Here is a 113747-nt window from a genome sequence, read left to right on the forward strand (position 1 = left end):
ATTTTATGACAGATTATCCCGATGGACTAGCCTAGTGATGAGTTCTTGACACCTCATGCTGACATGAAGGTCCCATGCTGTCTGAGCGTGTGCAACCAAGCCGGTGACACATGCTCTGGGAGGGTGGGGCCCCTGCAGCCAGGAGTCCCCAAGGCCTGGCAGGGAGGTTGAGGTCTTTCCCACTGGGCTGAACCTCATCAGGTCTCCAGTCCCGGCCATCTCAAGAGAGCTCCCCTTCCTGTGCCCTCCGTCCTCTTCAGTGTGGCCAACTGCCACGGCAGGCAGTGGCTTTCCGTGTTAGGTCCTGAAGGCTGCACTTACTCAGGGATCTCTCTGAAGTTTAGCAAAGTGGAATTTATGTGCATTGTGCTATGGACCTAAGAAACTTAAAGATTTGTCCTTGAAGATCCACTGACTTGAAACTTTAAGATCCTGAGAGAGAGTAAGTATTGTTAGAAGTCTCCTTATTACAGCATTAAACATGCCAGTTAGGGTTTTAGAAGATGCAGAATCCTACAACTCCTTCACGGGAAGATTGACAGATGATACGTGCATGAAATTGGCAACTTGTCTTCCCAGAAGCCCTGGGGCATACAAGGTGATGTTCTACGTGGTATTAGTCACAGAAGGCATTTGTGGACGGCCCCAAGAGACTGTCCCAATATAAACAGGAGAGAGTATGGAGAATGGATGAGAAAGGAGGAAGACCACTGGTCAGGTGGCCCATCTGACAGGAGGGCTGACTCTTGAAGGTCAAGTCCTCATGTCCCAGTGGATAAGAGACGGGGACCACCCGCCCCGCCGCACCCATATACAATTCTAGTGCCTCAAACCTCAAGCAGAGCTGGAAGGTCTAGCCTCACCTCTCTGGACGCGGAGGGCTGTGGATAACCCTGGGCTGGGTGTCTTGTGTCCCAAGAACTGGAGTGAAGAAGTCACTCAACAGGTTCTGAGACTCCTTTACATGTCCCAAGGGTTTAGGCTAACACATTCGCCTCCCCTAGACTCAAGCTCTAAGGTCTGGGTGACCCATGTAAAATGCGTTCTCGGAGTGCGTCCCCCCCCTCCACGGAGGGGAAGGCTGGGGTTTGGCTGAGATGGCAGGTTTTATCCATGGGGCGCACCAATGACTTTGACAGTTGATTCTGGTGCATTTGCATTACTTCCTTACTATTTTTGGTAGGATTTTAAAATGATTGGTTCATTAACTGTTTAACAGAGGAATAATCCGGTAGAGGCAACCAGGAGTTTGAACAGGATCTTTCTTCAATAGTATCCAGCCTAGAGAGAGGAGAGAGGGATCCTGGTTACTCTGCTGGTCTAAGACCCCACCTGACCAGCCCTGGAACAGGAGATCCGTATCGGGACTCTACCAAGTGCCTCTTATTTTCAGAGATGCGAAATGCGCTCTATTAAAAAAAAAAAAAAGGTCCCTGTCTCCCTAAGATGTTAAGCACGGTCTGGGCTGAGGATAAAAGACTATACCCTCCCATGCAAAGTAACAATAAGAAGTCAAGCAGTGGTGAGGAGGTGGTGTTCTGTCTCCTGGTGGTGAGACAACCCCAGGGTTGGGCCAGGAATGGAAAATGTTCACTTACTATCCTCCAGTTGTGAGTGGGAGGCTGAAGCCTCCACGCAAAATCTGGAAGCTTGGATGGCATACTTGATTCTCAAAGGCCTCATGACATCTCTCAATAGTAGCCCTTTCTATTTCTCAACTTTTTAAAACTGGCACCCCCTACCACACTTTCTGTGGTTTCTGTGACACTTTACTGGAACTTGACTTGGTGTAGATGTATGTACACACACACACACACAATTTTTTTAAATGCATAGAGAAAACTCCTCTCCATTCAGCGAGTCTGACATGCTCCCTTTAAACAGATCAGAGCTGCTTTCAATCTCCCATTTAACAATGTCCCAAGCCTGTTCTCGTTCTAGTGAAATGAATTAATGAAATCGCAACCAAGCATGTGACAAAATAATTACGTGCAGAAAAGCCATTTCAGGAAAATGAGTGCAGGCCCAATAAAGACTCCTCAAATAAAGGCACAACGTGGGCTCAGGATTGCTTATTTAAAATAAAAGGTGATTTACTAGAAAGAGGACAGAAGCTCAGAGTCAGAAGAGAAGTCAGCAGAGAAGCGAAGAGGGAAAGAAAACCAAATCCTCACTGGTCCCACATGGAACCCAGAAAGGTCCAAACCACTAAACACATCCACTCACAGTAGTGAGAAGCGGGTCTCCCTGGTGAGAGAGACCGTGGCTGGCGGCCCTCGTTCCACAGATGAGAAGGCCGAGGCTGAAGGGTGGGCTCAGAACAGGCCTTGCTCAGAGGTAGAATGTGGCTGATCTCAGAGCCAGGGATCGAAGCCATATTTTCCTGTTTCCAAGCGAAGTGTCTTTATACGCCGGTGCTTCTGTAGGCGTTCACAGAGAAGGCCAAGTCTGGCAAACCCTCTGGGGAGCTCTGAGCGGGCTACCTGGCCTACCCCAGCCTGTCGGACCCGGCACGCTGCCCCTGTGGGGAACACCGGCAGCCTGGAGCCCTGAATGTCCCATGATGCGAAGAGGTCCCCCCAGCAAGATGGTGCCTCTCGGCTGGGGATGGACAGGTGTCTGGGGACAAGAGAGGAGGGCAGAGGATGACTCGAGACCCATGCACGCCTCAGAGCTTGGAGAGATGCGGAGGGAGAAGCCTCTCAAAGGCACACAGGGTTTTGATTCACGCCATCTGCCAGCACGAGTTCTGAAGTCACACTTCTTTTGAAACACCCAAACAACTCCAAAGGAAACAGTGACTTAAGAGTATTTTTTAGAAGATTGGTCTCCACTTAGAAAGCAAAGGGTTCACCGTGTAACGTGTGGTCTATAGATCGGAGGGGGTCAGCTCCAGGGGAGCCGAGTGGATGGGGAGGAGGGAGGGACACCTACGACGCTCCTTTTTCTAGAAGTGATGTGGGCTTCATCTAGACCCAGCTGAGCCATTACCTCCACATTTTTTTTTAAAGACCCCAGCGAGCCACCCTGGCCCCTTTAAAAACTATGGCTAAGTCAAGTTTGAACACTGATACCCGGGGCCAAGCAAAAGACTGCCGACTCGACCCACTTTACACAGAAATAGAAAAAGAGCAGTTCCTACCTCACTCTTAAAGACAGAGCTGGGCCGTGGGATCTGCGGTCCGTCACTGCTTACGGGACAATGCAGTCTGAGCTGCGAGAAAAATCAACAGGGCCTTTCTCCTCAGCACAGCCTTGTGTTTCTGAGAAAACCCAAATGATTTCCAATGCAACTGGTCTCTCCAGTTCCACCAGAGCGGTGACCCTGGAAGATGAGCCACTCCCAGCTTGCAAACTGGAACCAAAATGCAGATTAGAACACAGATATTTCCAGTGACTGCTAGAATCTGGCCTCCCTTCAAAGGCTATGGTGTCACGGGTGTTGTCACTATCTTTGGTGTGTCGCCCTGACTGGCTAGCTGAGTGCTCGGAGAACACGGTGGCTGTGCCCCCATGTCCGTCTTCACTTCCGTCCCCTTGGACCTTCTCGGTCACCCCTAGGGACTCATGGATGCCTTGGGGAGGCAGGTATCATGGGCCACTCAGGGAGCCCACGTCTACAGTAACACCCCCAGAGACAGAATTTACAGGGCAGTCAACGGGGGCTGCAAAGCATTCACCTTCCCCTGCCACAGTCACGCCAGCACACAAGTCATCCCCTCGTGACCTGTGGGCACCCCATGCGGATGCCCGGCACACTTGAGAACCGCACTGCCACCGAGACACCCAGGACCACAAGGATCAGAGCGCTGGACGGCTCAGAATCCCTCCAGCAAGTTCTACAGGGTTTTGCCCTTTGGGTTTTTGTTTTTGGGGTTTTGTTTTTTTTTTTAAGATTTATTGGTTTATTTGAGAAAGAGAAAGATAGTGCAAGCAGCGGGGTGGGGGAAGGAAGAGAGAAAGAATCCTCACGTGGACCTCCCACTGAGCACAAAGCCCACAAGGGACTCGAACACACGGATCCCAGGACCCTGAGATCATGACCCAAGCTGAAATCAAGAGCAGGACCCTGAACCAACTGAGCCATCCAGGAGCCCGGGGTCTTAAACTCTTACACCAGAGGCCGGCACAATTCCTCCGTGATCACTTAGGCCCTGCCGGCTGCATGGCCACTGTGGCACACACTGAGCTCTTGGGACACGAAATCAGCACCGGGTTGTGGCTGTTCCCCAGGAAGACGGCCGGGGGCTACAGTTCACCGACCCTGTCCCAGACTCGGAAAGTGAATAGGAGAGACAGAGTTTATCTCTAAAAGCCGATGAGCTCCCATGACGGAAGAGGAGTGTGTCTGGCAGCCGTCCGGGTGGGCCCGGAAAGGCAGTGACTCACCTTGAGCAGCACGGCTGCCACAACGCCCAAGAGAGCCAGCAACAGCAGACCGAGTTTTCCCCTGTTGAAGCGCTTCAGGATGAAGAATTTTGCCCAATCCACCTTCGACTGGCTGTTGGGAGGATACCTGAGCTTGTTAGCACCTTCCCTCTTTAAACTCTTCAGCAGACAGGGCCGCTGATGAGAGAAGGTATCGAAACTGTACTTCCCGTGGTAAGCTCCCATTCCGCTAGAACCTGAAACAGAGGGACCAGACAAGACAGGCTCCATTGTAGGGGACACAAGCTACCGGTCTGCATGAACCCCAACGGAGGAAACCCATGGCACTCCTTGCCGGCCTGGACACCCCCACCTAACTTCTCAGCACAAGTGATTCTTTGAGGAGGTTCTCCCCCCGCCCCGCCCCTCTCCCGTTCACCAGCAAGTTGATCTCCCTGCCAAAAAGGGGCACTCTCCAAGGGTCCAGTGAGGCTTGTGGCTCTCGGAGCCAGTGGCTCTCACTGAGACCAAGGACCCTGCTCTGTGTTCTCTAAATCTATTCTCGCCACAACCCCTTGGTATGAAGGCATCAGTGCCGCTCATTCCAGAGACTACGAGGGAGCCTGCCAGGATCAGGCAACTTGCCCAAGGTGGAGAATGCAAAGCCAGAATGTGAATCCAGGTCGGCTGGACTCTTAACTACCATGTGCTCTTTTCCTGCTGTTCCATGCGGCTTTGTTTATCCACAGCCCTCTTCCCCCACTTGCTTCCTCTAAGCTCCTAGAGAGCAACAAAGACAGGATGACAGGGTTACCCCACTGGGTGATAATAAGCAAGTATAAATCCTTGCCCTCTTTTAAGCCATGCTCTGGGACAGTCTTCTTTATTATGGGTGCTGGGCAGATACACTGTATGGCACGGTGGCATGAGGCACAGGAGAATGGGGCCAGGAAGGCACTTACTTGGTGCTCTGGGGGCTGCTGACACATCATTTTGGGGACAACTGAAGCTATAGGGAAATTCGGTAATATGCATCAAAAGACACACATTGTTATGGAGAAATCGAAATTATATGTTAACACATTGACAGCATTTATGCCTGGGAGACTACTACGTTTCAGCCTTACAGCTGTCCGTAGTGTTTTGTGGTTGCCCTTTTCCCTAAAAAAACCTCTTATCACTTTTAGAAACAGGAGGAAAAAAGCATTTCACTTTGAAAAAAAAAAAAAAAAACAGCTCTAAGCCTTTTCAACACAGTATAATACTTTGAGACATTTTCCCCAAGAATCAGAAATTGCACAAAACTGTATTAGAATCCTATCCTGGAAAAATGTGGACTCACAAAAACCTAATGCCAGGAATTAAACTCAAATACGGCCCATCTGTAGGACGGAGCACTGGTGGGTTACTGAAATCATGACACACGACCGTGCCGACGTGGGAAGATACCCCACTCTACTCTCACACACGGGTGAAAAACAGAGTACAAGTTTAAATAAAATATTCTTGCTTTTACGTTTACGTATGTGTGCAAACATGCGCAAGAAAAGGAATTTTAAGGACGTACCCCAGAGCTTAAAGAGTGGGGTAAGGGTAACCTAAGCTTTAATTCTTCTCTTTTCCTAGGAAGCCTGATTCCTTCTGCGTGTAGCAGGCAAAAAGGTTTTGTTATAAAGAGGAGGGTACGGTCAATGATGCTAAACGCAAAACAGGGACTGAACACAAGTCACTCGATGTGCACTCAGGAGGCACCAGGGATGCCCGAGTCTTTGCTGGGAGCCAGGATCCTGGGGGGCGGGGAACCACTGAGGCACAGGAGACTGGAGTCTCACAGAATCCTTTAAGAATCTGGGCAGTGAGGAACAGCAGCTTCCATCCTGTAAGCTATCTTCCCTTTTGTTCACCGCCCCTCCCTCCACGACACGCTCAATCCATCAGCAAATCCTGTTGCTTGACACCCCCCCCACCGCCCAAAATATCCAGCCCCTTTCCACTTTGTCCCCTGCAACCAAGCCAGTCCAAGCCACCACTAGCTCCAGTCTGGGCCCCAGCCCAGGCCTCTCCCCACCCATCCCTCATGTGCACCAGGCATGGTGCTGGGCGCTGGCGATCCCCCCACACCCTAGATAGAACCAGACATGGGGCATGCATGGGTGGCAGGCTGTGGTGTCTTGGGCTTCTAAGACGGTGGCTTTACTGTTTGCTTCTTACTGTGAGAATTCCTACACACTCGTTATTGGTGACACTTCAACAAGATATTAGAGAGGCCGACCACCTAGCTCCTGAAGGAAAAGTACAAGCAGGGCCGGTCGTCTGGCGTGTGGAAGAGGCAGGCAGGTCACGGCCCAAAGGAACAGCAGGGCCCAGGCTGTGTCCATGGAACCTCACCGAGAACGAGCACGTCCTCAGAACACCAGGAGTCTCTTGCTCTGCGCCCCACACAGAGGCCTGGGGGGCCATGGGGGTGGACCCCAAGGACGACTTCGCCCCACCCTGAGCAGACAGCAAGGGGGTACCCAGAAACTCCGACTGCCCCCTGCTCTGGGTGTTCCACACCCGGCATCTGCTACCTCAACGTCAAAAAGACAGAGGAGCCTTATCCGTGAATCTGAGACCTGGCTTTGGCCAAAAAATAAAAATTTAAAAAATCCCCTCAATCTAAGAAAAGGACCGTAACCAAGTAATAACCAATACATAGGCAAACCAGTGAAAGGAACAAAACCAGTTACAGACCACGCTGGGGGCTACTAAGGACGGAAGGGGCGACAGGACAGAGTCACCTGACGGCCAGACGACCCACACCGCCATGGGACTCTGGCAGCCGGCGCCACGCATGGCCGAGGGGGCTACTCACCTACCCCGCCGAAGGGCAGCGAGCTGAGGGTGAAGTGCATGATGACATCGTTGGCCGTGACACCGCCGCTGGACGTGCCATCGATCATCCGTCTGATGAGCTGAGGGAGGGAACACGGGCTCCAGGTCAGCAGCGCCCATGGAGCCGGCCGCGGCCAGGAGGGGAACTCGCAGGCTCCACACCCAGGCCCGCCCGCCTGCCTCTGGCACACGGTGCCGCCTACATCAGCCTCCAAAGGCGCGGCTTGATTTGGCAAATGTGTGATCGCATGTATGTGCTCAGATGCGCGTCTGGCCCTTGGAGGCCGCCGTAGCCTCCCGTGTGCTCCACCGCTGCCTCGGGCCAGGGCGCCCCTGATGGCCACAGAAGCCTCTGTCCACGAGAAACAGTCCAGACTGCATTCGGAGTCTCAGCCATCGCCCGTTTCTCCCCCTCTGCTCTGAATGACGGCACGGGACTGACAGTACCCTGGAGTGTTTGGGAACTGCCAAGAACGTTTACGTTCAGATTTGGAATTCGATCTGTTTTGAGAAAATGGCTGGCCCAAGACCAAAACAGGCATGAGGACACCTGATGAAATGTCGCTTCTCCTTGCTGCCCACAAGGCCTCGGGAGTTCGAGTCACAAGGGTCACAGTGCGCTGTGGTAGGGCGACCCTGTCACTGGGCAGCGCGCCCCACGGACATGTGCCCTGCCCGGTAGACTTTGGGCTTCAGGGCTCTTGTGTGCATCACCTGTAGTCATACAACACGTCAGACCACGATTAATAACCCATTATTCATGGAGGCCCATGCGTCCAGGGTCCCTTCACAAGGCCATGTCCCCACAGCACAGCAGGCTCTGGAAGCCTTGTGTCACCACGCACAGAACCTCCGTGCGCAAACTCCTCGCACCTTGACCGGCCCCTCAGGTTCTCCCACTTCTCCAGACGGCTCCTGAGCCCACCTGCACACCTCGAGGCCCATGTCCCTCAGCAACAGCCGGTCCCCTCGGGAGCCACGCGACATGGTCGGGGGGCTGCTCACCCTGGTGTAATAGGGTGTCACAGACTCATCTGACTGGTATGGCCCCTCGCTCTAACAGAGAAACTGAGGAAAGTGAAGTTGGCGATTTCACAACCGTGCACGTGACTGTGCCAGACACCGCAGCCCCACACAGCCCACTGAGGGCCACAAATGCCACTGGGGTAAGAGCGAAGGCTCTTACACAGGAACACCCTGGGAGTGCAGGCCAAAGAAGCTTCCAGTGCTGGTGAGGAAGCCTTACAATTACAGGGGAGGTGTTTGTCAGCGCAAGAGATTATGACACAGCCCTGAAGACTCAGGTCTGACCCCAGGGAGCGTGGGAAAGGTGACAGCCATAACCCCAGGGCCTCATTACTCCAGACAGCTGTCTGTGAGCAGCGCCTTGCTCGGTGAACTCTGTTACTGGAGGAAAACAGACCATGTGGCAGGGAAGGAACCGGGTCTGTGACAGCGGCTCGTGCCAGGGAGCCGCTCTCTGCAGCGCCTACCTTATCGTTGTGAGAAAAGATATAGAAGGCCAGCGGCTTTTCACGGCTGTTGATGAACTTTATGGCTTCATCGGCATCCTTCACGGGCACGATGGGAAGAATGGGCCCGAAAATCTCTTCTTGCATCACCCTGGCTTCAGGATCGACGTCAGTAAGGATCGTTGGGGCTGGAAGAGGAAAGCAGCAAGAGGAAATGGTGAAGTCGAAGACAGGAACGCCAAGCTCTCCACTTTTTTTTTGTTAAAGATTTTATTTATTTATTTGACAGAGAGAGATCACAAGTAGGCAGAGAGGCAGGCAGAGAGAGAGAGGGGGAAGCAGGTTCCCCACAGAGCAGAGAGCCTGATGCGGGGCTGGATCCCAGGACCCTGGGATCATGACCTGAGCTGAAGGCAGAGGCTTTAACCCACTGAGCCACCCAGGCGCCCCGCCAAGCTCTCATCTTAACGTTTGTTTCTGGCTCACTGATCCATCCCTTCGTGCTCCCGCCCAAGTATTAGCTACTGAAGAATATAAAAAAAAGTCCTGAAAAAATCAGTCCTGATGTGGAGGAACCATGCGTGTCTGTCTCCAAGCTGGTGCATCCGGGGATCCCCCAGGCAAGCAAGGAGAAGATACAGACACCTGAGTCTAGTCACGTCTGACCCTGTCGGCAGCCACATCCGCATGGACCAGGGGGTTGGGGGTTGTTTCCATCTCGCTCTGCGCAGGTCCCTCTGGCAGTGCACACAGCCCCTCCGTGGATCAAATGGACACCATTTCTTGGTTCACGTGCTTCCACACATAGGATACCACCGACCTTTAACTCTGTCAGGTTAAGAATGGACTTCAGGGGTCAAGAGACCCTGAGGTCAGTGTTCCAGCCACTATGGGGAAGGCGCGCAAGACAGGCAGGCAACATGGGTGCCGACAAGGCTTTGCAGAGTCCCGGCATCCATGCCATGCCAGACCAAACTGCAGGGGTCTGAAAGACCCCACAAACAAGCCGGGTCTTCAATGAAAAGAGAAGGCACCTGCCAGTGACAAGTTAGCTCTCTTCCTTTCCCCCTCATTTCCCACTAGGTCATCCCGGCAACGTGACAGAAGATGGCTCTCGCCAGCACCCTGCATGGGGTGTCTGCTGTCTCCCCCAAACCACCGCCCGCTGCTTCCCAGGCTCAGAGAACCGTTCTGGGGTGGGGGCAGGGGGAGTCTACTCCCTACGCAGCTGTGCGTGCAGGTAAGCTGACCTTGACTGCAGGTCAGGGGGACGTTCGTAACTGGTTGATCTAATTGCAACAGACCCTTTTCTCTTGCTGTTGATGCGCCAAGGAGCGGCCAAGGTCAACAGCTGATGGGGAAACAGAAAGATGAAAAACTGGGGGTTTGGAGGCTGTTACTGATGCGAGAATACTTTCTTCCTCATTTTAATCCTCTAGGGTTTTAGGTTCTTTCAAGTTGGGTTTTTTGGGGATGTGCAGCATCCTGTCTGATAAGAGGGGATAAGTAAAGCCATATAGGGCAGCTCTTCAGCCGAGTAAATGTGTCTCTCATTCTTCAGTCACCTTATGTTATTTTACAACAATGTGTTTGGGGGCGCCTGGGTCGCTCAGTTGGTTAAGTGTCTGCCTCCGGCTCCCGTCATTGCCCAGGGTCCTGGGATGGAGCCATGTTGGGCTCCTGGCTCAGTGGGGAGTCTGCTTCTCCCTAGCCCTTCCCCCTGCTCCTGCTTTTCTCTCTCTCTCAAATACAAAAATAGAATCTTTAAAAAAAAAAAAAAACAACAACAACAGTGTGTTCAAAATGCAACAAGCATACATACTCCTGGCAAAGAATAAAAGAACACAAAACAAAGTAAACAATGTCAAGCCTGAGAGATGAAAAACATTTCTGGGGTGCCTGGGTGGTGCAGTCAGTTAAACATCTGACACTTGGCGTCGGCTCAGGTCATGACCTCAGGGTCATTAGATGGAGCTCCAGTAGAATCTACGCCCAGTACAGAGTCTGCTAAAGATTCTCTCTCCCTGGGGTGCCTGGGTGGCTCAGTCGGTTGGGCACCTGCCTTTGGCCCGGGTCATGATCCCAGGCTCCTGGGATCGAGCCTCACGTCAGGCTCCCTGCTCGGCGGGAAGCCTGCTTCCCCCTCTCCCACTCCCCCTGCTTGTGTTCCCTCTCTCAGTGCGTCTCTCTTTGTATCAAGTGGATAAATGGATAAAATCTTGAAAAAAAAAAATTATCTTTCCCTCTCCCCGTTTTGCCCCCCTCCCGCTCTATAAATAAATAAATCCTAAAAAAAAAAAAAAAAAAAAAAAAAAAGGAAACATTATTTCTGGACCAGTACTGCCACTAACTAGTTGTGGTGGAATGATTTCCTCCTTGGGCTGTCCCTCCTGCCAGAAACCAGAAGGAATTACACAAGAGTTCTGTTTTGCTTCTCAGGGTTAAGTTACAGGGTGTAGGGAGGGAAAAAAAAGAAAAGAAAGGCTGTATGTAAGGCAAAAAGCCAGTGCAACACAGGTGGTATTATTTGTAAAGACCCAGAACCAGCTCTAAGTGGTTATATAAGAATGAGCACCAGAAAGCAGCCTGTCACTGCTCCTTAAACATCACGTCTCCAAGAACTTATTCAGCGTCAGTAAATAGCGTCAACGGAAACTGTCACACTGCCCGTGTCCCCAGAGCAAAAGGTCAATTTCCATTACCTATGTAGCGTGTGGCCTCATCAGTCTCCCCACCGAAAGCGATCTTCTGTCCTTCCAGCAAATTTAGTATCCTCTTAAAATGACGAAGGTTGATGATCCTCTCATAATCGGGAGATTCTTTTATATTTTCACCATAAAATTCCTATTTAAAATCATTGTATTTAACCGCCACAGAAGACTGCTATTTCAGTTTAATAAGCACAAAATCCACCCGTGCCCGAAAAGCCATCTGGTTGTAGATCACCGCCCTCCTCCCTCAAGTGGTCTAACAGCGTTTACACTTCCTGGCAGGCTGGACATGAGAACTAAGGCAGACGCACACACCGAGGACCCTCCGTGATGTCCGGGGCTCATAGGGTCATCCTGCAGACCAGCCGGGGGTCGTACCAGGAGTGAATGCTCTCAATTTACTCTCAAGTCAGGGGGCACCTGGGTGGCTCAGTGGGTTAAGCGTCTGCCTTAGATCATGATCTCAGGGTCCTGGGATCGAGCTCTCTGCTCAGCGGGGAGCCTGCTTCCTCCTCTCTCTCTGCCTGCCTCTCTGCTTACTTGTGATCTCCGTCAAATAAATAAATAAAATCTTCCCCCAAAAAATTTACTCTCATGTCAGGAGGAGTGTTGTTCACCCTGCTCCAAGCAACCCCCCAGGTCTAGGTGCTAAGAATCTCCCCAGCAGCGTGCTGACGGGCCCCAGCTCCGGAGCCACACGCAGTAGTTTTCAAGGCTGCCTGCCCCTTAGAATCACTGGAGACCCCAGACCAGCTGAACTGCAGTCTTCAGAAGGTGAGGACTGGAAACTTCTCATACATGGGAGAACCTCAGGTGAGAACTGCTGTCTTAAGGATGTGAATGCCTCAGAGGAAGGCAGAGGGGATCCTACTCCTTTGAAACCAAGTTCATCCCCATACTCCGCTAAGCACGTCTTCTCCCATCTCCAAGGGCTTTCAGTCTCACAGGACGTCATGAAACCCTGACGTCCCATATTCCCCGAGTCTGGCCAAGACCCCTTTCATGTTCTCCTTTTCTGGCCCCATCTTCAGTCCCATCCCACAGAGCCAAGTCCCCCACCCAGACCTTCAGCCCTTTGTGCCCAGAGTGAACCCACTTGGATCCATGGTCTTCTCTCAACTTCCTGGGGCATGCTTTTCATTCTCTGATCATAATGTTACTCTTCGGTGTCCCCAATCCTTCGTTTCAGTGCTCAGTTAGCATCTGTTGAGTGAACTATGACATTGCAGAAATTTCTTCCACCCAGGGGGCTTTAAATGGCCCCCTCCCACCAGTGAGCTCAGTCACATTGGTTCACCCCCTTCCTTTCTTCCAACCCAAATCCTACATTTCTGCGAAGCTGAGCTCAGACCACTTCCACAGCATTTCTCGATTCCTTCTAGGGAGATCTTTACTTTGGACACCCTGAAAGACTGAGAGAACCAGGCCGAGTACAGTATCAATACGTATTTGATTAATTCACTCCTCCAAACTACCGGCCTTCCTAAGCCCTCTGTACATTCAAGAACTGAGAACCTTAATCAGCAATGGCCAACAGGCCAAGGGCCTCTCCCTGCATTTCAGAGGACTGCCAATATCCTCTAAAAAAACCACAAAACATAACTATTGATTTTTTTTTTTCAAAGCCTGTGCCACAACTAACCAGTTGTTCCAACACATCAACTAGACAGCTGAAGAGGATTAAACACCAACCTAACCTTGCTCCTAGCAGACACCTTTCTCAGAAAGGTGCCCAGAGCATTTTGAATAAAACCATAAATAAATCCGCCACCTATGCTACTGGAATTCTCCAGGGGGTGGCGGGGGTGGGGGGGGACCAGGGATGCTGCCTGCACAGAGCTGATTAGACACGCTTATTAACGAAATCAATGCACTCAGATGTGTTAAGCACAAACCTTCACGGTTTCCTTAATCTTCTGCACAATTTGATGCTGGAGGGATGGTTCACAGAGGACATAGTCAGGAGCAATGCAGGTTTGGCCACAATTCATGTATTTCCCCCAAGTTATGCGCCTGAGGTTGGGGGAGAAAACGGAAAAACCACAGAATTCAATCTACTATTCATCTGCTACATGCTTTTCTGTAATTTGAGTATTCTGCAACTAGCATGTACTCAAAAATCTACTTAGTAGGCTTTGTAGAAAAAGAACAAAAATGCTTTCTTTATAAACTTATCTCTACATCAGTTGGTTGGAACTTAGAATGCATTTTCCCATCGACAGAGTACACTCTGAGGAGCCGGGACGTTCTCATGCCAGCTTGCGGGAAATGGTACTTTAAGCAGGGAAGCCTTTGCCTGTTTTGAGATAAGCAGCAGCCTCCCCACACCCTCTTCTCCTCTGACTCTAGCCAAGGGGGCATCGGGATGCCGGGAGCTCCTTACAGACATCAGTTCTCCTGGCTGTGGCTGTAGGTCCTGCTGGCAGGAGGTAAGGGTATAAAGACAGCAGCCAGCCCCCAAGACCACCCTCTTCTCTGCGGAGCCCCGCCCCGCTCTGGAAAGCCATGGCTGCGTGCGGATCAAAGCCTGCCACTGGCATCTTTCCCCAAGGCTTCAGGTTCTGGCAGCTAGACAACCTGGACACGGCCAGCCTGCCCTCCAAGCCCTCTTTGCCAGTCTCAGAAGGGGAGAGAAAAGCCAGACTGATTTAGCGGAGCACCTGCAACCTGGAGTTTTCTGGTGCCCAGGTGCACGATGTTACTGAGCAGAAACATGAGTAGTCGCTGATTCTGTCAACAAAGGAACTCATTAACAGGCGAGCGTAACACCTTCCTGCTGGGAATCTAAAGATTTTACTATGTACATGCGATCCTTTACTCCCTCCCTGGATCACCTGGCAGGTCTGTAACCTCAAGAAAAGAAAGCACTTCTCTCTAACTCCTAAGGATAGCCACGCAGTGCTGAGACCCGCCGCTCATTTCCTCAGGCAGCGGAGGCAGGAGGTGGCTTGGGAAAGAGTTCCGCCGCCCCTGGGGACATCAGCCACCCGAATGCCACGATGTCTCTCGGAGCCAGGAGGCCCAGGACCCCGGGGCACAGAGGACTATCAGTGTCGGGAAGCCCTCGGGTACAAGGAGGCTCACCGGCAGGCGACGTCCAGGTCACAATCTGTGTCGACGTAACACGGGCTCTTGCCTCCCAGCTCGAGTGTCACGGGGGTCAAGTGCTTGGCAGCGGCTTCCATGACAATCTTCCCAACGGCCGTGTTCCCCGTATAGAGGATGTGGTCGAACCGCTGTTTCAGGAGCTCCGTGGTTTCTGGGATGCCACCATTAATCACGGCATACAAGTCCTTTGGGAAGGAGAAACAGAAGCACTGACGTCACCAGTAAATCCCCCCGTCTAACGAGCAACTTCTTCGACATAAACCTGCGGCGTTCTGGTACACCGGGAAAAGAGGGGGACCAGCGCCGGGGAGGAGGCAGGAGGGAGCTGACAGAGGACACATGGAGCACAAAGTTTGATGGCGTCTGAGACCCACCACCTGTGGTGGAAGGGACCGGCACTGGTCCGCAGGTTTCCACAATGAGCTCAGCTGTGAAGGCAACCAAGAGGGGAGAGCAAGTGGCTGGATTCCACCGGGGAGGTGCATGAGACAGGGCCATGCGAGCTGGAGATTTTGGTGAAGAGTCTGTGGTCGGGGACCGCGGGACAGGTCCCAGTTGAGTGTCTCGAGCTCAACATTCCAGCGCTACACAACCCTGCAGAGCTCAACCCAGGCCAGGAGGCAGGGGAATGGAGTGAGCGCAACTGGATGCAATGCAGGGGAGAGGCAACGCGGGGGAGAAGCTCCGCTCTAGAAGTCAGATCCGGACCAAGTCTGCGGTCTGTCACTCACTAGCTAGGGGCCCTCAGCAACCCTACTGCACACACCTGTGAGCCTGTTTCCTTAACTGGGACTGGCGAGAGGTCCCACAGCTTTGGGCTGAGCCCTCGGTGCCCTACGCTCTTCTCACTAATGGAATGGAAGAAGGTCTCATGCAGCAGCATGACTCGAAGAAGCAGTGACAGGGAACAGATGGCAAGGAAGGGACACAGAGCCAGGTGTTCAAAAGACTCGGAGCGCATGAGATAGAAGCGGGCTTGGGGGCCTCATGCTTCCACCTGATCTCCTACTAATTAGGAGGGCTCGTTAGTTCTCACTCACTCCACAGTTCAAGTGCTCAGCAAATGCTTCAAGTTGTAACTTGCATGGGTTCATCTACAGAACGTCTGTGATTAGTCCCCCAACAAACTCAGAGAGAGTGAGGCGGGGGTGGGCCTCGCTATCCCCACTGAGTGGGAAAGTCAAGAATTAACCCCCGGTGAGTGGCGAAGTAGGACCTTCAACCTCGATCTTCTGGTTCCAAATCCTACTCAACCCCTGATATCATCCTGTCTTCATCGCCCTCTTGAGCCGGATAACCACAGCTACTGGGACATCGTAGTTCCGCCGGCCGCTGCGGCAGTGACAAGACAGCAAGGAGAACCCACGGTGAGCCTCCAGATTGCTAGAGGAACATGTCCAACTCCAACTACGACACTGTACAGAGGCCTTGCAATGAAGGCTAAATTAGGACTCCTCCCTACAGCAACTCCATGCAGACAGCCGTCCACGGCACACACTAGGAGGAAGAGCAGATGTTTGCCCCACCCCAAGACCCCACCCCACTGCCACCAAGAAACAGACACACTGAGGATGGCGCAAGACATTATTACCTGGTCCAAATACTGCGGGAGGAGTTTGGCCAAGAGCTGAGCTGTTTTTTCACTTAGTTCAGAAGGCTTGATAATGACAGCATTTCCTAATCAAAGCAAAAAAAGCAGGAGAGCATCCTTTAACACTTGAGTAACCTTAAAACCTACCACAACAGCGCTCATGGTGGGAATACAGGCTAGGTACTCCCATTACTTTGGCAGCTTTGAATTCTGCACTTTCTCAACGAGCATAAGAGATTCTTTGTTTTTTGGTTTTTTAAATTTTATTTGAGAGCGAGAGAGCGTGCGCATGTGCACACGCATGAGTGGGGGAAGGGCAAAGGGAGAGGGAGAAGCAGGCTCCCTGCTGAGCAGGAAGCCCAACTTGGGGCTCAATCCCAGGACCTTGAGATCATGACCTCAGCCAAAGGCAAATGCTTAACCAACTAAGCCACCAGGCGCCCCAAGATCTTGTCTTACTTCCTCAAACTCCTTGGTTCTCATTAACTTCACATCACGGACAGTAGGCTCCTTTATCCTCTCCTCCTCCTCTAGCTTTACTCCCACTCTCCCAGCTAGACTTTCCCGTTTGCCTTGGAATTACTGGGCAAACAAGCCTTGTTGTCAACAAACATTGTTGACTGGGATCTAGCAGAAGAAAGAAATTAATCTCCTGGCATTTGCCACATACCCAAGCTAGCATGACTCCCACAGCCCCCAGCCAGATGAAGAAACGGGTCAAACACAATCAAATGGTTCGCCCAAACACCAGAGCCGGCAACCACAACCACCCGAGAGCACGGATGGCTGACTCCGAACTCTGGAACCTGTCACTGCACGACTTCAAACCCTCATGGGTTCACGGTCCGCGTATTTCAAAAAACAGGCCCCATGCAAATCACTTGAGCCCGCTTTAAAAAAAAGATAATAAAGGAGCGCTTGGCTGGCTCAGTCCAGAGCGCGTGACTCTTGATCTCAGGATTGTGAATTGGAACCCCACGCTGGGTATAGAGATTACTTTAAAAGAAAAAAAAAAAAGGTAAAAAAAAAATTCCTTTGTGTGTCACGGCTCCTCCCAGCCCAGACGAATTAATATCCCATCCCAAAACCACCTTTGGCCGGTTCCACCCCGCAGGACCTGCCCGCCCACCCACCTTGAGAGTGTACTTCCACTTTAATAAACTGCTTTGCATTTGCTAAATATACATTTATGACAATAATATTTTTGCATCCCTGGTAGTTGCTGGTGTAAAGCAAGGCAAACCACCATAGCAAATGTGTTCCATCAGCCACTCTCCTTAATTTACGACCCGTGGAAGAGAAGCAGCCCCTCCAAAGAGTCAGGGAGACAGCCGCGATCCCGGACCTGCGGCGATGGCTCCGATCAGTGGCTGAATGATGAGAACAAAGGGGTAGTTCCAAGCTCCGATGAGGAGTACGACTCCCAGCGGCTCTGGCTGGACATAGGCCTCGTCCAGTATGGTCAGCAGGTTCTTCTTGGCTGGCGTGGCAGTGACCCATTCAGGAAGATTCTCCAGCACGAGATCCAGTTCGCCAAGAATGGTAATGACTTCCTGACTGTATGCGTTGAATTCACTCTGTTACACAGAGAGTCCCAGTTAACCTTGCGCAAGTCTGACACACTCAGCCCTGAGTGCCAAAAACCAGATTACATATACCTGCAGTGACATTTATGAGACCAAGCTGGTTTACTGCACACACTCACATCCTTCACGCCCTCAGCGAGGGCCTGCTGACACAGTCAGCCCCTCTAAATCCTTCTTTACTGATTCAAGCCTTTTAATTTTTTTTTTTTGTAAAGATTTTTATTGGTGAGAGCGCGAGCGACTGTGTACACAAGCCGGAGGAGAGGCAGGCAGAGAGGGAAGCAGGCTCCCCACCCAGCAAGGAGCCTGACACAGGACTCCATCCCAGGACCCTGGGCTTGAGCTGAAGGCGGATGCTTAACCGACTGAGCCTCCCAGGCGTCCCTGATGCAGGCCTTTTCAAGTCAGGATTCAATATTACCTCTTTCAGGAAGATTTCCCTGATGAATATTAGCCTGTCTTGATCACACTTTATAATATAATCACAGGAATTCTGCCTCTGGCGTGTATCCTAACATTTCATCATCTCACACTGATTTATAACTATGTTTGTTTCCCAAATGTAAATCCCTCAAGGGCAAGGACTTTACTGTTCTTTAGTAATCATATATACCTACATACTCACTCAAATATCTGATGTTTACAGAATGACTAATTCATCCTTTCTGAAATCTTAATTATGCCACCTTATTTGATATCACATTGTTACTACTACTACTGGTGTTACTACCGGCTCAAGATAATCTTTGCAGGAAATGAGGGGGTCTCACAGAGCCAGAGCAGGGCCTTGTTACCCCTGGAATAAAGATAAAACATAAAAACAAAGTGATCACAATATTACTAGAAAACAGTAATATACTAACACCCTAAAACCACCCAACACCTTGCTACTCAAAAAGTGGTTCCAGGTTTTTTGGGGAGGACGGTAGAGTAGGAAAATTCTGAGCTCACCTCCTCTCACGGCCTCTCCAAGGCTCCAAATGCCTAGAGAATAACTCCCTGAGGATGACCTAGAGACCCACAGAACACCTCTTCCACAGCTAAAGACATAAAGAAAAAGCTACATGGAACGGGGTGGGAGGAGTAGAGACACAATCTAGTTCAAACGCACACCATGGGCACGGGGACCCACAACCAGCAGTGGCATCACAGGTGTGGCGATCCCCCCTGAAGATGGAGGGGTTCAAGCCCCACATCAGGTGTCCCCGCCCTGGGGACCCGCACCGAGGAGCCTCTATAACTCTGCCTTTGAAAATCAGCAGGGCTTAACTGGGATGGGGATGGGTTAGTAAAGAACTAGAGGGCTACAAGAAACCAAGACTCTGGTCTCCAGGTGTTGCCACACAAACTTACTCACTCTGAGACGGCTTGAAAAGCGCCCGGACCATACGTGAAGGAGATTTATTGACTAATTTTAGGGGGCATGCAACATTAAAAACAGAAATACACCATTCCACAATTCCACTTCCCAGTATTTACCCAAATAAAATGAAAATACTAATTAAGGGGTTCCTGGCAGGCTCAGTCGGTGGAGCAGGCGATTCTTGATCTTGGGGGTGTGAGCTCAAGCCCCACAATGGGTGTAGAGAGGATTCTAAAAACTAAAATCAAAAGAAAAAGGCAAAAACCAAAAACCCCTACTAATTCAAAAAGATTGATGCATCCGTACGTTCACGGAAGCATTACTGAGTATAACCAGGATATGGAAGCAATCTGAGTGTCTGATAGATGAACAGATGAAGAAAACGTGGTACACACGCACGCGCATCGGTATGTCTTGAATGGAATACTACTCAGCCCTAAAAAAGCAAGTAATCTTGCCATTTATGACAATATGGATGGACCCAGAGAAGGTGAAATAGTGAAAAAACCCATATTGCACAGCTAAGTTGTACACCTGAAACTAATATCATAGTGTATGTCAACTACACCTCAATTTAAGAAAATGAAATAATTTTGAAAAAGTATGATTTCAAAGTAGGCAACATGGTATCCACCTGGGACCTTGTTACACACTTCGAATCTCAGATGCCCTCCAAGACCTACTTAACTGTAACTTGCATTTTAATAAGATCCCCAGGTGACTCACCAAGGGACTCGAGTTTGAGGAGCCGTGGCCTAAAACAGAGTCAGGGAGGAAAACTTACGCGCAACAACTGACAACCCAAAAACCTCTGTCTATAAAAGAAACCATAAACCAAAAGGCAAGAAATAGACCCGGAGAAAAACATTTTGCGAGATATTAAGCTGACAAATGACCAAAATCCACAATATACGAAGAATTCTTACAGATCATAAGGAAAAGGACCTCAAATGCAACAGACAACAGGCAAGGATCTAAAAGGCAATCACAGCAGAGGAAGAGGCCAGAAGACACTAGTCTATTTGTTCTCGCCAATCAGAAGCGCTGACTAAGCAAGGTAAGAGTTTCGGGAAACTCGCTTTATCAGTACAGCTGGAGATAATACTCCCACGGTGCTTGCGTAATCAAAAATAAATTAAAAAAAAATGCAAAAGCTCGGGCGGAATGCCGTCCCCAAGTGGAACGGCGGGAGGCGGGTGTCCGGCGCCGCCCGCCGCGCGCGTACCTTGCACAGATCGGCGCCGATGGCCTGCAGGATGTCCTTCTCGCGCTCCTGCACCATCCTGCGCAGGGCCTCGAGCTGCTGCAGCCGGAACCTCAGCGGGCGCGACCGGCCGGACGCGAACGCGTCGCGAACTCGCTGGATTCGGCTCTCCATGGCCTGGTCCTACGGAGAGACAGGAGGTCGCGGCGCGCCTCGGCGGCGGGGGCGTGGCGGGCCGGAGGGATGGCCCCGCGGGCGGGCGCCGCCTCCCTCCCCGCCACTCCCCTCCCGCCCAGCGCCCCCCACCCCATCCCCCGGCGCGGACCCGGAGCCTCAGGAAGCTCACCCAAACGCTCGCTGGCTCGGCGGCGTTCTGCGCACCCGCCCGAGTCCGACAGTCGGACCGCGGCCGAGCGGGGCTGGGCTCGACCCGCAGCCGCGCGCCGATTGGCCGGCGCGGGCCACGTGACCTCCGCGGCCGGACGCCGCCCGGGGATCTGGTCCGGGGGTGGGAGCTGCGGCCGCGCCTGCGGTGGGGGAGGGGTGCGGCGGGTGGTCTTCGGAGCCGACGCTGAGGCTTTATGGGGGGACGCGGGGCGCCCGGGAAGCGGCCGGAGCTCCGGGGAGCCCCGGCCAGGGGCAGGAAGCGCGGCCAACGCCCAGAGACGCCCTCGAGAGAGGGGGTTCCCGTCCCTCCTCCATTTTGTGGCTCCGATTGGGCCCAGAGGCCCGGCGCCGCCCAGGGTCGTGGGCCCGGCCTCGCCGCGTCCGTGGGCAGTGAGTGCCCCGTCGCCCGCCCTCGTCGCTGCCTGACTGCTTGCAGCGTGCAGGGTTTTCCCAGAAAGTTCTCTGAGTTTCGCCTCCTTTGGGCAGGGAGCCAGGAGCTCATGGACAGCTGTGCTGGCCGAGTGCGAAGGGCGTTAAAAACGCCCTTCCTGGGGGCACCTGCGTGGCTCAGCTGGTTAAGTGACTGCTCGGCAGGGAGTCTGCTGCTCCCTCCGACCTCTCTCCTGTCATTCTCTTTCTCTCCCCTAAATAAATAAAAAAAATATTAAAACAAACAAACAAAAAAACCCACTCTCCCTGGGCTGCCTATCACCTGCTAGCTGCCTTCCCGTTTTTTCTGTTCCCCTTTGCAGCACGACTCCTCCAGAGAGGGAACCCACCCTGCTCAGATTTGCCTCCCCGCTTGCTGCCTGACACATCAGACCAGGTCCTCGTCAGATCGCCCGGAGGCTGACCCCACCGACCAGAGGCCGACCTCTAGAAACCCTGTCTTGGCTTGTTATCCATCCACCCCCATGCCCGCTTCTAGTTTTCTTTTTACCTCCCTGGGTGAGCCCTCGGGTTTTTCCTTTGCTGAGCCAGCCCTAGGACCTCTTCTCTTTTCACAGCTCACAAGCTCCTCACCTAACCCTGTGGTTGGTGGTCTGATGTGGCTTTACACTCCATCTCTAGTCCCGTTTTCTCCTGACTCCCATGGCCATGTTTAACTGCATCCCGTTCATCTCTGTTTGAATGTATTATTGTGCATCTTAAGTTCACTTGAGGTCATCCACCAAATACAAGGCACACCTCCTCCAGCGTTCCCCAATTCAATACATGCTACATCCTTTATCCCGTTTACTCAGGCCAAAGTTCTTGAAATCATCCTTGACTCTTCTCTTTGACCTTATCTTCAAAAATATGTTGAATTCCAACCACTTGTACCCTAGTCCCAGCCAGATCATTTCACTTGCACAGTCTGTTGTGCTAGGATCCTACTGGTTTACTGGCTTCTACTCTTGATTCGGGAGTTATATATATATGTGTGTGTGTGTGTGTTTATTATATATATGCCATTTCTGATTTCTACACTTGCCCTGTATACTACTGAGTGGCAGGGGCTCAGAGTGTATAAACTGCTTTCCCCAGGTTCTCATGCTGGAGCTTCCAAGAAACTTCTACCATGGGGAGGCATAAGCAGGAAATAAGGTAGGAGGAGGAGAGTAACCTGCTTGCTTCTGGATTCAATAGTGTAATCGTTGCTTGTACAGTAAAAGGGGACCATTCCTGACTCTTAGCAGTTACTTCCTCAGTCCAAGCGACACTTTCGTAGTAAACAGAGGATGACAGTGACAGGCACCAGAGCTGGTGTAGCTCCCATGGGTTTCACCAAGAGTATTTTTAGCAGCCTCTAATCTTTGCTATGGCTCCATTCTTCCATTTGATATGTGTGACTCCTAAAATTCCCTCTGCCTGACATGACTAGAATGGTTTCTCTTTCCATGGCTGGACCCTGATTAACACACCTTTCTACATCCTTTTCTCCAGCTGGCTGTCAGGGGTCTTTGTTTATGTCTGTCTTCTCCACTGGAATGTCTCATAAAGTCAGGGACTTTATCTTTCATGTTCTCTGTAATATTAGCATCTAGTGTAGAATGTGGCCATTGGTTGGTATTCCGTAAAGATTTATTGAATGAATGAGTGAATGAATGAATGATAGATACACTGATGATTAGTCTCAACGTCTTGGCACTGTCCACATTTGTGGCTTTCTCAATAGGATGTAAAAATTGAGGGTTATTCCAACGGACACATGAAAAAGTGCTCCACATCACTCGGCATCAGGGAAATACAAATCAAAACCACAATGAGATACCACCTCACACCAGTCAGAATGGCTAAAATTAACAAGTCAGGAAATGACAGATGCTGGTGAGGATGCAGAGAAAGGGGAACCCTCCTACACTGTTGGTGGGAATGCAAGCTGGTGCAGCCACTCTGGAAAACAGCATGGAGGTTCCTCAAAAAGTTGAAAATAGAGCTACCCTACGACCCAGCAATTGTACTTCTGGGTATTTACCCTAAAGATACAAATGTAGGGGCTCCTGGGTGGCTCAGTGGGTTAAGCCGCTGCCTTCGGCTCAGGTCATGATCTCAGGGTCCTGGGATCGAGTCCCGCATTGGGCTCTCTGCTCAGCGGGGAGCCTGCTTCCCTATCTCTCTCTCTCTCTCTCTGCCTGCCTCTCCATCTACTTGTGATCTCTCTCTGTCAAATAAATAAATAAAATCTTTAAAAAAAAAAAAAAAGATACAAATGTAGTGATCTGAAGGGCCATGTGCACCCGAATGTTTATAGCAGCAATGTCCACAATAGCCAAACTATGGAAAGAAACTAGATGTCCATCAACAGATGAATGGATAAAGAAGATGTGAGATTATACACACACACACACACACACACACACACACACTGGAATACTATGCAGCCATCAAAGGAAATGAAATCTTGCCATTTGCAATGATGTGGATGGAACTGGAGGGTATTATGCTTAGCAAAATAAGTCAATCAGAGAAAGACAACTATCATATGATCTCCCTGATATGAGGAAGTGGAGATGCAATGTGGGGGGCTTGGGGGATAGGAAAAGAATAAATGAAACAAGATGGGATTGGGAGGGAGACAAACCATAAGAGACTATTAATCTCACAAAACAAACTGAGGGGGTAGGGGGGTAGGGAGAGGGTGGTGGGGTTATGGACATTGGGCAGGGTATGTGCTATGGTGAGTGCTGTGAAGTGTGTAAACCTGGCGATTCACAGACCTGTACCCCTGGGGCTAATAATACATTATATGTCAATTTAAAAAATTGAGGGTTAAAGAGAATCTTAGGAAAGGAAGAAGTTGTCATGACCATCAAACTCTTCTCCTCTACTTCTCCCTTGCCTTCTTTTGGCCAAAAGAAATGGGTGGGGGAGGAGCCAGTCCACATGGACATACCATAGTTAAAGGGAGAGTGTGGGCTTCTTAGATTCAGGAAGAGCTCTAGTCTCTAACACATACCAAGTCTTTAAACCAACTCTGACTAGCATAGCGGCCTGTGACTAGCAGCCCAGCCACCGAATGTCAATATTGAGGATTGTAGGACAATGTTTGAATTAGCTCAGAGTTCACCACAGAGTATACCCAATTATCTTTTTAACCTGATCTGAGTGGCCACTTTTTTAAACTGTTAGCTAACAGTCATTGTGTAATGGACCAGGTAAATCAAAATGCAAATTCTGCCACAATTTTTAAAAAAATGTAAATGGTGAACATAATTCCAAAGTGAAAACAGAAGGGGAATCAGTATCCTCTAACTAAGGCAATCTCTAAGGGGCAAAGAGCGGTTTTTGCTAAGGATGACTTGTGAGAATTTCTTTAAAAAAGTAATCTATTATGACTCTAATGGCACAGTCACCTAGAGTTTGAATTCTTAGAGATTCTTAAACATTTTTTTAAGATTTTATTTATTTATTTGATAGAGATTACAAATAGTCAGAGAGGCAGGCAGAGAGAGAGAAAGAGAAGAGGAAGCAGCCTCCCCACTGAGCAGAGAGCCTGATGCGGGGCTCGATCCCAGGATCCTGAGATCATGACCTGAGCTGAAGGCAGAGGCCCCAACCCGCTGAGCCACCCAGGCGCCCCAACATTTTCTTTATTATTAGAGAAGTCGATGGCATTTTGTTGGACGCCATTTTAAAAAAGCGCATCGAAATACGTTCAACAGAACAAGGTATGTGTATGGACCCAATGAGAGATTCATTCTTTGACCACACTCCCGAGTTGAAATATTCTCCCTTTCAGCCTTTGAATATGATAAACTCATTGATTCAAGTAGCTATGAGCCAATGAAATCACCCCTCCAAGATCCAGGACTAGGGAGTGAGGGCATATAAGCTATTTCTTCTAGGAAATGTGGTAGACTGGTGATTTGAGTCTGCCTTCCCACCATACTTTTCCTCCCTCCCTCCCTTTTTGTTGTAAAAGACAATTTCTTTATCGTGGGTAACCCACTCTGTGTCCCCTCTTCATCACCTCAGTGTTTCCATGTGACCCATGCCTATCTGGTCAGAGTATCAAATCTTCCTAGCCCACAGTGATTGATTTAGAAATTTCCAGGTGACCCAGGGACTTTTGTTAGAACTATCACGAAAGATGCTTTTCTTTTTAAATTTTATTTATATAAGTACTTTCTGCACCCAATGTGAGGTTTGAACTCACAACCTTGAGATCAAGAGTCACATGCATTACTGACTGAGCCAGCCAGGCACACACCCCCAGTCCCATCACCACCAACCAACCCGGGGACATGTTTTCCCTATGGGATCACCAGCTAATTTGTTGACACTCTAAGAGAAATGACTTGCTGAGAAGAAAGCTAATACAGAGAAAGGCAGAGCTCAGAGACAGTGTCTTCATAAGACTAGTTGTATCTAGTAAGGCCTGAAGCTAAAGGCACATCTGTGAAGTACATCTCCAGTTTCTTAAGCCAATAAATTTTCAAATATTAGGGACCTGAAATTTGAACTGAATCTTTGCCACTTGCTACCAAAGGAAACTTTATTATAGAGAGACTTGCTACACTTCAATTAATTCTGTTGTCCATATCCTTTGATTAATTCCACTATGGGGTAAAAGGAGTTAAAAGATCTTAAATGTGTGAAAATATACATAAGCAGTCAATATATTCTTTGCAGGGAGCATAAGGTATGAGCAAATCACCCAGCTTCGTAGGAATCCAAATTAGGGCCAGAAGGAACAGAGGAGTCCTGGACATGCACTCACAACCTTAGTCTCTCTGAGGCCTAGAGAATGGAGGGTGACTATTTCAGCTTTGCCTATGAGAAAACTCTCCCTGCTGACAAATGAGGAGATCAAATATCTAAACTTTGCATATAAACTACAATTGTTTCAAATAATAAACATTGCATTTTTATTTGCTATGACATAAAATAGCGTGTGAATTAGAAATGTATACAACGGAGGGGCACCTGGGTGGCTCAGTCAGTTAAGCATCTATCTGCCTTCTGCTCAGGTCATGATCCCAGGGTCCTGGGATTGAGCCCCACATCAGGCTCCCTGCTCATCGGGGAGTCTCCTTCTCTCTCTGCCCGCTCTCGTGCTCTCTCACTCTCAAACAAATAATTTTTTTTTTTTAAGAAATGTATACAATGAATTATTACAGAGTCAACCCATCTATGTGTCTGCCACTAGAACATTACCAACATCCCTGTTATGCCCCTACCCAATCTGCTACAGAATTTCTGGGTGATAGCAAATGGTGTCAACATGTTTAACTTTCAAATAATTCTCCAACATGCTTAGACCCATTTGTTTTCCCCACTGATAACATATGAGAGTCTGGTAGCTCTACAGCCTCTCCAGTGACTCGTCAGTTTTGAGAAACGAATTCTTCTGGTGGGTCTGTAGTGCTACCTCATGGTGATATTACCTTGTATTTTCCTGCCGGCTAATGATGGTGGACACCTTCTCCTATGTTTATTGGATATTTGCCTGTCTTTCCATGGCAGGGATAACAGATTTTATGAGAGGTGTTTAAGACAACAAATTTGAACTGAAGCCTCACTGTCCTACCTGTCCTAACACTACATGCTTCTTTAGTGAATGTTTGCCTGATAATGATCTAAAAAAATCTGAAAATTTTTTTCAATGATATTTTTAAGTAAGTTAGTCTATAGTTCTCTGTGTGTGTGTAATCTTTCTTAGGTTTTGTTATTGATGTACTAATATTATCAGTCACAGGAAAGAATGAACATAGAACCCATGCACAGACATTACACACATGCACGCACAACACACATACCTCTAAGGAAGGGGAGACAAAAACCTTATACAAAAGTTTATCCAAATGTATAGTTCTCATGTTCTCTTGAGAAATAGAAACAATATTTGAAAAAAAAAGCTGGAAGAAATAGTTTAAGAAATAGATTAGAAATAGATTAAATAGAATAAAGAAATAGACAAGAAAATAGAAGAGGACAGACAAGTAATTAAAACTCAGGAATGACATGGAAGAGAAAAAGAATCCCTTAACAGAGGTGGAAGCCAGCTCCAAACATCAGAAGGTAGAATAAGCAAGAGATAAAAAGGAAAGTTTGGCCAAATGCCAGAAAATGAAACAGAGATAAATAGTGCATGGTTCCACATACACCAGTTGTGGAGGGTAATCAGAATCACAGAGGCAGAAACAGCATGGCGGCACGGAGGGCTGGAGGCTGCTGGTGGTGATGGGGAGTTACTGTTTGATACACAGTTTCCACTTGGAATGATGAAAAAAGTTCTAGAGATGGATGCCGGTGAACACACTTGATGCCACTGAATTACACACTTCAAAATGGTTAAAATGGCAAATCTATGTTATATACAATTTATTTATTATAAAGGTTTTATTTATTTATGGAAGACAGAGCGTGTGCACGTGCACACACAAGACAGGGGAAGGGGCAGAAGCATGGGGAGAAGCAGGCTTCCTGCTGAGCAGGGAGCCTGATTTGGGACTGGATCTCAGGACCTCTGGGATCATGACCTGAGCCGAAGGCAGACACTTAACTGACTGAGCCACCCAGACACCCTATGTTATATACAATTTAAAAAATGAAATGAGAAAAAGTTGTAAAGCTTATTAAAACAAGATGAAAGGTTCTTCAACATGACGGAGGTCATTTATGAAAAGCCGATCGGGGTGCCTGGGGGGCTCACTTGGCTGAGCGTCTGACTCTTGCTTTTGGCTCAGGTTGTGATCTCGGGGTTCTGGGATCCAGCCCTGCGTAGGGCTCCACGCTTGGCAGGGAGTCTGCCTGGGATTCTCTCCCCATCTCCCGACCCCTCTCCCCCTCCTTGCTCTCCCCATCTCTTCAAAATAAAGAAATAAGAAAGGAAGGAAGGAAGGAAGGAAGGAAGGAAGGAAGGAAGGAAGGAAGGAAGGAAGGAAGGAAGGGAGGGAGAAAAGGAAGGAAGGAAGGAAGGAAGGAAGGAAGGAAGGGAGGGAGGGAGGGAGGGAGGAAAGGAAGGAAGGAAGGAAGGAAGGAAAAGGTGACAGCTAACATCATACTCAATGGTAAAAGACAAAGCTTTTCCCCCCAAGATCAGGAACAAGACAGAATATCTAGTTTTGCAGGGCGCCTGGGTGGCTCAGTGGGTTAAGCCTCTGCCTTGGGCTTGGGTCATGATCCCGGGGTCCTGGGTTCGAGCCCCACATCGGGCTCTCTGTTCGGCAGGGAGCCTGCCTCCCCCTCTCTCTCTGCCTGCCTCTCTGCCTACTTGTGACCTCTGTCTGTCAAATAAATAAAATCTTAAAAAAAAAAAAAAAGAATAGCTAGATTTGCTACTTCTGTTCAACATGGTATTGAGGTTAGAGGCAGAACAATTAGCAATTCTTTGTTATCTCAATCCCAGACTTGGGGCCCTCCGTGTTTTCATAAAATGCATACTTCTCTGACACTCTCAGCTTTTAGGTTCACTTAGCTGAGGAACATTTTGGAAATGCTAGCTTCTTTTTTTTTTTTTTAAGATTTTATTTATTTATTTGACAGAGAGATCACAGTAGACAGAGGCAGGCAGAGAGAGAGAGAGAGGGAAGCAGGCTCCCTGCTGAGCAGAGAGCCCGATGAAATGCTAGCTTCTGCTCAGGCATGCTTTTATCATTTTCCTTAAGAAGATTTTATCCTTTTCTTGTTAAATGTGTTGCTGGATACTTAATCTTTTTCTTGTCATTGTAGGTAAGGCCTTTCTTCTCATTATATAATCCAGGTGGCAGTTGCTGGGTATGTGGGAGGACTGTTAATTCCTGTATGTAAATTTTGTGTCTTGTTAAAATTTTCAAATTCTCTTATCGTTTGTAGTAGTTTTCAGCTGATTCTCCTGGGTTTTCCAAGGATACAATTGTATCATCTACTAAACAAGGTGAATTTTATATTCTCCATTCCAGATTTAGACCACTGGTTTCTTTCCCTGCTCAATGGCTTTCCTAGTGTAATAACCCGATGGGATAGTGGAAATGCTGGTTGTCTTTAGGACTTCAGAATAATGTTTCCAAAGTTTCTCTACTAATAGCATGCTGCTTTAGGCCGAGACACACGCACATACACACACACACACACACACACAAACATACACGAGTAGGTTTATGTGTTCATGTTCTGTAAAATCATGTTCAGGAAGTATCCAGGGATGCTTTTTTGAATGTGTCCAACAAGAATGATTGAGCATTTTGTCCAACGACTTCACAGTGCTTATAGAGATGATCCTATAGTTTCTCTCCTTAGATCTACTTTGATGATTAAAGATATTAATTGGTTTCCTCATGTTGAAAAATTCTGGTTATTGTTATTAAGTTGCTAGATTTGATTAATATTTTATTTTAGAATTTTTCAGGGGTGCCTGGGTTGCTAAGTGTTGGGCTCTTTTTTAAAAAGATTTATTTCTAATTTTATTTTATTTGTTTATTTTTCAGAGAGAGAGAGATAGAGTGCACAAGCAGGCAGAGTGATAGGTAGAGGCAGAGGGAGAAACAGGCTTCATGCTGAGCCAGGAGCCTGATGCAGGACTCGACCCCAGGACTCTGGAATCGTGACCTAAGCCACCCAGGTGTCCCAATTTTTTATTTTATTTTATTAAAGATTTTATTTATTTGGCAGAGAGAGACAGCGAGAGAGGGAACACAAGCAGGGGGAGTGGGAGAGGGAGAAGCAGGCTTCCCGCTGAGCAGGGAACCTGATGCGGGACTTGATCCCAGGATTCTGTGATCATGACCTGAGCCAAAGGCAGATTCTTAATGACTGTGCCACCTAGGTACCCCCTCCCCCCCTTTTTACAGAGGGAGAGAGAGCACAGGGTTGGGACAAAGGGAGACAGAAAGAGAGAATCTCAAGCAGACTCCCACTGAGTGTGGAGCCCGACCCAGGGCTCAGTCCTACAACCCTGAGATCATGACCTGAGCTGAAATCAGGTCTGAGCCAGACATTTAATCTACTGAGCCACCAAGATGCCCCTAAGCATCTGACTCTAGATCTCAGCTTGGTCTTGGTCTAAGGGTTGTGAGTTCAAGTCCCAAATTGGGGTCCACACTGGGTGTGGAGATTACTTAAGAAAAAAAAATTTTTTTCAACGATATTTTTAAGTAAGATTAGTTTATCATTCTCTCTCTGTGTGTGTAATCTCTCTTAGGTTTTGATATTGATGATATTAATATTATACTTAACTTCATAAAGAGAATTTTCTTCCTTTTTGTATGCCTTGGAACAATTTAGAATAGGAGTGATCTGTTATTTAAAGGTTTGATGGTGTTTTTTTTTTAATTAAACTATCATGACCTGGTGTTTTAAAGGAATTTGTTCTTGCAACTTTTGTGATTTTGTCTCTGATAATCAGTTTGTTTAGACTTTCTATCTTTCGTTGGGTCAGCATTGGAAAATTTTATTTTTTTAAATAAAGTTATCCACATAATCAAGATTCTAAATGTATGGAATTGTGCAAAATAATCTGTCATGGGCTTTTGGGATAAATTGTTGTATACGTGTTCTGGATTTCCTTTTTTTTTTTTTTTTAGATTTTATTTATCTATTTGACAGACAGAGACCACAAGTAGGCAGAGAGGCAGGCAGAGACAGAGAGAGAGGGAAGCAGGCTCCCTGCAGAGCAGAGAGCCCAATGCGGAGCTCGATCCCAGGACCCTGGGATCATGACCTGAGCTGAAGGCAGAGGCTTAACCCACTGAGCCACCCAGGCGCCCCTGTGTTCTGCCATTCTATCCACATATGCTTTCTCTATAGATTTCCTTCAGTAACAATAATTGTATTTTTTTTCTTTAGAAAAAAACATAGTCTGGAGGACTGACCGAATGCTGAAGTATGTATTCAAACAGCTCATTTTTTTCTGTATCCAACCAGTGCACTTTACCATGTAAAAATTTGGAATCTGCCCCCATTTCTCTGTGAAATTTTAATCTTGCAGCTGCTCTGAGAGCTTCCCTGTGTCCACACAAACAGGTATTTCATTTCTTATTTCAACTTTTTGGAAATGTTATTTGGCTTAATGAATAACCGTCTTCAATGCCATCTCTCTTTTTCATGCCAGGTACAGCCTGGGAGCCTCTGGGGCATTTGGTTAATATCCTGCAGGACTTTGTCATTCTGTATCTGGGATTCACAATTGCCAAATGTTTATTACCATCTCATCTCTACCAAGCACCGACCTAAACCCCGGGAAGTACTATTTAACCAAATTGCAAAAGCGTCTGCCCTAAGGAGGCTGCTGAGGCTTTATGATTCAACTTTACTTCTAAAAAGCAAAAACATAAAATCTCTTCCCTATTAACCTCTAAGCTTCTTTAGAAGCACAAAAGTGCTTCTTGCTATGGTACTTAGTAGGCACTCAGATTTCTAAAATAACCTTTTTAAGTTATTAAAGTTACACTTTAACAATATGGAGTACTTGTGAAAATGCATAAAAATATAAAGTAGAAAATTTTAAGTTGCCTATGATTTCACCCCTCAAATATAAAAACTGGAGTATTTCAATGTATTTTATTCCAGTATTGTAAAATTGTTTTTATACCAGTATTTTTTCTATTATTCACAGATGTAGGGTTATACTGAATATGTGATCTCCTCCTATCCCATGTGAAAGACATGGTTTTTTGTACCTCTATAATATTTCCTTGTATCATTTCTTTAATGCTTCCCTAACAGTGGACACTTAAAATTTCTTCTCTTTATAAATAAGATTTTTTTAAAGATTTTGACAGAGAGACACACAGCAAGAGAGGGAACATGAGCAGGGGGAGTAGGAGAGGGAGAAGCAGGCTTCCCGCTGAGCAGGGAGCCCGATGTGGGGTTTGATCTCAGGACCCTGGGATCATGACCTGAGCTGAAGGCAGAAGCTTAATGACCGAGCCACCCAGGCGCCCCTATAAATAAGATTGTGATGAGCCTCCTACGTGTATGAATTACTAACATCCCTGAATCTTTCCTCTGGACAATTCCTAGGAATAGAACCCCTTCATTGGAGGGTGTAAATTGTCAATCGACCTTCTTCTCAACAGAAGAGAACTTCTGTTGAATCCTCAGGAGTTTTGTTGAATTCCAGGTTTGTTTCATTCCTAGGAGTTGACAGCGGACCAGCCTCCATGTACCTTTGCCAATTTGGGGCCCCTGATGTGGAATGAATGAATGAATGGACTAATTCTCAGTCTATGCCAGATTCCATCTCTAACCAACACTGACCTATTTCTTGAGAGCCCGCTTCTGCCCATGCTTTAGAATCGATGGTGTTTTACTTGGTGCTTGATCTTTGAGAGATCCTCTACCAAGCCAGGGTTCACCAGAGAAGCAGAACCAGCAGTAGATACGCACATCTGGGTTTGTATCCGTTTGTTACAGCAAACTGGTTTGCACAAGGCTGCTTAAGCAACCTCGGCGAGGTTGTCAGGGCCTCTGGGGCTGGAAGTTGGGAGTCAGTGGGGGAGGCCATCGGGAAAAGATGAATATAAAGCAGAGGAGATCTAAGGCAGACTGGGAGCCCCAAGAGGCTGGGACCCCATGAGGAGAGACTGAAACTCCCATCAGTTCCTGTGGCCTTTAAACTCAGGGACAGAGACATACCGCCAAAGCTGGCCACCGTCGGGGAGCTAAGCGCACCCATCTGGCCCTTGAGTCAGAGAAATGGAGGAAACACCAAGGTAAGAGAGGGCAGGTGCCACTGCAGACAGGCATCAACGTGCCCGTCCTTCCTTGGGATTTTCTCTTGGTGTATTTGTTTTCACTGTTGTGAATACAATCTTTTTTTTTTTTTTTATTAAAATTTCTAATTGGTAATTCATGACGGGGTTTTGAAGGCTGACTTTGCATCTTACAAGTTTCCTAAATCCCCTTCATTCAAATCATTTTTCAGCTTTTCTGTAGTTTCTGGGCGGGTGAGCAGATCACACGCAAATAATTGCATTCTTGTCAATTTCCTTCCTGCATTTGCACCTCAGCAGTAAGCTTTACCCGACTTACTGCCCTGGTTGGCTTGAAGAGGAGGGGAGCCAGCAGGCTTCCTCATCATCGCAGGAGTTAACTGTGAGGTTTGCGCTGCTGCTATGTCCACTCCTGGCCCTTCATTCTGTGAGCTCTGCTCTGGCAGAGTGTTTATTTAGAAACGAGTATTCAGGACTTTGTGCTCACACTAATGCGGCTGTCACCGGCAACTCAGGCTACTGAGGAGGGATAGGTCTGTCTGTCCCAAATATTCCCGAGAGCCTGCTTGAATTATCCTGGTGATGCCCCAGAGCCCCGCGCTGTTCTCTGCATGTAACTCTAAGCTCCGTGATTCTCTGGCATTTTGTCGGAAACTGCTATTATAGCAGCCTTCTGCTTAGAATCTGGACTGCGTTTCCTCCTAATTTTCTGTCAGTCTGATCCCATCAGCTTTTTATCACTTCGGAATTGCCCCCAAGCTCAGTAATAGTATTTTTACCATGTCAAGGGGACTTGGAGCCTGAGGAAGAGTGATGTTAAGTGTTCAGTCTGGACTGACGCCTAATCTCCTCTACCGATAAATTTTTAACGTTTTTCTCTTCATTTCCATTATTTCTTAAAAACAACATGTAATTGTTTTTTGAAGCATATCTAAGAGAGGAGAAGCCAAAGCTCCCATTCCCCTTCCGTGTTTCTTCTAGTTCCTCACCAAGAGGAATCGTCGTTAATCATAAGTAGGTCAGGTCCCAGGGCCCTGAGCCATATTTATTAGTGGAGTAAGAGCTTCTAAAAATTAAGGGCGGGGGCGGAGGGAGGAAAGAGACAAAAAAAGGAAAAAGAGGAAAGTTTTCATTGCACCGATATGGTAATATCTCTAGAATACATTGTTTTGAAAAAAGCATGATGATGCACGGTGAATGCTGCCATTTGTAAAAGAAATTGTGGGAATAGGGAGCCTGGGTGGCTCAATCATTAAGTGTCTGCCTTCGGCTCAGGTCATGATCCCAGGGTCCTAGGATCGAGCCCCACATCGGGCTCTCTGCTCAGCAGGGAGCCTGCTTCTCCCTCTCTCTCTACCTGCTTCTCTGCCTACTTGTGATCTCTGTCAAATAAATAAATAAAAATCTTAAAAAAAAAAAAACAACTGGAAGGCTTCAGAAGAAACTAGTGACCGTTTCCTCTGGCCAAGTGCAGTGGGGGACAAGGGTGCTTCCTCGGGGGAGGTGTGGAGGCCTGCTTCAACGGTGTTCAACTGTTCATGTATGGCTGCTTATTTATTATTTTATTTATTTCATTTTCTCTTCTGTAACTCCACTATGAACTTTATTATGAATATGGAATTTATGACTGTGACGTTTATTATCCCATTTGGTTGTTTTTTTTTATTATTATTCAGTTAACAAAATGCAGTGTTATTGGGGCGCCTGGGAGGTGCCTCTGTCCTCACTTCAGGTCATGATCTCAGGGTCCTGGGATTGAGCCCCGCATTGGGCTCTCTGCTCAGTGGGGAGCCTGCTTCCCCCTCTCTCTCTGCCTACTTGTGATCTCCGTCTGTCAAATAAATAAATAAAATCTTTAAAAAAAACAAAACAAAACAAAAGAAAACAAAAACACACAGTGCTATTATTAGCTTCAGTGACTCATCAGATTTATGTAACACCCAGTGCTCATTACCTCCCATGCCCTCCTTAATGTCCATCACCCAGTTACCGTATCCCCCATCTGCCTCTACTCCAGCAACCCTCAGTTTGGTTCCTATGGTTAAGAGTCTCCCTTTCTGATTTCATCTTGTTTTATTTTACCCTTTCCTCCCCTATGATCCTGTTTTGTTTCTAAAATTCCACCTATGAGCAAAATCATATGATAATTGTCTTTCTCTGATTAACTTATTTCCCTTAGCATAACACCCTCTAGTTCCAGCCACATCGTTGCAAATGGCATGATTCCATTTTTGATGGCGGTGTAATATTCCATTGTATATATCCACCACATCTTCTTTATCTATTCATCTGTTGATGGACATTTAGACTCTTTCCATAGTTTGACTATTGTGTACATCTGCTGCTATAAACATCGGGGTACAGGTGCCCCTTTGGATCACTACATTTGTATCTATGGGGTAAATACCCAGTAATGCAATTGCTAGGTCATAGGTAGCTCTATTTTCAATGTGAGGAGGACCCTCCATACTGTTTTCCAGAGTGGCTGCACCAGCTTGCATTCCCACCAACAATGTAGGAGGGGTCCCCTTTCTCCGCATCCTCACCAACACCTGTCATTTCCTGACTGGTTAATTTTAGCCCTTCTGACTGGTGTGAGGTGGTATCTCACTGGGGTTTTGATTTGTATTTCCCTGATGCTGAGTGATGTTCAGTACTTTTTCATGTGTCTGTTGGCCATTTGGATGTCTTCTTTGCAGAAATGTCTGTTCATGTCCTTTGCCCATTTCTTGATTGGATTATTTGTTCTTTGGGTGTTGAGTTTGAGAAGTTCTTTATAGATTTTGAACACTAGCCCTTTATCTGATATGTCATTTGCAAATACCTTCTCTCATTCTGTAGGTTCTCTTTTGGTTTTGTCAACTGTTTCTTTTGTGGTGCAAAAGATTTTTGTCTGGATGAAGTCCAATAGTTCATTTTTGCCTTTGTTTCCCTTGCCTTTGGAGACTGTCTGGCAAGAAGTTGCGGTGGCTGAGGTCATAGAAGTTGCTGTGTTCTGCTCCAGGATTTTGATGGATTCCTGTCTCCCATTTAGGTCTTTCATATATATGGAGTGTATTTTATGTACAGTGTATGGAAATGGTCCGGTTCTATTCTTCTGCATGTGGCTGTCCAATTTTCCCAAACCATTTGTTGAGGAGACTGTCCTTTTTCCATTGGATATTCTTTCCTGTTTTGTCAAAGATTAGTTGACCATAGAGTTGGGTGTCCATTTCTGGGCTCTCTATTCTGCTCCATTGATCTAAATATCTGTTTTTGTGCTAGTACCATACTGTCTTGATGATTACAGATTTCTTTTTTTTTTAAAGATTTTATTTATTTGACAGAGAGACAGAGATCACAAGTAGGCAGAGAGGCAGGCAGAGAGAGAGAGAGAGGAAAGGAAGCAGGTTCCCTTCTGAGCCGAGAGCCCAACGTGGGGCTCAATACCAGGACCCTGTGATCATGATCTGAGCAGAAGGCAGAGGCTTTAACCCACTGGGCCACCCAGGTGCCCCTGATCACAATTTTCTAATAGAGCTTAAAGTTTGGAATTGTGATGTCACCAGCTTTGCTTTCCTTTTTCCACATTCTTCTGGCTCACTGGGGCCTTTTCTGGTTCCATACAAATTTTAGGATTATTTGTTCCAGCTCTGTGAAAAAAGTTGATGGTATTTTGATAGGGATTGCATTGACTGTGTAGATTTCTCTAGGTTGCATAGGTATTTTAACAATATCATGGTGAGGATTTTTGAATTGTGTTCATTAGGGGTATTGTTCTATAATTCTCCTTTTTGGTGGGGTCTTCAGTTCGGGGATCAAGGTAATGCTGGTCTCATAAAAAGCATTTGAAAGTTTTCCTTCCATTTTGATTTTTTGAAACAGCTTCAGAAGAATAGGTATTAATTCTTCTTTAAATGTTTGGTAGAATTCCCCTGGGAAGACTTCTGGTCCTGGGCTCCTGTTTTTTGGGAGATTTTTGATGACTGCTTCAATCTCCTTGCTTGTTATGGGTCTAGTCAGGTTTTCTATTTCTTCCTGGTTCAGTTTTGGTAGTTTATACATCTCTAGGAATGCATCCATTTCTTCCAGATTGTCTAATTTGTGACATATAGTTGCTCATAATATGTTCTTGTAACTGATTGTATTTCTTCAGTGTTGGTTGTGATCTCCCCTCTTTCATTCAAGATTTTATTTACTTGGGTCCTTTCTCTTTTCCTTTTGATAAGGCTGGCCTAAGGCTTATCAATCTTATTCTTTCAAAGAAACAGCTCCTAATTTCGTTGATCTGTTCTACTGTTCTTTTGGTTTTTATTTCACGATTTCGGTTCAAATCTTTATTATTTCTCTTCTCCTGCTGGGCTTAAGCTTCATTTGCTGTTCTTTCTCCAGCTCCATTGGGTTTAGGGTTAGGCTGTGTGTTTGAGACCTTTCTTGTTTCTTGAGAAAGGCCTGTAGTGCTACATACTTCCCTCTTAGGACTGCCTTTGCTGCATCCCAAAGATTTCGAACAGTTGTGTTTTCATTTTCATTTGTTTCCATGAGTTTTTTAAATTCTTTAATTTCCTGGTTGACCCATTCATTTTTTAGTAGGACACTCTTTAGCCTCCATGTATTTGAGTTCAAATTTCTTGTGGTTGAGTTCTAGTTTCAAAGCATTGGGATCCAAAAATATGCAGGGAATGATCCCAGTCTTTTGATACCAGTTGAGACCTGATATGTGACCCAGTGTGTGATCTATTCTGTAGAATGTTCCATGTGCACTTGAGAAGAATGTATATTCTGTTGCTTGGGATGGAATGTTCTGGATATATCTGTGATGTCCATCTGATCCAGTGTGTCATTTAAAGCCTGCATTTCCTTGTTGATCTTCTGCTTGGATGTTCTTCCGTTGCAGTGAGCAGGATGTTAAAGCCCCTACTATTATTGTATTATTGTTGATGTGTTTCTTTGATTTTGTTATTAATCGACTTATATAATTGGCTGCTCCCATGTTAGGGGCATAAATATTTACAATTGTTAGATCTGGTTGGATAGACCTTTTAATTATGATACAGTGACCTTCCTCATCTCTTATTACAGCCTTTGGCTTAAAATCTATTTTGTCTGATATAAGGATTGCCACCCCAGTTGTCTTTTGGTGTCCATTAGCATGATAAAGTGTTTTCCTCCCCCTCACCTTAAATATGGAGGTGGCTTTGGGTCTAAAATGAGTGTCTTGCAGATGGCATATCGATGGGTCTTGCTTTTTAATCCAATCTGATACCCTGTGTGTTTTGGTCGGGACATTTAGCCCATTTACATTCAGGGTAACTATTAAAAGATATGAACTGAGTGCCATTGTATTGCCTGTAAGGTGCCTGTTACTGTATATTGTCTCTGTTCCTTTCTGGTCTGTTACTTTTGGACTCTATCTTTGCTTAGAGGACCCCTTTCAATATCTCTTGTAGGGCTCGTTTGGTGATCACAAATTATTTTAGTTTCTGTTTGTCCTAGAAGATTTCTTCACTTCTTCTATTTTGAATGACATCCTAGCTGGATCACATATTCTTGGCTGCATATTTTTCTCATTTAGCACCCTGAATATATTATGTCCATCCTTTCTGGCCTGCCAGGTCTCCGTGGATAGGTCTGCTGCCATCTAATCTTTCTACCCTTGTAGGTTACAAATCTCCTGTCCTGAGCTGCTTACAGGATTTTCTTTGTCTCTGAGATTATTTTTTTTAAGATTTTATTTATTTGACAGAGAGAGAGAGAGATCACAAGTAGGCAGAGAGGCAGGCAGAAACAGAGGGGGACGAAGGTTCCCTGCTGAGCAGAGAGCCTGATGAGGGGCTTCATCCCAGGACCCTGAGACCATGACCTGAGCCAAAGGCAGTGGCTTAACCCACTGAGCCACCCAGGTGCCCCTGTCTCGGAGATTTGTAAGTTTCACTATTAGATAATGGGGTATTGACCAATTTTTATTGATTTTGAGGGGGGCGTTCTCTCTGCCTCCTGAATTTTGATACCAGTCTCCTTCCCCAGATTAGGAAAAGTTCTCTGCTATAATTTGCTCCAATATACCTTCTGTCCTGCTCTTTCTTCTTCTGAGATCCCAATTATTCTAATATTGTTTCACATTATGTTATCACTTATCTCTCCAATTCTCCCCATGTGATCTAGTAGTTATTTATCTCTCTTTTTCTCAGTTTCTTTATTCCCCATCATTTGGTCTTCCATATCACTAATTCTCTCTTCTGATTCATTTATCCTTGTAGTTAGAGCTTCCATTTTTTTACTGCATCTCATTAACAGCTTTTTAAAATTTGAACTTGTTAGATTTTTGTTCTCTTATTTCTCCAGAAGGGGATTCTCTAATGTCTTCTATGCTTTTCTCAAACCCAGGTACTATCTTTATTTATTTATTTATTTTAGATTTTTTTTTTTTTTAATTATTTGGGGGAGAGAGAGAGCACAAGCAGGGGGCACAGCAGGCAGAGGGAGAAGCAGGCTCGCTGCCGAGCAGAGAGCCCAATGCTGGACTCAATCCCGGGACCCGGGGATCACGACCCTTGCTGAAGGCAGATGCTCAATGGACTGAACCACCCAGGCATACCCCAGCCAGTACCTTTATAATCATTATTCCTGACTCTAGTTCCACCTCCTTACTCGTGTCCACATTGATTAGGTCCCTGGCAGTCAGTACTGCCTCTTATTCTCTTTTTTGAGGTGATGTCTCTTTCACAGTTCTCATTGATGGGTAAACTTACTCTTGGCTGGATGTTCTTTGCTGATCTTCTATGGGAGGGGCCTGTTGCTGTGATTCTCAAATGTCTTTGCCCGAGGGAGAACTGCTCCACCCTCAACCGGTGGCCAGGCTGTCATCTCCGGTTTTCTCTCAGGCACTTTTGTTCCCTGAACACTTTCTGTACAGCTCTGGAGGATGGAATGAAATGGCAGCCTCCCAGTCTCCAGCCCAAAGGAGCCAAGAGCTCGGCGCCCCACTCCTCAGTGCACTCTCAGAGAAAAGCAGTTAGTTCCTCCTGTCTCCCTGGTCTCCCGACTGCACTCCCAAGCTCACCCAGCCTGTGACCGAGTATTTCTACCTCTGGCGCTCAGCCCTTTTGGAGTCTCCAAACCCAGCAGATTCCTGCAGCATGCTCCCACACTGCTCCTCCCCAGGGAGGAAGGAAGGGGTCTCCCCGGATCTGCCACTTGTAGGGTCCCTGCTCGAAGAGCAGTGGCCCGACTGTACCTTGGATCACGGTTTAAGGTAACCCCGAACTGAGAGCCTTACACTTCGGCTCCATCTCTGCGATATCTGGCAGCCCTGTCACACTCAGACACCCCCGTATATCTGTGACCCCATGGGTCCTGAGACCACACTGTCCCCGCAAGGGCTCCATCCCCCTCCCACCCCAATTAGCCTGTGGAGCAATGTCCCTCCGTGGAGCAGACTTCTAAAAGTTCCAATTTTGTGCTCCGCTGCTCTATCACTTGCCAGGAGCTGGCCCTCCCTCTGCGGTCTTTCTTTCCATATATCGCCTCAGATTCACTCCTCTGCACGTCCTACTTTCCAGAAAGTGGTCGCTTTTCTATTTGTAGAGTTGCTGCTCTCTCTTCGATTGGTTGAGTTCACAGGTGTTCAGAATGGTTTGATAGCAATCTAGCAGAATCCTTGGGACCAGACGAAATTAAGGTCCCCTACTCCTCCACTATCTGGTATACTATTTTTTAAAAGCAAATTTTACCAAAATTTAGTGAAAAAAAAAAAGATCAAAGTGAAACTGAATTGGTGACTTTCAAGTGGATTTTCATCACAAAAGATATTATTGAATTGAAATATCCTTTAAGGTAAAACGTTTTTTAAAAATTTATTTAAGAGGGGTGCCTGGGTGGCTCAGTCATGGGGTATCTGCCTTCGGATCAGGTCATGATCCCAGGGTCCTGGGATTGAGCCCCACATTGGGCTTCCTGCTCAGTGGGAAGCCTGCTTCTCCTTCTCCTACTCCCTACTGCTTGTGGTTCCTGCTCTTGCTGTCTCTCTGTCAAATATATAAATAAAATCTCTAAAAAAATTATTTAAAGGAAAGTTGGAGGCTTATTTATACCATAAATTTTAACCCTTTTTTTTTTAAAGATTTTATTTATTTATTTGAGAGAGAGACAGTGAGAGAGAGCATGAGCAAGGAGAAGGTCAGAGAGGGAAGCAGACTCCCCGCGGAGCTGGGAGCCCGATGCGGGACTCGATCCCGGGACTCCAGGATCATGACCTGAGCCGAAGGCAGTCGTCCAACCAACTGAGCCACCCAGGCGTCCCCATAAATTTTAACCCTATGCAAGATATATATGTATCTTTTCAATTAGTGTTTTGCTCTGAGTAAATAGCTAGCAGTGGTATCACTAGATCATATGGTATTTCTATTTTTATTCTTCTGGGAAACCTCCATACTATTTTCCACAGTGGATGCACCAGTTTGCAATCCCACCACCAGTGCCTGAGTGCTCCTTTTTCTTCACATCCTCACCAATACTTATCTCTAGTCTTTTTTATTCTAGCCATTATGACCAGCGTCATGTGAGATCCTCATTGTGGTTTTGATTTACATTTCCCTGATAATCAGTGATGTTGGGCATCTTTTTTTTTTTTTAAGATTTTATCTATTTATTTGAGAGAGAGGGAATGAGAGAGCAAGCATGAGAAGGGGGAGAGTCAGAGGGAGAAACAGACTCCCTGCTGAGCAGGGAGCCCAACGTGGGACTCGATCCTGGGACTCCAGGATCATGACCCAAGCCAAAGGCAGCCACTTAACCAACTGAGCCACCCAGGTGCCCAATGTTGGGCATCTTTTCACATGTTTGTTGGCCATCTGTATATCTTCCTTGGAAAAATGTGTATTCAAGTCCTTAGTCCATTTTCGGTTTTTTGATGTTGTTGTATAAATTCTTTATATATGTTAGCCCCTTATTGGACATATCATTTGCAAATATCTTCTCCCATCCAGTAGGCTGCCTTTTTGTTTTGTTGATCATTTCCTTTGCTGTGCAGAAGCTTTTTATTTTGGTGTAGTTCCATTAGTTTATTTTTGCTTTTCTTTCCCTCATGCAAGGACACATATCCAGAAATATGTTAAGGCTGATGTCCAAGAGATTACTGCCTATCTTTTCTTCTGGGATTTTTATGGTTTCAGTTTTCACTGAAACCAAAATCCATTTTGAGTTTATTTTTTGTCTGTGGTCTAAGAAAGTGGTCCTTTTTACATATGGTTTAGAATGTTATCAAGGTTCATCCAACTTAGAGCATATACCAGAATTTCATTCCTTATTAGACTGAATAGTATTCCATTGTGTATATATACAACATTTTGTTTATCTGTTTACCTATTGACAGAACTTTGGGTCGCTTCCACCTTGGCTATTGGAAATTATGCTGCCATGAACATTGGCATAAGAGTTACCTGTTTGATTCCCTGCTTTCAATTATTTTGGGGTCTATAACCAGAAGTGGAATTGCTGCATCATATAGTAATTTACATTTCATTCTAAAGACCACACATTCTATCTGCTGCAGTGGCTACATTATTTTATATTCCTTTCAGCAACGCACAAGATTTCCATTCTGTGTACGTCCTTGCCAACACTTGTTTTTTTCTGTTATTTTTATAACGGCCATTGTAATTGGCATTAAGTCTTGTGGTTTTAATTTGCCTTTTCCTAATGACAAAAAATGATGTAAAGAATATTCTCTTGTGTTGATTGGCCATTTATCATTCACAGAAACATGTCTATTCAAGTCCTTTGACCATTTACAAATTGGGCTATTTGTTTTCTGCTGCTGTTGACGTGTAGAAATTTCTTCATACATTCTGGACATTAATCTCCTTCATATATAGGATTTACAAATATTTTCTTCCACTCAGTGGGTTGCCTTTTCATTCCCTTGAAAGTATCCTTTGATGTGTAAGAGTATTTAATTTTGATGAGACCCAGTCCATCTATCTTTTGTTGCTTATTCTTTTGGTATCATGTCCAAGAAATAATTGCCTAATCCACTGTAATAAAGATTTCCCATGTTTGTTTGTTTGCAGTCTTAGCTCTTATAATTAGGCTTTTATTTTTGCCCATTTTGAATTAATTTTGTCTATGGCGTTAGGTAAAAGCCCAACTTCATTCTTTTTCATGCAGATTTCTGATCTTTCCAGCATCATTTATTCAAAACACTGTCCTTTCCCCCATTGAATGGTCTTGGCTGTCTTGCTGAAAATCATTTGACCATATATGTATACATGCAAAAGTTTATTTGGGTCTCGGTTCTCTCCGTTGGTCTTTATGTCTGTCTTTATGCGAGTGTTGCACGGTTTTGCTTCCTACATTTTTGTAGTAAGTTTTGAAATCAGGAAGTGTAAGACTTCCAACTTTGTTCTTTTTCAAGATGCTTTGGCTGTTTGGGTCCCTTGAGATTTCATGTGAATTTTATTATGGGTTTTTCTATTTCTGCAAAATGTCTTTGGGATTTTGCTACATTGCATCTGTAGATCACTTTCAGTACTATCATCATCTTAACAGTATTAAGTTTTCCATTCTGTGAACAAAGGTTGTCTTTTCTATTTGTCTTTAATATCTTTCAGCAATGTTTTATAGTCTTCAGTGTAGATTTTCTACTTCCTTGGTTAATTTACTCATAAATACTTTATCTTTTGGGTTTTTTAAAAAGATTTTATTTATTCATTAGACAGAGAGAGCACACAAGCAGGGGGAGAGGCAGAAGGAGAGGGAGAAGCAGGCTCCCTGCTGAGCAGGGAGCCAAACATGGGGCTCGATCCCAGGACCTGGAAATCATGACCTGAGCCAAAGGCAGGTGCTTAACCATCTGCGCCACCCAGGCGCCCTTATTTTATCCTTTCGATGCAATCGTATAATGGGATTGTCTTCCTACTTTCCTTTTTGGACTGTTCATTGCTAGTGTACAGATAGAGATACAACTGAGTATATGTGTTTCTTTGTATCCTGCAACTTCGCCAAATTTATTAGGTCTAACAGTTTCATCGAATCTCAGGTTTTCTACATATAAGATTGTGTCATTAACGAACATAGATAATTTTACTTCTTCCTTTGCGGTCTGGGTGCTTTTAATTTCTTTTTCTTGCCTAATGCTTTGGGGCTAAGACCTTGCAGTACTGTAGTGAATAGAACTGATGAAAGTGCGAATACTCGTCCTGTCCCTGATCTGCCGGGGAAAACTTTGGGTCTTTCACTCTTGACGTTGGTTGTGAATTTTTCATAGAAGGCTTTCATTATGTTGAGGGCATGCCCCTCTATTCCTAGTTTACTGTTTGTTTCCAAAGTCAGGGTGTGAATATAGATACAGTGGGATTAATTATTCGCTTTGTTACTTTTTCTATGTGCTGCCCCTGTGCTCTCATTTTTTCTCTTTCACTTTCTTTCTGCCTTCCCTGGTTTTAATTGTGCATTTTATATGATTCTATTTTCTCTCCTCTGCTGGCATAGCTATTATACTTTTCCTTAAGTTTTTAGTGGTAACCCTAGGGTTTGCAATATACATTTACAATGAATCTCTTTTTTCCCCCTCTTTTTTCTTTTTTAGGTAGAGAGGAGGGCAGAGGGAGAGAGAAAAAAATCTCAAGCAGGCTCCACTCCTGGCAAAGGGCTTGATCTTATGACCCCAAGATCACGATCTGAGCCAAAATCAAGAGTCAAACACTTAACCGACTGAGCCACCCAGTCACCCCTCTAATTCCTCTTTAAAATAACCCTTCTTGGGTAGTGCAAATGCCTTATAACAGAGTATTCCCAATACTTCCCTCCCAACCCTTGTAACACTACTGTCACTCATTTTAGTTATCCATAAGTTACAATAGCCAAATACATTGTTATTATTTTCAACAAACATTTTCACCATTAGATAAATTAAGAATATTTTTTAAAAAAGATCTAATTTTATCTTCATTTCTTTTCTAAGGCTCTTCCTTTTCTCATGTATATCCAAGTTTCTGATGTAGACCATGTTTCGTCCTTCTAAAGAACCTCTAACATATCTTGCAAGGTGGGTATATGGATGACAAATTTCTTCAATTTTTATTCATCTGAGAAAGTCTTTATTTCCTTTTCACTTTTGAAGAATTTCCCTAGGTACAGATTTCTCATCTGACGATTTTTTACTTTCAATACTTTAAATATTCCATTCCACTCTCTTCTTGCATGCATAGTTTCTCAAGAGAAGTCTGACATAATTCTTCGGCTTGCTCCATTGGGGGTACTATTTTTCCCCCTCTGGCTTCTTTTCAAGACTCTCTTCAATTTTCTGCAGCTTAAATATAATATACGTAGGTGTAGAGTTTTGGGTATTTATCTTACTTGGTGTTCCTTAAGTTGAATCTGGTTTGGTGTTTGTCATTATTTTGCAAAAGTCTCAGTTATTAACTTTAAATATGTCTTCTTCTATTCCTTTTTTTTTTCCTCCTTCTGATACTCCCATTCACTGCATGATACACCTTTTCTTTTTCTTTTTTTAAAGAATTTATTTATCCATTTGACAGAGGTCACAAGTAAGCAGAGAGGCAGGCAGAGAGAGAGAGAGAGAGAGGAGGAAGCAGGCTCCCTGCTGAGCAGAGAGCCCAATGCAGGGCTTGATCCCAGGACACTGAGACCACGACCCGAGCTGAAGGCAGAGACTCATCCCACTGGGCCACCCAGGCGCCCTTCTTTTTCTTTCTTTCCTACTTTCTTTTTCTTCCTTCCTTCCTTCTTTAATTTCTTTCTCTTTCTTTCTTTCTTTTTCATGGTACACCTTTTCTAATTGTCCCACAGTTCTTGGATGTTCTTTTTTTCTCCCATTCTTTTTCTCTTTGCATTTCATTTGGGAATGGCTATATCTGAATGTTTAAGTTCCCCCAAAATCACATTTGATCCCAAATTCACGTTTAAGTCCTAATTCCCAAGGGTGTTAGGATTAGGAAGTAGGGCCTTTGGGAAGTGAATGGATGGGATCAGTGTTCTAAAAGAGGCTCCAGAGGGATCCTTTGTCCCTCTTACCTTTTGAGGATTCAATGAGAAGGCACTGGCTAGGAGCCAGGAAGAAGGCCCTTAACAGGATGAGACCACACTTGAATCTTGACCTTGGACTTCCCAGCCACCAGGACCGTGAGCAGTAAATCTCTGTTGCTTATAAGCTACTCGTCTGTAGTATTTCACTATCACCCCCTAAACAGACTAAGACAGGAAGTTTCTATTGAACTTTCTAAAAACTCACTGATTCTTTCACTGGTCATGTCTAGTCTATTAAAAAGCCCACAAAAGGCACTTACTTTTTTTTTTTTTTTTTCCTGTTACAGCATTTCTTATTTCTAACTTTTCCTTTGGATAATTTCTAGAATCTCTCTCTCTCTCTGATTTGCATGACCCATCTGTTTTTGCACGTTGTCCACTTTTCCCATTAGACCCTTAACATATCAATCCTAGTTATTTAAAATTTCCAGTCTGATCATCCCCAAATCTCTCCCATATCTGAGTCTGGTCTGATGCTTGCTTTGTCTCTCTAAACTGTATTGCCTTTAAGCAGGCCTTGTAATGAACCACCTGTTGGAAGCTAGACGGGATGAACTGGATAAAAGGAACTGAGGTCAACAGGTTTCTGATGGGAGGATTTATGTTTATCTGCCTGGGGCATAAGCTATGTCTATAGTTTTTGTGACTGTAGCTGCCAGGGGCTAAAATTTCCCCTGGTGTCTGCTGATTTTTGCTCTCCTTGTTGTCTTTTGGCTTTGCTAGAGTTAAGTAAGGTTTGAGATACATCATTCTTTCTGTTGTAATTTCTTGTTATTATACAGGAGCTCAACTGACGTGATGGTAAGGCGTGGCAGAGGGAAGTGTTCAGTGATAAGGTCTCACTCAAGTCTTTTAAAGGGCCTGTGTGTCTCTGGACTGTTCCTACTCTTCCTGAATGATTCTGCTTCCCTCTATCCCTTAGGATGACGGAAGGATAGAGGGGTCTACGTGGGTATTTCATTTCTCCTTGTGGAAGGCTGGAGGGATTGGAGTTTACTTCTTTCCCTCCCACCAGCTTAGGTTCTGATAAAACCCAAGGTAGTTTTTACCTCTGGTAAAAGTTTCCCTTGAAGGTAGGCTTTGGTTGAACAGCACAGAATGCGCTGGGCATATTTTTCAATGGTCCCATTTCTCTCACCTCCTACAGAAGCATGGGAGTTTTCGCTTATCTACACTCTGAGAACCTGACGGGGCCCTGAAGATGAAATTCATGGGATTTTATGGGGCTCACCTAAGATGAAACCCCCTTGAAATTTTTAACTCTTCAGCTTGTCTAGCAACTAGTCAGTTTCAGTTCCTGTTTTCCTGTTCCTGGCTCCAGCCGCCTCTGCTCTGGTAAGCTGTATCTGTCCATCTCTTCAGTTTCTGGGGAAGAAGTTATCTTTGTGACCTCAGTTCTCTGAGGGATCTAGCAAGAGGAGTTGATGGTTCAGTCAGCTGTTCTTTTGTTATTGTGACATCCAAGTGCCCAAGGTTTCTGATCAAGAGCTTCTAAAGCCCTTGGGATTTCCTGAGGTGAGAGGAGCATCTTTTGTTATGCATGATGAGGCCTTTTAACCTTGCCCAAGCTTATGCTAAGAAAGTCATTCTTCGTGTGCCCCTGGATAACTTCAGGATGGGGAAAGGTCAGGTCCGCTTAAAGACCAACATGGGATTAGAGGGTTGGGACCTGCTGCCCCGCCCCCCAACCTCCAGCAAGGGGAGAGTGACTGGAGAGGAGTCCAATCACCAATGGCCAGTGGTTCAAATCAATCACTCTCTCTAATGGAACCTTCAAAAAAGCTTCTAAGCAACAGGATTTGTAGAGCTTCTGGACTGGTGAGCACATGGGGGAGCTGGGAGGGTGACATGCCCAGAAGGGGCGTGGGACCTCTGAGCATCATCACCCCTTGTCCCTTCCCCTGTGCATCCCTTCCATTGAGCTCTTCCTGAGTTGTAACCATCATAATAAAACAGTAGCCATATGTCAAGCATCTTCCCGAGTCCTGTGAGCTGTTCTAGCAAATTGTCGAATCCAAGAATGGAGCCTTGAAAAACCCCCAGCTGACAGCTGGTCAGTCAGAAAAAGTTGGGTGGGCGTGGACTTGCAATTGGGCTTCTCGAGTTGGGGTCAGTCTTGTGGGTCTGAGCCCCTAAGCCTCAATCTGGGGTGTGACACGGACTCTGGGTACGTAGCGTCAGAATTCAATGGAATCATCAGATCTCCAGCTGGTGTTGGGAGATTTGGAAAACTGGTTGTTTGCCTAGAAGAACCACACATATTTGGTGTCACAGGTGACAGAGAAGTAAGTCAGTCCTAGAACTCTTGACTGAGAATTCTTGATGACCTCCAACCTCCTGACATGTCATGCTGGAAACAAAGTCTTCTATTTTGTTTTTAAATTCTTCCATAATGTTTTTAGATTCCCAGAGTACTTAACGTTTTTGTTTTTTTTTTTTTCTTATCACCTGGCAATGGATTTTTAAGATATGATGACAAAAGCAGAAGCAAAAAAAAGAACAAAATAGATGAACTGGGCTTCATCAAAATTAGAAACTTTCTGGGCACCTGGGTGGCTCAGTCAGGTAAGCATCTACCTTTGGTTCAGATCATGATCTCAGGGTCCTGGGATCGAGCCCCACATCAGGCCCCCTGCTCGGTAGGGAGTCTGCTTTTCCCTCTCCTTCTGCCCCTCCCCTGCTTGTGCTCTCTCTCTCAAATAAATAATTAAATAAAACATTTTTAAAAAAATATTTTACTTATTTATTTGACAAAGAGAGACAGCACACAAGCAGGGGAAGGGGCAGGCAGAGGTAGAGGAGAAGCAGGCTCCTCACTGAGGAGGAGCCTGATGTGGGGCTCCATCCCAAGACCCTGAGATCATGACCTGAGCAGACACTTAACCCACTGAGCCACCCAGGTGCCTCAAATAAAACCTTTAAAAAAACCAATAGTTTAAAAACAAACAGAAAATCACAAATGTAATTTGTGTAAATGTGTAAATGTAAATGTACAAAATGCTACTGAATTATACACTTTAACTGGTTAATTTTATGTTATGTGAATTTTAGCTCCAAAGTTTTCCTGAATGTTTCATTCTAGAGCTTCCTGTTCTAGATCATGGTTGCAGTATTTGGGGTTATCCCTTTGAGGATGTAAGTCTTCTTTACCCTATGAAGTCTTGGTTTCTTTTCAGTTGCCTTCTTGTATTACTGTTTTTTCACAGCTGTCTGGTCATCCTAGGCTTGTTCTCATTTCAGAGAAAGAGATGAAAAGCCAATGGGGACACTGGTCACTTGGTGGGCTTTGTGGAGGGGATCCCCAATATTAGGTTTTGTTTGTTTGTTTGTTTTTAGTATTTTCTATTTGGATTGCTCAAACTCCCCATAAAGGCTTTAAAACCCTGCTGGGAGAGGGCCGCATTTGGGGAGCTGAGCAGCAGAAGAAAACACAGATTGATTCTTTAATACAAAAGTTGCCACAAAAATGTATTTGAAGGCCCAAAACTAAAAGTTAGCATTTCGATAGCTTTTATAGCCTCAAATATCATTAGCATGCATTTTCAGTTTTAAGGTGTTTAATTTTATAAAAGCTTGTATGGCCATACCTGAGATAGAACTTGAACAGGCACTTAATACATACCCACTGGTAAGATTAAATACACTAACAGAGAAATACAAACAAAGCTGGTTCAGCAATCAGTTTTACACGGCAATGAACTTTCCTGAAAGAGGGAAGACATTCAACATAAGAGCACAGAACACATCCAGCAGGGACAATCAAATTTACAGATTTATAAGCCATGATAGAGTTAACGTCTGGGAGAAACTTAGAATTCCACCTCCGGTCTTGATCTCCACGAGGACAGTGCAGACTCTTGGGACAACTAAGACAACATGGAATGATTATGTCTAGTCTGTGGGCTGGTGCTAATTCTTCTATTTTAGCCACGGTCATTGAAGACCCTTACTAAAATGCCCGCTAAAAGAACAGCGACGGCGACAGCTAGAGCTATTCCACGATAGAAAATCAACTGGCTTCCTGTCAGGACATCCCCGATGGTTGACACGGCGTACTGGCTGCTTTCCTCTAGGACCATTAGTTGGAAGGTCTGGCTCTCGGGTGTGAGGACATCAGGCAGAACCACTCCGTCAGTTACTTCTTTCTCCAAGACGGGTAGATCTGATGGCAGAAGACAGTGGCGTATATACCCTTACGTACAGGGTTCAGTAAAGAGATACTATGGGAAGTTTCCTTAGGACACACTGTCGGCAATGACCATCAATTATTGCCTGGTATTATGTGAAATTACATTGAGAACATTTCACAGGAGAACCCACCGTTGATCTCCCAATTAGTAGGGCAGGGACAAGATTATTACGCAGGAGAGCAGGATCTCATAACTTATTAACTGTGGTTACACTAAGTTTCAGCCTCATGAGGCAGATCAAGGCCACTAGACTGTGCTCTGTTACCTGCTGGTGACGGTGTGGTCTCTTTGATCCCTTTAAGCCCAGCTCGGACCTGTGCCTGAAAACAAGCGTCAAAGAAGCCAATGAAGTGTACATCAAGTTGGGCGAGTATTCTCTTGTTAAAATTTCACCCGAGCTACCGATAGAACCTCTCCTAATGAGCTCTAACATCGGGGCGCCCGGGTGGCTTAGTCGGTTAAGTGTCTGCCCACGGCTCAGGGCATGATCCTGGGGTCCTGGGATCAAGTCCCCCATTGGCCTCCCTGCCCAGTGGGGAATCTGCTTCTCCCTCTGCCCCTCCCCCTGCTCCTCTCCTGCTCTGTCTCTCAGATAAATAAATAATCTTGAAAAAAAAAAAGAGCTCTAACATCTAGCACTGTCCTTTCTGGTCCTGAAAACATCAATGACCATAGAACGTGACCCCGGACAACCGCTATTCTCCCCAGTGCTCAGCTCACAATCATAATGTAAAAGGCAACTTGTGCCAGTAGTTGCAATTTTCATATTTTTCTTGCACTGCACATTTCGGTGTTCTTAAGCCCTGCTATACAAAATAAAGTCTAAAGATGAATGGCGTTATCATATAAAGGGCGGTTTATGGCCCAGCTCAATGTCCGGTACTACTTCCTCCTTCCATACGTCATGCTAAGGTAGGAAAGACACCATACATCAAACTAGGAAAACCAAAGGCATGTGAACCCGGGGGACAGGACACAAAATTGAAGCAGGGGCACTTTGTGCACTAAATTCAGCGCCTGTCTCCCTATCAGTAACACATCCCCTACCCCAACTTGTCATCCATCTCATCTTCACAGAATAAACACAGCTCACAAGTCACACCCAGAGAGGCCCATAGAGTCGCCATCCCGTTCCTATACCCGGAGGTTATGGCTCTTCCCCCAAGCATTCCTCACTGATCACAGATCCTCAGCACGCTGCCTTTTAGGAAAACGTGGACCAAAAGTGTTTCTAAGGAGAGGCCGAGGGGCGCCTGGGTGGCTCAGTGGGTTAAAGCCTCTGCCTTCAGCTCGGGTCATGATCTCAGGGTCCTGGGATCGAGACCTGCATCGGGCTCTCTGCTTGGTGGAGAGCCTGCTTCTTCCTCTCTCTCTGCCTGCCTCTCTGTCTCCTTGTGATCTCTCTCTGTGTCAAATTAAAAAAATAAAAATAAAAAAAAGAGGCCTAAACACAGAGAAGTCTGTATAATCAGGATAAAAATCCACTATTTTTATACTAAAACAGCAAAATATTTTCTAAGCTAATTCCTCATTTGTTGTTGAACCCTAGTGAGTAGATACTGAACTCATGGAACAAAGAAGAAAATGTGCTGAAACGAGCTGTCCTTCTGCCCCGAACTCACATTAGACACTTGCCATGAAATGAAGCAGTCATGCTGCCAATGGCCTCCTTAGCATTTGACCTTCAGGTTCCTCACAGAGCCACGGGACCGAGAAAGAGCCACCCTTCCAGAAGATGCTGTTACCTGCTCGGCAGTTCTCTTCCAGTTCGTCCTGCAGATGAGCACCAGATAGAAAAGGGCTTGAAAGAAAACACAGATGATCAATCCAGACCAGAGACCTACGGATACAGGATGAGAATCATGGCTTAGGTGTTCTTCTGTTATGTTCTGTCATCGTTCACATTCTTCCAAGATTACTATGTCTATAGAGTTAATACAACTTCAGCTAAAATAACTTCCTGGGGCGCCTGGGTGGCCCAGTGGGTTAAAGCCTCTGCCTTCAGCTCAGGTCATGATCTCAGGGTCCTGGCATCGAGCCCCACATCAGGCTCTCCACTCAGCGGGGAGCCTGCTTCCCCCTTTCTCTCTGCCTGCCTCTCTGCCTACTTGTGATCTCTCTCTCTCTGTCAAATAAATAAATAAACAAAATCTTAAAAAAAAAAATAACTACCTTAAAAATTTACAGAAGTATAGACCGGCACTAGACTCAAGTTTACACTGATCGATCAGCGGCAGTCACTCTGGCAATAAACAGTCAAAACAGCACAGAACTGTTTGCTGCTTATACACTGATTTAACAAATACGTACTGGCTTCTTTGTGGCAGGTCGGGTTTTGAGGGCTAGCAACACGGAGTGGGACAGGCTGGCGAGATCAGGGCCCTCCGGGAGCTTACACGCTACTGGGGAAGACAGACAACAGGCAAGGCTGCAAACGTGCTGGCTGGAAGGGTGAGAAGGGCTACAGAAGCCACTGAACAGAGCGCCGCAACAGTGACCCACAGCCCAGAGTCCCCGAGAAGGGCAGCAGCTCTCACCGTGGGGGCAGGGGGAGTGGCTGTGACAGCTCCAGGTCAGGCCCTGCCGGCAGAGGCAGGAGAGGCCCAGACCCAGGGGAAACCAACTGTCGTGTGGACAAGTTTACTGAGAATATAAATGGATCCTTTCAAAAAAAAGAAAAAAGATAAAACCAATGCCTATTCACCTATGAAACTATTTAAGCTAGTTAAATGTCCATTATATACCAAAATGGAGGTAAAATATCCACTCGTATGTCAACAGTTCCGCTACCAAGCTGGCTGCTTTGGTGAGAGATGGAATCTGGCAGAGATTGTCAATGAGTCCATTCATTCATTCATTCATTCCACGTCCGGCGCCCCACACTGGCAAAGGCACACGGACGCCAGTCTGCTGTGGTTCCTCATAATGAAACAAAACTGGAATTTAACCAAACTCCTCAGAATTAAACAAAACTTCTCTTCCGTTCAGAAGCAAGTGGACTGACATCCCTTTGAGGGGGTGATTCTATTCCTAGGAATCCATCCTGAGGAAAGAGTCAGGGAACTTAGTAATTCACACACCTAGGAGGCTCAGCACAATCCTATTTATAAAGAGAAGCAATTTATTTACTTACTTACTTACTTAATATTTTATTTATTTATTTGGCAGAGAGAGAGAGCACAAGCAGGGGGCTGCAGAGGAGGGAGAAGCAGGCTCCCCACTGAGCAGGGAGCCCCCCGGGGCAGGGGAGCCTGCTTCTCCCTCCCTCTCTGTAGCTCCCTCTGCTGTTCTCTCTGTCCCTCTCTGTCAAATAAATAAATAAAATCTTAAAAAATACATAAATAACAAGAAGCAACTTAAATGTCCACTGTCAGGGAAGCATTGAAGAAATGATACAAGGAAGTAGTGTAGAGGTACTAAAAACCATGTCTTTAACATGGAATGGGAGGAAATTATATAGTCAATATAACCCTACATCTGTGAATAATAGAAAAAACACTGGCATAAAATACATTGAATGCCTCTGCTGTTCTAGCTCAGCAGGGTAACTAAAGGTAATTTAATTTTCTGTGTGTTTTAAGCAATTCCCCAAATTTCCATACCATTAAAGTAAAATTTTAATAATTTAAAAGGACTTTTGAACAAATCTGAGCACCTACTAAGTACAACGGTAAAAAGCCTCTTAGTGAACAAAGAGAGGGAAATCTGCTTATTCTAAAGAAGCGTTAGGTTCTACTGAGAGAGAGGTTTTAGCATTTTGTTTTTTTTTTAAGTGAAGAAGAATTATTAAACCCTAGCAGCTTATTGAGGAGGACAGGGGCTCTCCCAATTTAGGTAAACAGTATTTCCCAGGGATTTAGGGCAGTGTTTGGTAGCACTACGAGACAGTAATAAACATTTGGCAGGTCTGTGTCCCAAACAGAGAATGATGAAGCCCAGCTTGACATTAATCAGCCACACAAAGGCCCCCAGGCATGAAAAGAGAGATGACATTGAAAACAGTTATTCTTTAGGCCACCAAGTAATGTTTCCTAAAAAGTCAAGATAAGAAACTAAGCACCTGTCTGTGTGGACAGAGGGAGGCTCTTATGACAGCTGCAAGATTAAAATTTCACAGAGAACTGGAGTAGATTCAAAATTTTTACATGGAAAAATGTACTGATTGGATGCAGAACTAAACCTATTTGACTACATTCTACGGCATTTAGTAAGTCCTCTAATCAGACTATTTTTTCACTAAAAAAATAAAATTCAGGGCACTTGGGTGGCTCAGTGGGTTAAGCCTCTGCCTTCAGTTTGGGTCATGATCCCAGGGTCCTGGGATCAAGTCCCACATCAGGCTCTCTGCTCAGCGGGGAGCCTGCTTCCTCCTCTCTCTCTCTCTCTGCCTGCCTCTCTGCCTACTTGTGATTTCTGTTTGTCAAATAAATAAATAAAATCTTAAAAAAAATGGTGTTGGGGAAACTGTATAGCCACATGAAAAAGAATGAAACTAAACCACTTTTTTATACCATACACACAAATTAACTTAAAATGGAGTACAGACCTAAATGTGAAACCCCCAAACCATAAAACTCCCAAAAGAAAACATAAGCAGTAATCTCTTAGACATATTTATGGATGTATCTCCTCAGGCAAGGAAAACAAAAACGAAAAACTATTGGGACTACACCAAAATAAAAAGCTTTCACACAGCACAGGAAACCATCAAAAAGCCAAAAAGGCAATCTACCTTTGGGAGATTGGGAGAAGATATTTGCAAATGATGTATCTGATGAGGGGTTAATACCCAAAATATATATAAAAAGAAGTCATATAACTCAACTCCAAAAAACAATCTGATTAAGAAATGGTCAGAGAACCTGAATCAACATTTTTTCCAAAGACTTACAGATGGCTAACAGACACGTGAAAATATCACTAACCAACAGGGAAATGCAAATCAAAGGTATCAGATATCACCTCACACAAGTCAGAGTGGCTAGTACAAGAAAGACAAGAATTAAAAAGTGTTTTCAAGGATATGAAGAAAAGAGAACCTTGAGGAACCTGGCTGGCTCAGTCAGTTAAGCACCTGCTTTTGGCTCAGGTTGTGATCCCAGGGTCCAGAATCAAGCCCCACATCAGGCTTCCTGCTCAGCGAGGTGCCTGCTTCTCCCTCTCCCTCTGCCCCTTCTCCTACTCATGTGCGCACTCTCTCTGTCGCAAATAAATAAATAAAAATCTTAAAAAAAAAAAAAAGGGAACCTCATACACTGTGGGTGGGAATGTGGATGTGTGTAGTCACTTAGGGAAATAGTATGAAGGTTCCTCAAAGAAATAAAAGGAGGGGCGCATGGGTGTCTCAGTGGGTTGAGCCTCTGCCTTGGGCCCAGGTTGTGATCTCAGGGTCCTGGGATCAAGCCCCGCATCGGGCTCTCTGCTCAGCGGGGAGCCTGCTCCCCCTCACCTCTCTCTCTGCCTGCTGCTCTGCCTACTCATGATCTCTCTCTCTCTCTGTCGAATAAATAAATAAGATCTTAAAAAAAAAGAAATAAAAGTAGAACTACCACATGATCCAACAATCCTGCTTCTGGATATTTACCCAAAGAAAATGAAAATACTATTTCAAAAAGATATAGATAGATAGATAGATAGATAGACAGATCGATAAATACATATACATCCATCCCTATATTTATTACAGCATTGTTGATAATAACCAAGATATGGAAGCAACCCAGTGTCCATCAATAGATGGATGGATAAGGAAAATATGGTCCATATATGCAACGGAAAATTATTCAGGCATTAAAAAGAATGAAATCTTGCCATTTGCAACAGCATGGATAGAGCTAGAGTAAATTAATGCAAAGCAAGATAAGTCAGTCAAAGACAAATACCATACGGTTTCACTCAAATGTGGAACTTAAGAAACAAAACAAAGGAGTAAAGGAAAAAAAAGAGAGACAAACTAAGAAAGAGACCCTTAACTATAAAGAACTAAGATGGGGGATATTGGAGGAAAAGAGGGAACTAGGTGATGGGGATTAAAGAGGACACTTATCTTGATAAAATAAAATAAAATGTAAAAAATTAGAAATAGAGAAAAATTATTTCTAATTACATATGACATGATCCTATATATAGAAAATCCTTAAAAAAATCCACACATTAAAAAATACTACAGCTAACAAATTCCATAAACTTAGATCAACACACAAAAATCAGCTGTGTTTTAATACGCCATAACAATCTGAAAAGGAAATTAAGAAAATAATTCTATTCACAATTGTATCCAAAAGAATAAAATATCTAGGAATAAATCTAACCAAGGAAATGGATAACATGGAAAATTACAAAACATTGACTGGAAGAAATTAAAGACCTAAATAAATGGAAAGACATTCTGTGTTCATGGATTGGAAGGCTTATTATTGTTAAGATTCCATTATTTTCTCCTAAGCAATGTACAGATTCAATCTAGGAAAAAATTCTAATTTTTTTGGTGTAAAAATGGAAAACCTGACCTTCAAGTTCATATGGAATTCCAAGAATCCTCAAATAGCCAAAACAAAATTTAAAAAGAATAAAGCTGGAAGGCTTACACTCCCTGATCTCAAAAATTACTCTGCAGCTACAGTAATCAAAACAGAGTGGTGCTGGTACAAGCCAGACATAGACACTAGTGGAATAGAAGAGAGAGTCCAGAAATAAGCTCATACATCTATGGCCAACTAATATTCAACAAGTGTGCCAAGATCATTCAGTGGGGAAAGAATGTTTTTCAATAAATGGTGTTCGCTTCACCTAGGTAATTCATCACGTTTCAGGTCTGAGGCTAAAGCAGGACTACCTTAGGCATGCCCATTCTGGTAACTCTGTCCTCCAACCCATGATAGGTGCTCACAGGGCCAAGGTCTTCTCTCCTGCCGTACTGAACCCAAATGGAATTACTGGGTAATTAATTAATCCTGAACTCATCCTGAGGGCACAGATCATGTCTACTTTGTTCGAGACTGCATTTCCAGTGTTGTACACAGGAAAATAATGCTGCTTTGTATCTCAAGCAGTTTTTCTTAATAAGACAGATGAGACTTGAGGTTGATCACCGAAGAATCAAAAACATACCTATTATCCCAAGTTTAGCAGCAAACATCAAAGATACTCCAATGGGAAAACCGAAAACATAATAACCAACGGCATTCAAGATAGCACCGATCTTTTGTTTCCCTGTACCTCGAAGGACTCCCCCGCAGGTGCCCTAAAGAGAGGAATACCAAAACCAACACTGCAATCATTTCCCTGTAATCACATCAAGTTTGGAATACTATGTTAACATATCACAATTTTGGATATGGTCAAACAGCTCCATCTCAAAACGAGAATTGAACATTATGTAAGAGATAGAGAAAAAGGTTACGCTTTTGAGGTTATGTTAACAACAATATACTACAGCAACTTTCATTAGAAACCCATCAGGTAATGTTATTTAAATCTCTATTTTAAAATATTCTGTGGCGCGCCTGGGTGGCTCATTTGGTTAAACACCGGACTCTTATTTAGGATCAGGTCATGATCGCAGGGTTGTGGGATCGAGCCCTGCATCAGACTCCACCCTCAGCATGGAGTCCGCTTAAGTTTCTCTCTCCCTCTATCCTTCCCCACCAAATAAACAAATAATTTTTTTAAAAGATCTTAATTTATTTCAGAGAGAGAAAGAGGGCACAAGCAGGGGAGATAGGCCGAGGGAGAGGGAGAAGCAGACTCCCCACTGAGCAGGGAGCCTGAAGTGGGGCTCCATCCCAGGACCATAGGATCATGACCTGAGCCAAAGGCAGAAGTTTAACCAGCTGAGACACCCAGGCACCCCATGAATAAACCTTTTTTTTTTTTTAAAAAGCATATGTTAAAAAATGTAGAGGTTCACTGATGGATATCTCAGCAGAAACCAGTCTGATATCATGGCGGAAAAATATTAATGTGACCATGCGCTTAAAAAATGCCCAGAACCAGAGTGGTGATGATTGTCCTGCTCTCTTCCACATTATTCTTAACACAGCCAGTGCTCAACATGAGTACCACATCTTCAGAGGGATGTGAACAAACAGAGGAAATCCCCTGGGGGGAAAAGCAAGATGGCAAATGTACCTAGAAATCATCTCATAAGGGCTAATTGCTGAAATTGAGAGTAAGCCTCAAGGCATCATTCTGGGGTACAGAAGCAGGGTCTTCAAATACCTACATATCTCTAGCAAATCAGCCTAGGGAAGGACTTTTTAGTGGTCAGAATGAACCCAAAGGTGGCCTGGCCTGCCTTGGCCAATACAGCAGAATCACCTTGGCCAATACAGCAGAATCAGATGACTCGGATGTCACACGTGCATTTAGCCCCCCAGATAAAGAAGAGGTTGGGTAACTCTGGTTTCTTCTACCTTGGGATGCTATGCTAGGGTACCCTGTCTTTCCCACAAATGGCTAAGAACGCCTGAAGCAAGAGGTCTCTCTTCTCAAAGATGACATCATAGATGTTTAATTCAGAAGTTAGAAACACAAAACACATTTTGCCTTGTGTATTAGAGTTAAATCACTCCAAGTACTCACTGCGAGTGCATCAAATAGATGAAAGGGAGCGAAAATCGGCATCACTTGGCTCACAAGGTAAATAATCTCTCTGTTGGAAGAAAAGAAAGTAGTCAGTGACCCAAAGATCACACATAAGCAGAATACTAATTAACTACGGAGCTGACGAACCTAACAAATTAATCAGGTAATTCAGTGAAAACACTACTTTTCTATTGGACAAAACGAGTACACAATAAAGCTTCACTAACATGTTTTATGAGTTAGAATTTAGGGTAAAAGGGACAAGGTCTAGGCTGCTGCTACAGAGGATAATTGTTAAAGTTGTTTATGAGTGTAAAAACGTGCAGGTTGGAAAAAAAGGTTTCAGCCTGTGTATAGTAATCTTCCTCTGTGAATGGGAGTCTTCCTCAAAACTGTAGAGTGGAAAGTCAGTGTTCATATAGGAAACATGTGCCTCCTCATGGGTCCTCTGAAGTCTGATTATGGTGGGAGATTGGCTTGGGGAGGGACTACAGGGGGGTGGTGCTGGGATTTTGGAGAGAGACATAGCAGAGTTGGAGGTGACTAAGATCGAGCACAATGGGACCAATGTGGTTGCGATACATGAGACAGGCTATCGTGCTCTCCTGCTTCCCTACCATTCACCCTAAATGGGAAGACTGGAGGTCAACAGATACCATCACTAGGGCCTGCGGTCTGACCTCTCACCAGGAGCAACCTCTTCAGAATAGATCCATAGGACTACAAAGTGACCTCCTGTATATATGATCTCTACTAATCAAAATGACAATGTGGTCTTTCATTCAAACACAGGCATTAACCCAGTGTTCACCAGACACTGAAGAAAATCCACAACACAAAAAAAAGGAAAGACCAAAATGAGGGTTCAGAATAGCTGATACGAAGAGCTGACATTTCTTTTTTTATTTTATTTTACTTATTTGATAGAGAAATCACAAGTAGGCAGAGAGGCAGGCAGAGAGAGAGGGGGAATCAGGTTCCCCGCTGAGCAGAGAGCCTGATGCAGGGCTCGATCCCAGAACCCTGAGATCATGACCTGAGCTGAAGGCAGAGGCTTAACCCACTGAGCTACCCAGGTGCCCCAAGAGCTGACATTTCTTTAAGCAAACAGAACGCATGGAAAAAAGGAGCAAATGGGGAAAAAATGCAATGAGAAAGATGAACACTAAAAGAAAATATTCTATTTAAGGACCAGATAATGAAATAGACATGGATAAACCCTAAATTTCAATTTCAAAGATAAAGCTGAGGAAACATGCCAAAACAAAGAGATAGAAAACAAGAGAAAAGAGGCAATTCAGATTAATCCATAAGTTCTACCATTTATAGAAATTTCCCAGAACTAAAGAAAAATCCAGTACTTCAGACTGAAAGTCTGTAAAGTCCATGCTGAATAAAAGAAAAACGATTCACCTATACCTAAGCACATCCAAGGAGAAAAAGACTATCTGAGAGATTTCCAGAAAAAAAAAAAAATCCTCCTTCAAAAGAGTAAGAGTCAGATAAGTACAAAAAGTCTATGACATCATGGTAGATGGTGAAGTAGGAAGCTCCAAGAATCACTCCTTTTACCAAAACAATTCTTGGAACTGGCAAGAAATACCAAAACCAACCATTTTCAGAACTCTGGAGTCTAGCTGAAAACTTGCAGCAAGAATGCCTGATGAACAAAGAGCCTAGTAAATATCCATGAATTTTGGTGTTTTGCGAGTAGCTACCATTTCCCAGCCCCTGGTCCCGTAACAGGCAGCTGTAGGGATGGCTCCCTGCATTCCTGATGGGGACAGTTGGTGGCATGTTGGACAATAAGGATCTTTTCCTCCAAAAATCAGAGTTGCGTGTTCTGCACTCCTTTGCAGTCCACTATGGAACTGGCAGAGAGGCTGGTCACCATCTCAGCGCCTCTGGGCTGAAGTGGCTTCCCACGCAGTGTCTGTCAAATCATTTAGAGAGACAGAACTTCTAAAACATATTTCTTTTCTCATCGGATCAAGACATTTAAGGAAATCGGTCAGGCCATTGGATGACCAAGGCGATAAGAGACACCACACATGAGAGGGAAAACAGTCTTTGTAAAAAGTGGTTTGGAAAATCACTATACAAATGGACAACTGCAGAACAGCAATGAGAACAAGCAAGAACAGCAATGCCTAAGGAAAGAGGAGAACCTGATTTCCAGAATTATCTCATTATAATATTCAAAATATAATTTCAACAAAAGTATAACAAACATACAAAAGAGGGGCCCATTCACAGGTAAAAGATAAATTGTCAAAAAATGACAAATATTGTCAGAATCAATTTTTTCAGAACTCTGGAAATTAACCAAAGGCTTTCAGTGACCTGGGAAGTGCTTCTTCAAAAATAGTTGATGAATCTAGGCAAGAACGATGAGCTTTGTGATGTTTTAACCCACCTTAGTACCATCCCCTGTTGCCAGCTCAGCTGTAAGCTTGAAAAATAACAGCCCATATTTCCAAGACTGGAGGAGGAAGAATGAGTTGAACTTTGTCAAAGCTTCATTCCCAATGAACAGCTGTTTCACAGATAGACCAACCTGTCTGGTTGTTCTTTAGAAGATCCTACTTGAAAGCCTCTTTCAGTTGACTCAAACTCGCCCAGTGCTAATGCTGATCTCTGAGAGATGTTTGTCAAAAGTCTCTCCAGGTAAATGTTTTAGCTGCTGCTGCCTGAAGCAACAGTTAAGAGCTGGCACAAACAATAGACTAACCAACAAGCTTGGTAGGAAAGTCTGGGCAATGAGATAGCAGCAGTGGCTTTGAAAGCTCTGATATATTCCTGGGAATCTAGAAGGTCAGAAGCATGCATATGATTGTGCACATGCTCAAGAAAGACCAGATAAGGCCAAGGCTCTTGCCTCTGGCTGAGCTTGAGGCTGTGCACAAGCAGGAAATGAGGGGTTAAGGCCAAGTTGTACTGGCCTGTCTGAGTGTTGGAGATATGCCCTGACCCATGCACAGAGGACCCCTCAGCAAAGAGTAGGCCATGTCTGGGCTGTAAGTATCTAAGGAGATCTTTGTCCAATAATTAGCTGATCATAACGGCAACAGACTTTAATGGCCACACTTGCTTGACCAAAAACACAGACTTTACCAAACTAGTTCATAAGTCACTAAGCAAAAAACAGCAAATAGCAAAAACAAAAAACCTTGGGGAAGGAGAGGTCTGGTTTCCAGAACTGCCACATTATAATATAAGAAGTGTCAAGTTTTCAATGAAAACGTGAGTAATGTAAAGGAATAAGAAAGTAGGGCCAATATACAGAGGGGGGAAAAAAGCAATTAATAAAACTTGTCTCTGAGGAAGCCCAGGCTTTGAATTCACTTAAAAAACCCCTTAAATCAGCAAATTTTAAATATTTTCATGGAGTTTTAAACAACTGTATTTAAAGAACTAAAGGAAAGCATGAGAATGATATCTCATCTAGTAGATACCATCAATGAAGAGATAGACATTAAAGAGAAACATTAAAAACCATGGAGTTGAAAAGTACAAAAACTTATGGGGCGCCTGGGTGGCTCAGTTGGTTGGGTGACTGCTTTCGGTTCGGGTCACGATCCTGGAGTCCTGGGATCGAGTCCCGCATCGGGATCCCTGCTCTGCGGGGAGTCTGCTTCTCCTGCTGACCTCTCTCTTCTCATGCTCTCTCTCAAATAAATAAATAAATAATCTTTAAAAAAAAAAAAGCAAAGTACAAAAACTTAAATGAAAAATTCAGTAGAGAGCCTCAACAGTAGATCTGAGCTAGCAGAAGGAAGAATCAGTGAACTGAAGATAGGATCATCGAGATTATTCTGTCTGAAGAACAGACAGACAAATAAATGAAGAAAAATGAACAGAGATGCAGAGACCCATTGGAACACCAAGTGTACCAACACACACACGTGATGGTAGTTCCAGAAGGTGAGGAGAGAAAAAGGAGCAGAAAAAAAATTTTTTTGAAAACAGAATAGCTGAAAACTTTGATGAAAGATATGAATCTACACATCAAGAAACTCAACAAAACACCAAACAGGATAAACTCAAAGTAAAGGCAAGGTCATTGGCTGAGAGTGACAGCCAAGGGTGGTAAGGAGGGATCAACTGTTTGAGGAGTGTAGACAATGTCTACTATGGACTGCAGGGATGGACAGTGAAATGATCAAAGAAATGCATGATAGACAGTACTGAGGGTCTACTTGTGGTTGGTGGTCTTAAGTTTTTAGTGGAACTGATGCACCCCCTTGTGTGACTTTTCCAAAATGATCAGTTACTGCTACAGAAAATTTGCAACTGGATTCTTCCAGGGTGGGGGTTCTGCCATATAGAAGGGTCAAAGGAATTTAGATTACTAGCAAGAGAGTTACTAAAGTAATGGCATCTAAGTTATCTAAGTAGAGAAGTAAAGGTAGGAAGGTCGTGATGGATTGAAAATAAATGCAAGGTCAAAGGTGTCTACACACTGGAGGGCCCACACATTTGACGAACCCTCTTAAAAGCAGGCTGGAAGGACTGGGGTTGTAACCAATTGCAGGACTGGAGATGGGACAGTTCTATGTAATGACAAAGTCCAAAGTATGCCCATGGAAGAGTATGACTAGAGTAGGGCAGAGAAGGTTACTGAGGTGAGGACTAGGGCATTAGAGTGAGGGTCGGACAATGATGGCTCATCCACGTGGATGCTAAGTTCACCCACAATGCTGGCAGGACTTCGGGCTAAAGAGGAAGACTATAATGAAGATGCCAGAGTTTTAGGTAAAAGAGGAGAAAATGGAAATATAAAAGTATATATCACATGTTCAGATCCCAGAAGCTGAAAAAGATGGGAAACACTGTCACTGACAGAACTGGGAACCAAAAATGCCATGATGAGTCAAAAAATAATAACGATCAATAGGGACAAATGTAGGACGCTGCACTTGGGCCCAAGACGACAACCACATGAAGGGTGGGTGGGGATGTTGGGGCTGATCAGGGGCACACTGGCAATCAGCTCAACACAGTGTAATGTAGCCACCAAAAACTCAATACTTCTCTAGCAGTCATTCAGGTAGAATGAGGTAGAATGAGATAGAATGGAAAAAGTTCTGCTCTAAATTGGTGGTGACCAAGATCACTGTCTTCAGGTGTGTGTGAATTCAAGATGACAGGACTCAAAATAACATTCCACAAGAAATGGCTGAAGGAATTACACATGTCTACCATGGAGAAGACTGCAGGTCATGAAAGCCTCCTTCAAACAGCTGTAGGGCCATTAACTCGGAGATAGACTTAGATTCTCACAAACAGAGAACTGGAGTAACTGGTGACAGTTAACAGTGGGGAAGGCTAAGTTTCAGCTCAAAATAAGAAGGGTGTCCCGAGAACCAAAGCTGCCTTAGGAGACAGCAAGTTCCTTGTTGCTGAAGTTATAAAAATGTAAGCCGGACCACTTGGTGAAGATCTTTTGTTGGAATCCCAATGTCAGGTGGGTGATTGTATCAAATAGCCTTTTAGATGCCTTTAATCCTAAAATGTACTAAATTTGGAAAGTTTTTTGTCATTATTTCTTCCAGTGTTTTTTTCAGTCCCCAGTTGTCTCTCCTCTGCTTTGAGAACTCTAGTTATATTTAGGTCATTTATGGCTCACTGATGCTCCATTAGTGTTTTTCTAGACTTTCTTCTCTCCCCATTTCATGGAGGATATGTGCTATCCCTCTATCTTCAAGTTCACTTCTCTTCTACAGTGTCCGCTTTGCTCCTCCAATCTATTTTTGTCTCATTTTTTTCCCAGCTCTGTAAATTCAACTTGTTTTAAAAATCCTTGATGACTTACGTTAACATGCTCATGTTTTCCTCCAACTTCTTGAAAATACAAAACAGGGTTATAAGAACTTTTAGTATCCCTGGGCACTAACTGTATCTATCACCCATTTCATCCCTGGGTCGGTTTCCTTGATTGGTGTGTCTTCTCATTAAGGATTTCGGTTTCTTGCTTTTTTGTACGCCTCATCACTTTTGACTGGATACAGACGCTTTGTAAGTTTGAGTTTCTTGGGTACAACCTAGTCTTGTACTAGTTTAGATACTCCTGAGGTGTGATGCAGTTAAGTTCTGGGATGCAGTTAAATTTCTTGGGAGATAGTTTGATCCCGTAAGGTTTGCCTTTAAGTTTAGTTGGGTGCACCAGGCCAGCCTCCCTCCTAGGGCTAATTCTCCTCCACTGTCAAGGCAAGATCCATATGAGAACCCCACCAGCTGTCCCATGCGTGATGAGGTTTGTTTGCTCTGGCTGGTGGGAGCACAAATTCTTCGCGGCCCTTCATGAGTCGCAGGGGTTGTTTTGCCTTCGATGTTCAGGAGATTTTCTCTTAGCCTCAGTCACAACCTCACGCGCGTGCGCAGCTCAGCGATTAGCTGAAGACACAAGGGAGACCCGCTGTAGTTCTCCACAGCTCTCTCTGGGAGCTCTCTCCCCTCTGGCGCTCTGCTCTGTGAACTCTAGTCACGTGGCCTCTCCAAACTCGTACTCTGTTCCTTCAGCCCGGGAGATGGAGGGGCTTTGCCAGGTCCCCTCCCCATCGGGGCTGTGGCCTGGAAATTCCCTTGGGGTAAGCTGGAGCAGTCACAGGGTTCTCTTTGTTTCTTCCCTCAGGAATTACTATTCTGCGCTGCCTGTTGCCCAACGTCTGAGAACCATTTGAAAATATATAGACTCTGCCCAGTTTTTTAGTTATTTAAAGCAGGAGAGTGACCCCAGTCCCTACTATTCTACCTGACCGTCTCCTCAGTCCTAAGATTTTTTTTAAGATTTTATTTATTTATTTGACAGAAAAAGAGAGATCACAAGCAGGCAGAGAGGCAGACAGAAAGAGATAGGGAAGCAGGCTACCTGCCAAGCAGAGAGCCCGATGTGGGGCTCGATCCCAGGACCCTGAGACCATGACCCGAGCCAAAGGCAGAGGCTTAACCCACTGAGCCACCCAGGTGCCCCAGTCCTAAAATTTTATAAGAATATTTCAGGGAACCTGGGTGGCTCAGTTGGTTAAATGTCTGCCTTCTGCTCAGGTCATGATCCCAGGGTCCTGGGATCAAGTCCCACATCAGGCTCCCTGCTCATTTTCTCCCTCTGTCCCTGCCCTCCTCTCTGCCTGTGCTCTCTCTCACATAAATAAATAAAATCTTTAAAAGTTAAATAAAACAAACCAACAAAATGAAAATAAGAGAGCACACTGGGAAGGAGTAAAACTGAATTTCTTCAGAGGACTAATCTGAGGCAACCAGTGCAAATTACTGAAGCCTTATCATACAGAGGATCCAGTTGATTCAAACGACCCTTCATTATATCAAAATAATTGTGCAAACATATCATTACAGAAAATACAGTAAAACTCAACCTAAGATTGAGTTAGTGATCTATGCAAATTCTGCCTTTTGGATTCAGGCGTACATGGTATCTGTGTGCTCTGCCCTGGGGCGGGGGTGCGCTTCCGGGGATGAAGACACCCCATGTGCTTTTTCTGGGTGTCTCTGAGCCAAACCAGCACTGAACACAAGAGAAACCCCACTCAGGCTCGATAACTGAAGAAACAGGGTCTTGGAGGAATGGGGAGTGGTTACCATGGGCTTCCTTCACCCAGATTCATCCAAATTTAGTAATTGTGGTTCTCATTCTGGGCTATACTGCGGATTTTCCTGTTGAGGGAAAACAGTACTTACCTCTTAGAACCAGGAAAGTACACTGGGGAAAAAAAAGCAAGCAAGCATAAAACAGAAAACATTTCTCGAGAAGACAAGTACACACCTGTCACTGGTAAATATGTAGGCAACCACATCCTTCAAAGCTGCGAGTAAAATGCCCACCACGAGTGCGCAAACGCCTGGAAGATAAAGAAGAAGCAACCAGAAGTGAAAATTCCCCCGAGGGTAATAAATCCTAGAGCTGGACCCTCAGGAGATGGTTGTGTCAAGGATTTAGGAAATGTGATAGTTTGAAGTGATTCTTCTTCCTGTCTGTGAAAAGAGCCAAGGTGGTCAGACGACTCTGACTGCTTTTTCGAAGGCAGATTCACAGGAAAGATGTCAGTAAGAGGCCAGGCCAACCAGAATCTTCTCTAACTGGTCAGATGCCACAACGTTAAAGCTGCTAGAGGAGGCCAGGATCCAGGAACACAGAGAAGCGGTCACCCAGACTTTGGTCAGAAAACAAGCCTGCCGGTGATAACAACTGGAAAATTCTTCAGCGGTACCAAGCGTAACATTATGTCGTTGATACCAAAGGACAGGAAATCATAAGGAGAACTTTCATTTAACTGGGTAAACTTGAAAGAGCTTGAGGAATACTTCAGTTGAGTTTATACGGGTAAATCAATCCCCAAGAGAAGTTCTGATGTGTGTGTGTTAACCGACAACACCCAGGAGGGCGCTGGAAGGAGGCGGTGCTTGGACTCACCAGCGCAGAGGACAACGGTGACGCTGGAGTGCCGGGCCTGCTCAGCATTCCCCGCGCCCAGGGCATTGCCCACGCGGACACTGGCTGCCACACCAAAGCCAAGGGGCAGCTGAGAAGACACAATCACAAATCATAAGAGGTCAGGGGGCCTGAGACTTAGAATATTAGGGCCCCGGAGTCCAACCGCACGGGAACCCAAGAAAGAGAGTAATCTGTGTTCTAGAACTGGTTCTATTACATCCAAGCCCTGGGAGCATAACCAAACTGCCCAGTGCCCCTCACACCCAACCTCTTCTTGCTGGAACAATCTAGTCGCTCCCCCAACCGCCCCCTGGATCAAGTCCACCAGGGCAGAATCCCTTAATGAAGCAGGACTTGAGGGCTGAACACATACCATCGAGACTCAATTCAATCTAGCTACATTCAACAAGAGAAGACTTAATGTAGTACAAATAGATAATCTGTAAAAATCGAAGGAACCCTGTGAAAAAGCACTTAGAACAAGGCCTGGAACACTGTAGGAACTGATCAACGCTGACAGACTCAGACTCCGTGAGTCCATCACATCCAACAGCCCAAACAGCTAATTATCTGGGACACTGACCGATGTCCCTTCAAAATACCAAAATTTTATTTTCCATCAATCATAATGGAAATCTGAAGCTATAAGCTTCCTTGCTTCTTGAACAGAGCATTATTCAACCTTCAGGGTCATCCTTTTGACTTCGTATTATTACTCTGTAACACAGTGTTGCCCTCAGGAGCTGTTTAGGTAGTGTTGGTTGTATAGAAAACGGGTTTTAACTGTCATGTCTGCTGAAAATTTAGGCATCAGATTTAACCTCTCATTCCCACTAGAAACAGCATCCTCCCAGCAACCTGTAAGTTATTGTCACTGTTTGGAGAAGCCAGCTTGAATTGGTAAAAACAAAACAAAACAAAACAAAAAAACCCACAAACATTATAAGACTTGCATGTCAGAGTATGCCTAATGTCCTCCGGTTCAAGATGAGTGACTGTCTTGCGTCCTTAACTCTCTTGCCTCCCCAGTACTATTAAAATACCAGTAAAGGGGCACCTGGGTGGCTCAGTGGGTTAAAGCCTCTGCCTTTGGCTCAGGTCATGATCTCAGGGTCCTGGGATCGAGCCCTGCATTGGGCTCTCTGCTCAGCGGGGAGCCTGCTTCCTCCTCTCTCTCTTTGCCTGCCTCTCTGCCTACTTGTGATCTCTGTCTGTCCAATAAATAAGTAAAATCTTTAAAAAATAAAATAAAATACCAGTAAAGATGCTGAACAGAAAAGACGTTCATTCACATCACTGAGAGTAAGAGAGCAGACCGGCTTCTGGAAGACAGAAGGCAGATGTCATAACCCTGGGGTAGAACCACAGGAAGCCACAGTCCAGACGACGAACAGGCAGAGGCCAGATCCCGCCCGCTCTTCCCCACGCAGCCCAAGGAGGCTCGAAACTTCAAGCCCGTCCGCAAGGCAGCGGTGAGCACTGCTCAGGGGGACTCGCTGCAAACAGCAGAGTCAGACCCCACTGCCTGCCTCATCCTCTTTTAGACTCACTGCAGACAGACAGACTAAGCTAACATAGAAAAGCCAAGTTGGGGGGGAGGGGTTAGCTCCCTGTGTGGCGTGAGCACCTCAGAACCAAGCCCTTCTTGGATTCTGTCTTGGGGACGGTGCAGAGGAGCCGTGGATGAGGAGGGCAGACTGCCCGCTCCCTGTTACTCGCCACAAACCCTAAAATGAAGGTGTCGCTTGACAGATACCAGCTTTGTGCTCGGCTTCCTCCGGGTGCCTCCCACTCAGGGGAAAGGTCTGTTGGAGAAAAATTCCCAAACGACAAGGTCAGAAAAGCCATGCAAGCCATTTATTTTATAAATCAATGTGTTCATTCTTTCGTCAGTACATAGGGACCAATAAAGATCAAGGGATCTTTGGGGAAAACCGAAGAACATATCCCCCCAAAAAACCAAGGTAAATAAAAGGCCAACTGAGCTCAGAGGTAACAATGAGGTGACTGAAAGCATGGAAGAGAATGTTTGAAGGGTCAACTTAGTACCCTAAGATTTCTAACAGATAATGCAGCATAAAACAAGAACAGGTTCCCAGAAAGAAGGGACCATAATAGAAAAAGAAAGGGATATTGGAAATTAAAACCAAAAGTGAAAACATTTAGGGGCGCCTGGGTGGCTCAGTGGTTAAAGCCTCTGCCTTCGGCTCAGGTCATGATCTCAGGGTCCTGGGATCGAGTCCCGCATCGGGCTCTCTGCTCAGCAGAGAGCCTGCCTCCTCCTCCTCTCTCTCTCTGCCTACTTGTGATCTGTCTGTCAAATAAATTAAAAAAAAAAAACCTTAAAAAAAAAGTGAAAACATTTAATAGCAAAAACACAGAGTTCTTTTTTAATGGATGAAAAAGAAAAAAACCCAAGTTCGATACTGGACATCAACTCCACCTAAGTGGAAATTAACAAGAATAGAAAAAAGGTACAGAAAAGGGAGAAGGAGTAATATTTTAAAAACTTCTCAGAGTAAGGGGAAAACAGAAGTCTTCAGTCAGAAAGGATATACCAAGCCCCCAGAAGCAGGATAAGCAAAGTAGTACCTTCACAGAAAAGCACACTTGAGAAAGTTCACAAAGTACATGGACAAAGAAAATAAATGTGATAACTTTCAAAGAGAAAAACCATGTCATCACAAAGGAATAAGAACCAGATTAATATCGGACTTCACACTAGGAACTCAATGCCAGATGAACACACAGTAATGTCTTAAAAATTCTGAGGGAAGCTTGTTCTGAACCTACAAATCTATACTCAGCCAAGTTACTGAACACGTATATGGGGAAAATAAAGGTTCTTTCAAACATGCATAGCTCACAGCTTACCTTCCATATAATCTTAGGGTAAAGTTTTTGACTAAATAATCCAAAATTTTTTAAGAGTGTGGGGTGAGGCAGTGGGAGAGGGAGAGAGAGAATCCTGAGTAGGACCCGTGCTCAGGATAGAGCCCCATGTGGGGTCTGATGTCACCACCCTGAGATTATGACCTCAGCTGAAATCAAGAGTCAGACGTTTAACCAACTGAGCCACTCAGGTGCCCCAATAATCCAAATATTTTTTTTTTAAGATTTTATTTATTTGAAACAGAGAGAGAGATCACAAGTATGCAGAGAGGCAGGCATAGAGAGAGAGAGGAGAAAGCAGGCTCCCCGCTGAGCAGAGAGCCCGATGCAGGCCTCGATCCCAGGACCCTGAGATCATGACCTGAGCCGAAGGCAGAGGCTTAACCCACTGAGCCACCCAGGCGCCCTCCAAATATTTTTTTTAAAGGAATATAATAAAATAGAAGAAGCAAGATCCCAGAAATTGTCAATTTAATTCATGAGGACAATGAGAAATAATTATGGCGTGACAGCCGTGGGGCACCCCAGGAAGAAGTCTAGAACTCAGGGATACAAATTAAACCAGGGATTCAAAGAGCCCTAAAATCTTCAAGAAGAAAAGGGAATCGCATCAAACGGTCCAAACACTGCATGACCTTAGTGAGGCTATACTCTGCTGACAACAAGAAATAAAGAAACCCTATGAAAAGTCCTCCAAAACTTAATAAAGGGCCATAGAGAAAAGTCATACTGTAAATAGGAAGCAAGCTAAAATACATGATTTTGATAAACTGATGAAAGCAAGAAAAAAATAACACACATCACCTTTCACTTGTACCAGTCTCCTTCCAGTGGGAATCTGGGTGTGTACTGGGATATTTCCTTCCCAACCAGAGCACACTATCACTTGGGTCTGCACATAATTCTAAACCCAAAATTCCTGATACCATCTGGTCACTAGTGTTAAGTGGTTTCCAGACTTTCAGACAAGCTCTAAAACATGAACGAGATGACAGTGATTACAGAACACAATTCAAAGGTTATAGCCCTTACAAAATAAAGACAAGGAGAGCTGAGGGGCAGTATGACACCATGATTAAGAACTTGAACTCTCTAGGCGCCTGAGTGGCTCAGTGGGTTAAGCCTCTCCCTCCGGCTCAGGTCATGATCCCGGGGTCCTGGGATCAAGCCCCACATCGGACTCTGCTCAACAGGGAGCCTGCTTTCCCCTCTCTGCCTGCCTCTCTGCCTACTTGTGATCTCTGTCAAATAAATAAAATCCTAAAAAAAAAAAAAAAAAGAACTTGAACTCTGAAGGGAGGCCTCTGGGATCCGATCTCAGCCAGTTACTTCCCTGAACTTGTACCAATTCCTGTCTCTGGATCCCAGTTCCTCTGCTGGGAGGTTGGTAGGAAATAGCAGGAAATCCCTCACACAGGACCCCATGGGCTACTGTCTGCGAAGTGTCTGGAATAGTGCCTGGCCCACAGCATGTGGCTGTTGTTAATATCTTATTGGATTTGGGAGGCAACCGGGAAGAGAGATGTAAAGAAACAAGGATACAACGTTCATCTCGGAGGTTAAGTTGCAGGTGTCTACAAAGGTGTGGGATCAGGGAATAGAGGTCTATCTTTACCATTATCAGTCACAACAGTAACCACTAAGAGAAGCAGAAATAACCAGCACCTGAAGGTAGAGGGAGATGTTGTGGAAAGTGAGTGGCAATCCTCATCCTAACAGGGAGTCAGTGGTGATGGGAAATGTAGGAATAAAGCTCTAGGCTCAATCATCTGAAATACAACCAACAAGGGTTCTCAAGTGGCCACCCCTGGGGAACTGGCCTCAAAAGGAGGAAGCAAATTTATTTTCAGTTTGTGACACCCAGAACTATGTGAGCACATTATGTGCTGCTTAAGTATGAATTGGTTTTATAACATATTTTAAAAAGATTTTATTTATTTGACAGATAGAATACTGTAGTATTAAATAAATTTGTCTGAATTTTGTCTTTTGGGGACTGGCTTGTTTCCCTTAGCATAGTGTCCTCAGGATTCATCCACGTTGTAGCAGGTATCAGACCCTCCTTCCTTTTAAATTTTTTTTAAGATTTTATTTATTTTGACAGAGATCACAAGCAGGCAGAGAGAGTGAGAGGGAAGCAGGCTCCCTGCTGAGCAGAGAGCCCGACGCGGGACTCGATCTCAGGACCCTGAGATCATGACCTGAGCCGAAGGTAGCGGCTTAAACCACTGAGCCACCCAGGTGCCCCCTCCTTCCTTTTTAAGGCAGAATCCTACTCCGATGTATGTCTATATCGCGTTCTGCGTATCCACTCATCTGTCGGTGGACATCTGGGTCACTTCAACCCTTGGCTCATGGGAATAATGCTGCTGTGTTCATAGGTGTGCAGCTAGCTTCTGGAGATCTTGCTTTTTTTTTCTGTGTACCCCAAAGTGACATTGCAGGATCACAGGATACTTTTATTTTTAATTTTCTGAAGAACTGCCACGTTTTCTTCCTATAGTGGGTATACACCATTTTACGTTCCCACCAATGGCACACAAGGGTCCCAATTCTTCTGTACCCTCAGCAAGCCCTGTTAGTTTCTTTGTTTTGGGTTTTATTTTAAAAAATAGTAGCCCTAATGGGTATGAGACGGTATCCCAATGTAGTTTTTTTGTAAGTATTTCCTAATGATTATTGATGTTGGGCATTTTTTCATGTGTTTATTGTACATCTTCCTTCCAGAAATATCTATTCAAGTCCTTGGCCCACTTTTTGATTGGTTGGTTGTTTTTTTGCTACTGAGGTTTAGGAGTTTTGTCTATATTCTGGATAGTAATCTCTTATCCCATAGGATTTGTGAATATTTTCTCCCATTCTGTGGGCTGCCTCTCTCTTCTATGAATGTTGTCTTTGGATGCACATCATTTTTCAATTTTCATGAAGTCCAGCTTGCCTGTTTTTTCTTTTGTTGCCTGTGCCTTTGGTGTCATGTGTAAGAAATCATTGCCAAATCCAATGTCATGAAACTTCTGCCTTGCATCTTTCTCTAGAAGTTTTACTGTTTATGGCTTACATTTAGGTCTGTGATCCGCTTTGAGTTCATCTGTGTATATGGTGTGAGGTAATGAGACGGCAACTTCATTCTTTCTCATGTGGATGGATACCCAGTTTCCCAGTACCCATTACTGAAAAGACTGTCCTTTCCCCATTGAATGGCTGTGGCATCTTTGTCAAAAATCATCTGATCACATATGCAAGGGTTGGTCTTTGTATCTAATTTCCATCTGCTTACATGTCTTTGTTTTATTCTGGAATTTCCACCAACTGGTCAAGTTCATTATGTGATTTTCCAGCTTTAACTCATCTGTTCATCCCATCGAGTATTACATTTGTATGGCTATAATTTGTAATTTTAAAAATCATACCTGGTTCTTTCCCAAATATTGTTTTTTTCATTTCAGCTCCTCCTTTTATGAACAATTTTAAACATACTTTTCTATTCCCCAATTATTCCTCCATCATCTCAAGCTCTGAACTCTAATTTTTCTGTTTGTTGTATCTGTCCAAATTTTGCTTGTGGTGGATTATTTCTTTGTATTTTGTGATTTTGATTGGATGTTCACCCCTGCTGGACTTTTTTCCCATAGGAAATAATGAAGAATTATTGCCTTACTGCCTCTAACAAAGGAAAGCCTGTGACAAGAAACAGAAAGAACAGTGGTTGCTAGAGGCTGAGGGCAGGGGAAGCAGGTAACTGTGGAATGGGTAGAATTTAGAGTCTTATGGAACAAAAAGTTTCTGGAGCTTGGCAGCTCAAAAGTGTTAACACAACTAAATTGCACAGTTAAAATTGGTTAAGATTGTAAATTTGGGGGCACCTAGGTGGCTCAGTCACTAAGCGTCTGCCTTCACCTCAGCTCGTGATCCAGGTCCTGGGATTGAGCTCGGGCATCGGGCTCCCTGCTCAGCGGGGTGTCTGCTTCCCCCTTTGCCTCTACCCCGCCCCCCACCCCTGCTTGTGCTCCTGTGCACCCTCCCTCAAATAAATTAATTTTTAAAAGACGGTATATTTTATATTATGTGGTTTTTAGCACAATTTAAAAAAAAAAGGGGGGGGGCACCTGGGTGGTTCAGTGGGTTAAAACTTCTGCCTTCGGCTCAGGTCATGATCCCAGGGTCCTGGGATCAAGCCTCGCATCGGGCTCTCTGCTCAGTGGGGAGCCTGCTTCCCCCTGAGCCCCCCCCAGGAGTCCCCACCCCAACTGACATTCCTTCTGTGAATGGTTCTTCATCACCGGCCTCCTGTATGACACGTTCTCCTGATTTCCTTCATTCCACACTGGCCTGCCCTCCCTTTTGGCTGGGTTGTCCTATTCCTGACTTCTACATCTTGAGGTTTTCTCCTAGACACTCTCCATTTGTATTCGTAAACAACGTCATCAATCCCCACTAAAAAAACCCCGTTTTCATTTTTAAGAATAAAAAGAAAAAATACACAGTGGGGCACCTGGGTGGCTCAGTGGGTTAAAACTTCTGCCTTCGGCTCAGGTCATGATCCCCGGGTCCTAGGATCAAGCCCCACATCGGGCTCTCTGCTCAGCGGGGAGCCTGCTTCCCCCCGTCTCTCTCTGCCTGCCTCTCTGCCTACTTGTGATCTCTGTCTGTCCAATAAATAAATAAAATCTTTAAAAAAAAATACATGGAAACAAAAATGGCCCATAATCCCACTGCCCAGATGGTGTTTGTTGAACTTGAAAAAAAAAAAAAAAGAATCAAACAAAAAAAAGAGGAGTATCTGTACAGGTTTGGAATATTCCAAAAGAATCAAGAAGTACAAGACACAGTTATCCAAGCCAGAAACTTGGGGGTAGTTTGTAATTCTTCGTACTCATTGCCTTGACTTCCATGTCTAAACCCTGGTCATGTCCTCTGCCCTACAACACAACTAACTCACCCACTTTTCTCCCCATCCACCAGCAGCCTCCTATGTGCTCACCTAGATGATTCCAGTAGCCTGTTCCAGACCTGCCCAAACACCTGTGCTCCCCTAAGTCAGCTTCTACGTGTCACACCCTTCCTTCCTCCTTAGCCCAGGTTACTGTTTTGAGTACCGGGACATGCCACATGCTCTTTTCCATTGGGGAGCCCTGCAGTCAGCTCTCAGCCTCTGGCTTGCCGGGCTGCCTCCCATTCCCCTTTCCAGTCTCAGCTTACCAAGTAACTCAGAAGAATGGTTTCTGACTGTCCTCCCTAAAACGGTATCCATCTCTATTTTTACTCATCTCAGACTTTTTTTTTTTCCTTCCTCTATGGGATGTGTCATCTATGTTTGTAATGTTCTTGTGTATCTGTTTACTTCGTTGTCTCTGTCTCCCCGCCAAACCACAGGCCACGAGAGGGCAGGGACTGTCTTTGTCCCGCTCTCCATCAGGTCCTAGCACCAACTCCGTATTTGTTGAATAGACATGCCAGGCATTGTGTTAAGTACTTTAACACATTTTCTATCCTATTCAGTCTTCACCTGCTACATACATACTGTTTTTCCCATTTTGTAGATGAGAAAAGTGAAGCTTGGAAAGGTTAAGTAATGAGTCCACAGTTGCACAGTTAGGGAACAGCACAGCAGGACTCAAACCCAATGTCTGGCTCCAAACTCCATGTTCCCCCCAGTATGCTGTGCTCCCTCCCCTGCTGTCTGTCTGTCTGTCTCCTCTCTCCCTGGAGCATGGCATGGAGGGTTGAATGAAGGCAGTGACAATGGCCCAGCAGAGTTTATGCAGAGAGAGTGCCGGGTCTCACCCTGAAGGTCTTACCATGTAGGCTGCAGAAGCCAGTTCGTAAATGATGGCCTGGGCCCCAAGCTCCGTCACACTAATCAGACCTGAAATATTAGCACAGACACGTACAAAACACAACTTAAAAGGTGGGTTAAAACAAATATTTTCCTTAGGAAACTAGAATAGATCTTAATTTAGAAGAATCGAGGGGGCGCCTGGGTGGCTCAGTCGGTTAAGGGTCCACCTCTTGGTTTCAGCTCAGGTCATGATCTCATGGGTTGTGACACTGACCGTCGCGGGAGTCTGCTTGAAGGTTCTCTCCCTTGGCCCTTTCCCCCAACTCATGTGCATGCTCTCTTTTTCTCCCTCAAATAAATACATGAATCTTTAAAAAGAAAAAAAGAATTTAAAAAGAAGCCAGGATTGGCCCCAGAAGCATAACCCAGTGGCACAATTCACTATGCATGCTGAGGAGAGCCCCAGATGTCTGCTCCCAGGACGCTTCCAAGAATTGGGGCAGCTAAGACCCAATACAGGTTCAGTCTATAGGCCCCTGCTCTACCTGACTCCACAAAACATCAGGTTTAGAGTAGAAAACAACGAGGCTCCTGGGGTTGCAGGTCATACCTGGGAGCCATAGGGTCACAGTGTGGGAGGGGAAGGACAGAATGCAGCGGAACTCTGTATAGAGCATGGCGGGATGACAGGAGTATTCAAGTCCCCGGATCCTCTGTCTCTATTATTTCCTCTATTGCCTTACTAGCAGTAAGATGGCTAAGGTGAAAACTTATGACCGAAATTATCAGATCTCTGATAGAAACAAAGATCACATTGAAAACACAGCCAAGGGGCGCCTGGGTGGCTCAGTGGGTTAAAGCCTCTGCCTTCAACTTAGTTCATGATCTCAGGGTCCTGGGATTGAGCCCCACATCAGGTTCTCTGCTCAGTGGGGAGCCTACTTCCCCTGATCTCTCTGCCTGCCTCTCTGCCTACGTGTGATCTCAGTCTGTCAAATAAATAAATAAAATCTTAAAAAAAGGAAAAAAAAAAAGAAAACACAGCCAAATGAGGGACTCTGTGTTTGTAAATGGCTTAAAAACTTGCATGATCCCTAGCAAAAGTCAGTGGAAGCAGAGGGTCTGGTAGAGTCAGGAGACCCAGACTGGGATTTCTGCTCCCCCTCTCCATGACCTTGCCAAACCTTTTACCTGGGGCCTCCCTTTCTGAATCCATAAAGTAAAGGGCAGTGAGGCAGAGCTAAAAGCCCCACTCAACTTGAATATGGTTACAGTTGGACAAGGATTTAAACCTAAGTTGAAACTTCCAAGAACATCTGACACAATGGGAAGGAAGGAGGAGTAAGGCCCATGGCTCTTGAGAAGGCCTGGAGACAAGGATGGCCAGGCTGTTCTTGGATTTCTACTGTACCATTGACAAACCTGCGAGGAAGGTTCCAATCTCAAAGGTCCACCACTCAATGCACACCATGAACATACTGGGAATAGCCAGCTGGATGTAGGAGCCCCATTCTTGGAAACAGTCCCAAGTCCAACCTGGAGAACAGGGAAGAAAGGAAACGGCGTTTTCTTTGCAGCAGTCTCTGATGCCAACAATTCTGTTTCACACACTCCTCCTCCTCCAAATGGCCAGAGACTGCAACCACAATTGTCCAGAAAAATAATACATTTTAAAGATGTCAAATAAGACCAGAGTTTGAGATGGTGGGAAGAGGGCTGACAATACTTAGTGAAACTAAACTATGTATATGCCCTCCCATCCACACATTTCATGCCTGGGTATAAACGGTAGAGACCCTTTGATGGAGCTCTGTGAGAACATATGTAGGCTGTTCACTGAGGCAGGGTGTGGGTGTGGGCTACTGGGGGCACCAAGGGATCACCACTAGGAAGCTAGAGAAGCAGACTCTGAACCATGCATCTTACAGTCAAAAGCAGAACACCAGATCCATATGTGGCAATATGGTTAGATCTGAAAATAGACTGTTCATGGGCAACTAATGTAAAAACAGAACCTCCCAACTACATCAAAATTTAAACTTCTGTATATCCAAGGACACAGTCACCAGAACAGAATGTGGCAGCCCGTGGAACAGGAAAAAATATTTGCAAATCATGTATCTGGTAAGGATATGCAGATATCAAGATAAGCAGAATATACCAAAAAAAAAAAAAAATGACAAAACAGTCCAACTAAAAAATGAGCAAAGGACTTGAACAGACATTTCTCCAAAGAAGATATACAAATAGCCAACAAGCACATGGAAGAATGTTCAACATCACTAATCATTCGGGAAATGCAGATCAAAATTACAGTAATAAGATGGTACCTCACACCCATTAGAATGGCCTTTTTAAAAAAGAAACAGAAGGGGCGCCTGGGTGGCTCAGTGGGTTAAAGCCTCTGCCTCCGGCTCAGGTCATGATCCCGGGGTCCTGGGATCAAGCCCCACATCGGGCTCTCTGCTCAGCGGGGAGCCTACTTCCCCTGCTCTCTCTCTGCCTGCCTCTCTGCCTACTTGTGATCTCTGTCAAATAAATAAAATCTTAAAAAAAGGAAGGACGGTCTGACAGGTGCTGCAACAGGGATGAACCCTGAGGACACTATGGTAAGACACAAAAAGACAAATACTGTATACAATTCCACTTCTGTGAGATATCTAGAGGAGTCAAACCGGAGACAGAAAGCAGAACAATGGAACGGTGGTTGCTCTGGGACGGAAGGAGGGGGAACAGGAGTTTCTCTTTAATGGGGACAGAGTTCGGGTTTTGTGGGATGAAAAAGTTCTGGAGATGGATGCTGGTGGTGGTAGCTGTACAGTGTGAATGTGCTTTCACACTACTTAACTACACCCTTCAAAGAAGATGGTATATTTTAGGTTATGTATGTTTCAGTGCAACTTAAAACAAAACAACAAAATATCGTGCTAAGTCAGAGAGGTCAATAAACTTCTTCTGTAAAGGGCCAAATAGTAAATGTTTTCAACATCGCTGGCCAGATGGTCTGTGCCACTGTAGCAGCAAGGGAACAGCCACCGGCATAGTGCAAGTGATTAGGCGTGGCTGTGTTCCAATCAAACTTTGGTTACAGAAACAAGCTGCGGCTGGATTGGGTCCATGGGGTTGTTTGCCGATCTCCGTAGCAAGTGAAAAAAAATTATCGGGGAGGGGAATCTGAACAATAATACTATTAGTCAAATATAAACATATATGTGGGCCAAAAACAATAAAACCAATTTGCAGTTTTCAAAGATGCAAATGAAGATATACAAAGCACAGAGAGGGAGCCCTGAGGGAGGAGGATGCAAATTACGAAATGGAGGGAGAAACAGTCTAAAATGGAGAGGAGCCCTGTAAGACACAACATCCGTGCACCATGAATTGAGTGTGAGAAACTCAGTGCTTTGGATCTAAGGTCCAGGATAGGAGAGGGAGAGAAGGGGGAGGGGAAGAAGGCACTGAAAAACACTGAGGAATTCTTGTACCATAAGAACAAAGAAAGGCACCAAGAGCCATCTTGCCACTCACCTTATTGGGTCCCAAGAGAAGAGAGGGCCTAGGACCCCCCTCACCCCCAAATTTGGAGATGCAGGCTTGAGGGGAAAACAACATCAAGAACAAATGGAGGGGGCGCCTGGGTGGCTCAGTTGGTTGGGCGACTGCCTTCAGCTCAGGTCATGATCCTGGAGTCCCAGGATCGAGTCCCGCATCAGGGTCCTTGCTTGGTGGGGAGTCTGCTTCTCTGTCTGACCTGCCCTCTTCTCATGCTCTCTCTCGCTCTCATTCTCTCCCTCAAATAAATAAATAAATAAAATCTTAAAAAAAAAAAAAAAAAAGACCGAATGGAGGAAGATGGGAGAGAAATAGACCTTAATTTCATCTGGTCCCAGAAATTCCGCTAGATTGCTATCAAATCATTCTTAACACCTGCGAACTCAACCGGAGATCGAAGACAAGAAGAGCAGCAATTCTAGGAACAGAAAATCGACCACCACCTGGAAGGTACGATGCAGGGAGAAGTGAATCCGAGGTGACATATAGGAAGATAGACCATGGGGGGAGGGGCTGGCTCCCAGCAAGCAGTAGAGCAGGAAAGCACAAAATCGGAACTTGTAGAAGTCTGCTTCACTGAGTGACGTCACTCCAGAGGCTAAGTAGCCCTCGTGGGGACAGTGTGGTCTCAAGACCTGCTGGGTCACAGAAGGATCGAGGGTGTCTGAGTGTGGCAGAGCCCCAGGTATCGGAGTGGGGAAGCTGGCTGCAGAGACAGAGCCAAGGTGGGGGCTCTCAGCTCGGGGTTACCTTAAACCATGATCCACAGCACAGTTGGGCCACTGCTCTTCCAGCAGGGACCCCACAAGTGGCAGATCCAGGGAGACGCCCAGCGTGAGAGCGCACAGCAGGAATCGGCTGGCTTTGGAGACGCCAAACGGGGCCGAGTGTCAGAGACAGAAACGCTTGGTCACAGGCCGGGTGAGCACAGAGCAGCAGCCGGAGACCAGGGAGACGGGAAGGATCGAGCGCTTTTCTCCAAGGGTGCACTGAGGAGTGGGACCCTGAGCACTCAGCTCCTCTGGGCTAGAGATTAGGAGGCCACCATTTTCATTCCCGTCCTCCAAAGCGGTACGGAAAGCGCTCAGGGAACAAAAGCTCCAAGAGCGAATCCTAGCAGATGGCTTAGCTCAGCCCCTGGCAAGGGCGGTGCAAGTCCACCTCAGGCAAATACACTGGAAAAGCCACACAACAGGTCCCTCCGCCAGAAGATCAGCAAGATCATCCGGCCATCAAGTTTATGGATCAATGAGAATTGCAGAACTCCAGCGCTAGGGGAATACAGCACATAGAACTCGTGGTTTTTCCCCCACGATTCCTTAGTTTTTCAACTTTAATTTTTTTCTTTCCTTTTCAACCAATTTCTTATTTTATCAACTTTTAAAAATCTTTTTTGATTTTCATTTTTACAGTTACATTCTATCCCTTCATTATGTAAGTTTTTCTTTCTTTACAATTTTGGGATGCAACTTCTTCTAACAGACTAAAATATAGTCAAAATCTGTTCCTATTCATTTGTCGGATCATATTCTCTTTTATGTTGTTGTTTCTTCTTCTTTTGTTTTGTTTTGTTTTGTTTTGTTAAAGGCTTTTAAAATTTTCATCTTTGCAGTTATGTTCTATCTTTTCAGTGTATTTAATTTTATTTTTTACATTATTTCTTTACAATTTTGGGATCTAGTTTTCTAAAAAAAAACAAACAAACAAACAACAAAAAAAAAACAAAGCAAAAACAAAACAAAAAACCAAAACAAAATACACACAAAATCCAATGTATTGCTCTATTCTGCTCATCTAATTATATTCTCTTTTTTCTTTCTCCCCTCACCCCCAGTTTCAGGTATCTTCTGATTTGTTTAGCATATATTTCTCTGGGGTCATTGTTGCCATTTTGCATTTTGTTCTATCGTTCATCTATTCTTCTCTGGATAGAGCGACAAGACGGAGAAGTATCAAAAGGTGACTATCAAAAAAGAGAACAAGAAGCAGTACTGACTGCAAGGGACCTAATCAATATGGACATAAGTTAAGATGCTGGAACTAGAGTTAGGAATAATGATTATAAAGATATTAGCTGGGCTTGAAAAAAGCATAGAAGACACTAGAGAATCCCTTTCTGGAGAAGTAAAAGAACTAAAGTCTAACTGGTGGTGGGTATTAAGGAGGGCATGTATTGCATGGAGCACTGGGTGTGGTGCATAAGCAATGAATTCTGGAACACTGAAAAGAAATTTAAAAAATATATAAAAATTTTTTTAAAAGTGAAAAAGGTTGTCAATGAGATGCAATAAAAAAATGGAGGCTCTTGCTAGGATAAATGAGGCAGAAGAGAGAATTAGTGATATAGAACACCAAACGATGGAGAATAAAGAAGTTGAGAAAAAGAGTGATAAACAACAAGGGGAGAATTTGAGAGCTAAGTGATACCATTAAGTGAAATAATATTAGAATAATTGGGATCCCAGAAGAGGAAAGAGAAAGAGAGGGGCACAAGGTATACTGGAGCAAATTATAGTGGAGACTTCCCTAATGTGGGGAAGAAAACAGACATCAAAATCCAGGAGGCACAGAGAACCTCCCTCAAAATCAATAAAAATAGGTCAACACCCCAACATATGATAATGAAACTTACAAATCTCAAGAGAAAAGGAGAAAATCCTGAAAGCAGCTCAGGACTAAAGATCTGTATCCTACAATGGTAGAAATATTAGATTGGCAACAGACCTATCAACAGAGACCTGGTAGGCCAGAAACAATGGATATGATATATTCAGGGTGATGAGAAAAATATGCAGCCAAGAATACTTTACCCAGCTAGAATGTCATTCAAAATAGAAGGAGTGATTAAAAAAAAATTCAGGACAAACTAAAAGAATTTGTGTCACCAAACCAGCCCTACAAGAAATATTAAAAGGGATCCTTTAAGCAAAAAGAGAGCACAAAAGTAACTTAGACCAGAAAGGAACAGAGACAATATACAGTGACAGTCACCTTACAGGCAATACAATGGCACTAAATTCATATCTTTCAATATTTATCCTGAATGTAAATGGGCTAAATGTCCCCAATCAGAAGACACAGGGTATCAGACTGGATAAAAAAGGCAAGACTCATTTATATGCTGTCTGCAAGAGACTCATTTTAGACCCAAAGATACCTCCAGATTGAAGGTGAGGAGGTAGAAAACACTTTATCATGCTAATGGACATCAAAAGACAGCTGGGGTGGCAAGCCTTATATCAAACAAAATAAATTTTAAACCAAAGACTGTAATAAGAGGTGAGTAAGGACACTATGTCACAATTATGAGGTCTATCCAACAAGAAGATCTAACACTGTAAATATTTATGCCCCTAACATGGGAGCAGCCAATTATATAAGCTGATTAATAACAAAATTAAAGAAACAAATCAATAATAATACAATAATAGTAGGGGATTTTTAACAACCCCTCTCTGCAATGGACAGATCATCCAAGCAGAAGATCAACAAGGAAATAAAGGCTTTGAATGACACACTGGACCAGATGGACATCACAGATATATTAAGAACATGTCATCCCAAAGCAACAAAATACATATTAATCTCTAGTACACATGGAACATTCTCCAGAATAGATCACATCCTGGGACAAGTCAGGTCTCAACTGGTACCAAAAGACTGGGTTCATTCCCTGCATATTTTTGGACCATATGCTTTGAAACTGAAACTCAATCACATGAGGAAAGTTGGAAAGAACCCAAATACATGGAGGCTAAAGACCATCCTACTAAAGAATGAATGGGTCAACCAGGAAATTAAAGAAGAATTTCAAAAATTCATGGAAAAAAATGAAAATGAAAACACAGCTGTTCAAAACCTTTGGTATGCAACAAAGGTGATCTTTTAAGAGGGAAGTATATAGCACTACAAGCCTTTCCCAAAAAAACAAGAAAGGTCTCACATACACAACCTAACCTTACACCTAAAGGAGCAGGAGAAAGAAAAAACAAAGCCTAAGCCTAGCAGGAGAAGAGAAATAATTAATATTAGAGCAGAAATCAATGAAATAGAAACCAAAAGTAGAGTAGAACAGATCAATAAAACTAAGAGCTGGTTCTTTGAAAGAATTAATAAGATTGATAAACCCCTGTCCAGACTTATCAAAAATAAAAGAGAAAGGAGCCAAGTAAATAAAATCATGAATTTAAGAGGGGAGATCACAACCAACACTGAAGAAATACCAACAAATTAGATAATCTGGAAGAAATGGATCCATGATATAAACTACCAAAACTGAACCAGGAAGAAATAGAAAACCTGAACAGACCCATAACCAGCAAGGAAATTGAAGCAGTCATCAAAAATCTCCCAACAAACAAGAGCCCAGGGCCAGATGGCTTCCCAGGGGAATTCTACCAAATGTTTAAAGAATTAATACCTATTCTTCTGAAGCTGTTTCAAAAAACCAAAATGGAAGGAAAACTTCCAAACTCTTTTTATGAGGCCAGCATTACCTTGATCCCAAAACCAGACAAAGACCCCATCAAAAAGGAGAATTACTGATCAATATCCCTGATGAACACGGATGCAAAAATTTTCACCACAATAGTAGTCAATAGGATCTAACAGTACATTAAAAGGATTATTCTCCACAACCAAGTGGGATTTATTCCTGGGCTGCAATGTTGGCTTAACATCCACAGATCAATCAATGTGATACAATACATTAATAAAAGAAAGAAGAACCATATGATACTCTCAGTAGATGCTTAAAAAGCATTTGACAAAGCATCCTTTCTTGATCAAAACTCTTTAAAGTGTAGGGATAGAGGGTACATACCTCAATATCATAAAATCCATATACAAAAACCCCACAGCAAATATCATTCTCAATGTGGAAAAACTGAGAGCTTTTCCCTTAAGGTCAGGAATATGGCAGGGCTGTCCACTATCACCACTGCCATTCAACATAGTACTAGAAGTCCTAGCCTCAGCAATCAGACAGTAAAAAGAAAAAAAAGGCATCTGAATTGGCAAAGAAGCCGCCAAACTCTCATTCGTTGCAGATGACATGATACTCTGTGTGGAAAACTCAGAAGACTCCACCTCAGAATTGCTGGCACTCATACAGGAATTCAGCAAAGTGGCAGGATATATCAAATCAATGCACAGAAATTAGTTGCATTTCTATATACTAACAATGAGACAGAAGAAAGAGAAATCAAGTAGTCCATCTCATTTACAATTGTACCCAAAACCATAAGATAGGTAGGAATAAACCTAACCAAAGAGGCAAGGGATACACACACAGAAAACTACAGAACACTCATGAAATAAATTGAGGAAGACACAAAGAAATAGAAAAACATTCCATGCTTATGGATTGGAAGAACAAATATTGTTAAAATGTCTATGCTCCCTAGAGCAATCTACACATTCAATGCAATCCCTAACAAAATATCATCAACTTTTTTCACAGAGCTGGAACAAAAAATCCTAAAATTTGTATGGAACCAGAAAAGACCCCAAATAGCCAAAAGAATGTTGAAAAAGAAAACCAAAGCTGTTGGCATCACAATTCTGGACTTCAAGCTCTATTAGAAAGCTGTAATCATCAAGACAGTATGGTACTTGCACAAAACAGACACATAGATCAGTGGAATAGAACAGAAAGTCCAGAAATGGACCCCCAACTCTATGGTCAACTAATCTTCAACAAAGCAGGAAAAAATATCCAATGGAAAGACAGTCTCTTCAACAAATGCTGTTGGGAAAATTGGACAGCCACATGCAGAAGAATGGAACTAGACCATTTCCTTACATTATACATGAAAATAGACTCAAAATGATGAAAGACCTAAATGGGAGACAGGAATCCATCAAAATCCTATAGGAGAACATAGGCAGCAACCTCTGTGACCTTGGCCACAACAACTTCTTGCCAGACAGTCTCCAAAGGCAAGGGAAACAAAGGCAAAAATGAACTGTTGGGACTTCATCCAGATAAAAATCTTTTGCACAGCAAACAGTCGACAAAACCAAAAGACAACTGACAGAATGGGAGAAGATATTTGCAAATGATGTATCAGATAAAGGGCTAGTGTTCAAAACCTATAAAGAACTTCTCAAATTCAACATCCAAAGAGCAAATAATCCAATCAAGAAATGGGCAAAAGACATGAATAGACATTTCTCCAAGGACATACAATTGGCCAACAGACACAAGAAAAAGTGCTTGACATCACTCGGCATCAGGGAACTACAAATCAAAACCACAGTGAGATACCACCTCACACGAGTCAGAATAATTAAAATTAACAAGTGCGGAAACAACAGATGTTGGCGAGGATGCAGAGAAAGGGGCACCCTCCTACACTGTTGGTGGAAATGCAAGCTGGTGCAGCCACTCTGGAAAACAGTATGGAGGTTCCTCCTAAGGTTGAAACAGAGCTACCTACAACCCAACAATTGCACTACTGGGTATCTAACCCATAGACACAAATGTAGTGATCTGAAAGGGCACCTGTACTCCAATGTTTATAGCAGCAATGTCCATAAGAGCCAGACTATGGAAAGAGCCTAGATGTCCAGCGACAGATGAATGGATAAATAAGATGTAGTGTGTACACACACACACACACACACACACACGTATGTATACACACACACACACAAAGTGGAATACTACGCAGCCATCAAAAGAATTGAACTCTTGCCATTGATAATAACATGGATGGAACTAGAGGGTATTATGCTAAGCAAAATAAGTCATTCAGAGAAAGACAATTATCATGTGTGAAATTTAAGAAACAAAGCAGGATAATAAGGGAAGAGAAGAAAAAAATAAAACAAGATGAAAATAGAGGGAGACATGGGGCGTCTGGGTGGCTCAGTGGGTTATACCTCTGCCTTTGGCTCAGGTCATGGTCTCAGGGTCCTGGGATCAAGCCCCACATCTCTGCTCAGCAGGGGGCCTGCTTTCCCCTCTCTCTCTGCCTCCCTCTCTGCCTACTTGTAATCTCTCTCTCTGTCAAATAAAGAAATAGAATCTTAAAGGAAAAAAAATGTAACAGAGGGAGACAAACCACATAAGACCCTTAACTACAGGGAACAGAGGGTTGCTGGAGGGAAGGGAGGTGGGAGGATGAGGTAACTGGGTGATGGGCATTAAGGAGGGCATGTGATGTAATGACTACCGGGTGTTACATGTAACTGATGAATCCCTGACCTCTCCCCCTGAAACCAGTGATACATTATATGTTAATTAAAACAACAACAACAAAAGAACCAACGGAGAATGTTCCACATGAATTACATGACAGCTATGGCTGGTGACAAGTGTCAGGGGTCAAGGCATAAGCCCCAGTGAGCAGGGAGCATTCAGAGCCAGGGAAGCACTGTCTCTTCCCTGTCCCCCATCGAAAGCCTAGAAAACCCACCTGTCAGTCTGGAGCCATGGGCACAAATGAGCCATGAGCAGAAAGGGTCACTGCATATAGGAGAGGGCTTGAACCTGATGTACAGTCATGGTGAGGAAACCCAAGGTAAGACACTGGGACTGGAGCAGGTATGTTTCATTTGACCTGAGCAGACACAGAAGCTTTAAAAAAATGGGCAGGGCATGTATGGGACTCAGAAGGAGGACAATCCCCTTGGGAAATAAGGTCACAGACAAAATCATAAAGAAGCCAGTTGAAACCCAGTCTGAGGTAGCCAGCATGTCAGACGATGCTTCCTGAAATTAAGTATGGTTTTTCAATACATCTAAGATACCATTATGAGCCACAAAGTATCTGCCAATTAAATGACGACGTGGCATTTTAGCACATCAACTGAAAGAGGAATTCTAAATTTGAGAGATACAAAAATGCAAAAAAATATGAGCCCTGGAATTAACAAAATGTGGGTAGACATAGGTTTCATGGCCCAGGAGATAAACAGATAAAAAAAAAATCTAATCCCAGGAAACAAACTCCACAAAACAACCCAGGAAAGATTTTACCCCTGACAGAGTAGAAATGATAGGGCAGCCTGAAGAAAAATTCTTCAGTAAGCGTTCTGAGAAATAAATAGTTTTGAAATAAAGATAGGCAGAAAAAGGACCAAGTAATCTTGGAGATAAAGAATGTAACTGTTGCAAATTTAAAATAATAAATAAATAAACAATAAAAATAAATAAATGAATCAGAAACTAGGCAAGTCACTGCTTAAAAGATACTTAGCAAAAGATAGGAATGAGATCTCTCAAAGCACAGGAAAGAGTTGTGGAGAGAGAATGTATGAAGAGAAATTAAGCAGTCTGGAAGGTACCTGAGTGAGAGGACAGGATAGTCAGAAATGGGAGAATAAACAGAAGGAAGGGCTAAACTTTCCCGTGGTTTAATGGAGGCCCTCAGATCAAGAACGCTTACTGAATGGCTACAAGATACTTTTTTTTTAAAATCCTCATGTGCCCATGTTTTATAGTACAAAAAGGAAGAGAAAATCTTTAAAACTACAGGAGAAAATACCCAATTATCTACAAAGCAAAGACAACCCAGTTGATGGTAGACTTGTCACCAAGAACAAGAGGGACATAGTGTCATATCAGTCATGCAGAGCTACTATCAACTTCGATTTTTAAACCCAGCAATATTCAAGAATATTGAATATTCGATATTCAAGAAATTTATCTCTTGGGGGTGAGGCACAAGTAGGGGGAGGGGCAGAGGGAGAAGCAGACTCCCTGTTGAGCAGGGAGCCTGATGTGGGCCTCGATCTCAGCTCCCTGGGCTCATGACCTGAGCCAAAGGCAGACACTTAACCGACGGGAGTCATTCAGGTGCCCAATATGGGCATTTTTTTAAAGACATTTTTTTTTTTTTAAAGACATCCGCACACTAAGGGTTTACTCCTTACCGGCCCTTCCTGAAAGGACCACTGAAAGATATAGGTCAGCAAAAATAAAAAAGAATCTGGAAGGGAGGGACAAGATTCAAGCAGCAACAGTAAAAATATCTGCATCTCAAACGTGTTGATAAATCGAAATACGACAGAATAATGTTTTATTAGAATTTTTTAAAATTTGCAACTCAACTTATAATGAACGATAATGCAAAAGAGAAGGCAGGGGCGGGAAGGGTTGCAAACTTCTCTGGGAAGAGAACAAAGAGAAGAAAAAACACGCCTTTTCAAATATTACAGTGAGCAGGAAAGTTGCCTGGACCACCATCATCCCTGCTTCTCCTGGAAACGTAATTTTCATGCAAGTTTCCAGAGCCCCTTGCATGGGAACACCGAAACACCTACCCTCAGACTTCCAGTTACACGGGTCAGTTATGTGAAGTTGTAATGGTTACGCTAGATTGAGCTGGTCGTTTGGTTTTTGTAACTTACAGCTGAAGGCATCCTAACTGATGCAACTATGCATCCTAACAATCTGAGAATATTTGAAACCGCCAACGTAGTAATTATTCAAGTGAGAATCGGCAGTGCATGTTAAAGCCACTGGATGAAAATTTACTGCCGCACCGGAGAGTCAAACGCTCTCCATCACCTTATAGGTTGCTTTGTAGTCACAAAGGAGAGAATATGTATTTCCAGTGGGGAAATCTGGCAGTCGCTGCTTCAGCCAAATGACCAAACCCACACCACCTGACACCACAGATCTCCAAAGGGGCTGAGTACGTGCAGTCTTGTACGTAGCATTCCTACCCAAATGCTTTCTCCTGCCTCTGCTCATGAGGAAACAAACAGATCCAAGACATTCTCCAAGACAACCGGCAGAGGCTTTTGGGGAGATGAGTGTCAGGAAAACAGAAGAAGGTGGGGAGGTTGTTTTAGGTAAAAAGGGGCTAAGGACAGAGAAGAACAACAACAAATATGGCAAAATGTTAACCGTCGGGAAATTCAGAGAACGTGCGGCTGAATGACCGCTAAACCATTCTTTGTACTTTTCAGTGGGTGTGAGCATTTTGCAAATAAAAAGTTGGAGGGCACAATTAGAAAGTGTTTGGAACTGGAAAACCACTGAAACCAGGTAAGGGCAAGACACAGGTATCCAGTACCCTTCGTTGAATGCCTTATGTCACAGTCTTTGTCCTAAACCCTTCATGTGGGTAACTCCATCAAACCTTGCAACAATGAGAGGACGCAGGTCCTGTTTTTAGCACTGCTGTTTCACATACGGGGCAACAGAGACATGAAAGTTGGGTAATAGTCCCAGTTTCCACTGCAAAGAGGCGGGACCCAAACAGACGTGGTCTGGATCCAGAGTCAACGTGCTGAACGATGCGGCGAGCGGCGTGCCCACCGCATCCCAAATGAAGAGGGGTTGCAGTAAGAATACTGCGAAGACAGACAGACAACTGACAAGTACAGGAAAAGATGGGGGTAGGGAGTAAACAAACCACGCAAAGAGAGAAAACATAAAGTAAGTAATTCCTAGTAAGTGAGTCCTACCATGTTTTAGTTACGATAAATGCAAAAGGGTAAAGCCACGGATTTGAAATTAGAGATCCTTGGAACGAAGAGGGCAACGTGCTATTTATGACAGAAACGCCTGAAACAGAACGACTCAGTGGTACAATAGAGAAAGCTGGCTCAAGAGGCAGGACAAACTGTTTCATGCATTCTGGACACGAGCTATTGGGGTGCTGGTCCATGGCAATTGATCAGAAAGGAAAGCAAATGTCAGTTTCAGTGAGCCAGACTGACCAGAGGCCTTGGACTTGGGGCCACCAGACCCATACAGGCCCCATAGAGAGCAAGCAGTTGCAAAAGAGGCTTCGGGCTGTGCTATGGGGACAACACAGTCAGAACAAGGCTTTGAAGCTACGTAAATATCAGGCTAGACGACAAAGAGGATGAAAAAAAAAAGAACACTTATTACAAGTATTGGCGGGGGGTTGGAAAAAACCGCATCTGAGTGGTCATAAACAGTACTTTGGAAATACTTGATGTAATGGAAAAGTCTACCCACAGGGAGGGGAAGGGTTCTCATGCCAGGTCACAGACGCAGGGCACTATCTGGAAAGGCAAGTCCAAGTCAACCACCCGAACCACTGCCTGCCACCAGCATCCTTAAACCCAGCCCGTCAGAGAAGGTCACCTTGCCCTATAGGCCGGTGGACTAAAATCGTTCCTGGAGGAGAAATAAGAGCAGAAGTAAGAATAAGAAAAAAGAAAATGGGGGCACCTGGGTGGCTCAGTGGGTTAAAGCCACTGCCTTCAGCTCAGGTCATGATCCCAGGGTCCTGGGATCGAGTCCTGCATCGGGCTCTCTGCTCAGCAGGGAGCCTGCTTCCTCCTTTCTCTCTCTGCCTGCCTCTCTGCCTACTTGTGATCTCTGTCAAATGAATAAATAAAATCTTTAAAAAAAAAATAAAAATAATAAAAATTAAAAAAAATAAAATTTTAAAAAATTAAAAAAATAAAAAATTAAAAAATTAAAAAAAAAGAAAAAAGAAAATGAAAAATAACAAATTCACATTTTTCATATTAAGACTTCTGTAAATGAGTTTAGTGTGAGAAACCTATTAGTTTTATAATCATTAAACATTTTGTATATAATCTTTTTTTTTAAGATTTTATTTATTTGACAGAGAGAGAGAACACAAGTGGGTTTGGGGGAAGGGAGAAGCAGACTCCCTGCTGAGCAGGGAGCCCCAGGTCCCTGGGATCATGACCTGAGCCAAAGGCAGCTGCTTAACCAACTGAGCCACCAGGTGCCCCCAAACATTTTGTATATAATCTCAAAACTGTTTTTAAGGTGGTTTGAAGCATTTATGGGATTGATAGATTAAACCTAAGGTTTTAATTAAAAGTGTGAAAGTGATAAATTTACAACCAATGTTTAAATGTCTGGGAAGTCTAAATTGTCAATTCTAAGTTTTGGGGTCTTATGTAAGCACTGAAGGAATATTTAGACAAATGTTGATTATTTAAAGGATGTTAAACAGTTAATAATTTCACAACAGGTAAATCAGTCCATACCAAAATCCTGACCCTCCTCCCAACATTAAAGGATCCACCAACCTTGTACAACGAGCTGGATCTGCAGAGGGTCCCAAATACACATTTATGTTTATAAAAACCCATTTAGATATGGCCCTTTCCCTCTATCATTAAAACTAAGCAGCACCTGGGTGGCTCACAGGGTTAAGCCTCTGCGTTCTGCAGGTATTGATCTCAGGGTCCTGGGATGGAGCCCCGCATCGGGCTCTCTGCTCAGCGGGAAGCTTGCCTCCCCCCACCTCTGCCTGCCTCTCTGCCTACTTGTGATTTCTGTCAAATAAATAAATAAAATCTTAGAAAAAAAAAACAACTAAGCGGTGGTGGGAGATAAAAACAGACAAAAATTGAGCAAGGAGCTAAGAATCACTTTACATGGGATATGTGAGATCACCTTCCTTACCTTGTTTATTGATCATTGGTAATTAGCCACCTCCGCAGAGGCCCTTAGTTTGCCTCATAATCGGATGGTTTACATACCACATAAAATATTCATGATGGTTTGGAAAAGCTAAATCTACAGAGACTGAAAGCAGATTAGTGGTTGCCGGGGGCTCACGATGAGGACAGGGACTTATTTTTTTTTTAACGATGTGGGGCTCAATCCCAGGACCCTGACACACAGAGATCACAGGTAGTCAGAGAGGCAGGCAGAGAGAGGAAGGGACGCAGGCTCCCTGCTGAGCAGAGAGCCCGATGCGGGGCTCGATCCCGGGACCCTGGGACCATGACCTGAGCCGAAGGCAGAGGCTTTAACCCACTGAGCCACCCAGGCGCCCCTATACACCATTTTATATGTTAAATATATATAATATGTGGTATATTATAGATTATTAGTTATTATAATATATATTATATATGTGTTATATATATTATATATTATATATCATACAGGTATCTGTATCATATAACTCAACAAAGCTGTTACAGAACTGGAGCAATAGTTTGACTTTGAAACAGAAAGAATCTGAAATGATTAAGAATTGTGATCTGACAAGAGGACATGACTGAACATCGTCAGCGTTTGGATGTGGAGGCTGGCCAGCATGATGCGAAGACGCTCCCTAAGATGCCATTCATTTCTGCTTTGGAAAGTGAAAAGAAAGCTGTGCCTGCGTGGCTTGGTCGGTAAAGCGACTTCCTCCAGCTCAGGTCAGGATCCTGGAGTCCCGAGATCAAGTTCTGCATCGGGCTCCCTGCTCGCAGGGAGTCTGCGTCTCCCTCTGACTTTTCCCCTCTTGTGCTCTCTCTCTCTCTCTCTCATTTTCTCCATCCCAAATAAATAAATAAAATTTTTATAAATAAATAAATAAATGTATGTTAAAAGAAAAATGAAAGGAGGCTGATTATAAGAAAGAGTTAAGGTGTGAGGGCCCAAGCTCGCTCTTCTTTTATCACTTCTAACAGCTTAGTTTCCTTTTCAAATGTGCATCTAGTATTTTTCTTATTGTGGGCAAACTCCGATCTTGAGTCTGCAGCATTTGTATGAATATACTGGGACCCAGCTGATGGAAAGCGAGCATGCCACAATGTCAGTTTGCTTATCTAAGAAGGATTCAGACCCATCAGGAGAATGGTAAATAACTTCTTCAGGGAACTTCTTTGTCCAGCATGAGCATGCAAGAAATCCCGCAAGACAAATGAGAATCCGGGGTGAAGGCAGAAAAGCCACAGCTGAGCTATGTTCCCGGGTGGTCTCCACTGTTTGCCCACCTAAATCCGTGTCCTTACCCTTCACACAAAGAAACTTACAAAAAGCTTAGAGGTCACGTGTACATTTCTTGCAACTTATTATGACCATATGGTGAGGTACCGGCCAGTGGGGCAAATCAGAATTGGTGTGGGCAACTTTCCCGAAGTTTTGCCACACTTAAAGCGAGGGAGTGAATGTCCTGTTCTTCTCCCTCCTCGTTCCTACTAACTGGAACCCAAGAGCAATGTTGGAGCCAACGAAGGGACCTCTATTAACCTATTTAATGCCCCTTGCGGGTGGATACCACACCATGACATAGAGCTCAGGCAGAAGATCCATGCTGAGGTCCGGTGCTAGGGCGCATGATGAATGAGGCCCAGGTGGGATTCCAGCCCTCCCTCCAACTGGCCACCTGTTTGAGTATAACCAACAGTTAAGGCCCTGCACATGACCATGACACTATAGACAGACGTTACAGCCCCAGACACCTACCTCTGAATATCCTAAAGGGGAGAGAAAAATAAAACTCCAATCTTTTTAAAGTAATTGTTATGCATAGCAGAATGAAATCCTAACTAACACAAAGACTATCTGTAATCTTTATTTTTTAAGTGGCAGAAAGAAAATGCTACCATCTATTAAATCTGGTACTGTAAATTATGGAGGTTATGTTATTCTCTGTACTTTACTGTCACTTTTAAATAGTCGGTAATTTGGGCTTTAATGCTGTACACATGGGGCAAAAAACAAAAGACAGAGAATCCAATCAGATGCCACTGAAATGTGTGTTCCAGTTAGCAGAACAGACAGAAAAGACCCCAGAGTCTACTCAGGTGAGAAAGGTGAAAGCCAGGGTAACAGAATCACATAAATGTGTAAAGCGTCTGATGGTATGGCATGATAGAAAGTGTTCTCACAGCCAGACAAGGAGCTGAAAAAATGTAAAGAGAGAAGGAAATACAAGAGCCAAGCAAGCCAAGAAACACAAGATACTCAACATCATCCACCATCAGGGAAATGAAAGTCAAAATCATAAGATCCCCCCTTCCTACCTAATAGGATACCTGGAATTTAAAAAAAAAAGAAAAAGAAAAGAAAAGAAAAGAAAAGAAAAGAAAAGAAAAGAAAAGAAAAGAAAAAGAAAAGAAAAGAAAAGAAAAGAAAATCCATGCTGGTGAGGTTGTGATGGGAATGTAAAATCATGTACCCAGTATGGAAATATCTGCCAGTTCTGTAGATGGTTAGTCATAGAATTATCACATGACCTAGAAATCCTACTCCTAGCTATTTACCCAAAAGAACTGAGAGATAGATCCACCCAAAACTTTGTACATGAATGTTGACAGTACTATTCATAATAGCCAAGAAGTGGAAAGCAAGTATCCATTAACTGTTGAAGGGATAAGTAAAGGACGGTGTTCCCCTACGATGGAATATTACTCAGCTGTAAAAAAAGAAATGAAGTGGGGCGCCTGGGTGGCTCAGTGGGTTAAGGCCTCTGCCTTCGGCTCGGGTCAGGATCTCAGGGTTCTGGAATCAAGCCCTGCATGGGGCTCTCTGCTTAGCAGGGAGCCTGCTTCTCCCTTTCTCTCTGGCTGCCTTTCTGCCTACTTGTGATCTGTCAAATAAATAAGTAAATAAAATCTTTTAAAAAAAAAATGAAGTGCCGATAGACACCATAGCATGGCTGAACCTTGAAAATTTTATGCTCAGTGAGATAAACCAGTCACCAAGGGCCACATATTGTATGGTTTCATTTATGTGAGAAGTTCAGAATAGACAAATCCACAGATAGGAGGTAAGTTAATGGCTGCCAGAAAGACAGGAATATATACATCCGAGAAGCTCAAGTTATATAAACTCAGTGAGATCCACAGCAAGACATATTATAACCAAACTGTCAAAAGACAAAGGATTTTTTAGGCAGGGGGAGAGAAATGACTCATCACATACATGGAATCTGCAATAAAATTAACAGCCAACTTCTCATCAGAAACCATAGAGGCCATAAGGCAGTGGAAGGACATACTTAAATTGCTGGGGAAAAAAACTGTCAACCAAGACTTGTGTATCGATGAAAATGTCCTTAAAAAATGAGGGAGAAATTCAGAGCACCTGGGTGGCTCAGTCAGTTAAGCATCTGCCTTCAGTTCAGGTTGTGATCCTGGGCTCCTGGGATCAAGCCCCATGTTGAGCCTTGGCCTTCTCCCTCTCCTTCCTCCCCCATGCAATCCTCTCTCATGCTCACTCTCTCCAATGAATAAATAAAATCTTTTTTTAAAAAATGAGGGAGAAATTAAAATACACCCAGATAGGGGCGCCTGGGTGGCTCAGTGGGTTAAAGCCTCTACTTTCGGCTCAGGTCATGGTCTCAGGGTCCTGGGATTGAGCCCCACATTGGGCTCTCTGCTCAGTGGGGAGCCTGCTTCCTCCTCTCTCTCTGCCTGCCTCTCTGTCTACTTGTGATCTCTGTCTGTCAAATAAATAAATAAAATCTTAAAAAAAAAATACACCCAGATAAACAAAAGCTGAGGAATTTTGTTTCCACTGGACCTGCCCTAAAAGAAATGTCAAAGGGAGTCCTTCAGGTTGAAATAAAAAGATGCCAGAAAGTAACTCAAAGTTGTGTGAACAAATAAAGCCCTCCAGTAAAGGTAACTATAACGGCAAGGAGAAAAATCAGCGTTATTTTATCTTTGGATTGTAACTCCAACAAAAGACAAATGCACAGAAAAGAATTATGAGTCTTCGTTACCAGGCACACAAGAATGAAGATGTAATCAGTGATGACAATAACGAAAGGTGTGGGGAGAGAGGTGTACAGAAGCAGCATTTTCAGATGCTCCTTAAGTTATGCTGGTATCGATTCAAACAGGATTGTTAGAAATTTATGTTAAGTATGTAAGTATAATCCCCACGGTAACTATGAAGAAAAAAAATCTAATCTACACAAAGGAAATGAGAATGGAATCAAAACAGTTCACTACCAAAAAAAAAAAAAAAAAACCAACCCTCAACTAAACACAAAAGAAGGCAGTAGGGGAGGAAAAGAAACACAAAAACATGTATAAGACCTATAGAAATCAAATAGTAAAATGGCAAAGAAAGTGCACCCTTATCAGTAATCACTTGGAATGTAAGGGGATTAAATTTTCCAATCGAAAGGCAGAGACGGATGGAATGCACTAAAAAACATGATCTAACCATATGCTCTCAAGGGGAGACTCACTTTCAGCGACAGAGTGACTTACCAACCAACAAATGAGCTGAAAGAAAGAGGACAGAAAAATATATCCCATCCAAATAGTAGAGAGCCAGGATGGCTATACTAATAGGAGACAAAGTAACTCTAAGTCAAATATGTTAGAAAGGACAAAAGAACATTATATATTGATGAAACAGTCAGTTCATCAAGAAGATCTAACAATTATAAACATGTACGCACCACACAACACAGTCCCCCAAAAGATGAGGCAAACGTTGACAGAACTGGAGAATCCATTTCACAAAACAGTTGGAGACAGCAGCACACAATTTTCAGTAATGAATGGAACATCTATACAGAAGATCATTAAGTAAACAGAGGACTTAACACAATACTATACACCAGCTGGCCCTAACAGACATCTCCAGAACACTCCACCCCATACCAGCAACATTCTTCTCAAGTGCACACGGGACATTCTGCAGGACAAACCATATGTTAGGCCACAAAACAAGTTTAAATTCATTTAAAAAGACTGAAACATAAATATATATACATATATATGTATGCATATATATGTATATATATACACATATATATTAAATACATATATTTAAAAAAAAGTTAAAAAATTTTTTAAAAATAAAATTTTTTTTATTTAAAAAAATAAATAAAAAGACTGAAGTGATAAAAAGTATCTTCCCCAATCACAACAGAATAAGGACAGAAACCAATACTAGAAGGAAATCTGAAAAACTCACATATACGTAAAAATTAAACACCTTCTTAAACAAAGCACAGGGGAGGGGCCCCTGGTGGCTCAGTCAGTTAAGCTTCTGCCTTCGGCTCAAGTCATGATCCCAGGATCCTACATTGGGCTCCCTGCTCAGCAGGGAGCCTGCTTCTCTCCCTCCCTCTGCCTGCTTGCTCCCCCTGCTTGTGCTCTCTCTCTCTTGCGATCTCTCTGTCAACTAAATAATCATTAAAAAAAAAAAAAAAAAAACAGAGGAAATCAGCAAATACTCTGAAACGAAAGAAAACAAATATGTAACATGTCAGATGAAATGCAGGGAAGGAGCACTCCAGGGGAAATTTATAGCTGTAAATGCCTACATTAAGAAAGGGAGAAGCTCTCAAATTGATAAAACTAATTTTACACATTGAGTTTCAAAACAGAAAAAGAGCAAATGAACCCAAAGCTAAGACAATATAACTACTGAAGAGTAAAGCAGAGATAAAAGAAATACAGAACAGAAAAATAACAGAAGAAACAAAAAACTGATTCTTTGGGGCGGGGGGGGGGGGGGGCAGAAACAGATCCATGAAACTGACAACACTTTAGGTAAACTGACCAAGAGAAAAAGGGTGAAGATGTAAATAACTAAAATCACATATAATAGTGGGGACATTACTACGAACCTCACACTAATAAAAAGGATTATAAGAGAGTACTAGGAACAACTATATGGAAACAAATGAGATAACTAGATGACATGATAAAATTCCTAGAAACACGAGAATCACCTAAACTGACCCAAAAGAAATAGAAATCCTCAATAGGGTGCCTGGGTGGCTCAGTGTTTTGGGCGTCTGCTTTCGGCTCAGGTCATGATTCCAGGGTCTTGGGATCAAGCCCCGCATCGGATCCCCTGCTCGGCGGGAAGCCGGCTTCTCCCTCGCCCACTCCCCCTGCTTGTGTTCCCTCTCTTGCTGTCTGTCTCTCTGTCAAATAAATAAAATCTTAAAAAAAAAAAAAAAAAGAAAACTTCAACAAACCTTCAATAAAAGATTGAATAGGTGATCAAAATTTCCCAACAGAGAAAAGTCCAACTCTTAGGGCTTCACTGGTGAATTAAAGCAAACATCTGAAGTAGAACTGACACCAAGTTTGAGTTTCTCAAACTCTTCCAAAAAATAAAAGAGTAACACTACCGAACTCATAGCCTCGTTCTATGAGGCCAGCATCACCTTGATACGAAGGCCAGATTAAAACAACACAGGTTGGGGCGCCTGGGTGGCTCAGTGGATTAAGCCTCTGCCTTCAGCTCAGGTCATGATCTCAGGGTCCGGGGATCGAGCTCCGAATCGGGCCCTCAGCTCAGCGGGGAGCCTGCTTCCTCTTCTCTCTCTCTGCCTGCCTCTCTGCCTACTTGTGATCTCTATCAAATAAATAAATAAAATCCTTAAAAAAAAAAAAAGACAACACAGGGAAAGAAAATCACAGAGCAACATCCCTGATGAATACGAATGTAAAAATCCTTGACAAAATGCTAGCAAACTGCACCCAGCAGCATATTAAAGGATCATACGCTGTGACCCAATGGGATTTACCCGAGAAACACAAGCGATGATTAACACCAATCAGTGCAACACATCACATTAATAAGACAAAGAGGGGGAGAAACAAATACTGATCATCTCAGTTAACAGAGAGAAAAAAACAACAACAACACCCTTTTATGCACAAAAACACTCAACAAACTAGGAACAGAGGCAATTTCCTCAACCTGAGAAGGGCTTCTGTGAACATCGCACACGTATGGTATCGATGGCCAAAGACTGAAAACTTCAAAATTTTACCCCTGAAATCAGAAACAAGATGAAGATTCTCACTTTTGCTATCCAGCACTGCCCTGGAAGTTCTATCAGATCGATTAATGAAGAAAAGAAATAAAAGGCATCAAAACTGGGGAGGAAGAAGTAAAATGCTCTCTGTTCACACATGGCATGATCCTGCATGTAGAAACACCCAGAGTCTACGAGAAAGCTGCTAGAGGTAACGAACGGGTCCAGCAAGGTTTCAAGGCACAAGATGAAAGGGAAGTAGACTGGAGGTTACCAGGGGCTGAAGGGGGGAAATGGGGAGTTATTGCTTAACTGGTACAGGTTTCTATTTGGGGTGATAGGAATGTTTTTGAAAGAGATGGTGGTGATGTTTACCCAATGTCGTGAACGTACTGAAGGGCACTTAAAATGGTTAAGACTGGCAAGTTTTCTGTGATAGATGCCTTACCACACATTTTACTGATTTACAAATGCATGTTACACTATTTAAGAGAATTGAGCTACCTCGTAAGTTAAACCGGTTTTTTGAGTTCAGGCTGTTCATGTGCGTTGATAAGACATTAACCCAGCTCTGCTTTACTACACCAGGATGAGTTGCAAAGAACAGTCAGGACTTTCGTATCCGCAATTTTAATTCATTAAGCTTCAATTCTTACAACCGAACAGCTGCCAATGGGTTTTCTATAACCAAAAGCTGCCTTCGCAGACATAAAATAAAATTTAAAAAATCTCATATTGACCTGTAACTTTTATATTTTGACCAATTTAAATATTTTCTATAATTTTTAAATTTTCCAAAAGACTAAAAAAAAAAAAAAAAAAAACCACAACAACACAAAAAACTCTCGGGGTCGGGGGACAATTCCCCAAACCGGAATTACATCCTTCTGAATAACAAATAACAATGTAAGAAATCAAAGTCCTCGTACCTCCCCAGGTGTCGACGTGAATTTTTTTCCACCACACATACAGGAAAAGAAGAGCAGACAGGAGGAACTGGGAAGTGGTGTTTGCCCAGGCAGATCCTCTGAGGGAGAGAACGTGATCATTCCCTGTGAGTGTCTTCTGTGCAAGTACAAAGAAACAGGCTACCCCTGACGAGCTTTGGCTCCATTAGAGAATCAGTCTTTAGAAAAGCCTAGAACCCGGGGGTGCCTGGGTGGCTCAGTGGGTTTAAGCCTCTGCCTTCGGCTCAGGTCATGATCCTGGGGTCCTGGGATCGAGCCCCGCATCGGGCTCTCTGCTTGGCAGGGAGCCTGCTTCCTCCTCTCTCTCTCTGCCTGCTTGTGATGTCTATCAAATAAATTTTTTTAAAAATCCTAAAAAAAAAAAAGAAAAGCCTAGAACCCGTAAGCTACCTTTTAATGGTCTAAATACAGTACCCACTTAAGACAGACTTGTTTTCTTTCTAGCAATGCTAAATTTTGGAAGACCCAAAGGTGACTACTCATCATCCAAAAAACAAAAAGAACATATAAACATGTGTCACCATTCTTTGTCCTCACAGCCTCAAATAACCCATCAGATAACTTCTTACACATAGATACATGGAGTATCAAAACACAGCTACTATGTTCAAAATACTGGTCTAAGGTTCATAGCGGTATTACTTCTCAAGATTGTAATAAATTGTTTACTATTACAAGATAACCTTAGAACATCCTCGACAGATATTTTATCCCAGGGATAAAATGATGCCACGTCCTGGCACAGGGAGCCCGGGGATGCTTGCTTTCTATTTTTTCACTTCACTCTTCTGACCGATCCTTGAATTTTATCACCGATTAATCCATTCCCGTGGGTTCTTCTCCTCTTACCCAACTACCCCCCCAAACTGTCCTTTGTAGATTTGTTCAAGAAACTTTTTTTTTAAAAAGATTTTTCTTTATTTATTTTGTTCAAGAAACTTCTAAGAGAGGGTCTGTAAGGTTCACCTGCAGGGGAAACCCGGACCCCCCACTTAGCTGTTTATGTGGGTTGACGTCACCAGTTCACAAACCTGTCGACTCTAACTCACCCCCCCCACCCCCACCCCCAGCCAAAGCCTCTTTCAGCTCTTGGCATAAAGATGTTACAAAACTTTTTTCATTGATTATTCTTATACTCCACCTCTCCACTCTCCTTTATTTAATGTCTTTTATATATATTTCGTACTGCAAGTAACAGTAGGAAAGAAATTTTCTATCACTACCTGGTACCCACAACAATATGTGTACACACGTGCACACACATGCAGGAACAAACGTCCCCTGAAAATACGCCCGTATCTTCTCACGTTTCCTATTCTATCACATTTTATTCTATGTCATTCATAATATACCTCATTTTTTAAAGTGTCGATCAAGACCCGCTAAACCAGTTTTCATTTAGGAAGAAACACGGTGCCCTAAGGCATCCAGACACTGCCAGGGCTCAGGGCTGCGTCTCCAGGCACTGGTGGGACCAAGCCCGCCACCTGCAGGGGAGGCGGCTCTGGGCCAGCGCACACTGGGAGGTTTAGGGGAGGGATAGACCGCATGGCGCCTCCATGGGATCCTCATGTTCTCCAGCTTCATAAAGATGGAATTGGCTCAATTTCCTACAACTCAGAGAGAGTGGGAAAATTCCCCACCGTGCTCTGCCCCTGCTCCTGCCTTTGCTTAGGTTCCCACCTCCGTCTGCACAGGCTCCTCAGGCTAACTCCAGTCTGACATGCAGGTGCCGGCTCACACAGCACTTTTTCCAGAACATTCTCCCTCATCTCCCCCAACTAAGCCCCTCACTCCCTCCCCAAAGCCTGGACTGGCTGCCCCTCCTGAGCACCAGCCCCTGCCCTGTCTTAAGGGACACCTGTCAGGGCTCCCTCCCGGGCTGCCTCACTCCCCCATATCCCAGCCCCTCGGACTGGAGCTGGCACCCAGCACGCACTCGGGATTTGGGGAATGAGAGGGTCGCTACTTACACGACACCGAGGTCCAGGGCATAGAGCAGGAGGCCGTTCATGCCCACGTTGATCACATTCGCTGCAATCCCAGTGATCACTTGCGGCATGATGATGCCCTAAAATCCCCAAGAAGAAAACAAATAGCCTTTTTCAAGAGCTAATCAGGTGGCATGAAATAAGGGAAGACACATACACTAGTCTCGGCCCCTCTCTCCCCCCAGTTCCCCGCACAGAGCTCCTAAATCCCTTGTGATTCCCCCAGGGATAAGAGCACCAGGGGGAGTCCTTTGTTCTAATATATGGTCTTCAACCCGGGTTCTTGACATGGAGTTCCTAAATCCTTTGGAATGTCTTAGGTGACAAGGGTGCCCTCTGTCACAATGGGGGGACTGTGAGTGGGCTCCCGGATGGGAACTGGTCACCAGAAACACCAAGCCAGGGTTAGAAGCTCAACTGTTTCAGCCCCTCTCTCATAATGATCAATCTTGCCTCTCCCAAAAGCACACGATTCAGGAAACTTCCAGGCTGGTGAATGTAAGGACGTGATGGGAAGATGGCACCCCTTTCCCACAGACCTCGCCGGCGGGGTGGGTGCTGTCGGCATTCTTTGTCATTTCTTCTGATAATGAACTGGTAGATAGTAAGCAGGCTTGTCCTCGGTTCCCTGAGTCGCTCTAATTAAATTAGTGGAACCTGAGCAGGGGGTCGTGGAAGCTTCCGATCTGCAGCCTATCGGTCACCCAGGTGCAGCCTGGACTTGCCATCGGCATGTGGAGGTGGGGAGGCTAGAAGGTGGGACGAGCCCTCCACCTGTGGGCGGTCCCCGTCCATGCAGGCAGAGAGCGATCGAATAATCGAGTTAAGAGGTAGGCCAGGCAGCTGCTCTGGTGGGACTGTGTGGTGCGGAAACAGCCACCACGCCTCCCGGGGAGGGAGTCTGTGAGAGCGATGAGATAGGCAGGAGGAAGAGGGAGTCTTCCTAACAGGGGAGCAATCCGAGTTATGGATTTTTTATGTCATTTTAAATGACAGCACAGGGCAATCGCCGGCCTGCCTCTCCCACAGCTCACGCTCACGTTCTTGCCCTCTGACAAATACAATCTTAAAAAAAAACAACAAAGAGTGGCTTCAGTGCACAGAAGTCACACGGATGCAAGCAGGCAGCTCAGGAAAGAGGGACTGGGGAGGGTGGCGTGGTGAGCCAGAGGTCACCCCTCACCTCTACCCTTGCCCGTCTCACCTGTGTCCCTTCTCCCTCGGGTGTACTCGGGGCACCGTGAACCCTGGGCACTTCTGGGGTGTGGCCCTTGGAACTCTGCAATCTCTTCCCCAAAAACAGAGGCACCAGGGCCAGGCCTGGGCCCAGACGCCGAGCTGGTAGGTAGCCCACGGGAGAGGTAAGGGGTGGAGGGTGCGGACTGCACAGTAACACCAGGGGTGGGCGCAGGAGTCAGTCAGATGGAGACGGGTGTCTCCCCTGAGCTGGACAAAATCCATCCATGAGACATCAGGTCTCCCCAACAAGGAGCTCTGGGTAGAATTCCAGGAAAAAAATAAAACAAAACAACAAAACCTGTGAATTACTTTCATAGAAAATGCCCTAAGAATACTTTACATTTTCAGTACCGTGGAGTAAGAAAAGACAAAGAACCTGTACCTGGCTTTGCAAATATCTCGTCTGCAGCTGGAAGAGGAAGGCTGCCTGTAAGATGAAACCGGAAACGCCCTCGTTAATATCAAAGTGTCATTCCAACAGTCCCTGTGAGTTCCGTTTTTCAAGATACTTCCTCTTGATGAAAGACCACAAAATCGGAGAACCAGAGCCACACCATTAAATGCTAGCATGCTGTTTGGAATCTTCCAGAAAGGACTGCCTGACAGAACGGACAAGTCAACCTCTAACTGGCTGAAGCAGAAAATAGCTCACTGTCTTGACATATGAACAGCTCTGAGGGTACCAATGGCGGGGGGGGGGTACCTCCCCAAATCCCCGGGGAGCCCCGGAAACATCCTGATTAGCTTGCAATCAAGAGTAATCATGGCATAAGGAAGGGAAGTTCTTCCCATGATCAGCGTGTGTATTTCCTGTAAGCTGCTGGACCTCAAAGTGGTACGAGCTTTAAGAATCAGAAAGGGAGGGATGGCAGGTCCAAGAGATACTTGCAGAACGGACACAGGAACAGCATTATATAAATGAAAGGACGGAGACACACACATGACCACATTCATGAACGGCTTCACACGGTGCAACGCAGGGCGCCTGGGTGGCTCAGTCGGTTGGGCGTCCGCCTTCAGCTCCGGTCCTGATCCCAGCGTCCTGGGATTGAGCCCGGAGTTGGGCTCCCTGCTCAGCGGGGAGTCTGTTTCTCTCTCTGCCCCTCCCCCCGCTCATCTTCTCGCCCTCTCTCTTTCTCACTCCAATCAATCAATCAATCAATCAACGTTTAAAAAATGAAAGATAAAAAAAAATACCCTTGACACTTACAGGAAGAGCAGGAATAAAAATCATCACATAAATCTGGGCTATCCTGAAATATACAACAAGCAGCCGTTGGTTAACGTTCAAACAATTGCTGATCATAGTTCCTCAAACTGAATCCATGCAGTACTTCCTAAAAATTAAAACTGAACATAATTTACATGGGGAAATTTAATGCTCTTATGAGACTTTTTCAACAACCCAAATCAACCCTACAGTAGGCAGGCTGCAGGAAAGCCGGACTTCACACCTCCCAGCTCGTTCTTCGCCAAAAGGTAGAAGGAACACACAGCAACATGAACTGGAAACTGGGCAAGAGTTAGAAACTGAGTCAGGACTGTAGGTGTATCTCACACTGAAGCCAGCCAAACAGTCTTCCAGAAGAGCAGAGATGCCTCCCCGCATCCCACGTACCCTGTAGGCGATCCCACAGAGCTTGCTGGAATTCTAGCTTAAAAAGTAAATAAATAACACCCCAACTCGTAAAACAAATGGGAAGAAGAAAAAAAAAAAAAACCGGGAAGGAGACTGTGTTGCCGTTCTGCTTCTGGGAGGAGAGAAGTACTCTGCGCGTTTACAAAACACACTTTCTTGTCCTGCATCTTTTCACTCGGGACATGGCACCAGGTCACTGTGTCACCCCGTGTCAAGTGGTCCCCACCAGTCCTCTCTCCTATGGTCCGCACGTCACAGCTTCTGTTTGCCACAGGATTCAAGTCCAGGGAACGTGGACGTGGGAAAGAGGACCAGACAGCCCCTTACTCTGAACCTGGGGTTCTGACATGAGTGACACTGCTGACCTGGAGACTTCGGGGTCTTGCTTTAAAAGCAGGAGGATGCGCTCCGTGTTGATGAAGACGGCCCAGCACGGAAAGCAGCACAGCAGCAAGATGAGGATTCCTCTCTGAAGGATGATCCCCACGCGTTTTAGGTTCTTGCCTCCAAAGGACTTGAGAGAAGAAACACATAACGGTAAAGAACACCACGGTGTGGGGCACATGGGTGGCTCAGTGGGTTAAGCCTCTGCCTTCAGCTCAGGTCATGATCAGGGTCCTGGAATCGAGCCCCGCATCGGGCTCTCTGCTCAGCAGGGAGCCTGCTTCCCCCTCTCTCTGCCTGCCGCTTTGCCTGCTTGTGCTCTCTCTCTCTGGCAAATAAATAAATAAAATCTTAAAAAAAAAAAACTTAAAACTGACTTAAATATAAAAAGAGTGCCACGGTGTGCTGAGAGCCATCTGGGAGAGGCACAGGGCAAGCTGCGTGTCTGGGACCGGGGAGGGACACGGCAGCTGCCCCAGTGGCCTCCACAGTGAGACAGGGTCGATGGAAAAATGACATAACCTGCTGAAGCCTAGGAGGGACAAGGGTACAGAAGCCAGAGCTGAGCAGCCACTGGGTGGCAAGAGCACGGAGAAGAGAGCCGTCCAGGGGAGGACAGGGCAGGCCCCAGACAGAAGCAGACCCGACCCAGGCCGAGGGGCTGTGACCTCACAGTGGCCTGGCTGAGTCTGGGTCTCGTGGAGCTTTTCCCACATTCCCTTTCCTTCAAGTAACCAGAATGATTATCTCCTTTCACACCCAAAAGGGGTCTACCTAAAAGTACAGTACAAGAAGCAATATAAACAAAATTTTTTTAAAAAGCAATATACATGACAAATAATATTATAAAGGGAATGTGTGCACCTGCTTCATTCCACGTTCTCCAAAACACATGGTTTAAAACCATGCAGATTTTGGAATGGTGTGGATGTGTGAGTGTACACAGATGGAAGTGTTTGGAGGACAGTCACCAAAAAGTTAATAGAGATAACTCAGAAGATTAAATTTTAGTGATTTTTCCCCCATCTTGTTTAAATATTTTTCTACGTAATCTGAGGTTTCTATATGTACTTGACCTTTAACTATCTTTTTATTTTATTTTTTATTAATTTTTTTTACAATCTTTTTAAAAGGCTATTTAAGGGGCGTCTGGGTGGTTAGTCGGTTGAGCAGCTGCCTTGGGCTCAGGTCATGATCCAGGGGTCCTGGGATTGAATCCCACATCAGGCTTGGAGAGCCTGCTTCTCCCTCTGCTGCCCACCCCCAAGCTTGTGCTCTCTCTGTGTGTCAAATAAAAAAGAACTTTAAAAACTAAGATTAAAGGGATGCCTGGGTGGCTCAGTAGGTTAAGCTTCTGACTTCAGCTCAGGTCATGATCTCAGGGTCCTGGGATCAAGCCCCACATCAGGCTCTCTGCTCAGTGGGGAGCTTGCTTCCGCCTCTCTCTCCTGCCTCTCTGCCTACTTGTGATCTCTCTCTCTCTCTCTGTCAAATAAATAAATAAAATCTTTTTAAAAAATAAAAATCCAGGAAACAATGTGCTATTATGGAATACATTTACTAATACAGAAGAATGCCCATTATATATTGAAAGATGGTGAAATAAATCATAGATGTAGTCTTTGTTTTTTTTAAATATGAATAAAAATAAATGGTGCAAGAAAAGGACAAAAAACTAGTTTAAAATAAAAACTCACATCCTACACCATGCCAATCCAGAGCTAACTTGAGCTTAAATCGCATTAATTCCTTTAGAGCCATGTCTGGCTTAACCCATAGAAACCATCTCGGGACACCTTCATGCACAAATTGCCGTGGAGCTGCACAACAGCTCAGGAGACACCCCATATGCCCAGTGCTGCTCCTTCCTTGGGACACAACCCTGTCCTCACTCTCCCAGGCATTGGGTTTGAAGGCAGGACCCATTCGTCATACATCCACCCACCCACCTATCCACCACCCATCTATTCACTCATTCATCTACCATCTACCCAACCATCTATCCATCCATCCACCATCCACACAACCACCTATCCACCATCTACCCAAACACTTATCCACCTGTCCATCCATCATCCATCTACCCAACCATCTGTCGACAGCATCTACCCATCTCTGCCTGCTTCCCTGCCTTCCTGTCACTCATTCAACAAACTTCCAGTGTATAGAAAGCACAAGGCTGAACTTAGGGATTCCAAGATTGAATGGGATAAAGCCTTTCTCCCCAAGCATCTCGGATCCTATAGGGGAAACCACTGTGCTTCTAAAGTAGGTGGATGAGGGCGCCTGGGTGGCTCAGTGGGTTAAGCCTCTGCCTTCGGCTCAGGTCATAATCTCAGGGTCCTGGGATCGAGTCCTGCATCAGGCTCTCTGTTTGGCAAGGAGCCTGCTTCCTCCTCCTCTCCCTCTCTCCCTGCCTTTCTGCCTACTTGTGATTTCTCTCTGTCAAATAAATAAATAAAATCTTAAAAAACAAAAAAGTAGGTGGGTGAGATGGAAGACAGACCTAGGATTGAAAGGCCTGGATCAGAATATGACTCTCCTCTGATTATGCTAGCACACCCAACCAGAATTCCCAATCCCATGACAGCCAGTGAGGACAGAGAGAAATGAACAGATTCTCTGCTAACATACAGAGATGGGAGATAAAGGATTCTGACTTGAGTGGAGGACAGTGTATTCTTGTGAGAGAAACAGTTCAGGTGGGAAAGTCTGATGAGTATAGTTCTGGTTGAGCTGAGTTTGAGAAGTCTGGAACATGACCAACTTTCAAGCCTGGACCTCAGGAGACAGATGGGAGCGGGAGATGGACACATGAGTCTTCAACACCGGGTGAGGGAGGGCAGTTTTAGGGTGGGAGAGATCATAACAGGAAAGAAAAAGGAAAGAAAGCCCCACCTGAGCACATAGGGAAGCCGACTCTCCTTATATCCAGTCACCAGCAGCATCATATTTGATAAAAGGCAACAAAAGCCACAGAGGGGACAGTCCCCTACGTGGTTTCCCACAGGAAACGTAACTGACCAAAACGAGTCCTCACCTGAGACATCAGAGTGTCGCAAGCGGAGGCCAAGCCAGTTCCCACGGAAATCCCAATGACGTTCACCACCTGCAAGGAACAACACGGAGCTTGCGCCAGCACCCCGGGGACCAACGGGGACAGCGGCTCCCCCCACACCAAGGAGTGAATATCTCCGAGGAGCAAGCGGAAGGCTTTCTCCTTCAGGTTGAACGGCTGACTGTCAAGTGTAAACAGAAATGCAGCCTCTGATGAGAGGATCACAATCCCTTCGTGTCGACAAAGGTGTCTTACCACCTAAGTTTTCTCCACACAGTGCCCATTGCGACATCTCTGTGAAGAAGTGAGGTTGTGACTGGCAGCTGACAGCAAGGTCCCTGATCCTCGATGCACGAGGCAAACCTGTCCTGAGCAGGTGCCACGAGCTTGCCACAAGTTCCAGAAAGCTACGGCCATCCAGGTAGTGGCGTGAGGCGGGGAAGGCTGGCCCCGGGCTTTAATCCTTTAGTGAGACACGGGGACTCGTTCTGGGTCACCCACTGGCTTCGGCCTCAGCCTGGGCCCCTGGAGACAATGGAGAGCACAGCCCAATGTGTTGTTTTGTAGTGGCCGGTAGGGGGTAGGGGGGAGCTGGAGGCCCTCGTTTTCATACCCCATCTCATCTTTAGCAGGGAGGTCGACCCCCCGGTGAGTTAATTTCTTGGCTGACCAAGGTCACGGACTCTAGCCCCCCCGGGGAGTCGGTGACAGGCCACACGCGGAGCAAGTCCCCAGGTCCCGGGCCAGGGCACAGCAGGAGGCACCCACGCCAAGACACCCTGTACTCTGCTTGCCAGCCCAGGGCAGCGTCAAGGTTTAAAACTCCATGGGGCGCCTGGGTGGCTCAGTGGGTTAAAGCCTCTGCCTTCGGCTCAGGTCATGATCCCAGGGACCTGGGATCGAGCCCCGCATCAGGCTCTCTGCTCAGCAGGGAGCCTGCTTTCTCCTCTCTCTCTCTCTCTCTCTGCCTGCCTCTCTGCCTACTTGTAATCTCTGTCTGTCAAATAAATAAATAAACATCTTTAAAACTCCAAACACTCCTCAGCCTTCCAGGAAAAGACAGGGAAGCCCCCCTGTTCCTCTTCCTGGAGGGCTCCGAGTCTCTCCCCAGGTCAGGGTCCTTGTCAGAGTCTGCCCTGACTCCCGTCAAGGGCTGCTAACCCCAAGCTCTGACGTCACCCCCTTCCCATACGGTGACTGCCTGTATGCTCAGCCGGTTCTGGACTTGCCCTGTATCTCCGTGGCAAGCTGTCCAGGACACCATCTTCCACTTTACCAAAGGAGGCAAGAGACATTCCTCTGACTCGGTATCAGAAAGGCCGTCCTTCCCCTGAGTACAGGGCTCCGTAACATCTTGGGCATGCTGGGAATTTCTGGAAACTACCAGGGCGGGGAGTCCAGAGTACAATTTGCACCTTCTCGGGTGCTAACCACTCCCAGCTGAGTCTTTTTCTGTGCACGTTTCTTTGACCCTATCCTACCAGCTATTTATTTATCCTTCTGTCTTGGAAGTATTTTTATAAACCAACTCAAACTTTTCAGGAAGCAAGGTAGAGTATAAATAAATGTTCCCAGGGGGTGCCTGGCTGGCTCAGCTGGTAGAGTATGGGACTCTTGGTCTTGGAGTCGTGAGTTTGAGCCCCACGTAAGGGGGAGAGATTACTTTAAAAAAAAAAATTTAATGTTCTTTTCTTTTATTTTATTTTAAAGATTTAATTTATTTATTTAACAGACATAGATCACAAGTAGACAGAGAGGTAGGCAGAGAGAGGGGAAGGGAAGCAGGCTCTCCATTGAGTAGAGAGCCCGATGCAGGGCTCTATCCCAGGACCCTAAGATCATGACCTGAGCCGAAGGCAGCAACTTACCCCACTGAGCCACCCAGGCGCCCCTTAATCTTCTTTTATTTTAAAAAACAAACACTTTGGGGTGCCTGGGTGGCTTGGTCATTTAAGTGTCTGCCTTCAGCCCAGGTCACGACCCCTGGACCTTCGGCCCAGGTCACAACCCCAGGATCGAGCCCCGCATTAGGTCTCTGCTCAGTTGGGAGCCTGCTTCTTCCTTGCCCTTCCTCCTAGTTGTGCTTTCTCTTTCTCTCTCTCTTTTTCTCTCGCTCTCAAATAAATAAAATCTTTTAAAAATATATAATTTTTAAAAACACACTTTGATAAATCCTCTCATTCCACCGACAATTTTTCATAAGGCAGAACATTTTTAAATGTATCCAGCTTTCATGAATAGTTTTTTTTTTTAAGATTTTATTTATTTGACAGAGAGACAGCGAGAGAAGGAGCACAAGCAGAGAAAGTGGGAGAGGGAGAAGCAGGTCTCCCACCAAGCAGGGAGCCCAATGTGGGGCTCCATCCCAGGACCCTGGGATCAAGACCTGAGCCAAAGGCAGACGCTTAGTGACTGACCCACCCAGGCGCCCCTCATGAATAATTTTGATACTGGGCCTGCTGTCTTCTTAGAAATTAGTTATAGCTTAACAGCTGGTTAATAAAAGCCAAAGCAAGCTAGTGGGACTACACCACACTCAAAAGCTTCTACCCCGTAAAGGAAACCACCAACAAAATGCAAAGCCAACCTACCGAATGGGAGAAAATATCTGCAAATCGTGTATCTGGTAAAGAGCTCATCTACAAAGAGACGAAGAACTCATCCAGCTCAACAGTAAAAGAACCCCAAACAACCTGATTAGAAACTGGGCAGAGGATCTGAATACAAATTTCTCCAAAGACATACAAAGGACCAACGAATGTTCGAAAAGATGCTCAACATCACTCATCCTCAAGGAAATGCAAATTAAAACCACAAGGAACTACCACGGCACACCTGTGAAAGTCTGGGACAGAAAATAAGAAGTGTTGGAGAAGATGGGAAATTCTTGTTAACTATGGGAGGGGACGCCAACTGGTGCAGCCACCTGGGAAAACACTAGGAAGGATCCTAGAAAGCTTAAAAACAGAACTTCCATACGATCCCACGATCCCACTTCTGGGTTGTTTTCTTTTTTTTAAAGATTTTATTTACTTATTTGACAGACAGAGATCACAAGTAGGCAGAGAGAGCAGGGGAAGCAGGCTCCCCGCCAAGCAGAGAGCCTGATGCCCAGGATCCTGGGATCATGACCTGAGCCGAAGGCAGAGGCTTTAACCCACTGAGCCACCCAGGCGCCCCCCAATTCTAGGTATTTAACCAAAGAAAACAAAAACACTAACTCAAAAAGATATCTGCCCCCCCGCCCCTCCATGTTCACTGCTTATTCCTAAGCCAAGATAAGGAAATGACCCAAGTGTCCCCTGATGGATACACGAATAAAGAAAATGTGGTCCACACCCACGTGTGCGAGCTCCGACACACAGTATGACTCAGCCATAAAAAAGAAGAAAATCTTGCCTTCTGTCATGACATGGATGAACCCTGAGGGCATTATGCCAAGTGAAATAAGCCGGTCAAAGACAAATGCTGTAGAATCTCACCTATATGTGAAATCTGAACAAAAGAAAACTAAACACATAGATACAAAGGGCAGACTGGGGATTATGAGAGACTGGGGGGTAGGCTGGGGGCCGAGGAGCTGGGTAAAGGCAGTCAAAGGGCAGAACGTTCCAGCGACAAAATATGTAAATGTGGGAATACAATGTACAGCATAGGGACTATAGTTAATAATACCGTATTGCACGTTTGAAAATTACTAAATCTTGGAAGATTTCATCACGTGGAAAAAAGTCTTGTGTTTAGTGACAGATGTAACTAAATTTATAATGGTGATTATTTTGCACTATATACACATAACAAATTATTACCTTATACACCTGTATGTCGATTATTACAGCTCAGTAAAAAAATAATAATAATAATAATTTTAAAAAGTTTTTAAGAAAAGACACTGGGAAAGAAAAGTTTGGAAGCTGGAAGGTAGACCCCTTCCCCCCACTATGGGCCCCATGGAGAAACAGAGAGAAAGTGTCCCTTCAAGTTCCCAATAACAACCCAGTATTAATATCTGTTCACAGCCAACAGAATGACCAGGAGTTCAAGGTGTCTCAGGGGCCACAGTGACCTGTGGGGGGAGGGATCAAGTTCATCCTCTCCAGGGGACATAGTTAATAGCCGATCTATAAAGCTTCTCTTCTTTCTTGACTCTTTCTAGAAGCCCCACGTAAACTTTGAAAGGAAGCAGAAATATCCCTTCACCTGAATTAGTTCACTCAATGACAGACTTGTAAATAAAACGCCTCATTCCACATAGTGAGGTCGTCCCAGCCATAAAGCCAACCGAGAAACTTCGGTGGTCCCGCCCTCATCTCGGGGCACAGATCCACCTCCAGTGGGGGCAGAGGGGACATTTTCTAAGACTGGGAGATTCACCTTGCCGTCACCCCTTGGAAGGGTTTTTCACTTTCCCTGAAAGCCTGGATGAAAGGCAAGAGCGTGGCCCCTTTCCATTACATCACTAACAAAAACCCAGGGACAAAAGACCTTGAAGGAGGGGCCATTTCAACCCACGGCCCACGGGGAGCCACTTTAGGACGAGTGTGAAATACTGCGTCCATCACGAGCTGTGTAACTCGAACCAATGGCAGACAACCTACATTACCTCTAAGTTCTTTGATTTGATTTTGTAACGGGGTGGGGGTAGGGGGGTAAGGCAGTTCTGTTCGTTTCCCCAGCACGATTTCTATCATTGTCACCAATTCCCTGCCATCCCTGGCCGGAGGGTTACGACGACGCGCACACGCCTGGACACGACCTTCTTTCAAACCAACAGACAAGGCCAAGACAGGAACCCCAGGGTCAAGGTCCGACCGGGCAAGGAAGACCTCTGCCATCAGACAACGCCAATTCCGAGGCTCCACCACCGGGTCGACCCCGAAGGCAAGAGGCGAGGGGCGGACACCTACCGACACCGCGAGCGTGACGGCGTCCAGCTCGACTCTGCCCAGATGGCCGCAGAAGATGGAGCTGACGACGCTAATGAGGAAGATCATCAGCTGCGCCAGGAACTGCGGAGGGAAAAGGAAGGGGAGCGCGAGCGTGACGCAGAGCCCGCGCGGGGGAGGCTCCGGGAGCGCCGGCAGCAGGCGCTGCGCTGCGCCCAGGCTGGGCCGCCGTCTGGGGGGCGTGGGGCCGCGCACTCACCACGGGGCCCGCGAGCGCCACCAGCGCGGCCGCCTCGTGTCGCACGTCGGGAGGCAGCGCGCCCCGCAGGCCCCGCAGGCAGACGCGCCAGCCGGGGGCGTCGGGCGGCTGGGCGCTGTCCCGGGGGGCGATGGCGGCAGCGAAAGTGGTGGCGACGACAACGGGGGCGGCGGCGGGGGCCTCCATGCTGGCGCGGGCAGTGGTGCGCGGGAGGCGGCAGTGGGCTGGGGGCGGCCCGGCCCCGCCCCGCGCGCCCTAGGACCGTCCCACCTGCACACGCGGTCGGGGGGGGGAGGGGTAGGAGGAGGGGGGCGGGCCGCGCCCGGGGCACCCGTGACGCCCCCGCCAACCGTTGCGGTCCGCAGACCCCCGGGGGCTGGGGGCGGGGACCCCGAGGGGCCAACCACGGTGCGAGGAACTGGAGGCCGCGTGGAGTGGGGGGTTTGGGGCCTCGCGAGGACAAAAGAGAACGTGGGTCGTTACAGTGAAATGTGCGGAGGCGGGGGTTGGAGAGGGCGAATTCGTAATTCCACTCTGCGCACCTCCGGAGCCCGCTGCTGCCCTTTCAAGTGACCCCTCCCTCTGCCTCGGGTTACGGGTGTGTTCAAGTATCCGCTCCTCGCAGGCAGG

At 45.0% G+C, this 113747-nt stretch overlaps 2 protein-coding genes across 2 annotated transcripts; both read right to left on the minus strand.

Moving 5' to 3' along the window:
* Positions 1-339: 339 nt before the first annotated feature.
* On the minus strand, positions 340-20660 carry ALDH3A2 (aldehyde dehydrogenase 3 family member A2). Its single transcript, XM_032841238.1, is given in 13 exon segments — positions 340-1281; positions 3143-3183; positions 3185-3214; positions 4390-4625; positions 7223-7322; positions 8736-8902; positions 11417-11558; positions 13321-13438; positions 14510-14718; positions 16125-16210; positions 17470-17701; positions 20299-20460; positions 20624-20660. Coding segments are annotated over 12 exon segments (1608 nt in total). The 5' UTR covers positions 20452-20460; positions 20624-20660; the 3' UTR covers positions 340-1187.
* Positions 20661-49349: 28689 nt separating this feature from the next.
* LOC116857338 (multidrug and toxin extrusion protein 2) lies at positions 49350-113198 on the minus strand. The gene is made up of 17 exons (XM_032841323.1): positions 113118-113198; positions 112880-112981; positions 107955-108023; positions 104896-105044; positions 104102-104144; positions 103274-103318; positions 101635-101732; positions 99623-99720; positions 77128-77241; positions 75725-75792; positions 67014-67122; positions 66366-66441; positions 58580-58649; positions 57107-57239; positions 51742-51836; positions 50262-50316; positions 49350-49510 (listed from the first exon to the last, which is right to left on the minus strand). The coding sequence occupies exons 2-17, from the start codon at positions 112964-112966 to the stop codon at positions 49491-49493; spliced, it is 1329 nt and encodes a 442-aa protein (XP_032697214.1). The 5' UTR covers positions 112967-112981; positions 113118-113198; the 3' UTR covers positions 49350-49490.
* Between the last annotated feature and the right edge of the window lie 549 nt (positions 113199-113747).

Source organism: Lontra canadensis, unplaced genomic scaffold, assembly GCF_010015895.1.
Source record: "Lontra canadensis isolate GAN:19392208 unplaced genomic scaffold, GSC_riverotter_1.0 scaffold122, whole genome shotgun sequence".
NCBI classification, from domain to species: Eukaryota; Metazoa; Chordata; class Mammalia; order Carnivora; family Mustelidae; genus Lontra; species Lontra canadensis.

Bases quoted from the DNA above. Each gene is read 5' to 3' on its own strand.
- LOC116857338 (XM_032841323.1), bottom strand. From the start codon at position 112,966: ATGATCTTCCTCATTAGCGTCGTCAGCTCCATCTTCTGCGGCCATCTG. The intron at 105,045-107,954 runs GTGAGGACTCGT...TCTTCTCTCAAG, and splicing joins GCGACACTCTGATGTCTCAG to TCCTTTGGAGGCAAGAACCT. The intron at 104,145-104,895 runs GTCAGCAGTGTC...TGTATATTTCAG, and splicing joins CAAGACCCCGAAGTCTCCAG to GATAGCCCAGATTTATGTGA.